This window comes from Mauremys reevesii, linkage group 6, assembly GCF_016161935.1.
Source record: "Mauremys reevesii isolate NIE-2019 linkage group 6, ASM1616193v1, whole genome shotgun sequence".
In the NCBI taxonomy this organism is placed as follows: domain Eukaryota; kingdom Metazoa; phylum Chordata; order Testudines; family Geoemydidae; genus Mauremys; species Mauremys reevesii.
This window is the reverse complement of record NC_052628.1, coordinates 22,018,840-22,136,593: the sequence shown is the minus strand read 5'-3', so window position 1 is coordinate 22,136,593 and position 117,754 is coordinate 22,018,840. Positions and strand designations below refer to the sequence as shown.

At 43.6% G+C, this 117,754-nt stretch overlaps 1 protein-coding gene across 1 annotated transcript; it reads left to right on the top strand.

Moving 5' to 3' along the window:
* The first annotated feature begins 31,180 nt into the window (after positions 1-31,180).
* Positions 31,181-98,397, top strand: MTMR12 (myotubularin related protein 12). The gene is made up of 16 exons (XM_039544531.1): positions 31,181-31,450; positions 51,762-51,816; positions 53,418-53,557; positions 66,022-66,094; positions 72,028-72,158; positions 73,628-73,721; positions 76,178-76,301; positions 77,101-77,176; positions 79,606-79,712; positions 84,443-84,567; positions 85,742-85,820; positions 88,221-88,291; positions 90,226-90,398; positions 92,350-92,517; positions 93,615-93,776; positions 95,462-98,397. Exons 1-16 carry the CDS (start codon positions 31,220-31,222, stop codon positions 96,032-96,034), a joined length of 2,382 nt encoding a protein of 793 aa, XP_039400465.1. The 5' UTR covers positions 31,181-31,219; the 3' UTR covers positions 96,035-98,397.
* The last annotated feature ends 19,357 nt before the right edge of the window (positions 98,398-117,754 follow it).

The window sequence follows — 117,754 nt, the reverse complement described above, 5'->3', positions numbered from 1 at the left end:
ATCTTCCAGGGGCAAGCCTACCCTACTTTCTTCTACAAGATCATCTATGGCACCAGTCCCCATACTCTTGGCATCAAATGGCAGAAGTGAGGGGTACCGCTCCCATGTGGTCGTCATGGGAGGACTCTTCATCGGAGTCTGAGGTGGAGCCCTACACTCATCCCAAGGGCCACCATCAGTACCCATCCTACATACCACCAGACCCCTGTGCGGGTCCCCTCTGCCAGTACGTGGCTCGGTGGTCAGTGGCCTATGCAGTGGCTGATCTGGAACCCATTGGGGGTTCCCCAGGTACTGGGTCTGTCATCCCACCAATCATACTTGGTTACTTCCAAAAGGTGGGCCCCCACACCACTCTGCTCGGCACCGGAACCTGATTCCGATACCAAACCCAGTACCAATACACAGGCCTTGGGCCCCACGGTGAGAATTGAGACTGAAGAAGAGGAAGACGCTCATCCTCCAGTACAGGCTCTTCCTCCTCCCTGTATGAGGCTGTCTCGGGACCAAGTGACTTGCTGCTGGAAGATGACTTTAGAGCCCATCAGGAGCTTCTAAACAGGATTGTGACTAACCTGGGTCTAGAGGTTGAGGAGCTCCAGGAATCATCCCACAGCCTCACGGTCATTCTGGCTGCAGCAGCTCCATCTATGGTGGGCTCTACCCATTAATGAAGCTGTAATGCGTCCTGTCAGCGCCCTGTGGCAGACTCCATCTTCTCTCCTTCCCACTTGGAAGAGGGCTGAAAAGAAATACTTTGTACCAGCCAAAGGGTACGAGTACATGTACTTGCACCCTCCTGGGTCCCTAGTTCTAGTGGCAGCCCATGAGAGGGATAGATAGGACCAAACAAAACAATGCAAAGAAACTGGATCTGTTTGGGAGAAAAAATTATTCGACGGGTGGACTACAGCTGCATATCTCAAACCAGCAATCCTTTCTGGGGAGATATATTTAAAACTTGTGGGACTCCCTGTTGAAATTTAAAGACTCAGTTTTCCTGCTGGGGTCGCATAGGTACTCCGGAGGACCCAAGCAGGCCTTTTGAAGGTGCACCCAAGGGCACTATACCAGTTCCTGTTCCGGATCCTGAGATACACATCCCCATTGGTTTTGGACCAACTTTCCCACTTCAGCTCAGCATGGTTTCTCATTACATTGGAGTGCTGGGTACTAAATACAGTGGTGGATGGTTATAGCCTTCAGTTTTCATCCCTCCCCCTCCCATGCACCCCCTATCCACATCCATCTTCAGAGACTGTTCTCATGAGCAACTCCTAAGTCAGGAGGTGCAAACTCTCCTATGGGTGGGGGCTGTGGAAGAGGTTCCTCAAAGCTTGAGAGAGAAGGGGTTTTAGTCCCTCTGTTTCCTAATCTCAAAGGCCATGGGGGGGGGGGGAGAGGGGTCTTTGCCCCATCATGGACCTGCACCGCCTCAACAGTTATCTCAAGAAATAAGTTTCACAGTTTTCCTGGCCTCCATCATTCCCTCCCTGGATCCACGGGATTGGTACGGTACTTTTGACTTGAAGGACGCTTATTTTCACATTTCAGTCTTTCAAGGCCACAGAAGATTCCTCAGGTTTATAGTAAACCAGACCCATTACTAAGTCACTGTCCTCCCATTTTCGCCTGTCTGCAGCCCCCTGGGTCTTTACAAAATGCATGGCAGTGGTAGTGGTCTTCGTCCAGAAGGTGAGGAGTCCAAGTCTGCCCATACCTCGACAACTGGCTGATCAAGGGCCACTCAGACACTCAAGTAAAGAAACAGCATCACCCTGGTCCAAACTACCTTCAGAGCTCTGGGCCTGTTGATAAACAAAAGTAGACTCTCATTCCAGTACAGAGAATAGTTCATCACTGAGGTACTAGATTGACCCACGTCAGAATCTGCTTTCCAGAGGCTCGATTCCAGACAACGTTGGACCTGATATCCAGGGTCATGCCCACCCAGTCACAACAGCACGGGTTTGCCTTAAGCCCCTGGGACACATGGCCCCATGCACTTATGTGGTACCTCATGCAAGACTGCATCTCAGGCCCCTGCAGATGTGGTTAGCTTCAGTGCGCTCACTGAACAGACACCACTTGAATTCAGCGCTTATGGTTCCAGCCCCATTCTTTGCCACCCTTGATGGTTGGAAGGACCTTCCTATCAGCAATGGCAGGCATTCCCTTTGTTCCTCCCAAGCAGTCAATATTCCTGGTGTCGGACGCTTCAGACTTAGGCTGAGGAACCCACCTTGATTGCTCTCCCTCCACATAAACATCAGGGAGCTCAAGAGTGGTCCACTTAGCTTGTCAAGTTTTTCTCCCCCAGATTACACGCAAAGTAGTGTGAGTACTGATGGGGACAACACCACTGCCATGTGTTGCATCAAAAATCAGGGAGGAGCACACTTCTCCATCCTGTGTCAGGAGGCCATTCATCTGAGATTTCTGCATGAAGAACTCTATCCACCTCAAGGCTTTCCATCTTCCAGGAACCCAGAACACACTCTGGCAGATCACCTTAGCAGATCTTTCTCCTCTGACCATGAATAGTCCCTTCACCCAGATGTCACCAATTTCATTTTCGAAAGATTGTGGGGGGAGGGTTGTCTTTTTGCCACCAATCATAACAGGAAATGGCATCAGTTTTGCTCGCTGCACAGGCACAGCCCAGGCTCCCTTTTGCTTGCCTGCTTTTATGGACAAAGCTCCTATTCTGTGCATTTCCTCCAGTACCTCTGGTTTCCAAGGCCCTTCTGAAAATCTAGTGGGACAATGCGAGAGTTATAACCTCAGCGTGGCTACACCAGCACTGGTTTGGCACCCTGCTAGACTTATCAGTAACACTCCCACCACCATTCCCACTCTGCTTGGTCCTGATCTCACAGGACCACAGTCATTTTCTCCACCTGAACCTCGTCTTTTACCTAACTGCATGGAAACTCCATGTCTGAACTGGAGGAGCAAACCTATTTGGGAACAAGTCCGCCAGATTTTGTTGGGAAGTAGGAAGCCATTTACAAGGGCTACTTATCTTGCAAAGTGGAAGCATTTCTAGATATGGTCTCTCCAACTCAGTCTTCCCTTCAATCTGTTCTAGATTACCTGCTCCACCTAAAACAGCAAGGCTTGGTCATTGCATCTATCAGGGTGCACCTAGCAGCAATTTCGACCTTTCACCCACCTGTGGGCGGTAGGTCAGTTTTCTCTCATGACCTGACAATCCGCTTTCTTAAAGGGTTAGGGAGGCTTTACCCTCAGGTTCCGCAAACCAGTTCTCCTGTGGGATTTAAACCTTGTCCTATTGAAACTCACATGCCCTCCCTTTGAGCTGCTAGCATTGTGCCCTCTGCTGTTTCTCTCCTGGCCCTTGCACGCCAGAACTACCGTACAATGTGTTCGGCAAGGCTCAGCCACACCTTCATCTGGCCTTCCTGTCAAAGGTGGTCTTGCTGTTCCATACCAACCAAGCCATTTTCCTGACCGTTTTCTTCCCGAAGCCGAACAAGAATTTGGAAGAGCAGAGCAGCGGCTTCACTCGTTGGATGTTAAGTGCGCCCTCACCTTTTATATCGGAAAACTAAACCGTTGCGTAGATCCATGCACCTCTTTATGGCAATAGCAGTGAGGATGAAAGGCCGCCTGGTTTCAGCCTAGAAAATCTCATCCTGGATAACCGCCTGCATTTGGGCATCCTACAAAGAGGTGAACGTTCCACCTCTGGCCATCTTGACCACTCATTCCACAAGAGCCCAGGCTTCTTCAGCAGCGTTTCTGGCCCAGGTCCCAGTCCAATCTGCAGGGCTGCAACCTGGTCATAAGTATGTACTTCTCTCACTATGCCATCACTCAACGGACTTGAGATGATGTCAGGTTCAGGAGAGCTGTGTTGCAGACCACATGTCCATGAACTCCGAACTCATCTCCTTGGGTACTGCTTGTGAGTCACCTAACGTGGAATGGCCATGAGCAAGCACTTGAAGAAAAATAGGTTACTAATATTTCTGTAACTTGTTCTTTGAGAAGCGTTGCTCATGTTCATTTCACAAGCCACCTTCTATCCCTCTGTTGGGAGTTAGACAGCAAGAAGGAACTGAGTGTGTGGAGCCAGTAGTGCCCCTTGTATGGGCACATAAGCACATGGCACCAGAGACACTAGAGCTGGCACAACTGATACTAATGAGGGGAAAATCTCAGGCAATAGTGCACACGGCATATGTACACTTAATGTGGAATGGACATGAGCAACACATCTTGAAGAGCAACAGTTAAAAAAGGTTAACTTTTTTTACACCTTCAGGGGCCTTTGTCATGATCAATTCCTGATATGAGATTTTACTCTATTCTACATTTAGGTGCAGCACAGGGTAAAGGGATTTTAGTCCCAAGTACTTTCTGGTTCCCAGAAAGGATGGAGGCCAACACTAGTCCTCAGACATCTGAACAAATATGTGAAACAACAAAAGTTCAAGATGGTGACCCTTGCAGCCATAATTCCCTCTCTAGACTCCAGAGATTGCTTTGCAACTCTTGTCCTTTAAGACTCATATTTTCATGTGGCAGTCCACCCTTCTCATAAAATGTTTCTTTGATTCGTTCCTCAATCATGAACCACTACCAGTAGCAGCAGGTACTCACATGGCTTAGCTTGAGGATTCCAAGAGGTCAGTCTTGGTGCTGGAGCAGCCATTATGAAGTGCAGCAAATTCTTTTCCAACAAGATCAAGCAAGACGGAGCTAGAGTGATTTTGATTGCTCTAACTTGGCCAAGACAGATTTTGTATCCTTACCTCATCCAATTTGCCTCTTGCCCACTGTGGCTGCTTCCGATCTGCTCCTGTCTGTTGTCTCAGTATGTCAGTCAGAAACTTCACCCCCGTCTGAAGTTTCTATGGCTAGAGACTTCCTGTTCATACTCCCGAGGGCATTCTGCACCCAAAAAAAAAAAAAAAATTCTGCTCACAATACTTTAATTTTATTTGTCAAATAATTGTGGAGGCTCCAGCATGGCATTGGGGAAGCACAAGCCAGAGGTGGGAGATCTCTGTACAGCTCCCCCCAGGACACTCAGTGGTGAGGTTGCACCCAACCCAGATACAGCGCAAGGATCGGACCTGTCCTAGAAACACTCCAGAGACCTGCCCCTCTGTGCCAGGTGCACCAGGTGTGGGCAGGCAGGCTCAGCAAGGCAAGATGTATGTGTTTGGGGGGGAGGGTCTAGGTGTGGGTTGAGGGGGTTCTGTGTGGGGCAGTCTGGTTGAGGGCAGCTCTGGATGCATAGGGGCTTGTTGGGGGGTGGGGGAGGTTCTGGGTACAACAATAATAGGACGCTGCAGCTTGGGTCCAGGTGAAGGGGATTGGGGCTCAGTGGGAGAGAGGTCTGGGTGTGTGGGGACAGCTACTCAAAGAAGGAAAAGTTACTTGCCCTGGGAGTAACTGGAGTTCATCTGTGCAGTATCCTTAGTGTATGGCATGAGGATGTAAGGGTGCATGCCTGGTTGAACAAGCACGGCTATTAAAATGTCCCATCAAAGGCATGGGGGCACATGAGCACCTGAAGTGGAACACCCATAGGGGGACACATCTCGAACTCCAGTTACTGCACAGGGTTAACTCTCCTTTTCATTTTTATTTAATAATGTTATATTTGTGAAAGCTGTTAGCACTTATGCCTGCTCTGTCAGCAGAAGACTTGTCAGACCGCAATGCTAACTTTTCCGTGAATGTTCCTTACTCCTAGAAGAACTATTCCTAAAACGGAGTGGTTCAGTCTCAAGACTTAGTATTCAGTCTGTGATCTGCTTCATCACTGATATCCAAGGTGCCAGTTGTGGTTTACAGTGATGTGATGTGGACACTTACGCATTAGGAATTTAACTGAAACAATGATATAATTGGACTGCATATCTTTGAATAGAATTAGTGTAATTCAGAACAAAAAATGTAAATTTCACTTAAGCACATGAGACTATATTCTATTGAACACATTTATATGCCCCCCCGCACCCCACCCCCAAAAAACCCTAAACGTTAAACTGGAAATCACAAGCTATGGTTACATAAACAATTCAACTTTAACACAGTTTGTGCACTTCATTAAACAACATTTCTAAGTTTTGCGCTGAATTCAAGCACCCTTAACTCTACCTCTGTAACAAAATACTCTAATTACGATGTCTGCACCCTTGCCTATGCTTGCAGCAATGCGTAGGGTATGTGTAGCTACACCCTCCCATGAAAGACAGACTGTTACCATGCTCGCTGCAGTGTGTAGCTATACACAGCAATGAAAGGCTCTGGCAATGGGGAGGCAGCAGAGAAAGTCTCTGGGGAGCTGCTGGAGCCTCTCCCTGCTAGTCTTTCACTGCAGCAGGGAAAGGTTCTATCAGCAAGGAGGCAGCAGGACACTATACTGCTAAATACTAAAATAGCAGTATAGATGACATGAGAGGCACTGCTTGGGTGTATAGAGAGACATGTAAGGTGTATATACCTTTTATGATTCAGGTGTGTCAGGCACTCTACTCACCTAAGGAAGGTCTCACTCTGCACTGCTATTTATACCTGAGCATGCAGAATATGTTCTCCATGTGCTCCCATAAGTGTAGACCTATCCTAAATGAACCAATTCGTATCTTTCTCAGAATTGTGTATACAAATTTTAATACTTTAACTTAATCATCCAAAACTTGTAAAAAGTTTGACCTTCCACGCAAGCATGTACAAGCTCCACAAACAAAAATCTTTAACAATTCAAGATCACCTCTGTGTAAGCATCTCTAAATTGTAATCTCTTACTAAGCAAAATAATTGTATGTATCCCTACTATATCCCCATCACTAGAAATGAAGGTGTACGTGACACAAACAGATCAAGCAACTCTTATATCAGATTGTAAATGTAGTCATTATATAAGAAAACAAGAACTGTTAATGTTATAACAAACCATCAAACTTGATCCTATAGAAAAAATACAGTGGGTGCATCAAAAAGCTTGCTCCAGTTGCAGAAGTGTGTTACAGGGTTCAGAGAGTGTTTCCTATACTTAAAATGGAGAATACCATTGTATCCAGTAATAACTACAGTTGGAATCAACTTTTTAAATGTTCCTGCTCTAGTTTCCATATTTGTTCAGAAGTATTAAAATTTGGTGGGTGTTGGCCACTGAGACTTTTGCTACATAAGAGTGTATGTGTTTGTGAATTGGGGCCAGATCCTCAGTTGATGTAAATCAACTTCAAAGCAGCTACGGTGATTTTCATTAGCTGGTGACTTGGCTTTGGTGAGTGTTTAAGATTGGTGTTAATTTTGTTAAATTTGGCCTGTGATTTCCATAGACTGTTAATAATTTGGTTGTATACAGTAAATATTGCCTGTTTTTTTTCCCTTTGATGCAGTGCTGCCTTATCAGCCTTCTAGGCACCTGCTTCTGACCTCAGCTCGTGCTGGCTCCAACTAGCCCTTCTCTGGCTATGTCTACACTGCATAGTAAAGCTGGGTCTGTGGCACCCATGCCTGTAGCCTGTTTTTCCAAGCCTGCACTTACAGATCCACACTGCATTTTAAAGCCAGGCCTTGCAACTATGCTGACTAGTGCAGCGTAGTCCACGCTCCACTACACAGACCCGAGTCAGACCTCTAGCTTCGGGAGGGTTCCCTGGGTTCGTAATGCTGTTGCCAGCTGTAATCACTCTAGGGCTTGGTTCATAGAGGACGGGGAGGAGGGGACTTAACCAGCCCCAGGACTTAACCAGAATTGGTTAGAGCCCAGCACATCTGCCTCCAAGCCATTTTTTGGGTCCAAACACTCCCAGCAGCTGAAGTTGTCAACGTGGATCCCAAGCTGGTGGTAGACCTTCTCCAGCTCATGCTTTCGCTCCTCTTTTAGGAATCAGGTAGAGCATTTGTGTCATGCTGGTGGACATTTCAGCATCAGGCTAGGACTTGCCAATGGCACCTTTTGGAGGAGGGTACTGACATGGCAGCCACAACCACACCTGATGTCATGAGTGCCCATCCCCAGATATAGACCAGTGCTTCTGGAGCAAGCCATAAGCATCAAGTGGTGGGATCACATCTTCATGTGGACCTGCAGTGGTGCCAGAATTTTCACATGAAGCAGCAGATGTTCCTAGAAGTTAGTGATCAGCTTGCCCTGGCCCCCTAGTACAAGGACACAGGCCAGTCATGAAGCAGGTCACAGTAGCCATCTGGAAGCTGGCTATACCTGGCTCCTACAGCTGTGTAGCTGACCACTTTGGCATTGGCAAGTCAACTGGCAGGGGGAGGAGGGTTTTGGTGGAGGTTTGTGAAGTGATGTCACGTTCTAGGATGCAGTCCAGACCAGTGGGGGGTTGGCACTGCCTGATGTGAGCCTCAATATGCTCTGCTGCTGTAGTTCTCAACTGGATGCTTCCAGACGCATATAGGCATGCGCTGAATGTCTGTGCTTAATCCCTGGTTCAATGCTCTGACCCCAGCAGCCTGCCTGCAACATACTTCCCATGTGGTTACTCCTGCCAAGATGACTCCACTGCCCCTCAGTCCCAGATTTTCCCAAAACTGTGTACTCTGCAATGTCTAGCCCTCTTCTGGACCATTCAGAAAGATATTAAGGTGCATTTGTTCCTTTAAAGGTACAATACACAGCAGTTTGCTACATTAACTGGAATTAACATTCACTTTAAATCAAACATAGTACTGAGCTGGTTTAGATTAAAAGTAAAACAAGGTTATTAACAAAAGCAGATAAGATTTCAAGTGAGCTAAAGTATAAAGGATAGAGTGAGAGATGGTTATCAAGAGATAGAAGTGAAGACTTAACAAAACAAGCTATGACCTTTGCTCAAGGTAGTTTCCTTATCAATCCACCTTCCACCAACATGGCTGACCAACCTCTCTGGTCAGGATTTCCTGCAATGTCCAAAGTGCTCACGTCATTTGTCAGCTTAGGTGAAAGATCAGTTGGGTGGGGTTCTTTGCCACTCTTTTCATAGTCCATACGTACTAATGGGATGCACTGGCAAGGTACCTGATGCCAGAGATTGGCACTTTACCTTCATGGACAAGCTGGGACATTATTCCCAATGAATGATATTGTTATAAATGTAGTTACTATCGGCACTGTAATTCTAGAAGGCCCTGCTTACCCCCTTGTGCCAGGACTTAAGAAACTGAATGCTGGTTTCAGAGGCCCTGACAAAAGATGGTTCAACTGTACGCTCAGTAGCTGTAGGGTGATGATGGAATGTGCTTTTGGCAGATTGAAATCGTATTGGTGCTGTCTTCAGAACCATTTGGATGTCAGTGTCGTCTGCATTATTGTGGCTTGCAGTGTTTTGGAGAACCCTTTTGCTATGAATGACTCAAGACATTGCAGAGCTGTTACACACAGCTAGAAAATACACCTGTCATTACTGGGTCAGGAGCCACATACACAACAGAAATCAGGGATGCTCTGTGCACCCACATGGGTGTTTTGCACAGTCCCAAGCATGAGGGAATGCAATGGTATTTGTAATTGTGCTGTTTCTGGGTGTGAGGCAGCTCTGGGACATTTATGTATTATGAACTTTGTAAATACATTTAATGTACCTCTAGACACAGGGTACTGATCACTATGCTGACATGCATGGAGATATTTTTATGCAATTCATAGAAATTGGCCATGTACTTTGAACCACAGCTTATGGATTACTGTGATGACATTCATTGAATTAATGTATGAAGTTTATTGTGATGAAGTTCAACTTCATTACATAAAATAAAACTAAGGAAGCCCTAGGTGCAAATTCAACACTTAAATGTATTTAAATACAAAATGGCAATGTAAAAACCACAGTGGCGGACCAGCTGCCATCCAAACATACGACACAATAATCAAACAGCACAAAACCAGTGAACAGTGCATGTTAGCAAATGAAATGGACAGCTGTTGCTAGGTGTACCCCATTCCTGTTCTCCCTGGTCTTTCTAGGGTGATCTGCACATGTGGGTTGCAACTAGACTGGAGTCAGGGGTTGCACAGGGCACATTTGACCATTCCATGTGCTAGTGTTTATTGCCTGTGACATGGTCCAGGCACCCCCTGAATTGTCCAATCTGCACAGTCTGCAGGATGTGATAATGTGGAGGGAACTCAGCTGTGAGGCTGGAGCAGGAATTGAAGGCAGCAGTGGAGCTGGCACTGGAGCCTGCAGGCTGGTGGCCATGAGCGCAAGCAACCACTCAAATGGCTACTTCTGCTGCACTCTGTCTTCCTCCCTGTACCCGCAGTCATGCTCCAAAAACTGTGCTGCCAGTTTATCCTCATGCTGTGCAGCCTCTCTCACTTTCATTACCTTTCTTGAATCTTTATCCTTCTGGCCCACTGCTCAGTGAGGAGGGAGAAACAGTAACAGGAAACTTGGACATGGCAGAGATGCTTAATGACTTCTTTGTTTCGGTCTTCACCGAGAAGTCTGAAGGAATGCCTAACATAGTGAATGCTAATGGGAAGGGGGTAGTTTTAGAAGATAAAATAAAAAAAAAAGTTAAAAATCACTTAGAAAAGTTAGATGCCTGCAAGTCACCAGGTCCTGATGAAATGCATCCTAGAATACTCAAGGAGCGAATAGAGGAGGTATCTGAGCTTTTAGCTATTATTTTTTTAAAATAATGGGAGACGGGAGAGATTCCAGAAGACTGGAAAAGGGCAAATATAGTGCCCATCTATAAAAAGGGAAATAAAAACAACCCAGGAAACTACAGACCAGTTAGTTTAACTTCTGTGCCAGGGAAGATAATGGAGCAAGTAATTAAGGAAATCATCTGCAAACACTTGGAAGGTGGTAAGGTGACAGGGAATAGCCAGCATGGATTTGTAAAGAACAAATCGTGTCAAACCAATCTGATAGCTTTCTTTGATAAGATAACGAGTCTTGTGGATAAGGGTGAAGTGGTGGATGTGGTATACCTAGACCAGGGGTGGGCAACCTATGGCATGGGTGCCGAAGGCGGCACACGAGCTGATTTTCAGTGGCACTCAAACTGCCCAGGTCCTGGCCACCGGTCTGGTAGGCTCTGCATTTTAATTTAATTTTAAATGAAGCTTCTTAAACATTTTGAAACCTTATTTACTTTACATACAACAATAGTTTAGATATATATATTATAGACTTATAGAAAGAGACCTTCTAAAAACGTTAAAAAGTCTGCTTGCATCCGAAGAAGTGGGTATTCACCCACGAAAGCTCATGCTGCAAAACATCTGTTAGTCTATAAGGTGCCACAGGATTCTTTGCTGCTTCCAAAAAGTATTACTGGCACACGAAACCTTAAATTAGAGTGAATAAATGAAGTCTCAGCACACGACTTCTGAAAGGTTGCCGACCCCTGACCTAGACTTTAGTAAGGCATTTGATACAGTCTCGCATGATATTCTTATTGATAAACTAGGCAAATACAATTTAGATGGGGCTACTATAAGGTGAGTGCATAACTGGCTGGATAACCGTACTCAGAGAGTAGTTATTAATGGTTCCCAATCCTGCTGGAAAGGTATAACAAGTGGGATTCTGCAGGGGTCTGTTTTGGGACCGGCTCTGTTCAAATATCTTCATCAACGACTTAGATATCGGCATAGAAAGTATGCTTATTAAGTTTGCAGATGATACCAAACTGGGAGGGATTGCAGCTGCTTTGGAGGACAGGGTCATAATTCAAAATGATCTGGACAAATTGGAGAAATGGTCTGAGGTAAACCGGATGAAGTTTAACAAAGACAAATGCAAAGTGCTCCACTTAGGAAGGAAAAATCAGTTTCACACATACAAAATGGGAAGAGACTGTTTAGGAAGGAGTACGGCAGAAAGGGATCTAGGGGTTATAGTGGACCACAAGCTAAATGTGAGTCAACAGTGTGATGCTGTTGCAAAAAAAGCAAACGTGATTCTGGGATGCATTAACACGTGTGTTGTGAGCAAGACATGAGAAGGGGAGAGGGATAGCTCAGTGGTTTGAGCATTGGCCTGCTAAACCCAGGGTTGTGAGTTCAATCCTTGAGGGGGCCATTTAGGGATCTGGGGCAAAAATTGGTTCTGCTAGCAAAGGCAGGGGGCTAGACTCAATGACCTTTCAAGGTCCCATCCAGTTCTAGGAGATTGGTATATCTCCAATTATTACCTTTAAGTCATTCTTCCACTCTACTCTGCGCTGGTTAGGCCTCAACTGGAGCATTATGTCCAGTTCTGGGCACCGCATTTCAAGAAAGATGTGGAGAAATTGGAGAGGGTCCAGAGAAGAGCAACAAGAATGATTAAAGGTCTTGAGAACATGACCTATGAAGAAAGGCTGAAAGAATTGGGTTTGTTTAGTTTGGAAAAGAGAAGACTGAGAGGGGACATGATAGCAGTTTTCAGGTATCTAAAAGGGTGTCATCAGGAGGAGGGAGAAAACTTGTTCACCTTAGCCTCTAAGGATAGAACAAGAAGCAATGGGCTTAAACTGCAGCAAGGGAGGTTTAGGTTGGACATTAGGAAAAACTTCCTAACTGTCAGGGTGGTTAAACACTGGAATAAATTGCCTAGGGAGGTTGTGGAATCTCCATCTCTGGAGATATTTAAGAGTAGATTAGATAAATGTCTATCAGGGATGATCTAGACAGTATTTGGTCCTGCCATGAGGCAGGGGACTGGACTTGATGACCTCTTGAGGTCCCTTCCAGTCCTAGAATCTATGAACCTATGAATCTGCTGATTGACTTTATCAAGAATCTGATCTCAGACTCTCTTTCTCCTTGACCATTGTTGGAGGTCCTCCAGGCAGAACAGGAAGGGCTTTGAAAGGAAAATGGAAGAGCAGATTGTCTGATCATGATAAAAAAATTACATTTTCTACTCTTTCAAAGGGGCTGCTTCCATTCAAGGTCCAAATATGACACTTTCTATCACTGGGCTTTATTTTATTCACACACAAAACACTGGCCAGCACAGACATCCTTTGGAGTGGCACTGAAAGCTCTTGTTGCCCTGTGACAGATTTTTGTTACCAAGAATGAGAGAGATTGGAGAGGAGAGAGGAGAGAGAGAAAAAGATGATTTAAGGGTCTTGAGAACATGACCTATGAAGAAAGGCTGAAAGAATTGGGTTTCCCTGAGGTGTCAGGTGATCAGGCTGAGGCAACAGGATCTTTTTGGGGAAGAGATGACGAAACACACCAAGTGTCTAAGTTTTAAAGGTTTATTAATAAAATAATAAAATAACAACAGAGAGTGATGGGCGCTCCCCACCTCAGTCACAGGAAGGAAGGAAGCATTAGTGCCCCAAGCCCTAACCCACTGTCATACTTACACACGCTCTACCTGAGGCTGGCCAAGCCTGGGGTAATGTAAGTGTCTGTTACAGCTTTCCCCCTATTCCATTTTGTTTCTTACAGCTGTCCCCTTACTCCATTTTGTTTTTGTTCTCCTCCTGTGGCCGCCCCTCCCTGGCTGTTAAGTTGTTTACCAGGGCCACTGCCCTTCTCAAAGGGAGGGCCCCTTAAGTCATTTACCATGAGCCATTGCCCTTCTCAAAGGGATGGCCACTTGTGCTGCGTGCTAAGTGGGACCACTGCCCTGTTCAAAGGGTTAGTCCTGTTATCACCTTGTTAAACCTGGGCTTTGTGTAGGGTAGGCAATGTCCAGAGCTGCAAGACCTAAAGTGGCCACATAGCTGAGCATATGAGTCATACCTGTGAGCTCAGAACTTGCCCAGGCATGTCCTGTGCCTAGCTGCAGTTTTTCCCTGCCTTCTCTCCTCCCTCTAATAAGGGGAACCAATCAGGATTACTGTCAGGAAACTGCCTAAGTTTGCCTTTATAACCAGACATTTTCTGATCAGACCTCAGAAAGGTTCCTGCATTGCTGCCTGGTCTGGTCAGCCAGGGGTTCTGGGGGGGTCCTTTCTCCGCTTTCGTTTTGTTTTTGAGCGTACCCCCGTTTTAAACTCCCCTCCCACGAACAACGAATTTTGCCTGGAGATCTCCTGATTATTGTAAGCGAATTGAGTCCTCTCTGTGTCCTCTGATGCTGCTGCTGTTCCTGTCTCTGCCTTTGCTGCTGCCTTGGGGACTGGTAAGAATCCCTCTGTGAAACTTTCTATACTTTTATTTTATTATTTTAGCTGCTGGCCTTGTTTCCCCAGCAGACAGACCCAAGCTAACTCCTTGGTCTGTATGTGTAATCTGCTTCTAGCTCCGCAGCGCCTTTGCTGCTAGAAATAAGCCTGCTTGCAGCCGCCCCACTGCTGCAGCCACCACTGGGCACACACCACTCTGCCCTCTGGAACTACCCCTAGTATAAGGTGCACCCATTAAGTTAGGTTTAGCCTTTAGTCTAGATAAGTTGTAATTTCATTTTGCATAGCTGTGGTTAAGTTAGGTTTAGCATTGTACTCTGTAAGTTAGGCTTAGAGAATTGTTGCATTGTGTTTTGTTTCTTGCTAATTTGTGTAGTTTTGGTTAAGTTAGATCATAGATAAGATTTGCTGTGTTCTGTATAATTGTGATTGTCTGTCTTCCCACTGTCAGCCCCCTGCCCCCCCCCGGGCTTCCCCAGTCACTTACAGTCTGCTTGTTCTCTGTGTCTCCCTAGCCTGCTTGTTCTCTGTGTCTCTCTAAGTTTAAATCTCCCTCTGCAGCGCCTCTGCCTTGTGCTCCTCTTCCCCCATCCCAATCTAGCATAAAACCCCATTGGTTATTTTTTCTCTCTGATACACCTCACATTCTACATTTACACCACTGTGACACATTTTTACCTAGAATTGTTTGCTATTTAACATATTTTATCCATAACTGTTAGTTGGTTATATGCTGCTGTGACACACCCTTTACATAGAAATTGTTAGCCACCTGTTACATTTATATTTCTGTGTTAATTGGTTACCCACTGTATTGTATCCTACTGTATTGTACCCCACTATTGAAACCCCCTTACTGTTTACCAAAAGAAACCCCTCCCCAATTGTCTACCTTAACAAACCCCATACCCCTCACTATTGAATTTTCCCTGTTTTTGCATTTTCTTAATAAAGGTTATTTTGCACCCCACCAGTGCAGTAATTGTCCCCCAAGATCCCCTACCTGCTGGCAGGGACAGTAAGAAGAGGGGGAAGGGCGGACAGGAGTTCTGCCTGGGCCCAGGTCATCCGGGGTCTGCAGTAATCAACGACTTGCTTTGGCTCTTGGGAGGGTTTTTAAGTCCTGGGTTCTTTTGGGGGTGTTTTTGTTCAGGGCCCTTTGTTCCTGGTGCTCTTTGTACCAGTCCAAATGGGCTTTCTGTGGCCTTCTCAGCTTTCCCCAAAACACACCAGCTCCAGGGATGCACAGCCCTGCTTTCCCCCCCACCCACCCCCATCATCTTGCCTGTGTTTTTCATCTCTGCACCCCTGGTTCAGTGTACTTTTTCTTTTTTCATGGCTGTTTGTGGCTGAGAGAGAGAGAAATGCTGCTGCAGATTTCCATGACCTTGGACTAGGGCCAGCGTAGCGTCTTATTATGAGACTGAGCTAGCTAGCTGCAGTGTTGAGTTAACCTGTTCTCTGCTCTCTTCCTTCTTCCCCCTCTGGCTTCTCGCGACCTGCAAAGGAATCTTCCATTCCACACTCACTCACACCTTTGACCCTTCCCAAAATGCCCTCTGATGCTTGCAACAGCGTTAGCAATATATAATGCTGATCTGCCTTCCCAGGGGACCCCCCTGAGGGAGGGAGTCCTTGGGCCTGTGACAGTCCTCCCCCTTGACCCCAAATCAATATTTTGTTATGAGGGAGTCACCATTTCGGTTTTCATCTTCCCTCTGACACAGTGGCTAGGGTTACTACTATTGGCCTTTTACATACACAGAAATATAGCATGCCTATGATACAGAGTTGTTGGGTTACATATTGTTGGAGCTGGGAGCACACCAAATCCAATGTCAGTTGGTTCTCGGCCTCAGTTATGGTTTTAATCAGTCCCTGCAAGGTATTTTGCATGTGAAGAGCCAATTTGGCAGTCTGTTTGAGGGCAGCGGTGGCCACTGTCAGGTGGGTGAGGTCCGCACTTATGACCAGTCCCATGGCCATTTTCAATCATTTCAACAGCTTGTTTTTCATGGCCCCCTGCACAAAGAGCCCACTATGGTCTGCCTTTTCCGGGGGGACAAGGACACTGTATGCCTGAGGAGAGCGAGTTGGAGGGTGCCTCCCTCCCCCAGTAGAATTGGGACGTTGATTCTGGTTCCTGGAAATCGAGTTGGAAATGTTGGGATGGGAGGGCTGGGAAACACTGGAGTTGTAGCAGGTGATTGGCAGACTTTCCAGACCCGCGTCTGGCAACCTGGACTTCAGGAGCATCCACAATGCAAAATGCCTGCGCTTGGACCTGCGTGACAGCAGGACTTGGGTTCAGCCTCGTACCATGCTGGAGCCATGATCCTGGGCTTTCTGGCCCAAGTCAGACTGATTTGTATGTGGACAGTAGTGGGGCTTGGGCTTAAACCTTAGTCTGACCCTGAGTTGACTATGCAGTATAGACACACTCTATCTGGCTCCTTCTGTGCTTCCTGCCCCCAAGCCCATTCTCCTGCCTCTACTACAGGTGCAGGGCAGCACCCCTTCACTGGACTGTGGTAGATCTGCAAGCTGCCACAGATACTTACACATCAAAGTTCAGAGCTTTATTGTTCTCCCTGCTTGCCAACTCCTCCAAATTAACCCTGGGCTTCAGTTCTTCCTGTGATGCACCAAGGTCTGTCTCCAGAGTCTTGCTACTTCTGGACGGCAGCTAAACACTTAATACTTAAATAACTTTAATTGCTTAATAATTGACATTTTAATAGGGTGATTAAAATGTTAATCATTAAGTGGCTGGTGAAGAGCCAATTTATTGTGATAAACATCACCTTTGTCTCAAAACCAAAGTTCTAACAACCTATACCAGTTCTGAAGGACTGGTGCCGCACCCTGAGATCTCTCTGACACAGTTTAGGAAGGCAGCCGTAAAAAAATACATTTGAATAAACATGGTAACTTCTTTTTATATGTTTACTTGGCTGTCTCATATTCTTTTGTTTTTTCTGTGGCTGGAGTTGGACTGGGGTAACAAAGTGCAGTATCATACAAGGAGGAGGAAAATGCATAAAGATTGCTTATCACTAACAATAGATATTGGATGGAGCTGTTTATTTTCTTGTTCTTTATTCTGTGTGGGGGGGTTGTATGTAAAGCACTTTTTTTGTGGTAGAAATAATTTCACAGAGTCAGGACTACATGCAAAATGTCAAACTCATCACCAAACAACATTTAGGCTGCTGGGTAGGCTAGTTGTATAACACAAGGAGGTTTATAATATTTGTTTTCTTCTGTAGCAGGCTAAAGGATTTCAGGGTAACCTAGACGCTTGGGAAAACTAAGCATCAATTACCAGCTCTAATTATTCTATGTCCAAAGATCAAATTCCATGGTGGGTCTAGCGTGGTTTGCGTGATGATGTTTTGCTTTGCCTGAATAAAGCAATTCTTGTGATCTATTAACTGCTATATTGTTCAAGGAAATCATGTCATTCAGCTTCTGTTGCATGTTGATGAATAAACTATTTGCTGACTAAGTGTCAAACACCTCATAATCTCATTGGCTGGTATAGAGTTCATTAGGGGGATAATATCATCAGGGGGCAGGTTCTGGGGTACCAAATGTGCCCACAGAAGGTCAAAGGACACAATAAAAGTTGTGTATTGGGGGTAGCAGCAATGGATCCCTTGTGCTTGGATACTCTGAGCAACATAGTTTTGCCGACATAAGTGGTAGTGTAGACATGACCTAAATGTCAATCACTCACTTTACTATATGCTAATAGCACCTGTTGGGGAAAAGGTGAACTAACTGAAAGTGGAATATTTTGATTGGCTAGAATCTTCTAAAACAAACATCATATGTACATATATCACTATTTGTATACCAGGCCATCGATGTACATGGTGATTTACAAAGCACATTAAACAAGGCCAAAGACAAATAGTTTACAATCTAAAATGACTAGACAAACATACAACAATTAACTCAGAAGGGAGCAGGAGGATTCACAGTCATTAAACTCCCAACACAAAGAGAAAAGATGCACAATGATTAAACATCTCCTTTAAGAAAAAAGTATCACAGCTCTTAACCACACACACCCCCAACATCTCTCCTGCCCATAACAAGGCAAGCAAGCCACATTAACTAACCATATAAATGAACCTCATTTGGCCCTTTCAACAAAAATTCCCTTCATAACACCCACCACCACCAACATGCTCATGTAGACACGCATCTCTCCAGCCAAACCTTGCAGATATTATGAAAAGGTCTATGCGAATGGAATGGGGGTCACGTCTCTGTAGGCCCCTGCCAGGGCTGGCTCCAGACCCCAGCGCGGCAAGCACGTGCGTGGGGCGGCATTTGCCGGCAGGGGCGGCAGGCAGACCTGCCGCAGGCATGACTGCGGACGGTTCGCTGGTCGCGCGGCTCGGCTGGACCTCCCGCAGGCACGCCTGCGGAAGCTCCACTGGAGCCGCGGGACCAGCGAACCCTCCGCAGTCATGACCGCGGGAGGTCCGCTGTTCCCGGGGTTCTGGTGCACCTCCCGCGCATGACTGCTTGGGGCGGCCAAATTCGTAGAGCCGCCCCGTCCCCTCCCTTCCTGCTGCCTTCTGCTCCTACTTATGAGTCCATTGAGTTTTCTGCAAGGAGGAGAGATCACCAGACCCCTCTTCCTCCATGTGATCTCAGAGTCTGTAAGGGTCCTGGGAGGGACTGGGTAGGATGCATGAAAACATGTTGATTGGCTGGAATCTTTTGGAACAGAAGCAGTTAGAAACTGAACTGAATAGCTACTGCTTGATTGTGAAATATCTTATATTTCAATCTAGAGAGCATTCCAGAAGTAGTGAGACATTAAAAGCAGTGACATAATGCATTATGCAGAGTCGGGGAAAGTCAAAACCGTTTGTGTGGAAATGTTTCACTAGCATGAACATGGCGATGTGGAAGTTCTGTTCTTCTGCCAATGTGACACGCTGAATTTTCGTGATATGTGTCCAACTGCTGTCAAAGATAGGTTGTTGCAGTCAAACAGCAAGAAAGGGAGAGCTGGTCTGTATCAAAATGTGTTTTCTTCTGTGCATTCTCCTTTTTAGTCTTTGGCAGGATCAGCACAAAGCATAGACTCTTTTGATGAAGACAGTGATATGGGTGATGAAGAAATGGAATTAGCTTCACTTTCATTATCTTCTAATAAGAATTTTGCTACTCCATCTGCATCAGCATTGAAAATGACTACTCCTGGAATAACTACTTCAGCTGTTCATTAAATTGGTATTAAAAAGATTTTTGGATAGAATATCCCATGACCAGAAAAACAAATTTGCCAGTACGTTTGCCAGAGGTATTTATGCCAGCTATATATACCATCTTGTATATTGAAAATCCTTATATGCTAGAATTTTTTTCTTAAGTTACATCCAATTTACAAAGTACCAAGTAGGAAATGGCTTGCAGGATGTCTAAGTAGATGATGTGGAAATAAGTGTTGATGTTCTTATTGTGCAAGCGCGTCACATGTCTCTAGTGTCTGATGGATGGAGCAATAGGCGTGCAAAGAGTGCCATCAACTTTATGGTAACAACTCCATAACCAGTATTTTACTCACTCCAGTGCAAAACTGAGCATCACCACACAACCCAATGTATTTGTAACTAGTCTAAAAATACAATAAATGAATTGGGTCTATGGAAGATTAGTTTGATTGTGACCAACAATGCAGCTAATACAGAAGCTGCTTGGGCTTTGTTGATAAATGAGCATCCATACTTTGTGTTATGGATTGTCTGTTACAGCTGCCTCCCTGCTGCATTCCTTTTTTGTTTTCCTCTCTGTGTGGCCGCCCCTCCTGGCCATGGGGCTAGCAAAAGTCATAGCCTGGCCCTGCTCAGTGGAATGGCCTTTGCAGACTAACCAGAGCCATTGCTCTGCTCAGGTGGGGGTGGGCCTCTGGCTCCTTTGTTCAGACCTGGCCTCGGTGTAGGGGGCGCTGCCCAAGAATGCAAGACCTTATATGGCCACATAGCTGAGCATGTAAGTCATGCCTGTGACTTAGGACTAGCCCGGACACGTCTGTGCACACCTGAAGACTTTTCCCTGCTTTCTCTCCTCCCCTCTAAGAAGGGGAACCAATCAAAGTTACTGGCGGGAAACTGCCTAAGTCTGCCTATATAACCAGACATTTTCTAAGCAGACCTCGGAGAAGGTCCTTGCTTTGCCACCTGGTCTGATCAGCTAGGGGTCTTTGGGAGGCCCTCTCCCCGCTCTCGTTTGTTTTTGAGCGTACCCCCGTTTTTAAACTCCCCTCCCACGAACAACGAATTTTGCCTGGAGATCTCCTGATTATTGTGAGCAAATTGAGTCCTCTCTGTGTCCTCTGATGCTGCTGCTGTGCCTGCCTCTGCTGTTGTCCTGGGGATTGGTAAGAACTCTCTCTTGCAGACCCTCCCTGTTCTAGCTGCTGGCTTTTCTTTCCCCAACAGACAGACCCAAGTTAGCTCCTTGGTCTGCATCTGTAATCTGTTTCTGGTTCTGCAGCTCCTTTGCTGCGAGAAATAACACCCCCCTCCCAGCTTCTTTGTGTCCCTCTGACTCCTTACAGTCTCTCTGTTCTCTGTGTCTCTCTAAGTTTAAATCTCCCTCTGCTCCACCATGTGCTCCTCTTCCCCCATCCCAATCTAGCATAAAACCCCATTGGTTACTTTTTCCTCTCTGATACACCTCACATTCTACATTTACCGCACTGTGACACATTTTTACCTAGAATTGTTTGCTATTTAACATATTTTTCCATAACTGCTAGTTGGTTATATGCTGCTGTGACACACCTTTTTACATAGAAATTGTTAGCTACCTGTTGCTTTTATACTTCAGTGTTAATTGTTTACCAACTGTATTGTATCCCACTATTGAAACCCCCTACACTGTTCACCAAAAGAAACCCCTCCCCAATTGTCTACCTTAACAAACCCCATACCCCTCACTATTGAATTTTCCCTGTTTTTGTATTTTCTTAATAAAGTTTATTTTGCACCCCACCCATGTGGTAATTGTCCCCCAAGATCCCCTACCTGCTGGCAGGGACATGGATGAGCTGCCCATATCATGCAGCTTTTCATTGGTGATGTTGGAGATCTGACAGCTTTCTCATCACATCAAATGAAAAGCATTGTCCAGTTTTTCAAAAAAAGCACCAGCCACCATTTTTCAGAGTCATTTAGTGCAGCACTCAATGTCATTCACGCTGAGTAAGCCTTGTCATACTTGATGGACATCTTGTATTAAATGTTTCAAAGATCTTCAAATATGCAAGAAGGCTCTTCAGTCAGCTGCTGTTGAAGAAGGGGTGGGTGGGTTGCCACTGCATAATCCACACTGACATTTTTTAGTACAATGTCTTTTGGATGCAAAACTCATTTCATTGCTTGAACCCATAGCTCAGTCAAAAACGTTAGTTCTACATTGTCTGAGGCCAGGAATGAGTCCCTGAATACTAAGCATGTTTGGTTTCCTGGACCTGAAGAGAGCTCTCTGTAAGCTCGTCTTTTTCACCACCAGAAGTTGGTTCAATGAAAAGATATAACCTCACCCACCGTGTCTCTAATATCCTGGGACCCACACAGCTACAAAAACACTGTGCACAAGAAGCGTATTTGTGAGGACACTGAATATGTAACCCTTCTGCCAGGTGGAGCCAGCAACAAGAGCCAGGTTCAGTATCTAGGGGTTCCTTTTGAACAATACAACAAAGAACCGTCTCGAGCCCCCACTCAGTGACCTGGGACAATTACACACTACCTCCTGTGTGCCTCTAAGAGGCAATACTTCCCCTCTCACAAGCACAGAGTCTGAGTGTAACAAAAACTTTTAATAAAAGGAGGGAAGTAACTCAGCATTAATTTGGGAAAACGCCACAACTAGGGTTCATAAAGACATACCATGAGCAAAAGACCCACCCCGACATGTCCTTTTCCCCTCAGGTTCTTGAGTCTAGCAACCCAAAAGTCCATTTAACGTGCCCGTCCCTTCACTGTACCCCACTCATAGTTGCTGTCCTTGACCAGGGCAACCCCAGAGTTCACCTCACAACCTGTGTGGAGGGGGTGGTAAGGAGGCACCTCACACGCTCCACTGCTTGGGCACTCGCTCATTGCCTCAACGGCCGATTGCCATGCCTCTGTGGGGCTCTGCCCTGGCCCTCTCCATCAGCCACCCTGCTGGCCGCACCTTTCCACCAGCTGTCCGGCTGGCCACTCACCAAGATGTCTTCAGCCCCCCCTCCCACTCTCCCCCACACACACTTAACACAGCTCTCAGTAATTTCAGCTGTTAGTGGGGAAGCCTCACTGCTGGTGCACACTGTGCAGTCTCTTGCAATAGAGACACTGTCCCAAGGCAGGTCTAATACATAGACCTAGGTATCAGTGATTTCAGCTCTGCAGCATGTAACAAGACTCTCAACTGAATCTAAATTAGCTCTTTTATTATACCATGGAGAGAGGAATCAAATGGTGTCTAGGGCCCTTAAACAAGTACCTGCCACCCCCCTCTCTGAACTCATTGAGCTTTGGAACCCATGTCCCCTGTCTAGCGAGTGCCATTCAGTTTAGGGTGAGTCCCTCCATTGGGGTATGCCAGGTACAGTTCTTAGAGTGATCGCTCACGTGCATTCCACAATAGGTGTGCATGCTCACAACATGCACCAGTGCTGGAAGTTTTTTCCCCAGCAGTACCCATATAAGGGGTGCTGCGCGCTCTCCCAACCCTCAGTTCCTTCTTGCCGCCAGTGAACTGCTATAGCTTTCCCTGTTTGGACTTTGTTTAGTTCGTAGTTAGTTAGTACCTGTAGTTTAAAAAAGTAGTATAGTTAGAATAGATAGAGACTCAGTAATGCTCACCTGATTCTGAATAGGGTAAGGAGGGGCAAAGCCAAGGGGAGGAAGAGATGTTTGCCATGCTCTTCCTTTCTCTTCCACCTACATTTACAGACACCACATCAAGTGACTGAAGTGCTGATCAAAGGGGCAAGCCTGACTGAAGAGCAACCAGCCAGACAGTGGTGAGAAGCATCTAAGTTTGTAAGGACACTGAAAGTGTTAAGATCAGCTTAGAATGTGTTTTGCTTTTATTTCATTGTTATGTTTTGACTTATAATCACTTAAAATCTAGCTTTATAATCTATTTATTTTACCTGAAACAAGTGCGTTTGGTTTGAAATGTGTCAGAGACTCCCCTTGGGATAACAAGCCTGGTACATATCAATTTCTTTGTTAAACTGACAAACTCATATAAGCTTGCAGCGTCCAGTGAGCATAACTGGACACTGCAAGACAGAGGTTGCTAGGGGTTGTGTCTGGGACCAGAGATATTGGCTAGTGTCATTCCGTCGCAAGTAGCTGGGAGCAGCTTACATGCCAGAGACTGTGCGTGAACAGCCCAGGAGTGGGGGTTCTCACAGTAGATCAGTAGAGTCAAGGATTGGTGTGACCTAGCAGATCACCGGTCCAGACAACACCAGAGGGGAACATCACACCTACATTTTCATAGTTGTTCTTTGAGATGTGTTACTCATGTCCATGCCATTACCTGCCCTCCTGCCTCTCTGTTGGAGTTGCCAGCAAGAAGGAACTGAGAGGGCATAGGGCTGGCAGTGCCTGATATACTGATGCTTAGTATACTGATATATTGTACATAGACGTGGCACTCCAGGGGGTGCCACTGCCGACCCTACAGATAGACCTAGGTATCAGTGGTTTCAGCTCTGCAGTATGTAACAAGACTCTCAACTAGATAGGCAAAAATCTCCGACGACCGTGCACGTGGGCGCACCCACACCTAGAATGGAATGGACATGAGCAACACATCTTGAAGAACAACAGTTACGAAAAGGTAGGTAATTGTAATTACGTGGGTAGTCCTGTTAGCCCTTTTTAAATGTTAGCATAACATTAGCTTTCTTTCAGTCCTCTGGAACTTCCTCAGTGCTCCAAGACTTATAGAAAATCATCACTAGCTGTCCAAAGAGCTCCTTAGCCATCTCTTTTAAAACTCTTTGATGCAAGTTATATGGATCTGCTGATTTAAAAATCTCTAGGCTTAGTAACATCCTTCTAAGAGTTGGAATGGAAAGTATTTAATCATATGACTCCATCATCTGGCTTTTTCCCCCAAATAAACAAAAATATTTATTGAACACTTCTGTCTTTTCTGTGTTATTGATAATTCTACTATTTCCATCTCGTAATGGACTCATACCATTATTAGGATTCCTTTGTTCCAAATATAAAAAATTCTTATTGCCTTTACTCTGCTGGCTATAGATTTCAACTTGTGCCCTTTGGTGGTTTCCCTTATCTATTTTCTACAATTCCTAGCTTCTGATTGATATACATTTCTACCTATTTCATCTTTTTCCCATTTATTTACATATCTATCTATTTTCACTTCCCCTCTAAGCTGTTTTCACTTCCTCTCTAAGCCATTTTATAAACCAGTGTGACTTTCTCTCTCACTTGTGGGATTGTGGATTTTCTGGCATCTAGTAAAATGTTATTAAATAGTGCTCAATTATCATTCACAGTTTAATGTTGAAATTCTTTCTCCCAAATGACTTGGTTCATAATTGTTTTCAGCTTTGTGATCAAGTCATGATCACTTGTACCTAAGCTACCGTTAAGTTTTAGTTCTGTGATCGATTTTTCTTTATCTGTCAAGAAAAGCTTATATAAAATCTACCCCACGAACACACTCCAAGTTTGATGCAACATTTCTTGAATCCATTAATTGTCATCTATAATAATTAGTAGTCCACATGATATATTAGTAGTCCACATGAGTCTTGCGGCATGTGTCACTCAGATTGAACTCCCACATGATAATGCAGCTTTTTTCCTACACATTATAGAAAGGTGCTTAAGAAGCTGATCATCCTGCTCTCTAGTGTGATGTGGTGGTCTGTAGCAGACACCTGTGATGTTACAGCCTATATGATTTTATAAAAATATGCTAATGAGTGAATATAATGTAACTGGAATATGCTTCATGCAAAAGGTCTCTTGTAAGGTATCATTACAAAGCTACTGAGTGTGATCATCCTAATTGTATAAATGTAACACTCTTGTATCTGAAACTAGAAATATGAAATGTAACTCTGAGGGCCTATTGTAATTATGCAAAATGTGGGCCATTAATGGTGGTTTGGAATCTTGATGACTCCCATTAACCAGGGCAATTGACTGGATGGCTCTGTTTGCAGGCAGCCTTCCTGTGAGTCAGGCTGGGAGGAATGAAGGCTTAAAGTCTTGCAGTGACATGTGATCATGTCACCTGAACTGGAATCCATCTTTAACCTGGTGTCTTTCCATTAAGAAGGCAGGGGTGGGTACCCAGAGAGGGACAAAAGGATTCCCGCCTTATGCAAAAGATATAGAAAGGGGTGGAACAGAACAAAGCGAGGAGAGGTGCCATCATGAAGAATCCCCTAGCTACCACCTGAGATAGAACAAGAGCTGTACCAGGGGAAAGAATTGTGTCCAGGCCTGGAATGTGTCCAGTCTGAGGAAAAAAACTTACTGAAGCATCTCTGTATTCAGTTTGATTAGGCATAGATTTGCTCATTTTATTTTATTTTGCTTGGTGACTTACTTTGTTCTCTCTATTATACTTGAACCCACTTAAATCCTACTGTCTGTATTTAATAAAATCACTTTTTACTTATTAATTAACTCAGAGTATGTATTAATACCTGGGGGAGCAAATAACTCTGCATATCTCTCTATCAGTGATATAGAAGGCGAATAATTTATGACTTTACCCTTTGTAATCTTATACGGTGTAAAACAGATTTATTTGGGTTTAGATCCCATTGGGAGTTGGGCATCTGGGTGTTAAAGACAAGCACATTTCTGTTAGCTGCTTTCAAGTAAACCTGCAGTTTTGGGGCAAGTAATTTGGACCCTGGGTCTTTGTTGGAGCAGACGGGAGTGTCTGGCTCAGCAAGACAGGGTGCTGGAGTCCTGAGCTGGCAGGGAAAACAGGAGCAGAGGTAGCCTTGGCACATCAGCTGGCAGCTCCCAGGGGGGTTTCTGTAATCCAGCCCATCACAACACCATCTACCCCATCTTGTGCTTTATGTATCCATGTCCTAAATAGATAAGAATTCAAGATCATCTGTTTCCAAGGTGTCAGTGATTTGGAAACAGGTAATGCCATTTTTGAGATAGAGTGCCATAACCCCTCTCCTTTTTTTTTTGCCCACTCAATCCTTCCTAAATAGGTTATAAGCAGTAATTTTAACATTCCAATCATGCAAATCTTCCCACCAGGGTTCAGCAATACCAACTGGGTAGACTTATGCTCAGAAATGAGCAATTCCGATTCCTCTTGTTTATTACCCAGGCTCCTAGCACTGGTACATAGGCAATTAAATAATTTCTTCTCTTTAAGTCCTTTTGTGTCTTGATTAATTTTGCTCTCATCACCTCAATTTTATGCTAAATAAGTGCTTATTTGTTCCCTCTTTTCATCCTTTCTTTTTGTTGCTAGTCTAGCCACCCTGTCTCCAAGAAGATTGGTTCCCCTTCTACTGAGATGGAGGCCATCCAAATTGTGGAGTCTCCTCTCCCCATTGAATGTGGACCAATGTTCCACAAAATGAAAACACACTCTACTTACACTACTTACCTAGCCAGTGGTTCACTTCCAGAATCTTCTGCCTTCTGTCTTCCTTTGCTCATGACACAAGAATGAGCTCCAAGATCACTTGGATGTCGTCCTTCTGCACTCTGAGTTTCCTGAACTCATCTACAATTGGTGAAGTATCCTGCAAAGCAACGTTGTTAGTGCCGACATGCACCGTTACCAGTGGATCCTGAACTTCAGAAGCCTGTCCAATCTTAGTGACACATCTTGTGTCTTGGCTCTGAGAAGGCAGCACACCATCCTGTTGTCTGCCTGTCCATTGCAGAACGTTCTTTCCATTTTTCTTAGTACAGAAGTCCCAAAAAGAATAGTCTTGGAGGACTGGAGATCTCTTTATGAGCACACTTGATTTTCTCCTGGGTTGAGCTGAGCAGCCCCACACAGGTGGGTCCCAAAGTCCTCTTTGTTCTATTAAATCAGCTGTTTCAGTGCTGAGGACCTGGTAACTATTGGAAATTTCAAGGTGTGTGGAATTACCAGGGAGAAGAGGACCAGGAGGAGTCACAGCCTGCCCACCCTTGTGTGCCTCCAACTGTATAGAGTGCTGCCTTGTCCTCTTACCACTGGTGGTTAGAACTGCCAACCCTCCTCTCTGATTTCCTGTGTTTCCTTGGTAGACAGTTCCTTTCTTCCTTAAATCTGAGGTGGTAACAGTTCCCAACTCTGGTTGGTCCAAGAACTCCTCAGCCTCTCTGTGATGCCCCATAGTGTCTGTACTTGCCCTTCCAAACCAAGAATCTTCTTCTAGCACAGCCATCAATTTACACGTCAGACCCAGGAAGTCCATTCTGTCTTCGGGGTGAAAAAAAAATCCCACATCCATTGCAGATCGCAACCACTGTTCTATCACTGGCCATCATAGTACTGAGCATAGAACTGTACCTGGCAAGCAAGGCTCTCACATTCCCCTTTGAAATTCCACTGTTTGCCTGCTCAGAAGTTTGCCTTGCAAATGACAAATACCAAGCACTATCCAGCACTATCTCCTTACTAACAGGGAAAGATTAACTACTCAGAGACTTCAAATATCTGGCATGTCAAAGACCCAAGAATCTTAGTCACAAGGCCTACACCAAAACACATAGATCTTTCTCACCTGTCCGAGTTAGGGGCCTACATGCCAGCTATACAACCCTCACAGAAAACAAACAAGAGATAGACCTTAATATATGGATGTAAAAACTGGAAATCCACTGAGGGTATAGACAGATGGCTAACTGTCTTTGAAAGCAGCTGCCTCAGGAAAATTCTAGGCATTAAATAGAATTAATTTATAAATGGGGGATGCACACTTCATAGTTTCTGCAGGCTTTGGCTTGCAACACCAGGGCTTCATGCATCCTTTCAATGCCCCTACAAGCTCCTTGTGTACCACTCTCCCATTTCCGTCTATTTCAGGGACTTCCTGCATTCTCCCCACTGGCAGGGGTTCTGTGACCCCTCCCGTTTCCCCCTTCTTTCCTCCATACCAGCAACTCTGGTTGCCACCCCTTTCCCTATGCCAGGGGCTCTGTGTCTCCTCCTTCCCCACTTCTTAGAATCCTCTAATCTCCCCCCCACACACACACGGGGTTCTGTGTGCCCCCATTCACTCCACCATATCAGGGTTCCTCAGTGACCCCGACTAGGGTTTCTGTGTATCCACCAACCCCTTTCTCCCATACCAGGGTCCTCCAGTTGTTGCATACCAGAGGTTCTGTGTGCTCCTGCAGGGGAGTGCAGTCTCCTCATGTGAGTGCCCCCAGTCGAGTGTCTGCATGCCTCCAATTTTTTCTCTGCTCACAGTGCCCCCGCATCTGCCATTGTGCGTTTCAGGCAGGTCTTGGGTGACTCAGCCCTCCAGCCAAGTCACACTCTGTTCATGTGCAAAACAAAGAAACCCCTTTTGGGGTACACAGTCCAAAATGTCCCCAATGTCCTGCAGCCCTTTCTGGGCTCAGTCTTCTACAACAATCCATCAGGGCCAGCCACCGTATCCTTGGTTGGTGTGTCCTTCTCTGCAGCCCTCCCTGGGCTCAGTCTTTAACCAATCCAACAGGACCCTTGCTTGGTTCAGCTAGGTTCCTACTCTGGAATTGAGCAGTGCCCCGAGGGCTTCTTCCTTGGGGACTCAAGTCCTCAATGACCCCAGCCTTCCTGTTGAGCCACCCCTCCTGGACTCATTTTGCTGACCACAACTTCCCGCTGAGTCAGTCCCAGTGCAGCCCATTTCTCTGGGGTACCACAGTTCTAATTCCCTAACTTAGGGTGTAGCCACTTCCCCCCAGTGGCTGGTAAGGGGGAGACCGAGTCCCACCCAGTGCTCCGGATCCCAACCCAGGGACCCTTTAACTATAGCAGTCTCCTGTTGCATCCCTTTACTAATTGCTGCTCTATGTTTCCTTGGGCCATTTCCCCATAGTCTGTCTTAATTGAATCCCAGCAGCCAGTCAGAAGCTCTTTCTTCACTCCCCTGGTCCCTACCAGTAACTGATCTGTCCAGCCCTTTCAGCCCCTGCTGTCAGCCAGAAACACCTCTTACTTCCCCAATTCCTGCCAGCAGACTGAACTCCTTCTATCCCTGACACTTCTTTTATATGAGCCTGCTGTGCCCTTACTGCATCCCACGCCACTTCTCTAGGCAGCTTGGAGAACCCTCTCCGCTGCCCTTTTCTGGGACAGCGAGTAGGAGGGTTAGGAGGCCTCCAACAGGGGGCCTCAGGGCCTAGTCCAGCCTGTCATAACTCCTCTCCTCCACAGCAGAGCCCCCATTCTCTTCACCATGCCAGGGGCTTTGCTCTCCTTCATTCTCCACACCCCCACATCACAGTCCCCATTCTCTGTATCATGCCAGGGACTCTATGTGTCTCTCCTCTGACCCCTATGTATCTTCCTTTCCCCTAGATTGGAAGGAAGAGATAGACAGATGGTGCCCTCTCTTTTCTGACTGGAGCAGGTTCTGAGGAGGCAGAACCTTAGGAAGGAGGAAGGAAGGAATGAAGTCTTCTGTTTTCTCTCCCTCATCTGACTCATGACTTTCAGCACAGAAAGCAATTACTTCTCTTCTGTCATTCAGGGCGTTAACATGTTAAACTCTATTGGGAGGATGAGCAGAGTTATTGTTATGCTGCAAGGTGTTAAGGAGATGAGTGTGATGAACGGATGACTGTGAGTCCATGTGTCCCCTGTGTTTCTATTTAGGGTATTCCAGTTGTCCCCAAAACTTCTGTTCACTGAAGCCTAGAACATTCCCTGAAATGTTGGAATTGATCAGATGCAGAGTTCAAAGGTTACCATGGAACATATATACATACAGAGAAACACCATTGAGTTGACAAGCCTTGCAAGTTCGGCCAACAAATTTTGAGATTATCAGAGAGTTAACCTCTCTCCAAAGTTATCTAGAAAAGAAGAGGAAAATATCTGGGACATGTTAAGAATGAAGCCAGAGCATCTGCCAGGTGCAATGGTAAGAACATGAAAAAGCAGCTGACTAAAGAATCTTTCCATCAAACAATACTTGGAGAGGGAAAGGGAAACCTTATGGGATTTGCTAACAGAGGACATGCAAAGTGCAGCCTAAGATCGACAGGGTTGACAGAGCCTAATTTGTGCCCTAAGCAAGGTCTGAGACGTCTGATGCAGGCAGGATTATTCTAAACGACAGACCTGGCATTTGTTGAAGAATTGGCTTGCTGCTTAGAGAAGTGCTGGAAGAGCTCAGCTCTCGTGGGCTTGCTGCTCTCATGTCTATACTGCAGTAAAAGACCTGTGGCTGACCTGGGTCAGCTGACAGGCTGTGGGGCTATAAAATTGCAGTGTGAACATTAGCGCTTGCACTGGAGCTGCAGAATCCCCAACATACTGCAATTTTATAACCCCGCAGCCGGTCTTTTCTGGTAGTGTAGACAACCGTGGTGAACACTCTCTGCCCTCCAGGCGAGAGCAGATTTGCATTTTGGATGTTTTATTTCATGATACAAACAAAACCTCCACTGTCCCGAGCCTGGCACGTCTCTTGCGAGCGGCGGAGGCTGCGGAGAATCTCCTCACTGGAAAAGAAGGGTTAGTGAGGTGCAAACTAAACAATAACCATTAGTCACAGCAACACACGGACCGACCACTTCCAGGAGCGACGCCCAACTCCACCTCCAGGAGCGGCGCGACTAGCCCAGAGCGGGCAGCTCCATCGGCCAATCAGCGGAGCGCTCAAGGAAGCTCCACTGATTTGTCGGCAGAAGCTGTATCCGTCTTGCTGTTCACACATGGCCGGCACTAGGACCCAGTAGTGAGCTCCGACCTCTCCCCATGTTAGCCAATCCGAGCAGGGGATTTGGCTGTTAAGGCGGGGCTGATTTTGATTGACAGCGAGCAGGGTCCAACAGTGAAGCGGGACGCTGCGAGGCGGTTTCCAAGAAAGGGCCGGTGTCGAGAGCGGGAGGGGTGATGTCGGGCTGGGGCGGCAGCCGCCATGGGAGGGGTTAACTACGTGAGCCGCAGGCGGGCGGCGCTGCAGCCTGAGGAGCCTGACGAGGAGTCTTGGGAGGAGCTGGTGCCGCTGCCGCCGTCGTGCCCGCTGGCCGGCACCGCCGCTGGGAGCTGGGGCGGGCGGGAAGCGCCCGGAGCCATGTTGGGGAAAGGGGCCGGCGGCAGCGGGGCCAAGCCCGCCAAGCCTTCCTTCGTGTCCTACGTCAGCCCGGAGGTGAGGGGGTCGGTGGGGTGGGGGAGTCGGGCGTGGCGCAGGGCACCAGCTGGGATGGGGCGAGGTGGGGCGGAGCAGAGGCCCGGGAGCTGGGTGTGGGGACTGGGCGCGCCGGGGGAGCTGGGTGTGGGGCTGGGTGGGCATCTGTGGGAGGGGTCAGCTGGGCTCGAGCAATTTGCTAAAAATAGCAACGTGGCTGTTGCTGCTTCAGCGCCCGAGGCCGGACCCCCGACCCAGACCCAGACCCAGGAGGGCCGGTGGGCTTGAGAGTCCGAGGGTGGCAGCTGCTACTTTCAGCGTGTTAGCCGGGCCAGGAGGCTCGCTCCCGGCTGCGGTGTAGACATACCAGTGATGAGCTCAGGCGCAGCGGACCTTTTGGTGCTGAGTCCTGGGGCACTGAGGTGTAGGGTGACCAGACAGCAAATGTGAAAAGTCGGGACAGGGGTTGGGGGGTAATAGGAGCCTATATAAGAAAAAGACCCCAAAATCCGGACTGTCCCTATAAAATTGGGACATCTGGTCACCCTAGTGAGGTGCTTAGTGGTGGTGGAGCTGTGCCAAGTGGAATCGGGTACTGGGAGATGTGCCTTTATCTGTATTGTGACAGGCACTGTAGCCATACCAAAGTTGGTCCACACACAGGCACAGGGTCACAGGACCAATCTGAACTTTGCCCAAACTACTGCACTCCCACATCTGCCAACAGATGTGAGAACAGCCAGAGAGCTATATTCCTGTCTCCCAAAACCAGAGTGTAAAGGGGCATCAGCATGCAGCTCGCACACTCAAGTAGTTGTTAGATACGGTAACATCTACAGTTAGGTACTGTAACATCAGCCTGTCTTTTGTAAACTAAACAAGACAGGAAACTAGTTTGTCCAGTAGGCCGTTTGGAGAAGATAATGATACTGTTCTACTTTTTCAAGCCAAACTGCAAAAGGAATTAAAAAGAACAGGAATACATGTGGCACCTTAGAGACTAACAAATGTATTTGAGCATAAGCTTTCGTGGGCTACAGCCCACTTCATCGGTTGCATAGAATGGAACATGCAGTAAGAAGATATTTATACGTGCATATCTTCTTACTGTATGTTCCATTCTATGCATCCGAAGAAGTGGGTTATAGCCCACGAAAGCTTATGCTCAAATAAATTTGTTAGTCTCTGAGGTGCCACAAGTACTCCTGTTCCTTTTGCTGATACAGACTAACACGGCTGCTACTCTATCAACTTTAATTCCTTTCAGATACTTGAACTTGCCCTTGAGGTCAGCACTGTACTGGTTATTCTTGTTTTTCAGTTTCATTCAGCTCCAGTACTAATCGTATGTTTAAAACAAAGTTTGAAATAGAAATTGTTAGAGTTCTGAAGACCAAAACTATAGCTCATATAAACAAAATCCACTGTCATAGCTGACCAAATACTTACAACTAGTATTGGAGAATTGTGGTTTAATGTAGAAATCTGGTTCCGTAAAGATAAGTTCTACTTTCAGAACAAGGGGAAGCATTTTACGGAAATTAATGCTGCTAAATAAGATAACCTGACCAACAAATGTGCATAGCCTTCAGTGTCTGATACTTTAGTGTGTTAATTCAAACTTTTTAAGCTACATTTTTAAACTTTTCTGTGGTGTAATTGATCAGGTAATATAAACCAAATGTCATGCTTAAGGTAAATGTATACAATCAACTTGTAAAATGGCATATTTCCATTTTCTATTCCATTCTTATATACATTCTAGTGTCTTCTTTTGCTTTTAATTGCTTTTCTGTATTGAACAAACTTTTTCTTTGAGCTGTCCACAATGAGGCCTGGGTTTTTCTCCTGAGCAGTTAGTTACTTTAGAAATTGTATGTGTGCAAATGCTTCAAATTGTTTCTTCCAATGTACTTTACCCTTCACCTATCTACACTAAGTTTAATCTGTTACTGTGTTACCCAGCTTTAAATCACTTTGAATTTGATTAACCTAAATAGTATTGTCAATATCATATTTTGTCACCTCACTGTTTGTTCCTCTTCTGGATAATTAACAAATATATCATCACTGGGCCTAGCACAGACCCTTGGGTATACCACTATTTAACCTCATTATTATACACCTCTACCCCAATATAAAGCAACTAGATATAATATGAATTCGGATATAATGTGGTAAAGTAGCGCTCCGGGCGGGGCAGGGCTGCGCACTCCGGTGGATCAAAGCAAGTTCGCTATAACGCAGTTTCACTTATAACGCGGTAAGATTTTTTGGCTCCTGAGGACAGCATTGTATCGAGGTAGAGGTGTACTAAAATTAGCCTCCCTTGCTTTAAATTTTGTCTGCCTAATCAATGCCTAAATCATGACAGAATTTTGGCTTTTCTTTTTTTCAGTTCATCGATACCTAGTTTCCTTTGTATCCTCTTCAAAGGACAAATAATTTTTTTATCCACTGTCTTGTCAACTCAAAGTGATAGGAAGATATGCATTTTTTTAAAGAAGCCTCGCTAATCTCAACATATATCTTGATCTGTTTTACGGTGTTACGTATATTTTGTCAGCTAATCTGACCGATTTGGAAGTAAAACAGAGTAGTCTGTAATTCCTCTGGTATTTTAAGAGGCACAGTGTCTAGCTGACTTTACCAATTACCTGTTTTTGCTAGAAGCTCAATCACTTCATTTGTAAGCTACTTGTTACATGACTATTGTTCAGTCCTAATGACCTACTACAATTTGTTTGACACTGCCTGTAAGATAGATACTTCATTATTGTCTTTCCTGTTGAAGACCTGTATGGATGATTGATATACTTCCTGGATCATCTAGACCAGTGTTTCTCAACCTTTTTGATACCAGAATCTAGCTTGCTGCCTTCCTAAACTGTGTCAGGGAGATCTCAGGGACCAAAGCTGGTCCATGGACCGGTCATTGAGAAACACTGATCTAGACTAAATCCATACATGGAGTTAGACTTCCTGACCTGAATATGTTGTTCTAGTAATTACTTGTCTGTGGTAGTATTCAGGGTATGCTAGGTGGTTTTTCAAATATACAAGAAGAGAAGGTGTCTCCCCTGAGGATTTGATTGAGGTGCGGGTAGGAGTTTCTCTTGCATGACGAGGCATTATGACAGTTTTCAGCATTAAAGGACATTTGATGAAATGGGTGAAGATAGCTAAAGTGAGGGAAAAATAGGCAGTGAAGGAAGTTATAGAAGTTGCTTATAAACAAAGCCAGATCATTCATTCCAGTTTTTGTATCACTCCACTAGTGTAAAGGTCCTGGAAACCAGGTGGATTTGGCCAGCTGGGAGTTCTCCTTTCATAAAGATAATCCTCCGGTGTCATACAGTTGTTTTTGCTGCCTGACAACCACCATTCTTGTAGCTTCCAACCAGAGGAAAGGGAAATGATTAGGAAACATATGTCCTCTCTCTCTCTCTGGCTGCCAGAATGGCTGCTTAAGACTGTGCACTGCTTTGTATTGATTAGAGCAGCCCTGATGTTATGAAGAATGCAGCAGCCACAGCGATGGTACAAAGCTGACTTTGACCAGGCTCCCAACTTGTTTGGACCCACAGATGGACTAATCTGGGTTAATATCTGGTGAATACTGTCAGTTTTTAATGTAATATTTTATTTTGTTTGTTTTTACGTTTAAACTGCCATTTAGGGTTCTCTTATTATTTTGGAATATCAAAACAAGAGGGAAAATAAAATCTAGTTCATGTTACCCTTCAACTGAGGATTTTCATGGTCCTATTTTATTCCTGTTGCCATTTGTTAAAATAGATGAGAATAACTGCTGCTGCTACTTTTCCCAGAATATCTGGAAAAGCTGAGCTTTGAGTCTGACTAAATATAGCCCAGTCATCCTTTGCTAGATGGGAGCAAAGGTTGATCAATTGTCTGTTAATGTCAGCAGTCTAAGATCTGGTCCTTAATATGACACTTCCACCCCAAACAGAATTGGCTAACTCTCTGGAAGCATGGATGAATAGAAGTGTGCAAAATTCAATGTCTTGGCACCTCCAATCCTAGAATAGGTATATTTGCCTATTGAAACTATAATAAAGAACAGAATGATCAGACACACAGATGAACATGATTTGTTGAAGAAGAGTAAACATGGCTTTTGTAAAGGGAAATCATGCCTCACCAATCTGTTAGAATTCTTGAGGGGAGGGGTGTCAACAAACATGTGGACAAGGATAATCCAGTGGATATAATGTACTTAGCCTTTCAAAAAGTCTTTGAGAAGATCCCTCACCAAAGGCTCTTAAACAAAGTAAGCAGTCATGCGGTAAGAGGGAAGGTCCTCTCATGGATCAGTAACTGGTTAAAAGACAGAAAACAAAGCATAGGAATAAGTGGTTTTCAGAATGGAGAAAGGAAAGTAGTGGTTTGCCCCAGGGATCTGTACTTGGACCAATGCTGTTCAACATATTCATAAATGATCTGGAAAAAGGGGTGAACAGGTGGCAGAATTTGCAGATGATACAAAATTACTCAAGATAATTAAGTACAAAGCAGACTCTGAAGACTTACAAATGAACCTTACAAAACTGGGTTACTGGGCAACAAAATGGCAGATGAAATCAATGTTGATAAATGCAATATAATCCATATTGAAAAACATAATCCAAATGATACATACAAAATTATGGGATCCAATTTAGCTGTTACCACTCAAGAAAGAGATCTTGGAGCCATTCTGAATAGTTATCTGAAAACATCACTCAATGTACAGTGTCAGTCCAAAAAGCAAACAATGTTAGGACCTATTAGGTAAGGGATTGATAATAAGACCAAAAATATCAGATTGCCTCTATGTAAATCCATGGTACGCCCACACCTTGAATACTGCATGCAGTCCTGGTCACCCCATCTTAAAATAATAATAATTAGAATTGAAAAAGGAACAGAGAGAGAGGCAATACAATTATTAAGAGTATGAAACTGCTTCCGTGTGAAGAGAGATTAAAAAGCCTGAGACTTTTCAGCTTGAAAGAGAGACAACTAAGAGCGGTTATATTTTTATAAAATCTTGACTGACATGGAGAAAGTGAATAAAGAAGAAGTGTTTATTTACTCTCTCACATAACACAAGAACCATGGATCACTCAATTAAATTAAGCAGCAGCAGGGAACAAACACAGGGAAGTATTGCTTCACAAACACACAGTCAATTTGTGTAAATTGTTGGCAGGGGATTTTGTGAAGGCCAAAACTATAACAGGGTTTTTAAAAAAATAAATAAATAGATAAGTTAATGAAGGATTGGTCCATCAATGACTATTGGCCAGAATGGTCAGGGATACAACTCTATACTCTGAGCATTCCTAGCCTATGTTTTCCAGAAGCTGGAAATGGGCGATGAGGGATGGATCACTAGATGATTCTGTTCTGTTCATTTCCCCCTGAAGCTTCTGGGATTGGCCACTGTCAGAAGACAGGATATGCTCTAGATGGACCACTGATCTGACCCAGTATGGCCGTTCTTAGGTTTATGTTCTTATTGTAAATGTAGATTAATTTGAAGCTTTTTTTCTTCAGTTATATATTTCACATCTATACAGCAGAACCTCAGAGTTACAAACTGGTTGGTCAACTGGTACCTCATTTGGAACCAGAAGTCTGCAATCAGGCAGCAGAGACACCCTCTTCCCCCTCCCCCCCCCACCCCCAAAAAAAGGCAAATACAGTACAGTGTCAAAAATTGTTAGTAGTTTACTTTTAACATGGTAAGGAAACTGTGTGTTTCATTTAAATTAAGATGATTAAAAGCATTTTTCTTCTGCATATTAAAGTTTCAAAGCTGTATTAAGTCAATGTTCTGTTGTAAACTTTTGAAAGGATAACCATAACATTTTGTTTAGAGTTATGATAATTTCAGAGTTACGAATAACCTCCATTCCATAGGTGTTTGTAACTCTGAGGTTCTACTGTACGTCCATTTTTCTCTCATTGTTTCAAGTGTTTGAGATGTTAAACCACTACTGGCGAACAACCCAAATACTATTTTTCTTCAAGTGGAACTTCAGTTACAAACCCACTGTCAGTTCAAAGCCAAAGGTATTGGTCTTTAAAATTAGTTTAAACTGCTTCTCCAGGGTCTCATCATAAGTCAAAATGCTTTTACCATGTTATCCCTTGTGCATGAAATGTCCTCTACATCTGATTTTTGCCAAGACACCATCCTCTTTCATATCACTCCTAAAAACCTCACTCACTTTTGGGACACTTAGGTTGTAATAAATGGAAAAAACTACAAGTTAGCCCTTTTCTCTAGGCCACCAAATAAATTCTGTCTTTTAGATTAGTCCTTTCTCTGTGAAATTTGTACTTTATAACAGCATCAAGTACATTGGTGACTTTGCACAAGTGTCATCCCTAATCTAACTAGGAGCCATGAAAATTCCTCTGCACTGGGGTGGATTGATTTAAATCAGTTTTAATCATGTTTTGCATTTGTATTTTAGTTATTTTTCTAAAGAAGGGTTGACTTTTTTATTATTTGGCAACTGTTAAAATATGTTGCTTGCAACTAAATATACCCTTTACACTAAATTTGGTTTTACTTTTTGTATAAACAAGCTTTCCTGCTTTTTTAACTCCCAGTTGGTTTCTTAACTTTGAATGAACTAGTCACTGAAGTGAAGTAATTGAATAAACTGAAAGGAAAATATTCTCTCTGCACCTGTGGAAGAGGCTATAGCTGTCAAATGCTGATTTTAGTATTTGAACAAACTCTGGTTCCAAGTGTTTAGCTAGTGACTTCCATCAGTTCAGTGGTTTGACTTTCTTTAAAACTTAGCAGCAAACATGTACTGTTCTAATTTTTGGTTTTCATTTAATGATTTTAATAGATTATAATACAGTTAGGCCTTAATATAGATTGTCCATTTCAAATTTTATTTTTGATATAAAATTTTTATCCATCCTGCTGAGCAGTATTGGGAAGGAAAGGAATCCTAGTTCTCATCCATAGGAAAAGGTCTGTGTCCCTCATGGAATATTGTTGGAAGTTGAAGTATAGCAGGAAGGCTGTATTCCAGATACTATGACCCTGGCTTCTACAATTCTGAGTCCACTTTGGGACTCTCTGCTGTATGGATGATTTTCTTGTATTTGTCAGGCCCCATTACAGCAAATCCATAATCCTGATCAGTTATGGTGCTCCCTCTTACGCAGGGTACATTTCTTTGTATTCAGATGTCTACAGTGATGTCTCATGTAAGATCTCTCAAAAGCCATCTGTCACTGTTCTTTCAGGATAGGATGAGGGCAAGAAATATGGGCTGGAGCACTTACTATATGTACTGGCATGAAGGTTGTTGCAGGAGGTTGAGAATGAGTTAGGGTTAGAAACAGAGGAAACAGTGAGAAATGTGGGCTAGTGTGGCTTGAGAGAAGAGTTGAAGAAGCAAGAAGAGCTAAATAACGATGCAGGAAAAGAGGAAAGCATAAAAAGATGGAGCAGGCAAGGGAACCATACAGGGAAATATACACCATGATCTGACAAGATAGTGAATAATGGAGTGAACTGGGAAAAGAGGTAGGACAAAAGCACTAGAGGCAGGATACATGAAAATGTTATAACTAAATACCATAAATTGTTCCTCTAAAGTGCAAGTGTTACCAACTGCTATCAAGCCAAGGGTAGGCGTGTTCTTGAAATGGTCTTCAAATGTTAAATGTGAATAATAAAAGCAACTGCAATACACTGTCACCAAGTCCTATTTTCTATCCAAAGAGTCCAAATTAAAATTTAAATGAAAGGAATATGATTAAGAAAGCTATCAGTTCAGCCCTGCATTGATAGGTATAGAAGAAAATCTGAAATTCAAAGCAAGTCTAATCTTAGTGCAATTCTCTTTAAACTGATCTTTTTACAGCAGAGACCTAGTTTTTGCAGCACTGAAGTATTCTGCATTTTCACAATAGTGGTAGCCTGCTGTCCACCTTTACTCTTGGGTTGGAATATGTGTATAGTTTACAATTTGTTTGTTAAAGCACTTCCTATATTGCTCAGCAACAGTCTGAATAAGTCATGGAAATATTAGGTAATACTCAAGTCTCATAACTTGCATTTAGTAAACATGTATTGAAGACTATCATTAGACTCTAGCACCACACTCTCCCCCACTGCAATTTGTCACTATATATAAATCAATAATAGAGATTTATAACTTAACACTAGAGAGAATAGTTCTTCAAATTTAAGCTATGCAGATTTTAGGCTTGCTTGATCCAGTTTCATTAAAATAATCTATGCTTTTTGATTGCATCAGTTCAAATGTGTTCAGAGAGACAAGGTGGGTGAGGTAATATCTTTTATTGGACCAACTTCTGTTGGTGAGAGAGAGAGAAGCTTTCGAGCTTACACAGAGCTCTTCTTCAGGTGACCTGATATCTTTTAGGTTGTTTATCTCTACCTGGGCTACAACAACATTGCATGGTTTAAATGTGTTTAACAGTTTTACTTACAGTAGAACCTCATAGTTTCAAACACCTCAGGAATAGAAGTTGTTTGTAACTCTGAAATGTTCATAACTCTGAATAAAACATTATGGTTCTTTCAGAAGCTTACAACTGAACATTGACGTAGTAAAGTTTCAAAGCTGTATTATGCAGAAGAAAAATGCTCCTTTTAACCATCTTAATTTAAATGAAACAAGGACAAAAACCGTTTTCTTACCTTGTCAAATCTTTTTTTAAACTTTCCCTTTATTTTTTAGTAGTTTACATTTAACACAATTATTTACTGTATTTGCGTCCTTTTTTTTTTTGGTGTGTGTGTGTCTCTATTTGCTTATTTCCGGTTCCAAATGAAGTATGTGGTTGACCAGTCAGTCAGAGCACTGGCACACGCCTTCCTCCGCCGCTTCCGAGGGCTCCAATACGACCGGCAGCTCTTTTATCTCCATCCGAGAGGTCTTCCGCGAGACCTCTCTGGGCTGCCGGTCTTTTACCAAGACCTCCTCCGGACCTGGAAGCTCTTTTCAACAACCAGGTCCGTGGCGGCCACCATGGTGGTCGATCTCCTCGCAGAGCCCCTGCTACACAACCCCCAGCTTCGTGTGCAGGTGGCGGAGTCCCCCACGGTGCGCCAGAGGCTGGTCTTGGGTTGGAGACCTCCTGGACTACGACCGGGGAGACTGGCTGGATCCCCTGACGCTCGCTCAGCGCATGGGGCTCTCCAGACCTCATACTCCCCGGCACGTACTTCAGGAGGTGAAGGCCGCTTTACTGCCTGCTGCTCGGGCCTACCTCGACAGGGTCCTGCGAGAGGGCATGCCCCTCCCACCTTCCACTCCAGGCCCCGTGGACCTTTTTATCGGGCCCCTGCCCCGTAGACCCACTCGACCCCCTCGCCCTTTCCCTGCGAGCCGGCTGCCCGATCTGCAGCCGGTTCTGTTCCAGATCGCGCCAAGAAAACATCTGTACACGCTCGTGCTCCATACTCTTCACTACCTCACCCTTGCATCCCGCCCCGATACAAAATGGCGGGACCTCCTGCCACCTCTCGAGGGTGAGGAGCCCCGGTGGACCAGCTTGTATTCTGCCCTGGTCCTGAGGCCTGCTGGGGATGTCAGTTGGCGGCTCCTTCATGGGGCCGTGAGCACGGGCGTGTACTTGGCGCGGTTTACCCCTGTCCCCGACACCTGCCCCTTTTGCGGCGTGAAGGAGACCCTGGCGCACGTTTATTTAGAGTGCGCCAGGTTGCAGCCCCTGTTCCGGCTCCTCTTGGCTCTCCTCTTGCGTTTTTGGTTGCACTTTTCCCCTCACCTGTTTATCTATGCACTCCCCATCCGTGGCCCCACAAAGTCCCGGGATCGCCTTATCAACCTCCTCTTGGCCCTGGCCAAACTAGCCATCTATAAAACCAGGGAGAGGAGGTTGGCCGACGGGATTTCCTGCGACTGTGGGGCCTATTTCCGCTCCTCCGTCCGTTCACGCATCCGGGCAGAGTTCCTCTGGGCGGCGTCCACTGGCTCCCTTGACGCCTTCGAGGAGCAGAGTCCGGGGTTCTCTGCTCGGTGTCCCCATCAGGTTCCCTTCATTTAGCCCTATGAGAGAAAAAAAACAAAAAACACCAGTCAGTTCATAACTCTGGGGCTCTATTGTACATGAAGTCCTTAATCCAGATTTGTGCCTAATAGTGTCACAAAACAATTGAAGATTAAGTGCATACATGCTGTAATTTATCAGTACCTCCTTTTATGTCCTGTTTTTCTCAAAGCAAGACTTAAAAAGCTCAAATTTGGTTTGTCTAGTTTTTGGTTAGGCCTTGCAAGACAAAGGAAGAATCTGAAATGCACATGTACAGCTGAAATTCATATTTTATTATTTTATTCAAATTAGGAGACCTAACACTTTCCAGAGTGAAATAAATAAATCTACCAATAGTAGTAATCTGTGAAAAATCCGATAGGTTATATCTATAACAGACATTTGATAGCTTTAATAATGGTTAAGGTTGCTAAGCATTTTTAATAGATCTTTGTTTGTTAAACTAATAAATTGTTAATATGACATACACATAAGACATTGGTCTTCAGTAAGAATTTACTTGGTTTGAGAAATTGGCTTTGATTTGTGATGTGACTGTTTGAATTATATATAGATACGCACCTGTGTGCTGTAAGTTGAATGCATTGTAGAGTTCAAAAGCTTTGCAAGCAGACTAGTGCCAAATTCTATTTTTAAACTCACAGGAAACTAAAAGCAAAAACAGTAATAATGTTGTAAAACTAAGAGTTGAAATAAGATGATAGCAAGAGTTCCATCCTGTCATGTTTGATTAGCAACATTGCATAGTCTGTTTCTTTTTTTCTTCATGGTGCATTCCATATACCTTGATAAGTAATATACTGTGACTTAAGGCTTGCATTTGACAAGGGAAGGCATTGAAAATACTATATATGAGCATTATGACAATTAAAATTTCCAGAATAACTTTAGCTTTGGAATGTTCTGACTTAAGGGTTGTACACTTCACATTGCTTTAATGATCTTGCATGTGCTATAGTATTAATTACAGATGAATGCTCATTCACTCCTAACACAACTCATTTTCATAGTTTTTGCAGTCTAGAATATCCACTGCCATGTACAAATAAGAAATTGGGGGAGTTTTGACAGCCCTTTTTTTTTAAATCTAGCGTACGTGTTCAAAGCAGTCACATGCTTGAGAACTAAATGGGTCTTAAGTGACCTAGTTAGACTCCTCGGTTTCCACCTTCTTGTTCAGTCATTGAAGCATATGTTAGATCAGTTATCTTTGTCCAGTTCTCTTTGAGTGAGAAGTGCCTAAAACTTCAGTAAATAAAAAATCTGCCTTCAGATGTGCTGAGACTTCCCTTTTTCCCCACTCCTCACTCTATCCAGACTCAATTTCCCTGTCTTAGATGACTTCACTTGAGCCTCTATTTGTTCTTAGGGCTTTTGTATTTTGGAGATGCTGATATTATGTAGGGGTTTTTCGGTTTGTTTCTTACTGCTTCCATCTCTCCTTCCTTCCTTTACATGTAATTCTTGCTTTTTGAATATATGAAGAATCTGGAACTGTGCCTGATATCTTGTAGGTTCTCTCTACATGGGCACACAAACACCCTCTCCAGACTATCTGTGATCCTATTTTTTCTGTGCTTATGACCTGACATCATTGTCCATCTCCCTTTTGCTTTTTCTGGGTTCAGCCAAAAAGTTCTCTGAACAAAATTAAAGTTGCCCTAAACTAAAGAATAGCCTATTGATCATGAAGAAAATCATAATAGAAGCAAACATGTCTAGACTACTAAACACAGACAGTGTATTATTGTGTGCTGTACAAGAGACAGTAATAAAAAGGTAATAAAGGTAATAATTGGAGATATACCAATCTCCTAGAACTGGAAGGAACTTTGAAAGGTCATTGAGTCCAGCCCCCTGCCTTCACTAGCAGGACCAATTTTTGCCCCAGATCCCTAAGTGGCCCCCTCAAGGATTGAACTCACAACCCTGGGTTTAGCAGGCCAATGTTCAAACCACTGAGCTATCCCTCCCACCCAGTGAAGACAGTCCCTGCCCAGATCTTGTAATCCATTATAGAATGCACAGTCTGTAAATATAATGCCAAAATAAAGTCTGATTACTTTTCATAGTAAAATCCTTTCTCTTGCAGTTCAAAGCAATCTTTCTGGCAGGTCAGTATGCGGTCACATGTCCCCAGAGTGTTCAGTGTAACCAAAAACACTTGCTCTGCATGGTTTGAATTTTAAAGTTCACTATCAGGTCTCCTGTATAACCTGACTAGGGCCTCCTCTGGACAAAACACATGCTACTAGGTCTTTCATTTTCTTTTAATCTCAAAACAATCTTAATGTTTTCCTGATTCACACCTGTCTGAACATAATTCTCTCCCTTCTGTAAGTCCCCATTTTCAATGGATCCTTTCCAATAAACATTTCTTCTTCTGAAGAAAATTACTGCTATACCTCAGGATCTTCCTGACTAATTGTTAAAGTTAAACTTAGCAAAGTAGTTGTTTGGGGAATTCCACATTTTCAGGACCACTATTCTATCTAGTTTTTGTTTGTGACAAATGCATACAATTACTCATAGGCATAGTCTGACTTCTGTATTTGCGGGGGCAGCATGTGGGGATTGGTGGGGGGGATCTGAGTGTGGGGGATGGGACTTGGTGGGGTGGCTCTGGGTGGGGATTCAGGTATGAGGGTACTTGGCGGGGGGGTCTGGGTGCAGGGGTGGGGCTCGGCAGGGGGGTTCTGGATGCAGGAGGTGGGTCTTGGGGATTCAGGTGCAGAGGAGCTGTGTGTGGGGGTTCCAGATCAGGGGGGTGCTCTGCGGGGGTGGTCCAGATGCAGGGGTTGAGGCTTGGTGAGATGGGGATTCAGGTGCAGGGGGCTCTGTGTGTGTGTGTGTGTGTGGGAGGGGGCGGTTCTGGATGCAGGTGGGTTGGGCAGATGCCCTACAGTGACCCCTCCCCGCTGAGGAGTGATGGGGGCAGGAAGCAGGATGGGGTGTGGGTAGAGCTGCCTCCAACCAGGGAGTTTCCTGTGGGTTGGCCCCAGCTGCTGTAGGGGAAGAGGAAGTCCCATTTCCCCCACCCCCTTAGCAGCTGAGCCAGGCTGAATTCCAATTCCCCTAGGAGTAACTCAACTGGGCTGTACACTGCACAGACACTTGGGAAGCAGCTCAGCTGCCTGTCTCTCCTTGGTCTCTGCTGTCCTGCCCTCCCCTTACACAGAGCACACCTGGCTGGCGTCACTGGTCCCCCACCCCTGAACATTGCTCTGTGCCTGCCTAAGGGGCTGAGTGAGGGAGAGAGCAGAAACTGAAGGTACTCTGTGCCTGCTAGTCAGTTTCCCCACATGGGTTGTGCAGTGAATCCACAGGAACAGCTCTCCTGCCCTCCCCTTATGCGGACCATGTTGGGGAAACTGCCCAGCAGGGTACAGAGCTCCTGGTGTCACTACTAGCCCTGTCCTACATTCCTCCGCAGGGAGGAAGCAGGGCTAAGGGAGAAATCTGGGCATCCCCCTCCCAATGCATTGCTTCTGCAACATATCCACTGAGGGTACGGGGGGGGGCTATCCACCCCCCCAATCTCCACCCATGCAATTACTCCGTTTACTCACACTGTTGTACTGGTTGAATGCAAACTAGATACACAGTTGTGCACCTTGTTTGAGACTGTCCCTTAAAGTCATTCATTTGGGTTAATAGTTAACATGCACATTGAGATGACTAGGGACAGGTCTCAGCTGTTTCAAACTAAATTTATGTTAATTTTCCAAATGCAGACTGATGTAACTTTCAGCCCTAAGGACTTAAAACTTTCTTAATTCTTAAATTACAGTTTGTAGTCTATGCTTAAAAATTAGATCGACTTTGCTGTGTTGCTAGAGCTATGAAAAAGTTTTGTGCCCTTAGCGCCGTAGTTAGATCGATCCAACCCCTGGTATAGCTGCAGCTAGGTCAACTGAAGAATTTTCCGTCAACCTAGCTACCACCTCTCAGAAAGCCACATCCATAAATCAGTCTATCTGCAGACCATTTTTGCGGCTCAGATGCAGATACAAAACTTGTATCCCCACGGGGCTCTACTCATGTACTTTGTCCTTTGTAAGCTTCATTGTGCTTCTTTGAGACAGCTGTTTTGACAATTCATGATAGTTGTGATAGCTTTTTTTTTTTCTGACCCCATTGATGCTTCTCCTTCAAAGACCATGGGCTAAGAACTACTGAATGGAATGGAACACATGAGTGAAATACTCGTGGTGGTCTGACCTATTGAAGAGGCAGGCAGATGCACTCTGCACAAGCTAGAGCCTTTGCAATGCTTCTGTATGGATTGCTCTGGCCAGGAGGAAATTATGCTTCCTAGAAAGTTGGAGATGAAAAGTTACTCTTTGCCACTGGTGCTACCTGGTTATTGAGGCCTGTTACTAAGACTCCTAGGCTGCATATCGCTTTTAGTGGAGGAAGACACCTTTGAGAGGGAAGTCAGTGTCTTGACCAGTTCTTCAGAATGTTTCCCTCTTCCTACAAACATCTCTTCAGTTATGCATGGATTTAGTGTTAGCCCTTTTATCCAGATGTCATGGAAGGCATTGTGACATCCCTGTGATGGTGTTAGTTATACCTGTGGAAAATAATGCAGCTAAATATGTTTGTCATATTGTTGACATCTCACTACATCTCCAAACAGTGATATGGTAGATATTAATGGGATTGTGCAAGTGAGGTCTTTTGGGGAAGAGGAGTAGTTGCCCAGCACTACATTCATGCTCCTTGATCATTACCTGTTAGGTTCACTCCCTCTGGGGCACCTGGCATTGGCCACAGTTAGTAGACAGGATACTGGGCTGGATGGATCTTTGGTCTGACCCAGTATGGCCGTTCTTATGTTCCTTTTGGAGAGAAATGATTTCAGTCATGACGATGCTGTAATATCTATCCCAGTTATGTCCTGTAAGCAGGTTAGTAGTAGTTTGTGCTGTGTGTCAAAAAATATCTGAAACCCAATTAAAAGGATTTAGGATATTGGTAGATGTCTTGATTCCTAACTGTCAAGATACTTAAGCACTGGAATAAATTGCCTAGGAATCTCCATCATTGGAGACTTTTAAGAGCAAATTAGACAAACACCTGTCAGGGATGGTCTAGATAATACTTAATGATATGATTGCAGGGGACTGGACTAGATGACCTCTTGAAGTTCCTTCCAGTCCTATGATTCTATGTATAGCTTGGCTGCCACCACTTGCTGACTTTGGCTAAGATAAGTGTGGCTGGAAAGCTAAGTTTATCTAGGCTTTGCAAAAAGATCTCAGATTTTACTTCTGAACAGTTATGTAATAAAGACTATATCTAATTTGCAGTTTATAGAACTAGTTAATTTTCACAAACTGTACATTATGAATAATATCTCTTCCTTAGTGGAGCTCACAGGAATTGGTCCTCATGGACAGCACTTGATTGGATGTGCTTTATTGACTGAACTCTAGCTAATCAACCGACTAGGTAGTGCAAACATCTATAGTGTTATGATAAGGTAATCTGATCTTCATGGGCTTTATCTTCAAAACATTTATCATTTTTTGTGAAAATATAAATGCTTTTCTGCATCATAGTACTCCAGGTGAGGAAACTGCACTCATACATATGCTACAAGACTAAGGGCTTGTCTACATTTGACATTTATTGCGGGTTAACTTATTTTTCTTTAGTGACTTGTGTCCACATACAAAATCTTCTAGTGCGAGTCATCTGGCATTTTAAAGTACGTTATTGAACCCACTTAAAAAAACCCACTTCCAGGGAAGTGGGATGAGAGTACCCATCACAAAGTAGGTGTGGATACATCTCCGTCCTGAACAACTGTTGCATATCTGCCAAGTCCTTCCACTTCTATCATATACAGCTTTGCCCATTACCTGGATTATTGTTTTGTTTACTTATATACCTGCTACTTCTCCGGGGTTATCCTGAATGGATGTCACTTTCCTATTTAAAAGCTGGCATGCAGCCATGTGCTGTCCTTTGTGGTTCCAGCTCCTGGGGATTCACATACCTGTTATGACTGCTCAATCATCAGGAGTATGTCCTGGACTTCGTTGCCATCTGGAGAGTGGAGTGTGTACAGGCTCATCTGAATTCTAGCCACTGCAGTTAAAAACTCCCAAAATGCATAAGTGATGGAGCAATAAACCACAGGATATCCTACCAGAATACCTAGTACTTATTTTGAAACATTGCTGTACTGTGTGGCTGCATTGATACAAGGAAAAAGTACCTTAATCATCTTAACAGTGCAGTGTGTGTGCACTGCTTACATCACAGTTATTGCAGATAACAGATACACAAACACCGCAAAAAGTTTCTAATGTAGACATGCCCTAATGCTATTCCCAATATAGCTGATGTTCCTGGAGGTTCAGGCTTCCGAGGCTGTTTCACAGAGAAATCTATTAAAGCTGGAATGAAGGGGAAGATGTCTGCATTTGATATCATCCTGCAGCACAAGCTGATTTTTGGTTGCTTGGTATGGAATGCCAGAGGTTTTTTTGCTGGTATAACAGCTGTAGTAGCTATTCTTCATTCAAGGAATTTTGGGTTGCTTTGGTTCAGAGACTGCAAGCAATCTTTCTGTACTGGGAACTATCCAGAACCTGAGATGAAACAGCAAATCCATAGAGCCCCAACAGAAAATTCCATAGTTTCTCAATCAGTTCCTATGAACTATGACTGAAACAAGATATATTTATCAGCTATAAGTTGAGTTTAAAGGGTTAAGATGACTTGTTGGAGGTTGCCATTTGTCTAGGAACAGTTGGAGTATGTCTTTTTTTCCCCTAGGGCCATCAGGCAAGGAGAAAAGGGTACTTAATCTGCTCCAAAATAAATGAGAAGGGAGCAGTAGATTCATACACAAGGTACTAGATTAAAACATTCTAATATTCAAAACTATAAATCTATTTTTAATTGTCACATGCTGTCCAGGCTTTTCAGAAGAAGATAACCTGCACTCTGGAAAAATGTGCCTCTATTCCTCTCCCAGCTTTTTCAGTAAAAAAAAAATCTAATGTAGAGGTCAGGCTCGAGGTGTTCTGGGCCAGGGAATAAGGCTAAAGAAAAGGAGACAGTCACTTCTTGGGACGCAGTTTACCTTAATGTAAAATTCCTGCATACTAACAGTAAAGACCCTTGTGACCCCTTGAGGATACAACATATCTGCTGAAGTTGACCTTCAGAGATGTTTCTTAAAAATGAGCTTGTGCCCTCTTTCTACCTGATGTAGAAGGAAGGCCTGACTTGTTTGAAAGTGTCTTTTCTTGTTGTTTTTTCTTATAAAGTAAGGAATGTAAAGTCTGGTCCTTCCTTATTTTCCAGGATATTGTTCTGGATGTCTGAGATGTGTATTTTGAACTCATTCCTTAATTGAGAGAGTGAGAAGCTTAAATCTTTAGCAGCTAAACAATTTCTCAAATTTTATATCTGTTTATAGCTGAAATTATCAAGGTATTAACCAGACTGTTAAACTACTTGTTAACAATAGTTATCACACTCAGGTGTGTTACCATTTCATACCAGGTTTCTCAAGCAAATGCAACTTGACTTTCTAATGCAGAAAACATTCTTTTGGGAAAACCTTTCAGGTTGCCTTATAAAAGATCAAAAATGTCCTTTTTGATCTTTGTAGATCACCTTTAACTAAAAAGGCCATCTTGTTTTGCCTGCTTCTCTTCACAGGACTGCAGCTATACATTTAAGAGATTCTAGCTGATCTCTTTTAAAGACAGTCTCTTGTAAGTGTTTCACTTTGTGTTAACTGATTGATGTAAACTTTCAAAAATCCACTGGTGTTCCCATTGATTTAAGTGAATAATTTTTTTGGTCCTAATTTTGCCAACTGCCTGCTAGTGAGCTGCAAGTAATCTTCACAGAATAAATTAACATTCATAGCCATACAGTTTTGAAACAGAGAGTTGTTTTAAATAGTCTTCAGCAGTCTAACGTACATGACAGTTAAGCCAAGTTTAATAGGAAAACATTGACGTTTCTTTTAAAAATAAGCTCATGTTTGTCCATCAGAAGGGGAAGCTGGCTGGTGTGTGCACATGAACTAAGCAAACAGGAATTGCAGAGTTGGCTGTGTATACATGTGCGGCTGTGTCTGTGTTCTGAAAAATGGGAACTGTAGTTCTTCATCAGTGATAGCAATAGTCTCGCCAATTGGTGGAGCTTCAACAGTGGGGAGAAATAGTCTTCCTTTTTCCTTATGTCCGTGCATATGTGTGTGGAGGTTTGATGCAGTGTGGTCTGGTTTAGTTAAGTACTGGAGTTGCTGCCTATAGACAAACTTTGTTGGTTTAAAAGCACTTCTGAATGTCTGAACTCTTCAGTTTCATTTAAATGTTTTAAGCTTTCATTCATGATTATATAATAAATGCACACAAAAGTATCTGTTATTTTCCCCCTTCTTCTGTTAGCTGTCATCTTCTGTCTCGAATTTTTTTCCATGATTGCCTTACCTTGCTTTTTTACAAGGATGACTACCTTTTCTGTCTTCTGTCCCAGCACTCAATACTTTTTGCTGCTGACCTGCAAAGGATTCCTGGTATTTTGTTTTGGTATGTCTACACAGCAAAGAAAAACCTGCAGCTGGCCATGCCAGGCAACTCTGGGATCCTGTAGCATGGGAGAGTTCCAGAGCCCCGCAAGCCACAGTTGGCTGGCGGTTTTTCTTGGCTGTGTAAACATACCCTTTGCCTTGTTAGATGCTGATAAATAACTTCACCATTTTGCATGTAGGTTCTTTTGGGTCTGGATAACCAGTATCTGTATTTATATGCATGTATATAAGTTTTTAATTTTGTCTTTGTGCCAGGAGGTATTTCTCTTCCTTCGTGTTTAGCTTGACAAGACTCAGGCATACTGTTTATTGTTCCCTCTCATTTTGACTTTTAATAAATGTCCCAACTGGCTTTCTTGGTTGTCACAATCTCTTGTTAGAATACTGGGCACAAACTAACCTTAGTTTGCAACAGCTGTGGTTCCTTGGGTTTTCCAGATAACCAATAGTTCTCCACGAGGGCTCCTAATGCATGTTAGGTAAAGCTGTTCATTGTGACTCCAGTGGGACGAGGGGGCATTCTGAACTGCCTGAGCAGGAAGGATTGTGTTCTTTGATCTTGGGAGGCTACAGTAAAGTTGCACTAATCAGGCTGAGTAACACTAAGGCTAGTGTAATTAATATTAAGACCTTCTCTGGGAACCTTGTCTGGGTTGTGCTGTGTGTATGACTCTTAATTGAAATATGCCATGTTCAGTGTGTGTTAAGGATTTCTGTCTGAGCTTCTCGCAGAAAGTGACTCCAGATCTCTTTAATAGTGACAGTGCTTTTTAAGTGTAACTTACATATTTTACTACCTTGTTTGTTTGTTTGTTACATTATAGTTACTAAAATATAAAGCTTCATGGTAGTTGAAAGATGCTACATAACTTCAATGCTAATGCTATAGTTCTGACAGATTTGTCTTGTATGGAGACCGTAGTGGATGTGTAACTTTGGGAGTGGGGAAGTTACGGAAACTAAATTTTTCTCAAGAAATTTCTACCTTCTTGTGCTGTTATTTGTGCTAAAGGTACTAATGGCAGTGATGCTGGCTTTTTATTTAATATCTTTTTTTACTCAGTCCTGAACTGGATACTAGTTTGGTTCCCAGCACAGAGATTTAATCTTCATTTAAAAAACGAAAAACTTGTAGTTTCACATTATGGGTGCCAGCCACCAACTTAAATATCTAAGTTGCTGGTGGACAAATAACTACTGCCAAACTGTTTGTTTTAAAAAGGAAAAAAGTCACACTTCTACCTAGAATATTTTTTACCTAAAGTTGTTATGAAATCTCAGACAGAAAATATCTCTTCAGTTTTACTTCGTGTTTGACAGCATTCTTATTCAGATCTTTCACAAACCAGAAGAGTAACACCTTTTTTAAATTTGCAAAATTACTAATATTGCAAAGACTACTGTAAAACTACAAATATTGCATGAGGTGTTGGGGCCTCAGCTTCTAGCTCTGTTCTGACATTTATTTCAAGCGGATGGAGTCCTTTTTAAATATCCCTATCTCTTCTCTCTTGCAAACTGAAAAGTTTATAACTTTTTTTTCCTGCCTCTTGAACAGAGCAGTGCTTTGCATATCCCTGAGGTAATCTAGTGTTAACATTTAAGAAAATCATTCTGTAAATGGTACTAATGTATTAAAGTTCTTTACAAAGGAACAATGACTCTCTTCTTTCGTTTTAGGAAATACACAAAAAGGAACCAATAGAAAAGGAAGTAAATCTTCACCTGTTACCAGGTAACTGCTGTGTTACATTATATTTTGAATTTAGAATTCAAAATTATGTCTTCTCATGAAGATGTGGCTATATAAAAATATTCTCGTTTGTTTGGTGCAGTAGACGCTCAAGAGACATCGGTATCTTGAGTAGTAAAATAGTGGATGTGAGGTAAGTAACCATACAGGCTGAATGTTCTGTTTGCATCTGCATGGATTGTTCTAAAATGCAAAGTTGGTATTTCTGTTGGACTTTGAGTGCTGTGTTTATAGGTGTCCTGCATGGGGAAGAATTGTGCCCATGTTTTACGTTTCTTTATTTTATAAAGAAGACTTAGAAGGAATTTAGGAAAATCTCTCTCTCGCTCTCTCTCATATTCTTTTTTATTTATTTGTTTGTTTATAAAAAATTAGAAATTTAGGTTGTGTTTTGGCTGAAAGCCTGATTGGAGAACTAATGCAATGACCTCAAGAAAAGAGTGCAAGTTGAGCTATTGAAAATATTTTTAGTTATAGTTCAAAATTACTCTTACGTTTTTTTACAACTTTTTTTATTCAACTTCAGAAACTAACCTTTTAGATAAAAAGCTTTTGGTAAAGATAATCCCTTTCCCCTTTGATTAAGATGTTAGGAATCACAGTAAACATCCCTGAGATATTCCAAATGTTTTCCAACAAAAATGGGAGAATGTAGCAGTAATAAAATAAATTCAAGCCTTTGCATTTTTCATAAAGATGTTAGGAAGGGCACAAGCCCAACTGTTTAAAACTCTTTAGTCCACTTTTAAATCTTTCCTGTGTCCTATAAAAAGTCAACAAAAACTAGTGGAGTTAGCATTAAGCCTGGAGGTCAGTCTTTGCATGTGGGGTATAGAGCTTAATTCTGGCCATCACAGATCCATAATGACACTTACAAATGTGATATTAAGCCCTTGGAATGTCCTCTGTATCTGCAGAATCTGTATACTGTTGGTAACCAATCAAATGCATGTCATGATTCCCAAACAAAACATCATTACGATAATTAAGGGTGTAGGTAGAAATTGATGCAAAGTATTAGAATGCTGTAGGTTACAAAAACTTGACACTGAGAAAAATTTATAATTGAGAGTTGATTTCATGAAAGGAGTTGGCTTTAATCTCCCAAGACACTCAGTGAAATCCCTGTCTATAGCACAGGGAGGCAACATTACTTTAAGCTTCTCCAGCCATATGCCTCCAATTTGAACCTGGAGCAGCCACTTAGATTGGACCCACCTTTACATCTAAACTCAATATATTGCTTAGATGTAACTGTCCACAAGGATACAAATTGTAATATGGACATTTGTCCATTAGAAATTAAGATCAGCAGTTCATTTCAAAGGCTATTGATCAGGTTTGGGGTTTAAACTTGAACCAGTAATCTAAAGATAGAATGTCTAGGTGAGAAGACATCAGTCCCATGAGCCATTTTCTCTGATTTTTCTGGCACTTCTGTGACATGGTAAACTCAGCCAACCAATGCATAGGAAGTTTGGACTCAGAGTCAATGCTGAGTTGGAGTTTGAAAGATGACTTTGTGTATTAATATCTAGAATGTCCCATTACATTTGCAAGCTAAGACTGTTTATTTCAATCAGGTGAATTGCTGCTCTGTGAGGCAAACACAGTATTAAAGTGTGTACAAGAAGATGGGTCAAATCGTGGAGCCTGCGGGAAACTCATTTGCACAAACTTCAAGATTGCTTTTCTTGGTGATGAATCTGCTTCGGATGATAATGTAGGAAAACAAACTTCATTTGGCTAAGTCTTGTGAATGTACTTCTTAGTAGCAAGTAATATACACTGCTTCTATGCGGTCTCTTTTTCCTCCCCTGGTAGAGAGAATGTTATAAAGAAATGAAATGGAAAGCTTTGTAGCAAGCCTCGAGCACCACAAACTCACTCAACCCAGTTTGTACGCTCACTATCCCCACAGGACCCCCTGTGGCACTTAATGAGTAGCAACAGCAGTCATGACAGATAACTTTTATTTCTTGAGTCATCTCTTCTGTGAGAAGTCACAATTTTCTCCTCAAAAGCACCAATTGTTATGTCCCAAAGAGTCAGAACAGAGTGCTATGATAAAACTAATGCTGTCCTGTTTCTAGGTGAAGTCTCAGTCTCTAGTTCTCGTGGCCTGTTTTAGAACTACCACCACACTATTGAAAATTGTTCCTGAGAATAATGCATTTTATATTATACTCGTAAGTTTTAGGGAAAAGATTAAGTCTATGGTTATTGCAAATGGGGATAGGTTTGACTAAAAGCGTTCTTTTGAATAGATCAGTGCAAGCCCCTGTGGGCACTCTTTAACAAATTTAAACCTGGTTTATATCCATTCCTTGTGAGTCGGTAAGGAATCTGTATAGGTCAAGTTTAAATCTATTTGAGTGTCCACACAGGGGCTTTTACTGGTTTAATTAAATCTTAAAAACACTTCTTTAGTTAAAAACAAAATACGTCTTTATTTAGACCTGTGCAACTTGTAATGTAGAGTCTAGTCTTAGTTATTTATCTGGCCCCATTACTGTAGTGTTTGAATGCCCCACAATCTTTTTGTCCTCAAACTCTTGTGAGGTACAGAGCTATTAGTCCAGGGGTCTCAAAGTCAAATGACCACAAGGGCCACATGAGGTATAGTGCATTGGCCCAAGGGCCACATCACTGACACTCCCACCCTCACTGCCCCAGGCCCCGCCCCCACTCCACCCCTTCCATGAGGCCCCGCTCTTGCCCCGCCTCTTTCCACCCCCTTCCCCAAAGTCCCACCCCAACGCTGCCCCTTCACTGTCACTAGGGGGTGCAGGAGGGGTGCAGGGTGTGGCAGGGGGCTCAGGGCAGGGAGTTGGTGTGTGGGGTGCAAGCGGGGTGAGGGGTGTGGCAAGGGGTCGGGGTGCAGGGTGCAGCAGGTGGCTCAGGGTAGGGAGTGCAGGAGGAGTGCGGGGTGCGGCAGGTGGAACAGGGCTGGGAGTTGGGTGCAGGAGAGATGTGGGGTGCAGGAGGGGGCTCAGGGCAAGGAGTTGGGATGCAGGAGGGGTGCGAGCTCCGGCCCAGCACCGCTTACCTAGAGCGGCTCCGAGGTGGCAGGGCTTAAGGGAGCAGCGCGGGGCTTGTGGCACCACAGGGGGCAATCCTGCGGGCCGCAGTTTGCCCACCCCTGGCCTGGAGGTAGGCAGAGGGGTGGGGAGGCACGGGGAGCTTGGCGGGCTGCATGTTTGAGACCCCTGTATTAGCCCCAATGTACAGATGCAGAACTGAGGCACGGAGGAGCCTGGTCTCCACTACAAAGTTAGCTTGACATAAGTTGTCTTGTGTCAACCTATTTGTGCATGTGCCTGCATGCAAATTTGTGTCCTGTTGCTGTAAGCACCTTGCTGTAAGCACCTTGTTTTAGTGTGTTGTTGTAACCACCTCCTTGAATAGCATGGAGCCCTGGTCAACCTACTGAGGTCAGTGCAGCATGAAGGTAAACACTGCATGTCCTGTGTCAACCCTGGTAGTTGTTCAGCAGCTGTCCCACAGTGCAATAGTTGTGAACTCCACTGCCAGAGGTCATGAAGACTGGAAGCCTCCTCCCATGCCCCTCACCATTCCCCAACTCCCAGCATGTGTTTTTGAAATGCCTTTCATGATTATGCCCCTTTGTTGTGGGCAGTTGGCCAACCAATCATGCTGGCCCTATACCTTAGATGTGCTTCAGCTTGGAGTAGACAGGAGGTGTTGGATCTCCTGGGCCTGTGGGGGGAAAGAGGCTATGCAAGCACAGCTATGGACCAACTGTAGAAATGTAGACTTCTACAGGCAGATTGCCTGGGGGATGTAGGCAAAAGGGTATAGCAGGAATCAGCTGCAGTGCTGCATGAAAGAGAAGGAACTGCAGCAACATGCCATAAGGCAAGGGAGTGTGAGAGATCTGTGCTGAGCTGCAGACATGCCTCTTTAACAATGAGCTATATGTGTTCTTAAAGGAGTGTAGTGGGCCTTCACTGATATCCGTATGGGTGGGTTAGGGAAGTGCCTCCAGTGATCCACTAGTGCTTGCATAACCATAGAAAAATAGCCTTTTTTTAGTAATATAGTAATAATTGGAGATATACCAATCTCCTAGAACTGGAAGGGACCTTGAAAGGTCATCGAGTCCAGCCCCCTGCCTTCACTAGCAGGACCAATTTTTGTCCCAGATTCCTAAGTGGCCCCTCAAGGATTGAACTCACAACCCTGCGTTTAGCAGGCCAATGCACAAACCACTGAGCTATCCCTCCCCCCTTGTTCATGTACTCTGTGGTGTTGCCAGTTGTTAGAGTGGGATTGCCACTTGCTTCTCCATAGTCAAGGCTGCTCTCATTCTGGTGTGTCTGCCCTGGAGGGGTGGAGCAAGCTTGGCACACAGATCCAGGAATGTGGCCTTTCAGATTTTTCAAATTTGACAGCCACTGCTCAGCATTCCAAAGCTATGTTATGATGCAATCCCACAAGTCACTGCTTGTCTCATGCCTAGAAGTGGCGCTTCACCATCTGCACTTGCTGCATGAATGCCACCAATAACCTTGATTTGTTTGGTCTTTTTGTTTTTTGTTTTTGCTGTGTGGCTCAGCAAACTATCCTCCAATAAATCATCATGTCCTGTGGGTCTGCAAATACAGGAGAATTGTGCCTCCTTTATTTGTATTATTAATAAGAATAGTGCAGAGCTCTGCAGGCTACATGCTTCTGTCAGTAATGGGAGAGACCAAAGACTGGCAATTTTAAATATAAAGTAGGGCTGTCAGTTAATTGCAGTTAACTCACGCGATTAACTAAAAAAATTAATTGCATTTAATTGCAGTTTTAATTGCACTGTTTAACAAATTTCAATTGGTATTCTGTTTAACAGTTCGGATGTTTTTTCTACATTTTCATATGTATTGTATTCTCTGTTGTAATTGAAATCCAAGTGTATATTTTTGATTACAAATATTTGCACTGTAAAAATGATAAACAAAAGAAATAGTATTTTTCAAATCACCTCATACAAGTACTGTAGTGCAATCGTTGTCCTGAAAGTGCAACTTACAAAGGTAGGGTTTTTTGTTACATAACTGAAACTTCAGAGCCTACAAGTCCACTCAGTCCTAATTCTTGTTCAGTCTATCGCTAAGACAAACAAATTTGTTTACATTTACAGGAGATAATGCTGCCCTCTTCTTATTTACAGTATCACCAGAAAGTGAGAACAGGCATTGGCATGGCACCTTTGTAGCCTGCATTGCAAGGTATTTATGTGCCAGGTATGCTAAACATTTGTATGCTCCTTCATGCTTTGGCCATCTTTCCAGAAGACATGCTTCCATGCTGATGATGCTCCTTAAAAAAAGAATGCATTAATTAAATTTGTGCCTAAACTCCTTGGGGGAGAATTGTATGTACCATGCTCGGTTTTATCCTCATTCTTCTTCGAGTGATTGCTCATATGCATTCCAGTTAGGTGTGCGCACGCCGCGTGCACACTCGTCGGAAGATTTTTACCCTAGCAACACTCAGTGGGTCGGCTGGGCGCCCCCTGGAGTGGCGCCGCTGTAGCGCTAGATATATACCCGTGCCGACCCGTCCACTCCTCAGTTCCTTCTTACCGCCCTTGACGGTCGTTGGAACAGTGGAGTGCGGCACTGCTGTCCTCCACAGCCCTAGCTTCTTGCTTGTTTCTCTACATAGTTGTGTATATAGTTTGAAAGTTTAGTATAGTTAGATTTAGTTTACTAGTTTTAGTTGTAGTTACACGGGGAAATTGGGGGGCTAACCCCTTCTCTTTCCCCCAACCCGGTGCGGGCCCGTGCCCAAGGCACCGGGCTTTAAGCCGTGCTCGGCCTGCCAGAAGCCGATGCCAGTTGGAGACCCTCATGATTCTTGCCTGCGGTGCTTAGGAGAGTCTCACCTTCCAGATAAGTGCCGCATTTGCAAGTCTTTCAAGCCAAGGACAAAAAAGGAGCGGGACTTTCGCTTGAAGCAGCTCCTAATGGAGTCGGCACTTAGCCCTGCGGCGCCGGCACCGGCCGCCCCGCAGTCAGCTTCGGTGCGGAGTGCGCCTGCGGTTCCAGCTCGTTCCAGTACCGACGTCCAGCGAAAACAACAGCCGGCACCGGCTCCCCAGCACCGTTTCCTTTCTCCTTCGGGGAAACGCAAAGCGGCACCGGCCTTGTCCAAGAAGGTCTCTGCGCCTAGGCCTGCAACCCGACCTCCGGCGCCGGCACCTCCGCCTCCGGCACCGACAGCACAGCAACCTAGCGCTGTACCGTTGACTCCAGCACCACAAGAGCCGTCGAGTCCGGTTCCACCTTGCTCCCCGGTGCACACCGTGGTTGAGCTCGCTCTCCTGTCAACGCCTGAGACTTTTTCGACGGCAAGAGAGCTTATTGTGTTGACGGAGCCAACGCATCCTCAACCCTCGGCGCCGCCGGTGCGGGTTATTAAATCAGCGTGCAAGCCGGCCATAATGAGGCCTCCTTCCCCTGACCGGCAAGACAGATGTCACTCCAGGTCTCGGTCCCGGAGACGTTCCCGTTCAGGCCGGTCTCGATCTCGGCACCGCTCGCAGTCCCGGTACCGCTCTCCTTCGCGGTACCGGTCGTACTCGCGGAGACGTTCCAGGTCCCAATCACCGGACAGGCGATATCGGCACCGATCCGGCTCTCAGTACTGCTCGTCCCGCAGCCGTTCTCACCGTCGGGACTCGAGATCCCGGTCGACCTCCTGGCACCGGCGCGGTAGATGGTCCCGGTCTCGCTCCAGGCATCGTGAAGAGCGGCACCGCTCCCCGGCACCGTCCAGGGACAGAACGGCAGCGTCAGCAGCTCCGTCGCACAGCTTCTCGGCACTGCCTTGGCCTTCGAGACAACCATCCGTCCCCTCTCACGCCGACAGTGCGGCTGACCAGCGCACTGAGCCTCAAGGCCAGGACCAAAGTCCTCCTCAATGGGCCTTCTGGACTCTGTGGGCATACCACGAGGCACAAGGAGCCCCCTTTGCGACTCAGAGCTCCAGGCCCTCCGACCACCGAGCACCTGAGGCCACGGTCAGCAGGCCTCCTCTCACTGCCGTGGAAGAGGTGCCACTGGCGTCCGAGGATGCTGAGCCTCCTCCCGTTGAAGAGGCTCCACAGCAGCTCTCTGAGCCCCCCCAGGACCCTCTGGGACCGGGCCTGTCCTCCTCTTCCTCCTCGGATGAAGCGGTTGCAGGAACATCCGCCTCGGGCCCTCCTCCGATTGACCTTCGGGCCCATCAGGACTTGTTGAGGCGGGTGGCCCAGAATATGAACCTGCCGATTGAGGAGGTGACGGAAGACGACGACCCGGTCGTGAATATAATATCGGCGGATGCGCCTCTTCGGGTGGCCCTACCGTTTATCCGCACTATTCAGTGGAATGCGGATACCATATGGCAGTCACTGGCCTCCATCCCTCCGAACGCCCATGGAGTGGAAAGGAAGTACATGGTCCCGTCCAAGGGCTATGAGTACCTCTACACTCACCCTGCTCGTTGGTGGTCCAATCAGTCAACGAGCGTGAATGCCATGGCCAGCAGGCGCCGGCGCCTAAGTCAAAGGAGGCGCGGCGCATGGACCTTTTAGGCCGCAAGGTCTACTCAGCCGGTGGCCTTCACTTATGGGTTGCCAATCAGCTGGCCCTCCTGAGCAGATACACCTTTAATACCTTGGTGTCTCTGGCTAAGTTCACCGAGTTTGTGCCACAGGAATCCCGTCCGGAGTTCACGGCCCTCTTGGAGGAGGGTAAGAAAGCGTCCCGGTCGGCCCTCCAGGCCTCTCTGGACTCGGCGGATTCGGGAGCCAGGACCTTGGCCTCTGGGATAACCATGAGGCACATTTCGTGGCTTCAAGCCTCGACGCTCCTGCCTGAATTACAACAGACAATTCAGGACTTGCCTTTTGACGGTCAAGGTCTCTTCTCGCAGAAGACTGACCCAAGGTTGCAGAGCCTTAAGGATGGTAGCATCACGATGCGTTCCCTGGGCATGCACACCCCGGTGACCCAGAGGAGGCCCTTCCGGCCCCAACCATACCGCCCTTACAACCAGCCCGGGCCGCGACCATACAACAGGCGTTGTGGCAGGGTGAATCAGCGGAGACATTCGGGCAACCAGGGGAACCAACCCCAGCCGCCCCCGAAACCTGCTTCGGGGTCGAAGCAGAACTTTTGATGGGACGCCCGAGGACGGCCCGTTATTTTTCCAACCGTCTCTCCCAATTCCTACCGGCTTGGTCCCAGATAACATTCAACAGCTGGGTACTTCGCACGGTGGAATCTGGTTACCGCCTCCAATTTGTTTCGCCCCCTCCCTCCCACCCACCCTACCCGTCCCTCTTCAGGGACCCCTCTCACGAGCAATTCCTCTTGCAAGAGGTTGAGACTCTGAGTTTGGGTGCCATAGAGGAGGTGCCAGAAGGCATGAGGGGCAGGGGTTTTTCCTCACGCTATTTCCTAATCCCCAAGGCGAAGGGAGGTCTGCATCCAATCCTAGACCTCCGAGAGCTCAACAGGTTTCTGGTGAAGCTCAAGTTCCGCATGGTGACCCTGGGGACCATTATCCCCTCCCTGGATCTGGGAGACTGGTTTGCCGCCCTCGATATGAAGGACGCGTACTTCCATATCGCCATTTATCCTCCTTATCGACGCTACCTTCGTTTTGTCGTCAACCACCAGCATTACCAGTTCACAGTGCTCCCCTTCGGCCTCTCCACGGCACCGAGGGTCTTCACCAAGTGTATGGCGGTGGTCACCGCAGCCCTCCGCCGTCGTCGGATACATGTCTACCCGTATCTCGACGACTGGCTGGTCCGTGGAACGTCACAGCAACTCGTAACGCAGCACATGTCCATAGTCACAGGCCTTTTTCACAGGCTAGGCCTTCTGATCAACACCGAGAAGTCTACCTTGACTCCAACGCAGAGGATAGAATTCATCGGTGCGGTCCTGGACTCCAATCTGGCCAGAGCCTGCCTCCCTCTGCTTCGGTTCCAGTCCATGGCTTCCATCATTCGAAGCCTGCAGTCCTTCCCGATAACGATGGTGCGCACCTGCCTCAGCCTCCTAGGCCACATGGCATCGTGCACTTTCGTGACCCTGTATGCGAAGCTCCGGCTTAGCACCTTTCAAACTTGGCTCACGTCCGTATACCACCCGCACAGGGACTCTATAGACACGGTGGTCACGATCCCGAGGTCAGCCCTCAACTCTTTCAATTGGTGGTTGGACCCAGAGTTGGTGTGTGCCGGAGTCCCATTCCACCCTCCCCACCCCTCCATCACACTTACCACAGATGCCTCGGCCATGGGCTGGGGTGCACACCTCAACAGCCTGCACACCCAGGGCCGCTGGTCACCCCACGAGCTGACCCTGCATATCAACGTCAGGGAACTGAGGGCGGTTCGCTTGGCGTGCCAGACTTTTCGCTCCCACCTCCAGGGCCGCTACGTGTCTGTCTTCACAGACAACACAACAGCGATGTTCTACATAAACAAGCAGGGCGGGGCGCATTCCTCCCTGCTTTGCACGGAAGCGATGCAACTGTGGGACTTTTGCATAGCCCACTCCATACATTTAGTAGCATCGTTTCTCCCGGCAGCACAGAACACGCTGGCAGACCATCTCAGCAGGTCATTCCTCTCCCACGAGTGGTCGATTCGTCCCGATGTTGTCCACACAGTTTTCCAGAGGTGGGGCTTTCCCCAAATAGACCTATTTGCCTCTAGAGAGAACAGGAAATGCCACCGGTTCTGCTCTTACCAGGGATGCTCCCAGGGCTCCCTCTCGGACGCATTTCTCCTCCCGTGGATGGATCACCTGCTGTATGCCTTCCCTCCGTTCCCCCTCATACACAGAGTGCTGCTCAAGCTCCGCAGGGACAGGGCCCGCCTCATTCTCATTGCTCCGGCGTGGCCGAGACAGCACTGGTACACCCTGCTGTTTGACCTCTCAGTGGCGGATCCCATTTCCCTCCCGTTATGGCTGGACCTCATAACGCAGGACTTCGGCAGGCTTCGCCACCCGGACCTGCAGTCCCTCCACCTTACGGCTTGGCTCCTGTGTGGCTGACCCGAGCGGAGCGTGACTGTTCTGCTGCAGTGCAGCAGGTGCTGCTGGAAAGCAGGAAACCTTCCACTCGGTCGACTTACCTCGCCAAGTGGAAACGTTTCGCACACTGGTGCGATCAGAAAGATCTCAATCCTCTCCTGGTGCCTATTCCCAAGATCTTGGACTATCTCTGGTCCCTCAAGGAGCAAGGCCTCGCGGTCTCCTCCTTGAAGGTGCACCTGGCGGCCATTTCCGCTTTTCGGCCCAGCATAGGGGAACGTTCCATTTTCTCGAATCAAATGGTTTCCCGCTTCCTTAAGGGGCTAGAATGCTTGTACCCACAGGTGCGGCACCCAACCTCTACCTGGGATTTGAACTTGGTCTTAGCGAAGCTTATGGGAGCCCCCTTTGAGCCCTTGGCCACGTGTTCCCTTCTCTATTTGTCCTGGAAAACAGCCTTCCTCGTCGCTATTACTTCAGCGAGACGAGTCTCTGAGCTTCGCGCCCTAACGGCTGACCCGCCGTATACGATCTTCCACAAGGACAAAGTGCAGCTTCGGCCACACCCCGCCTTCCTTCCTAAGGTGGTGTCGGCCTTTCATGTAAACCAGGACATCTTCCTCCCGGTTTTCTTCCCGAAACCACACGCATCATGTCGGGAACAACAGCTGCATAGCTTGGACGTTCGTAGGGCCCTCGCTTTCTATATAGAGCGAACAAAACCCTTCCGGCGTTCGCCCCAGCTCTTTGTGGTGGTAGCAGATCGCATGAAGGGCATGCCAGTCTCTTCTCAGCAAATCTTGTCCTGGGTGACATCATGTATCAGGACATGCTACGAGCTCGCTCAGGTTCAGGCTAGTCATCTCACCGCTCACTCTACAAGAGCACAAGCCTCTTGTGCCGCCTTCCTGGCCCATGTCCCCATTCAGGACATCTGTCAGGCGGCGACTTGGTCTTCCGTTCACACCTTTGCTTCCCACTACACATTGGTGCAACAATCCAGAGACGATGCAGCCTTTGGCTCAGCAGTCTTGCATTCTGCCACGTCTCACTCCAACCCTACTGCCTAGGTAAGGCTTGGGAATCACCTAACTGGAATGCATATGAGGAATCACTCGAAGAAAAGATGGTTACTCACCGTTGTAACTGTTGTTCTTCGAGATGTGTTGCTCATATCCATTCCAGACCCGCCCTCCTTCCCCACTGTCGGAGTAGCCGGCAAGAAGGAACTAAGGGGCGGACGGGTCGGCAGGGGTATATATCTAGCGCTATAGCGGTGCCACTCCGGGGGCGCCCAGCCGTCCCACCGAGTGTGGCTAGGGTAAAAATCTTCCGACAAGCGTGCACGCGGCACGCGCACACCTAACTGGAATGGATATGAGCAACACATCTCGAAGAATAACAGTTACAATGGTGAGTAACCATCTTTTCTGCCATATATTTCATATTATAGCTGTCTTGGATGATGACCCAGCACACATGTTCTTAAACAGAACAACTTCACTGCAGATTTCACAAAACGCAAAGAAGGTACCAATGTGAGATTTCTAAAGATCGCTACAACACTTGACCCAAGGTTTAAGAATCTGAAGTACCATCCAAAATCTGAGAGGAATGAGGTGTAGAGCATGCTTTCAGAAGTCTTTAAAAGAGCAACACTCCAATGTGGAAACTACAGAACCTGAACCACCAAAAAAGAAAATTAACCTTGTGCTGGTGGCATCTGACTCATAATGAAAATGAACATGTTGGTCCACACTGCTTTGGATTCTTATTGAGCAGAACCCATCATCAGCATGGATGCATGTCCCCTGGAATGGTGGTTGAAGCATGAAGGGACATAGGAATGTTTAGTGCATCTGGCACGTAAATATCTTGCAGTTCCGGCTACAACAGTGCCACGAGAATGCCTGTTCTCACTTTCAGGTGACGTAAACAAGAACTGGGCAGTATTATGTCCTGCAAATGTAAACAAACTTGTTTGTCTGAGCGATTGTCTTAACAAGAAGTAGGACTGTGTGGACTTGCAGCCTCTAAAATTTTACATTTTATTTTTAAATGAATTTTTTTGTACATAATTCTACATTTGTATGTTTAACTTTCATGATAAAGAGATTGCACTACAATACTTGTATTAGGTGAATTTTTAAAAATACTTTTTTTGTTTTACAATGCAAATACTTGCAATCAAAAATAAATATCAAGTAAGCACTGTACACTTTGTATTCTGTGTTGTAATTGAAATCAATATATTTGAAAATGTAGAAAACATCTCAAAATATTTAAATGGTATTTTATTATTAACAGTGCAATTAATCACGATTAAGTTCTTCTTAATCCCTTGACAGCCCTAATGTAAAGTATGAAAATTATGGGATATGGAGGGTATTATGGGATAGAGAAAGTTGCATGTTGAGGTCTGATCTCCCAGCGCTAGTCCTTTCTATCTCACAACACATTATGAAATGTTCCCAGAAGGCATCATGCCAGATGGCAGCACATGACATACTGGGATACCTACCCATAGTGCTTTACATCAGCCTAAGTGCTCTTGGTGAGTACCTGCTGCATCGCCATAAGCAGCCAAATATGCACATGCATGAGCGATATAGAGACTTTGGCACCTGTAGGCCAATGTAACTGGCGTCGACCAAAGTTTGTAGTGTAGACATGGGCTAAGTGACTCGCCTAAGGTCACGTGGGAAGTCTGTGGTAGAGCAAGGAACTTGAACCAAGGTCTCACACGTCCCAGTGTAGTGCCTCAACCACTGCACCATCCTTTGCAAGATGTGTAAGTCAAGGGATTGTCTGAACAGGTCTTGCACAGCTGTGGAGAAACCTTGATTGAGGCTAGTTAATTCTGGCTGTTTACACCCTTCTTCCTATTCTCTTTTTTCCCCCTCCAGCCCAGGAAATCTTCAGAATAGTCTAGGGAATTGACATCTTCCCTATAACTTCGACTGTGAGCTCTTCAGAGTGGGGATGACATTATGTTTGTACAATGAGATCCCAGTCTTTGAGCCTTTGAGTGCTCCAACAATACAAATAAATAATCCCCTTATTGGCTTTGAAAATCTCAACTGTTACCTTTTGTCACCTGGAATCTGGTAGGAATGTTAGTCGTCTTTAGAATGTGAATAGCTGCATGACACATGTTCAGTGTCTGTTCTAAATTAGACATATTAGACAATTAAGTTCATGTGGAAAAAATCAAATTTTAATTTAAAGTTAGTACAGTTAAAAACATTTATTTGGAAGACTTACACTTATAACAATCAATGCCAAAAAATCAACTTAATTACTGCTATGCTTAATATATAGAAGCAACAGAATGCATCTGCCAAAGTGACTTAAAAATTATACTGAATTTAAGCAGGTTTCACAGAGCAGTGTTTTTCAGTGGCACTGGAACAAAATAACCTCAGATATTTGAAAAAAAGGAAGTCAATCTAGGAACTGAAGCACTGAGTTGGTGTCTGAGAACAGAAACCCAAGGTTATTTTAGATCTATTACTCAGCCAAACCCTCTCCCCAAAATTCTGTACAGTTAATTTTATGAATTAAACTCGTTGAAGCAAGATTCTAATCCCACATGTGTAGTGTATGCGCTTCTACAAGAAGCGCAGTATAGCATATTTGATATGCATGGCAATACATCAGACTAAGATTAAGCCCATTCTGAAAATTAAATTCTAGTCTAAAAAGTGACTGCAAAGCTAGCATGATTTAATTTCAAGTTTGTATAATTGATTTATGTAATAAATATGCTCAGTTGACAAGCAAAACTCTAACTATAAACCCTGCAAACTTGTGTGGGATTTGAAAACCACGTTGGGTTTTCTTACTCACATCACTATCAATAACAAGTTCTGCAGACCAGATTTTGCCTGCCTTTTCAGATATTACATAACTGAAAACTACAAAACAATTTGGAGCAATACAAACTAGTTCAATCTCCTACTCTTGCTTTGAAAAGCCAATAAATTAAAAATAGATATTTACTTGTCACTAAAGTAAATATATCTTTACCGAATACATAGGATATAGCTCTCGAATGAGAAGGTGCCATTGTTTAGTTTGACTATAATGGGCTTTATTGACAGGAATTTTGTATAACATGAAATGTTTTGTCTTATAGGAGCCAGAATTTAAGAATAAGATCATAGGAGAAAATGACATAACTCTGCATTGTATAGACCACATTTATGGAGGTAGGTTAGCTTCCCCATCTCCCCCCTCCCCATTCTGTCTTACATTCCACATTACTCTAAAAACATGGGCCCAGATTTTTTCAAAGTATTTAGCTATTGACAGTCAATGGGACTGAAAATGAGATTTAGGCTCCTAAATTAGTTAGGTGTTGCAGCAATGCCTTAATACCTTTTAAAAACCTGGACTCTGTACTTTTTAAACTGGTGCTCTTGGTTTACACATTTATCTATTTAGGATAACTAACATCATTGCAATGTAACTCTTTCATCACTTAACTTGGAATAAATAATAACGTGAAACATGGATGGATTTATTTATTTTACATTCATATGTCCTGTCTTTTCAAGGTTGGACTGAACAGATTGAGCCCAAAATGCCACATAAGTCAAGGTGTGATACAGGTCTTGCATAGCTTTAAAAATTCTTTGATTCAGGCTAATCCTGATAGTTTACCCACTTCTTTAACCTGGTAGATGAAATTGGAAATCTACATTTTGTCTACATATCTGGTTAGGCCAGTTTGGAAGTTAAATTAAGTGGGTGATATGATTCTTGGCAAAGTGCTCCCAGTAACATATTGGGTTAAAACTGGACCACATCAGTCTCCACACCTACTAAGCAACTGTAGTATATTTGATGCATGGAGATATAGAAGTGCTTCACTTTATTGGTTCTGGGTAATATCACATCAGAGCAATTTAAATATTGAGTTGCTGAGTGATTACTTCCTGCTTCTGTGGTGGACTTCTAGAGAAGTACCAACTCAAAATAAAAAACATTCCTTTCAGCATTATCTGAATGTTAGTAAAAGGGAAGGGGAGAAAGGAAAAATAAGAAATTTGTACCAAATACTGGGTTCAGCTTACTTAAATTAAAAAGTCTCAAAGAACAGTTTACTCTTTGTAGTGTTAAATAAAAATTGAAAACTAGTCTTGGAACTTGTAAGCAGTAGGATGTAAGCATTAGTGGAACGAATAAAGTCTGGGGGAGAGTATGGAAGGGGACCTATGAACTCTTTGTTTGGGTTAGGACAGGAGGGGAGGGGAAAGGAATAGCCTTGAAAGAGAAGAGCAGAACTTGGTGGCATAAGAGATTGTGGTTTTTGGTCACTGATGCAACTGTATAGTTGGCTTTGCTTATATGCCTTCAAGCGAGGCATATAAGGATCTGGAGGGCTTTGTGACCACTCTGGTGAACTTGAATTATTTAAAACATTTTAATCATCAGAACCTCATCTCAGTGTTTAGTGTGGTGTTAAAGATCTGCTCTCTACTGGACAATCAATTATAACCCATATCAGAGGAACAATGTATCATACTTACATGTTTGGTTTTGCAGTGTTGCATAGCTGATGATGTTTGATGCTAAATGTGGCAAACTAAGAAAAATGATAGTCTGGTGGCTGTGTGGGCACCAAAGTTTAGTTTAGATATGCACCCTATGGTAATTTTAAATTCTGCCTGAACCGGTGGAGGTTTCCACTAGGCCCTATAGCTTTCCCATAAAACCACCCAATTTCTGGATGATCTTCAAGGAAAGCCTATATGTTACCATAGTTTTATTTGAAGTGACAAGTAAAGTCGTCTTTGCTCCCATGGCAACTTGGTGGGCTTCTTTCCCTGTCCTCTCTGCCACAACTTAATGCCCAAGCTGAAACAGCGGTTAACTGCTTATGGGAAGCAGCCAATAGAGCAGTGAACAGCATAAGAGAAGCCTCTACCCTGTTCAGCATACCAAAGGAATGGTACCATGTAGTCAGAATTAAGAACTGCAGCCAAAAACTCAGTTCTTCGAGTGATTGCTCATGTGTATTCCACAATAGGTGTGCATGCTCGCCACGTGCACCAGTGTTGGAAGTTTTTCCCCTAGCAGTATCCATAGGGGAGTGCCCCTAGTGACCCCTGGAGTGGCGCTTCCATGGCGCGGTATAAGGGGTGCTACGTGCTCCACCCACCCTCAGTTCCTTCTTGCAGCCAGTGAAAGTGCTTCGGAACTGCTCTGCTCCAGCTTTGCTGCAGCTCTTTCTCCAGAACTCTTGTTTGTTCAGTGTATAATAGCTGTAGTTAGTAGTTTAGTTAGCATGTGCGGGCCGGGGCATGCCCTGCCCTGGGTTTTAAGTTGTGCAACACTTGTAGGCAATGAATGCCAGTGAGTGATCCACAGACGGACTGTTTACGCTGTTTGGGTGAAACCCATCTCAACGATCGCTGCAAGATTTGCAAGTCGCTCAAGCCTCGGACCAAAAGAGAGAGATTAGGCTCCGGGCCATCTTGATGGAGTTGGCATTGACCCCCAACTCCAGCGCACCGCTCCAAGTCGGCACCAGGTACCGTGGTGTCGGTGCACGGCAAACCATGGCACCGGAGCAAGGCTGGGGGAGAGGCTAGATCCATGTTGGGCAGTCCTCGGTCTCCATCAGCCTCTAGGCCTCCGACTCAGGTCAAGCGGAGTAGCCTGGCCCATTTAGAGCAGGCTTTCCTGGATGTCCGGATTCCCTCCATGCCAGAGGCCCTGCAAGCAGCCCAGGATGCTTTGTCCATACCGGTGCCAAGAGCACTGCCAATGTTGACCCCGCAGTCCAGAGGCAAGCCGCTGCTGGGATCTCCGCAGTTGCCCCCGACTCGGTACCGGTCACAGTCAAGGGAATGTTCCCGACGCCGTTCACTGCTCAGCGACTGTCCCGTGTGTAGTACCTGTACGCAGGTTGCTGTCGACCCCTACCAGGATGTGTGGCTGGGTTCCAACTGACAGAGACTCCAGGCACTGCTCTGCCTCGAGGAGCGGACACCGACAGAACCGAGACAGATGCCACCGAAGGCCTTCGTCTCAGAGGGGCTATCATAGCCGGTCGCGACACAAACGTCAACGCCATTCCTGTTAGTCGTCTCGCTACAGGACCCCACCACGGCACTGCTCCCGCAGACACAGGCGTCGATTGCTGGTGCAGCGCCGTCGTGGATCTGCCCACTGGAGCCGATCGCGGCGCAGCAGCTACCGTTGGTATCGTTCCTTCACGTCAGGATCATGATCTCGTTGACACTGCTCCTGGCGCCGCCACTCCTCCCAGTCCAGGGAAAGCGGCAGGTTGTACGTCAGCCCAGCCTCCCTTCGTAGTCATCCATTGATGGGTCAGGCCAGCCAGGCCAAACAGCCTGCAACTCTGGTGCCACAGCAGGTGCAGTGGCACCGGGCCCCATGGCCAGCACAGTGGTACCAGTGCGCACCGTGGCCCTCAACGCCCGCAGAGCAGTCTTGGTCTGCCTCCCATCCTGGGTCCTCCAAGGGCAAACAGACAGGGAAATAGCAGTTTTGACAGTATGCCGAGGGCAACCTACCAGTTCACATAAGGGATCCACCCACAATAAAGCTTCCCTTCTCCAACTGGTTGTATGCTTTTCTCAGACCAATGGGTCCTCAGCACCATCTCCCATGGCTACACCCTCCAGTTTACCTCTACCCCGCCCAACCACCCTCTGCCCCCCGTCCCTCCTGGAGGGACCCCTCTCATGAGGCCCTGCTCGAGCAGGAGGTGGGGTGGCTCCTTGGCCTAGGAGCAGTGGAAGTGGTGCCAGCGGAGTTCTAACGCAAGGGGTGGTACTCCTGCTATTTTCTTATCCCGAAGGCCAAAGAGGAGCTCAGGCCCATCCTGGACCTGTGAGGCCTGAACCAGTACATGGTAAAGCTCAAGTTTGCATGGTCTCCCTGGCCTCCATCATTCCCTCTCTGGATCCCGGGGACTGGTACGCTGCCCTCGATCTTCCACATCCGTATATTTGATGGGCACAGGTGCTTCATGGTTGGACAGGAACACTACCAATTTAGTCCTCCTGTTTGGCCTGGTCACAGCTCCCAGTGTATTCACAAAGTGTATGTCTATGGTGGCGGCCTACCTCAGGCGCTGGGGGGTCCAGATCTTCCCCTATCTGGACGACTGTCTGGTCAAGGGCAGCTCCCGGTCGCAGGTGCAGGATCACATGGTGCTCCTTCTGTCCACGTGCGCTACTCCGGGCCTGTTGGTAAATGACACCAAGTCCACATTAGTCCCAGTACAACGTATAGAGTTTATTGGGGCAGTCCTGGATGCCACGTTGGCCAAGGCCTCCCTCCCACCAGACAGGTTTGAGACCCTGAAAGGGCTCATTGATACAGGCACAAGGTTTCCAGTGACAACAGCCAGAGCGTGTCTCCAGCTCTTGGGTCACATGTCAGCATGCACTTATGTGGTTCGCCATGCCAGACTCAGGATGAGACCCCTCCAGCTCTGGTTGGCCTCAGTGTTCTCCCAGGCCAGAGACAGGATGGACAAGGTCCTCACTGTGCCGGAACCGGTGATAGTCTCTCTTCGATGGTGGTCCTCCCCTGGGAACATGCTCCGTGGAGTCCCGTTCAGAGGCAGGCCCCCATCGATGGAACTGGTGTCCAACGCATCGGACCTGGGGTGGGGAGCCCGTGTGGGAGACGTTCAGACCCAAGGTCTGTGGTCTGCACAGGACCCCCTGGCCCTCCCCATAAACGTCAAGGAGCTCTGGGCGGTCTGGCTGGCGTGTGTGGCCTTCTGCTTGCCCCTGGAAGGCAGGGTGGTCAGGGTTCTCACGGACAACACGGCCTCGATGTTTTACGTCAACAGGCAAGGCAGGGCCCGATCCTCTGCCCTCTGTCTGGAAGCCCTCAAGCTGTGGGACTCCTGCAAGGCCCACGGCATTTGCCTACAGGCCTACCACCTACCGGGCCGATTGATCATGTCGGCTAGGTGGATCTCAGAACTCAGGGCCCTGACCTCCCAGCCCCCATACATGGTGTTCCATAAAGATAAGGTCCAGCTCCGCCCACATTCTTCGTTCCTCCCGAAGGTGGTCTCCGCCTACCACATGGGTCAGGATATTTTCCTGCCAGTCCTCTGCCCCAAGTGTCCAGTGAGGAGTGCCACCTCCACACGCTGGAGGCGCGACAGGCTCTGGCTTTTTACCTGGAGCAGACTAAGCAATTCAGGAAGTCTTCGCAGCTGTTCATCACCTTAGCCGAACATGAAGGGTCAGCCGATCTCCACTCAGTGGCTCTCCAACTGGATCACCTCATGAATACGTACTGGTTATGACCTGCCGGGAATCCCTCCGCCGTCAATTGTGAGGGCGCACTTGACTAGGGCGCAAACCTCATCGACTGCCTTTTTAACCCATGTCCCCATTCAGGACATTTGCAGGGCTACCACATGGTCTTCAATTCACACATTCACCTCGCGTTATGCGATAGTCTCCCAGACCAGGGAAGACGCCGGGTTCGGCAGGGCTGTGCTCCGTCCCGAGTGTGTGTGAACTCCTACAAACCTCCAACAGGTATAGCCTGGAATCACCTATTGTGGAATACACATGAGGAATCACTCAAAGAAGAAGAGACAGTTACCTTTTCCGTAACTGGTGTTCTTCAAGATGTGTTGCTCATGTCTATTCCACATCTGATGGAGGGGAATGAATGCGGGAGTTGTCTGGCAAGAAGGAACTGAGGGTGGAGGGAGCACGTAGCACCCCTTGTAGCACACCATGGAAGTGCCGCTCCAGGAGTTGCTAGGGGCGCTCCGATAGTGGTACTGCTAGGGGAAAAACTTCCAACACTGGTGCACGTGGCGAGTGCACACGCTTATTGTGGAAAAGACATGAGCAACACATCTCGAACACCAGTTATGAAAAAGGTAACTGTCTTTTCTCTCTGAGTGAAAAAGAGGAGACTTAGGACAGAGCACAAAATCTTGAGACTATATTACCTGTAAAGATACTGTTGACAAGTATGTGAGTACAGATGTTTGTCTGCACTGCAAGTCAGTGTTCTAGGATACTTAGTAAAACTCTTATGTTGACTCAGTTTAGTTGGGACCCCAACAAGAGATGCCAGAATTTTTAATGTTGGTATGTTCTTCCTTGGGTTTTTACTTCTGTAGTTTATGATGAGAAAAAGAAATCTCTATCTGGACAACTGAAAAAATACCCAGAGAAATTAATCATCCACTGTAAAGATCTTAGAGTATTTCACTTCTGTCTGAGGTACACAAAGGAAGAGGAGGTAAAAAGGGTAAGTATAGCAATGTTACATATTTGATTAACTCCCCCCCCCTTAAAAATCTGGGGTGGGATGTTAACAGGATATTTTAATTACAGGGAAACTATGTAGAATTTCTCGAGAATAAGGAGACTGATTTGAGAACAGTTCACTGAAACCGTTAAAACAAAGCTTGCTTTTGAGTCATTCACTACTGGGGTGAACAATCATGGGAAAGTCACTCTTTGATTAAACTTGTTTCTTTAACCATCTTTCTTTGTGTGCATCTAATAACTTAAAATTTCGGGTGCACTGGCTTTTACTGTGGAAATGTTCTAGTAGTTTGGAAGTACTGCATAAATTGCTCTAGAGCTTGTCTAGCTAAAGAATATAATGTAAGCTGGCTTTGTATTTACTTGTGGTACTGCCTTGCTAACCTTTTTACTTCCTGCTGCCGTGTCAGCAGCCATCATAAACAATTCTCTGATAACTTGGCATGCAAATTATTTCTTCTGACACTGAAGGATTTATTTGGCTTTCTTTGAATTATGAAAGTAGAAGTAAGAATTAGAACTTAAAATTGAAGACCCTGATTAATAATTGGCTTTTGAGTTGTTTTACAGTTTGGTGTAGCTAGTTTGCTTCTAGACTTAACTGTACTTTTAAAAGCTTTAACACATGTTTGGTATACATACCTTTTTATATTGATCTAGGGAGATGTAGTATTATCAAAGGTAGGTGATTTTCCTGAGTCACACAGTGAGACTGTAGCTTCTGGGAATGGAACTCAATTTTCTTGGTTCAGAGAGACAGGCTGACTGACAACACTACATCTGCTTTATACACATCAAAGTACGTTCTCTTGGTAAGAATTTCAGTTCTGACCTTTAACATGAAAAATAACCAAAACCTTCAACTGAGAAGGCTCTCACCAAAAGGTGTATTTGAAGAATATCCAAGGCTGACATTACACAAACAAGGGAAATAAGTAGGCAGCATAGTTATCTTAATGCACACATGCAACTCCTGCTGATATTAAAGGAGTTTCACACAAACATCATAGGAGTGTGCTCAGGTGAAATGATATCACATACCTTGGTGTCAAAGGCTGCACTAAAACTAAGGTTGAGTCCTAGTCTAGGGTGAAGTTCACCTAATGATCTTTCTAAACTCTTAAGACATTCCTTCAAAAAAAATATAAATCTTGACCAAAGGGCTCCAGAAAAAATTGAAGTGGAGTAATGTTATGATTTCAGGATTGCCCTTTAAATATAGTGCTAGACATAGTAGCTGCACAGATTCTTGGGCAAAGCCATCTTTTTGAATTTTAAATCAGGTCTTTAATATCTTGCTACAGTTGAATCTTATTGACAATGTCTGTTTAAAATGTGTAATCTCTTCCTCTCCTTGGCTTTGCCTTTGAGGTTCAGCTGCTCTTTGCATCAGCTGGCTCTTATTACAATCTGATATATACATGTATTAACTTGTTGATCCTTTCTTAGATCGTCAGTGGCATAGTTCATCATAGCCAGACTCCTAAACTACTTAAACGCTTGTTTCTGTTCTCTTATGCAACAGCTGTGCCAACCAATACAGGTAAACTTCGCTCTTTATTTTTTTAATTTGTTGTAACTACCACATGCTATCATTCCTACTTCCTAGGCTATATCCGCATGTGATTTTTAGTGCCCAGAAGTTTGCTAGACCCATGATAATATCCCCAAAATTTGGTAGAGTTATAAGCCTCTGAACATTTTCATTTGTACATGCTAGGTAGAATTTGTTGGAGATTGCTGCTAAAATCTCTAAACATGCCAGATGCATGCTCCTAGCCCGTAATGGGCTTTTGGTTTCATTTTTTTTTTTATTTAATATAAAACTTAAATACAATTTTTAGCCCAGAGAAGGTGGTCTTCATAGACTCATTAAGTGAGCATATGAAGGGAATCAATTCATAGTATTAAGCTAATACTAGAGGTTGTACAAAGCCTGCAACTTGCAGCTCAAGAACTGGTATTTTAAAATTCATGGTCCATGACCTGTCTATGACTTTTATTAAAAATACCCGTGACTAAATTGTAGCCTTATTCATGATCAATTTGTGCAAATGTTTTGCATATACAATTTTTTTTCCCTGATACCAACAAAATACTGCTATTTAGTTTTCCTTTTTATACTTCTGTTTTGGCTAAAATACTGTCAGAAGGGTCAGCATAACTTCCTGCTCTTACTTTTTGGACTGAGTGAAATTGTTCTTGCATCTTTCAAAAGAGATTTTGCATATAAACACACCCACCCTTATTCCAGGATAGGGTTCCCTCCCTCAATCATCAAGGAAAGATGCACTGATAAGCCTAGCATGGATGGTAACGTAAACCTGCTGGTTTAGTATAATTTATCAGTGAAACACATCCTGCAAAATAATTTGAAAGTTCCTATTTAGCCATATCTGGATAAGTCAGACAGAGTGGCTTGTTATATTTTGAACAAGGAAAACAGTAGTGTAGATCACTTTAATTTCTTAAATTGCCAGTTTTAATAGAAACCTAGCTGATGTAATAGTGCTATTCTAACGATGTTCCTGCTGATTCTTCATTCCTGGTGCACCCAAAACATCTGTTTATTTTATCAAGAGGGGTTTTGATGCACCATGATGTTGCCTCAAGTGTTTAGCTTGAAATTTAATTTTTTAAAATATTCCAGTAGGGTCTAAAGGTCCTAGCTAGCACTGAGGTCACAGTGTTCTTGGCACTAAACACTGTAGTGATAGGCCCTGCCCTTGAGTTTATGATCCAAATAGACTAGACAAAGTGGGAGAAGGGGTTGCAACATATAAGCAGAGTAAACAATGATGGTTGCAAGTGCTGCAGAGTACACGGTAAGTCTTGGTTGTAGACTGCTAACTAGCCTTTAAGCATATGGAAGCACTATTTAAAAAAAAAAAAAAAAATCTTACTGTGCATCCAGGGCCGGATTAACGTAGGGGCTGCAGCCCGGTGCCTCGGGCTAAGGGGGGTGCTGGGGCAGTAGGGCTCAGGCAGGCTGCCTGCATGCCGTTCCCCACACCGCTTCCGGAAGCATGTCTCTGCGGCCCTAGCAAGGGGAGGCGGCTCCGCACGCTGCCCCCACCCTAAGTACCATCCCCACAGCTCTTGCCAATGGGAGCTGCAGGGGCAGCATTTGCGGGCACGGGCAGTGCGAGGAGACATGCTGCCCACCTCCCTCCAGGGGCGTGCAGAGATGTGCCAGCAGCCAGCCTTTTCTGGGAGCAGCATGGGGCTCTGGCTGCCTGGCTGGCAGGCAGGCAGCCTGCCTGAGCCCTGCTGCACCGCTGGCTGGGAGCCGCCAGTGGTAAGCACCTCCCAGCCGGCGCCTACAGCTTACACCCCCTTCTGCACCCCAACACCCTGCCCCAGGTCAGAATCCCCTCCTGCACCCATATTCCCTCCCAGACCCGACACCCCCCACCCTCTCCTGTTACAACACTCTGTCCCAGCTTGGAGCCCCCTCCTGCACCCAAACTCCCTCCCAGAAAGAAATGAATAGAACAGCTGTTCTAAGGTAAGAAGTAGGCTATTTTGAATTAACTTAACTATAGTCTCCATGTTTTAAGACTGAAATGTAACCATAGAACAGCTTTATGTTAATTAAAAGGCAAGTTTAGTATAGCATTAATAGCCTTGATGCCATAATTGTGATCATTGTTGTTTTTAATTAGAAAAAAGACTTGGATACAGGGGCCCCACAAAATTTAATAGCCCTGGGCCCACAGGAGAGTTAATCCGGCCCCTTGTGCATTGTCACTTTAGGAATGCTTGTCTTGATTTAAGCAGCATTTGACTGAAGACCAAGTAGTAAAGATCAGACAGAAGCATAGAATGTTCTGTACAAAGGCACGTTAACTTTTCGTGCTCAAAGCATTCATACGTGAGGGGTTCTGTATGTGCATTTGGTTTAAAGTGGTTGATTTACAATGAAAAATACTTTTGTAATAGCAAAGTAATTACAACTGTCTCTGTAAAACTAGTATCTAATTGGATTTCTGTTGGCAGACATACAAAACCAAACTGTGATGTTTGATGCTATTAAGGATTGGCGTGAGGAGTTGGAACGGACCAAAGGGAACATGAAATATAAAGTATTGAGTGCCAACGAAGCCTACAAAGTCTCTGAAAAGTAAGCTTGAACTCTAAAGTGGGTGTGTGTGGGTGTGGCAAATTTAATATTAAAGTCAATGTTCATGTTTCAGAAGTTAGTGATGAACACCAGTGGTAAATCTCTACCCTCCCATGTGGAATCTGTCTTCCAACTCATTTCTCCAAGGCCTCAAGCACTGTAAGAAACACTTAGGCCTGGTGTATGCTTCATAGTTATGCAAGCAAAATTTTTTTGTTCAGGGGCGTGATTCCCCTCCCCCCACTATCATAATTGGGTCAGGAAAAGCCCTAGTTTAGACACCATTATTTCAGTAAAAAGATCCTTTGCCAGTATAGTTTACTCTATTCGGGGAACTGATTTAGGCTGTTAAGTTAGCAAAACAAAAAACAAAAAAACCTAGACCCTCTTTTGCTGATACACAACTCTCTCCAGGGGGGAGGACAGTTTGTATCTATATCAGCAAACCCTTTCAAGTTTATTATTTTCAAGTGGAAGTCCTTTAGTTTTTAGGATTCAGGTTTTCGTTAAGCTTTTGACTGCAGATAACTCTCAGAACAGTGGAGTGAGTTCTCAAGATACTATTAAAGCTATCTCGATAGCGTATTGCAAGTACCGAGCCTTAAGTATCAAATGTCTTTAAAAGTTGGACAATTTGTTTTGTGCCTTCCAGAACATAGTTGCTGGCTGATGTAGGAAATTGGGAATTACTAATTATTCAGATTTCCTGATTCTGTGGCGAGGACTTCCCGCATCATACAAGGGGCATTAAATCTGCTGTGGAATTCTTTGCTATAGGAAATGTTTCTCTCTTCTTTAGATTGCCATTGTATTTTGTTGTTCCCATGTCACTCTCTGAAGAGAGTATCTTGCAGTACCAAGGAAGAGGCATTCCTGTGAGTATACATGCGATGCTGAAGCGTGAAAAAATGTAGATGGGAAAATTTTAACTTGTATTTCAGACAGAATACATCTATAAATAAATTATTCATTATTTAAGTACGTTAGTCTTAGTGTAGTTCATATTGCACTATTAAAGTCATTTCTGTAACAGCAAAGTCATCTGTAAAAGAGGAAGCAGCAGCTGAAAATAGAGGTTATACATAAAGCTTCCCCTTAAGAACATATAGAGCAATATCTCCTTACATATCTGAATAAGGCTAGGAAGAGATGTGTGAGTATTAATGGACCCCACACATGCTCATGGCATTCTCTGACTAGTCTTTCTTCCTTGAGATTGAGGTTCTCCAGAGGCACTTGTGTCTTGGCATCTGTAGGAGTCTGCTTGGTGCTGGTTGCTGTGCTAATGACAGTACTTCAGCAGTGAGTGTTAAGGCACTGAATGTGATGGTCCTATCATAAGAACAGATAAAGTATGGTGGAGAGGAGAAAGCAAGGCAACTTTTTATGTAGAGATCGTTGATCATTTTAGGTCAGTGGTCCCCAAACTTTTTAGGGTCACCCCCTCGGGGGTCCAAGGCTGGGGGTGGTCTGGGGTGGGGCCAGGGCCTGAGGCTGGGGGTGGGGGCAGGAACAGGGCTGCGGTGGGGGCTGGCAGGTGCAGCTCTGCTCCCGGCCCCACCCCTAGCCTTGGCCCTCAGCTGGGAATGGGGCTGTGGCCAGTGGCCGAGGCTGGGGTCGAGGCCAGGAATGGAGCCATGCTGAGGCTGGAGATGGGGTCAGGCCTGGGGCCAGGAGTAGGGGACACAGTTGCGGGTCAGACCGGAGCAGAACTGGTGGTAGGGAGAGGCTGGGTGCTGCTCCCTCCTTGCCCCCCTGAACATTCCTCTGTTTGGAGACCTCTGTCTTAGGTGCAGAGCACCCACAGCTCCATAGATTCATAGATTCATAGACTCTAGGACTGGAAGGGACCTGGAGAGGGACCTCCCATTGACTTCACCTATGAAAAGCAAGTCCTTTCACACCTTTTAGCTTCCAAACTAGACAGTTTCTAGAAGAAAATGTTGGCTGCCTTTATTACCCTCTTTAAACCTAGTTCAGTGCTATGATCTTCAAATATGCCACAGGACAGACTACAGCAAAGAGCATTGTTATACAGTAGCCTGCTGTTACCGTGATGGCTTCTTCTAGTGAAAGCAAGAAATTTTGAAGCCCTTAAGTTAATTTCTGGTTACAAAGACCAAGTGAAAAACTAAGTTTAAAAATCACTTTTGTGACCGAATTAGTTCTGGTTAAGATTACAGGGTTATGTGGCAGACGTTCAGTTTTCTTGATGCAAGCAATCAGTCCCTTTCCTCTTAAAGTACAGCTCTTAGTCTTTGTGAAATGGTACCGTTGGACTTAATTACTTCCAGTTCAAATTTTAGTTTACAAATAAAGCTGTGTTCCAAACTGCCAGCCCTGCAAATTCTCTCTTGGATGTGGAAGCCAAGCTGGGGCTTTCCTTCTCCCCCTCAGCAGATATTCTAGACCAAATTATGACTTGGTTACACTTGTGCAATTGTTGGCATCTAATGGTGTTGCATAGGAGTAACTGAGTCATAATTTGGCCAGCATATTTCTGCTGATGTATGAGAAGGAAAGAAACAACTGGGCCTTCAGAGTCAAAGGTGAGTTTAGAGACCAGTTTAGGAACAACTGTGATAGGATATGCCTCCATGTAAGCACTCCAAAAGTGACTGTAGACCATTGCAGGGACAAAGGAATGTTTTCATAAAGTAAACATCTCTGCAATTTCTACTTTATTTCAGTGTAGATTTATTCTTTCTTTATGGCTTGTCGTTTTGTTCTACTGTCAGTCTTGCTTGAAGAAAATCTCAGATCACAATTTAAACCTGGGTATCAAAATCTTTGTCTTCCAATGAGATATGGTATAATACTACCCTGTAAAACAGAACTATTTGTGAGCTAGTTTTAGGAACATGCATACCATAGGAGTTTCTCAGCTCCTATTTTAGTAGTCCAGCTACTATCTGTTGGACAAGACAAAGCAGTCTCAAGGTTTGCCTGCGCAAGGAAACTGAATGGAATAGCTATTGCCAATTCTAGTCAATGTATGCAAGCCCTAAGGGAAGAGCAAAGTCTCAACTGTAACTTAAAAACATATTACACCTACCTTGTCCATTGCCTGTACCTAATGATTAAACTTCTTGAGGGTAATACTATGAAATGTCGTGTCTGGAGCATTTGCCATTGGTTCTAAAGTACAAGATTGCTGCTGAATGATTCATTGAATGTCCCAAAACTATTTGTGGTAAAGCAGCAGGAAAGGGTTTCTTATAGTCGAAGTTTCACTCCAGTAGAAACATGTAGCTGTCATATGTACATGAGAACTAAGTAATCAGGTAAATGTGTTTTTCTGTAGATTTGGTGTTGGTCTTGCCATAATGGTGCTTCTCTTCTCAAAATGTCTGCTTTTCCCAAAGAACAAGAGGACAACACTTCACAAATGCACAAAATTTTCTTGGATGGGTCAGTAATAGCTCTTCTGTCCATGACATTTTAAAAAAGTGATTCTTATGGACCTTGCTTATGTCTTCTATATTCTATGTCTCAGTCTACGTAGCAACAAGAGACAATTGTTTTTGATGAAGTTTTGTTTTCTATCCAGTGTATTAAAAGCAGTTTTATTAGGGGTTTAGCTTTAAATGCACACTGTAATAGTGATGTCATTGGTCAAATAACTTTTGGGGATGGGGGGTGATCTCACAACTATGTATGTACTCACTAGAATAAATCTCTATGAAAACTGGGGATAGGTGGGGAGAGGTTTCCTCTGTTACCCCCCACCCCCCAAAAAAGGCAAAAAAGCTAACTGCAGGCTTTAGCTGCAGTAGCAGCAAAGCCTATCATTTCCACAGATCTAGTCTAGTTGAATCCTTTGCAGGCAAATAAACTTCAAACACCTTTCCTTTTAAAAGCTCTACTTAGAGCTGTTTTAGACCTCCAGAGGTTATATAATCTTAAAAACCTTGCTTCTCCAGCATTGATTTAGGCTGTGGAGGAGATGCAGCTGTTTCCCTTAAAGCAGGGTTTCTCAAACTGGGGGTCGTCACGAGGCTCTTGCATGGTGGGGAGGGGTGTCACAAGCTGTCAGTCTACACTCCAAGCCCTGCTTTGTCTCCAGCATTTATAATGGTATTAAATATACAAAAACGTTTTTGGTTTATAAGGGGGGTCGCACTTAGAAGCTTGCTATGTGAAAGGAGCCACCAGTAAAAAAGTTTGAGAACCACTGCCTTAACGCATTAGTAGTTACCAATTTCTGATCCAAATGAGCTGCAGCACCAACAGAGGCAGTTAAATTCATTCAGCATTTGATGTTGAGGTGAACTGGCAGCCCCAAACCAACTCCCAATTCATCTAAAATAGGACTAAAGGTTGTTAGGCTAAGAAAGAAGTGGAAAATGAGTTTTAAATTGCCATCCTCCATGAGCCCAGCTGCCTTTCAGGAGTAGTTTCTTGGCTCTATGAACAGTTACCACCCTGTGCATTATAAAGGAGAAGACTCTTTGAGCCACAAAGAGCTGCTGAATGATACTTTATTTGGGTGAAGAAGATAAACAAAAGAATATTTCTAGGGGAGGCTAAAATTAACTTAATATGCTTAAAACAGTAGAGAAGGTTTCCCTATATTCTCTTATGCTTCCAAATTTCATAATGGGAGGGTATATTGAATAACCTTTCAGAATTGTTTGAAAAACATTTTATTTCAAAAGGCAAAGAACCATATGCAAATAGCAGATAGCCACAACAAGATGTGAGTTGCTATGTTGGACCATTGTCTTCAACTACCTGAGAACTCTGCCTTGTCTGCAATAGGAGGTGCCTAGTGACTGACTACTACCACTATCAAGTTTTTAAACATAAGAACGGCCGTACTGGGTCAGACCAAAGGTCCACCTAGCCCAGTATCTGTCTACCGACAGTGGCCAATGCCAGGTGCCCCAGAGGGAGTGAACCTAACAGGCAATGATCAAGTAGGGGTTGGACTAGATGACCTCCTGAGGTCCCTTACAACCCTGAGATTCTATGAAGTGATCTCTCTCCTGCCATCCATCTCCATCCTCTGACAAACAGAGGCTAAGGACACCATTCCTTACCCATCCTGGCTAATAGCCATTTATGGACTTAACCACAACATGATTGTGATTGTGTATGCTGAAGGTAAAACTATGCTTAACATTAACGAGTCTGGTGGCACTCCAATGTTAAGACATATGCTTAACATTGTGGTTTTTTTCCAAGTATACAGCTGGTCTACACTTAAGTTTACTGGCACAGTTGCGTTGGTAAGTGGTGTGACTTTTTGTTGACATTTATGCTGGTAAAAGCCTTTATATAAATGCAGTTATAAAGGTATAGAAGTGCCTTACACTGGTATAACTATTTTAGATTCCTGAACAAAAATAAGCTTATCATGGTTACAAGATTACTTGTACTTCTGTCTCCTTTTCTTGTCTCAGTGCAGTTCCTCAGGTGTTAAGCATCATGCTCTTACCTTTTGTGGGGAATCTGGCGCTGGCAGCTAGCCAGCTCAGGGCATAACCTCAAAGAGGTGTTAATTCGCTGTATTTGGGTAACAAAGGAATGTTAAATAGTAGACAGAAGCACATTCACTTGTGTTGATACAATTAACATCTATTCTTGATTTTTATTTACCTTCACCCTGTTAGCCTTATACCAGCATAACCAAAATAACCTGTAGTTCCTAAATCCTTTTAATGTCTTAAAATTTTATTATTTATAATTTTATATTACCTTATAATTACTTTATACACCTCTACCCTGCTATGGTCATGGGGAGCCAAAAATCCCTACTGCGTTATAGCTGAAACCCCTTTATATCGGGGTAGCAGCGTCAGGGCTCCGGCGGGACTTAAAGGGCCCGGGGCTCCCCACAGCAGCCGGAGCCCCAGACCCTTTAAAGCACTGCCAGAGCCCCGCTGCTACCACGCTATACTCAAACCCGTGTTTATATTGGGTCGCATTATAGCAGGGTAGAGGTATATTATGCAACTATATTCAATTTTCATTAGATCAAATGGCATGTATTTCACATTTAGATGTGAGTTTACTTAATGAAGAATTGCTTGGCTACCTCATTGTGTTTACAAGACAGAAGCCTTAGAGGTGAAGCATTAGATCTTCTGACCAAGTGCCATTAGGACTTTTCACAGACTCAAGTATCTATTCTTCTGTCAGAGGAACACACATGCTGTGCTAAAATCACTTGCCCGGCTATTTCCAGTTATAAATACTGGATCTTGGGCATGATCTTGCCATCTCTGAGCCACTGAACACTGAATCAGGGGAGTTTGAGCCGTTGGACTGAGATATCCCCCCGCCCCCTCCAAAAAAAAACATTTTAGGACACCCTGAAAGATTCATGGAAGAACTCTAAGAGACTTACGGAGGATTAGAAGATGTTATACCTCTAACAACTAGACTCATATATTCTGATTCAACTGTAATGTATTTAGTCTGCCTTTAATCCTTTTAATAACTCATTTCTTTTTTCTTAATAAAATCTTCAGTTAGTTTACGAAGGATTGGCTAACACAGTATTGTTTTTGGTGAGATCCTGAAGTATCCAGTAACCTGTGGTGAGTGACCAACCCCTTGGGGTTGGAAGAACCTATTGTGTGGTGTATTTTTGGTTTTAATAACCTTACACCATAAAGTCCAGTTTGCCTGCATAGTAAATAGGGGCTGGAATGCCAAGGGGATTATCTGTATTCCATAAAAACAACAAGGAGTCCGGTGGCACCTTAAAGACGAACAGATCTATTTGGGCATAAGCTTTCGTGGGTAAAAAAAGAAGAGAAGGGAGTACCTCACAAGTGGAGAACTAGTGTTGACAGGCCATCTCCCACACATCTGAAGAAGTGAGGTTTTTTACCCACGAAAGCTTATGCCCAAATAAATCTGTTTGTCTTTAAGGTGCCACTGGACTCCTTGTTGTTTTTATGGAATACAGACTAACAGGGCTACCTCCTGATACTTGACAACATTCTGTATTCCAGGAGTACTCTTTATTACTGGCTTGGTGAATCTAATGATAGAATAGATCACCGGCTTAGGAGTATCTGCCCTATTTTCTGACAGTCTGTCTTGAATTTGGGCATTCTTGGCTGTGAGTCACTCCAGACACACTGACAGGTGGAATCTTGTGATTCGTCCACTCTTAGACCAGCTCCGCAAACTTCAGCATATGTATGGCAACTATGATTATTTAATCCAACTGGCTTCAGTGTCTGCAAGTCCTCCCTTCCGGAGCTGTGACAGTGGTGAATACAGTGATCCAAAACAGCTTTCTTAAAACCAGAGAAAATTCTTTTTAACACGTGTCATTCATGACTGTCTTACCTGTGTCCCCCATTCAGGGAGTGTCTGCTGAAAACCAGCCCAAGGCTATGGCTACACTTAAACTAACTTGCAAGGCAGCGCAGCGCGCGCGCGCGCAGCGCGCGCGCGCAAAAGTCAAAGCGCCAGCGCTGGCTCAAAAAACTCTCCCAGCTCCCTCTCCTGCAGCTGTCCAGGGGGACAGGGGGGCTGGGCGCGCTGGGGCTGCTGGCTGGCAGCACACTGGGGCTTGGGGGGCGCCGCGCGCGCAGCGCTGCTGCAGGGTGTGTTTTCACACCCTGCTGCAGCGCTGCAAATTTGTAAGTGTAGCCAAGCCCCAAGTTCTTTGTTCTCTCTTGTCTCTTTAGCCAGTTGGCTCTGCATTGTCTCTTATCACTTGAAATGTTTGCTAGGAGGTGTGACTATCAGTCCCCCGCCTCCCACCCTGCTCCTTCCCTGATACATATCCTGACAAACCTGCTAGTGAATTAATTTAATCACTATCTGTTCAAGATACAGTATTCATAAATTATTACAAATTAGCTGACAGTATAAGGATTTATACCGTATAGTTGCATCTACACCAGGACAGTTTTGCTGGGTTAGGATTGCTGCCATATGTAAAGCAGCAAAACTCTTGTAGTGTAGACAAACCCGTAGCAAGATTGTTGCTGAGTATTCTAAAATGCACATGGGGCCATTATCCCACTAATGCACACCTTTTTGTGGCTAAATGCTCTACTTTTGCTATATGTATAGTATATATGGGGTGGGACATTAACCTTGCTACCTTCAGTGACCACTACCTATGTCTAGGTTTCTCTAAACTGAAAGGTTTTGTCTCTTTGATTATTCAGCGTTTACAAGACAATTAACAAACCTCCCTATGAAGTCTTGAAAACAGATGACCTTTCAAGCAGCCTTCCATCTCTTCAAGACATTCAAGCTGCATACACTAGATTTAAACAGCTGTTTCTGATAGGTGAGTTAAAATTAGAGTTAAATGAGGTGGGAAGAACCAAGGTGTGACAAATATTCCTTTAGAGACTTGCTAATTTTGTCTCCAAATATTCAATTACATCTCTAACAGATCTTGAATACAGTTCTTGATTTAAGAAATTGGTGGTCCATTTCTTCTGATTGTATGGTGAAAGGAGCTCTTTCTGAATAGTTATCTGATGATTGTCTCTGCAGATCAAGTGAGATTTGTGGATGTTTGATTGGTGTATTAAACTGGAAGCCTGCTGTTGTCAAAATTGTTAGCCCACACTAACAAGTCACAGTATCCATTAGAAAATGAAGCAGAGAGTCCTGTGGCACCTTATAGATTAACAGACGTATTGGAGCTCTTGCAGTGTGTATAGAGAAGATGATCAGGTGTTTTGTTTCACTTTTAATTAAATGAAATTTACAAAAATCTTAAACCCTTCTGCAAACTAGTGTCAGCTTTGGTTATATGTCTGTTGGGTCCCTGGGATTTTAGTACCTATTTGATTTAAAAGGAAGCAGTCAACTTGATACTTAATCTGCTTCAGAAAAGTTTAAGCTATTTTAAACTTTTTTTGTTTAATGTACTGCACTTGCCTGAATCCCACTGCCAATTCTGTGGTTTTACTGTTACATTTTCTAATTTCCAATGTTTCTCTCCCCATTGCTGGGACAACTTTATTTAGAATTCTAAATAAGCAGGTAGCCCTCAGTATGTTGTTCAGCATAAAATGTGCTCTAAAAATACAGAAATTGGTATATAGAAGATTGCTGAGAACTCACATCTCCAGTTTAATCTCCTCTTGTCTCCACATAACACTCCACAAACTTCCTTATTTGGTTTCTCTAGGTATGGACATACAGTAGGGAGTACTGGAATCCAAACTTTCTTCAGATGGTTTTAAAAATATTTTCATGAAGCTTTATAAAGGGTTGTAAAACTACTTTTTACATAGCTTTATATTTTTGGCCCAAACTAGGTATTCACTTTTAAACAATGAACAGGTTTGATTAAATCTAACTGAAAATTCTGTCTTCACAATCGTAAAGGAAAACTTAGTCTGTTGGATGCCTGATGTCCACTCTGGTTGAAGGGGTTGTTGGTTTTATTTGACCACTGTTAACTAGCATGATGCTTGCACTCACATTCCAATTTTCTATTTTTACAGATAACAGTACAGACTTCTGGGATACTGATGTAAAATGGTTTTCATTACTGGAGAGCACAAACTGGCTGGAAATCGTTAGGTTTGTTAATATATGTTCTTTGAGTTCAGTCTTTATTAAATGAATCTCTGGTGACTTTTCTAGCTATGGTTATTGGAAAACTAGTTTTAAATCAATAATGCTTTTTATATTAAACAAATTTTTTGGGATCTTTATCAAAACTCTTTGATTCAGGAGTCTGAGATGCATAGAATACATAGATAATCAAAATTTCTTTTCTTTGTGATCCAATATCAATAGAAAATTTACATGCAATGGCCAGAGCAGATGCACTGTAAAACAGCTGTTTGGAGGACAGAAACCTCCCAAACTCTGGTCACTAAACTTTTCTCACTGGTGGAAAGGGACTTCACATCACCGGTTTCATAAAATTCATCAAGAATGGAAGATTAAACAAAAACCTAACAGGAAAGACTTCTTGAGGCCTCAGACTTCTGGACTACAATAGAGTACATGCCATCACACCCTGTAGACAGGGTATCTGGAGAAGAGATTTGTGGTACTGTGGACTACATGTGTACTGGGGACACTTAAATTCCCACTTGTGCTCATGCTAATTCAGGTGAACTGGTGGGAACCATAGTGCAGATGAGTCTGGTGACTAAATTCATTTTTTTTCAATGGTGTAGCAATACTTGTTGCAAAGCAAACCCAACTGACCCAAGTGGTCATCCGCACTACTGGTAGCTATAGCATAAACTCCAGATCACCTGAACCAGTGATTACAACTGTGGGTAATTTTTTGTAAGCTTTATATGTAGATGAGGCCCTAAACAAAAGAAATTCTAGTGCATGTAAAGCTAGGTGCCCTGCAAAACTCTGTCTTCAGTAAAAGATGCAAATGGAATCTGTCTCAGAAAATTTAAGTTTTTGACATGTTACTGGTGCTGAGCAGCAGCAGAATTGTGGAAACTGAGGTTAAGACTGCAAAGGCAACAACTGGCCAAATATGCAAATTGGCAACATTTCTAACTTAAAAGCAATTTTCTATTGAAAGGAAGGTCTGAAACAGTGGGGAAAACCATGTGAGAACTTGAAATATCCAACTTCTTGGGTTTCCAAACATCTCTGATCCTGAACTCCAGAATATGGAAAACCTGTCCTGATCTGAAATCTCCTCTGTAGTATCCATCTGTGTTTATAGAATTCCTATGTGTAAAGTTCAGAAGTAAGTACGATCAGATATATAACACATTTTTCTTTATTGGAGATCTACCAAAAACTCGGAAAACAGTGACAGTGATTGGAGATATTACCTCTAAGGATACTAAAATCCTGTTCCTCCCTCCCCACCCCCTGATCCCACCCCACAGTAGTAGTATGATGCATTGTTTGTACTCTCTTCTCCTCTTTGCTGGATTGCATTTCCCCTCTCTGGGTTGCCTGTGAGTTATACAAGAATTTTTCAACCTGCATGCATTAATGCGTGAGCATAACTTCTAGTGATAAACACAATCAAACCAAATGCAAACTTCTAGCCAAATTCACATCCTCACTCTTGAAAAGAAGCAATTTCCCTTACTTGGCCCAGTTTGCTCTGCAGATTCTTGGCACTTCAGCAAGCAGTCTCTTAGTTCTGGGATCCAGACTTCTGAATAAAGCAATATGACAAAATAGACACTGAAGATGAAAGTACTAATTTATGTTGGCTCATTTGCAAGAACCTCACCTCTGTGTGCCAGTGTAATAAGTCGCTAACTTTAAAGATAGGTTTGAACTTACCCAAAACGTCTCCAAATTGTTTTTGTATTTCCTTTCCCTTTTTAAAAAATCCCACTTGTTCTTCCTTGGGAGAAAATACTGTCCCTAATGTGAAAAAGTTTGGTTTTTATTTGCGTTTTCAGAGACTTTGGTTAATCACCATCCCCAAACTCTTACAGAAAATATTTTCCTACCTTTCAAGCTTGTTGAGGATTCCTGTATTGCTCTCAATGTAAAGCATGTATAGAGTTCTGGTACTCCACAATAATAATTCTTTATAACACGCAGTTAGAAAAAGGTCAGAATGAAGTAAACTCTACTTGAAGAAGGCTAGATATATTAATGTGCTATGAATGCCTACAACAGAAAGATAATTATAAATTGGAAATATAAAACTACTCTTCAAAAACGTGCACATTGGAAATTGAAAGTTTTTTGTGAAATCAGAAAACAAGAAAACTTCTGATCCCAAAGATTAAATTTAAAACATGAATTGTAATTGGATAAAATTTGAGAGAAACCATCTAAAACACAAACTCGATTTAAGGAATCTGCTCTACCCAAACTTGCTTCTGATTGGCATGGTAGTTTTTTCAGGGGAAATTAATGTAACAGATCACTGAAACTATATATGAATTGTCATAATGCTGCTTAAACTTAACTAGTTAAAAACCACATTTGAGAATATTAGTTTTGTCTTATTTCTCCATATCACATTAGGCGATGTCTGAAAAAAGCAATAGAGGTGGCTGAATATCTGGAAGGACAGAACACAAACGTTCTCCTTGTAGGTAAGAATCTTTCATCAAGAGATGATCGTATCAGATAAATCTTCTCTTTATTCCTCCCACCCACCTACCACCTTGAGAAATGTACTGAATTTAAGATACACCCTTATTTTTATTTATTTATATATATAAAAAGTAAGGGGAAATAATGGTAAACAGAGTTTAAAATTCATACACATCTGCTATATTTAATGTTGTGGCACTTCACATACAAAACTTCCATCTGTACTGCAACTGGTGTTTTATTTCATTTATTTGAGATTTGGCATGTGTAGTCTCAGCCCATGAGGGAATCACTTGAAGGGGGTGAAGAGGAATTATTAAAGGACTGTTACATTTGACTCAAAAGATTTTTTTTTTATTAATGCTTTTTGGTCTAACAACTTTGTTTAACTTTAACCCCCTAATATAGTTATACAAACTTCTGAATAAAAAGTTGGAAAGTCTAATCTATTCACTATGTGTGTACCAGAGTTTGCTCAAATAACATTTTTTTTTATTGTCATTGTGAACGTTGTACAAGGGATAATGGCTTAATTTGGCCTACGCAGAAAGGACCTAGTACGTTTATCTGATACATGGCCATTCTGAGAATAGTTGTTGCATTTACATGCACATGTAGTCACCAGTGAACAGTATATGATGTACAGGATCAAGCCCTAACTGTACTGGTCTATAATCTAAAGCTTAGTCCATTAAATATCTGTGTATTTAATGGCAAAGTAGACTTTCCCAGACATGTTAGTTTCCTCGAATTGTGGGTCAACTCTTAAAATACCATAAACTGAGACAGGGAGCTCTGTCTTATATTGAAAATATTAAATGAGGGAGTTATTTTTATGTTAAATAATTGGGAGAAGGTATTAGAGAGAATACAATAGTTCAAAATATACAAATGTATTGAGTGCTGGCAAACATGCTGCATGTCTCAAAGGCATAGACAGGTATTTGCCACAAAAAGCCTGCAATCTAGTAGACAAGACAGTATGGCAGGTAAGGGGATATTACAAAGCAAAATGAATGAGGCACAATTTGGTATACACCTTGTTCCATGACTTTCTCCTTCCTCCCATGTCTCCTCCCTTTAGTTGTTCCCTTTTGCCATCTGTCCCCTCATCCAGCCCTCCATCATTACCACCTCTGTCTTCTTTTCACATCATGAACATTTGGATTGAGTATAGGGGTTAAAGCACATGGGGGCAAAGCAGAGTAACTACTTGGGAGATTCCCTCTAGTGTTTAGTGTCTCTCTCCCTGTTGAAAAGCAGCAGAAGCCAGAATTAATACATAAAAACTTTGAATACTCTTTTGAAGATCATGTTTGATATTAAGGCTTCAGTAAGTGAACTAGAGCTGTGAACCAGAGTGGATCATCTGTGTGTCTAGTTCTAGGTAAAATACCAAATGTATGAATTGGGTTTTTTTCATAAGCTGACTAGTAAATGTATTTTTCTAGGGCAATTGTAGCTTGGCCTGACGGGAGCTTTTTAGGCGTCAAACTAAATTTCCTTGAATTAACAAATTGTTAAATACAATAGAGCCATTTTTGAAGGAGAAAGAGTACCAATTTATTTAAACATTGCTAATTTTTCACAGAAAATGCAAGAGGAAGTTTTAGATGCTTAGATACCAGGATGATTTTCAGTATGGAAGAGAAGACCATGGAATAAGACCATGAAATAGAATAGTACTTACCTAATGTTCCCTATTAACATCTTTCTGTAAAGACACTACCAGAGCAGTGGGTACTGAGCACCTCTAAAAAGTCTCTTCCTTAGGCATCCAAGTCTAAACAAATCTTAGCAAATGTTTTGGTCAAAATTATATTTCCATAAGCATCAGTCACACCAAACTAATGTGAACAAGCATTTGAATTGTGAGGGGAGCAATATGCATTACCAGTGTGACCAGTTTTTGTCTTTCAATACTATTTTCTAGAGGAGAATGCCTCTGATCTGTGCTGTGTGATCTCCAGTCTAGTTCAAGTGATGATGGATTCACACTACAGAACAAAGTTTGGCTTTCAGAGCCTTATTCAGAAAGAGTGGGTAATGGGAGGACATTGTTTTTTGGATCGCTGCAACCATTTACGGCAAAATGACAAAGAGGAGGTATGTTTCTTGACTCTTGGTTATGTACAGCTTCACAAAGCTTGTTCACTGTGAGGGATGATGTTGGGTCTTTGGGCTAACGGTGTCTGCTTTGAAGGTATCTTAATTGTAAATCTTGCCTTATGGATTGCAGATACTTCATTGTCTAGTCTTTATTCCATTGGGAAATAACTTCTAAAAAGTTTACCTTGATGACGTGTTATCTGAGAATATTGCTATTCACTAGGTTACAATACACATCTTAAACAGATTAGTATGATTTTTTTTAGCTAAGTATTTCATCATTCATAAACTTGCAGTACAGCATGCTCCAGAGGTGACAATTCCACCGTAAATATGCCTGTCTGATTGCACGCTTTAGAATGGAGTTCCTGGTTTTGAAGGAGGTGTAGCAAAACACTCCAGAGTTGTCTTTCTGAAATAGTAGAGAGCATAGAGCTGGAGCATAGAGTTAACTAATCAGGCAGGGGAGTGATTTGAAACATCCACAGTTTTGGGATTCCATGCAATATTGACTTTTAAAATGGATTTAATTAGATCTCTGAATTGACTACCATTTAGTTTCCCCATGTAGTCTGAGTTCTAGGAATAAGCTAATGGTGTTGTGTTTTTTATCGAGAGAAAGGGAATCTATAGCTTTTGAAACTTTTTAGCATAGCTTCCAGTGACTCTTGATCCAAACTAATCTCTAGCTTTCACTGCTAATCCAGTGGTGCTGGGAGACCTACATTTTTCATCACAAGCTAATACATTTCATGTCTGGTGCAAAAAGGCAAATTCTTAATCTATAGGTTAGCAATTGGCATAACAAAATTTTAAACTATGTGTCGGCAAAGAGCAAACTATGCTTTGTCTTAGACCAGTGGTCGTGAACCAGTCGATCACAATCTCTAGCTGCTAAAAGTCCGGCGGTGTAACAGGGCTGCCACTAAGGCAGGCTCCCTGGCGGCCCCGGCCCCACACCGCTCCCAGAAGCGGCCAGCAGGCCCCTGGGGGAGGGCAGGGGTCTCCTTCTGTGCACTGCTTCTGCCTGCAAGCACCACCCCCTCAGCTCCCATTGGCTGGGAACGGGGCACTGGGGCCAATGGGAGCTGCAGGGGCGGTGCCTGCAGAGAGGGGAGCCACGTGCCCCCCCCGGGGTGCATTGGGGCCCCTTCCGGGAGCAGGGTGGGCCGATCAGGAACCGCCCACGGTAAGAGCTGCCTTGAGGGAGCCCACACCCCAGCCCTGAGCCCCCTCCTGGAGCCAGCACCCCAAATCCCCTCCTGTACCGCTCCCCTCCCAGAGCCTGCACCCCTTCCTGTACCCCAACAGTCTGTCCCAGCCCGGAGCGCCCCCCCACGCCCAAACTCCCCTCCCAGAGCCTGCACCCCTTCCTGTACCCCAACAGTCTGTCCCAGCCCCAAACTCCCCTCCCAGAGCCTGCACCCCAACACTCTGCCCAGCCCCAAACTCCCCTCCCAGAGCCTGCACCCCAACACTCTGCCCAGCCCCAAACTCCCCTCCCAGAGCCTGCACCCCTTCCGGTACCCCAACACTCTGCCCAGCCCGGAGCCCCCCCTACGCCCAAACTCCCCTCCCAGAGCCTGCACCCCTTCCTGTACCCCAACAGTCTGTCCCAGCCCGGTGAAAATGAGTGAGGGTGGGGGAGAGCAAGTGACGGAGAGAGGAGGGAATGGAGTGAGTGGGGCTTCGGGGAAGGGGCTGGGTAGATCCTGGGTTTCACTTAAATTCAAAAAGTGATCTTGTGCGTAAAAAGGTTGGAGACCACTGTCTCACACAAAACAAGTGGGTAAAACAGTTCAACACAATTCACTATAAATCCAGATTGCTGTTTTTAGATAGGTTTGTATTTGGAGACATTCAAATTATTTAGAAGTATGCCATCTGCATGATAGGCCAATGTGTGGTGTCTTTCCCTGAAATTGATTTACTATTTCTTTTTATTTAGGCTCCTGTTTTTCTGCTCTTCTTAGATTGTGTTTGGCAGTTGGTACAACAGTATCCTCCGGCATTTGAGTTCACTGAGACTTACTTAACTGTCTTATCAGACAGTCTTTATATACCTATTTTTAGCACCTTCTTCTTCAATTCACAGCATCAAAAGGACACTAACACGGTAAGGGTGTACTTTTGGGGACGTGGTGTGCTAGACAATCCTTTTGCCAACAGTCTGGATAATATTCAACAAAAATTGACTGGCATTAGAATTAGCTACAAAATTGTTTCCAAGGAAAATTTGAGGGCAGTGTGATCTAGATGAATGAACACAGGGTTGGGGGTTTGGAGGTGCTGAGTTCTGATCCTGATTCTGCCATTGACTCGTGGCTTTGGGTAAGTCATTTCACCTCTTTGGTGTCATCAAACTGTAAAAGTCAGATACTTGAGCAGGAGTGTTAAGATTAATATCTATAATGTTTCAAACACAGTGCTATAGATCTTTTTGTTGCTACTGTTCTATCAAAATAGGTATTTATGGGAGTTCAAGATTTTAAGAATAACTAAAATATCTTTAAAAGATGTCTAGAGCTGTTACAGCTGTGGACTGGCTGCTCTGTATTCTATGGCCACAGAATTTATTAGCTGTAGAATTGTGCTCAAGAATCCACACTTCACTTCTTGAACATTTCGTGTAGCTCCCGTGATAGTAGAAAACCTTGAAAACATGAACCACTGTGAATGAATGCATGTCCTTCCTAAGTCTACAAACAGCCTGAAAAAATAGCTGATATGCAGTATCCCATTCATCTATCTGGAGTGTTAACTGTGATGTTTAAAATATAATTCAGTTGGCAACATCATCATTTTAGCAGACACACCTTTAATGTGCTTGTCTCACAATCCTAAACTGCCTCCCAGATGCCACAAGCTCTGTCAGTCTCCTACTTAGCTTTCAAACCTCCAGTTTCCCTTTTGACAACCTTCAGGATGCAATTAGGGATTCTCACTGCAATAACCTGGCATGCTAAAAACCCAATAGGGAGACAGTGTAAAATAATTTGGTTAATACCAAAATAAACAGAGGTTACTATATAGACTGCATTAATTTCTATATTTAAAAACCTTTGTGTTTTTTTTTTTTAATTTTAGCTGCAGAATTGTCCAGCTTGCTGCAGAGTATATAGAGCTTTGTCTAAGAGTCTGACTTCACCTTAAGAGTCTTGTGGAATTCTGTTCTTGGCCACCCCTAACTAATTGATCTGTTTGTTTTGGCAGTCTGGAGAAGGCCACAGTGCACAAAGCAGCCATTTCAGGTTTCTCACAGTTTGGGATTGGTCTGTGCAGTTTGAATCTAAAGCGCAGGTTTTGCTCAACAACCCTCTTTATGTGGAGAAGCCAAAACTAGACAAAAGTCAGCGGAAAACTACACGATTCAAAGTAAGATGTTTGATCAACTTCATTCAGAAACCATAAAAATACATTTTCCACTTTTGTGCAAGTCATTTATACTTGAGACAAATATACTTGGAGCTAAAACTTACACTGTGTTTGGTGAGATTTATAAGCCCACATTAGAATCCAAAGGTTTCTGAGACCTCTTCTTGCACTAGCGAGAAGCAGTTCTATTTGATCTGCCTCCTACCACTGCAAATGAATGCAGAAACACTTAGATGGAAGACCTAACCTGGGCTACTATGTATGGATCATTAGTTGGCAAAAGGGTAAGTGTAGCGATAACTTCAATATATTGCTTATTGTAGTGCCAAAGCATTTATTGCCAATCTATTTGACACTTTATTAGACTTGCTTTGCTGTGGTTCATCAAACTTCTAATCCAAATGCATAGCTAATTTTAAATCTGATTGATTACCTTAATCTGAGTTTGATCTGGTAACTAATGGGTCTGTTACAGTATTTTTAAGATTGTCATGGGCACCAAGGTTGTTTTTTTTATTATAGGGTAGCAGGGGCGGCTCTAGGCACCAGCAAAACAAGCTGGTGCCTAGGGCGGCAACATCTAGGGGGCGTCCCCTGCGGCTGCGGGGGGCAGCGGGCTGGGTCGGCGGTCCTGCCGCAGTCATGCCTGCGGGAGGTCCACCGGAGCCCCGGGACGACTGGACCTGCCGCAGGCATGACTGCGGAGGGGGCGCTCGTCCCGCGGCTCGGCTGGACCTCCCGCAGGCATGACTGCGGCAGCTCAGCGAGCCGCCGGACCGCGAGCCGCCCGCAGCTGCGGGAGGTCCAGCCGAGCCACGCGGGACCAGCGGTCCCTCTGCAGTCATGCCCGCGGGAGGTCCGCTGCTCCCGCGGCTCCGGGGCGCCTCCCGCGCATGACTGCTTGGGGCGGCCAAAAAGCTAGAGCCGCCCCTGTAGGGTAGTAAAAATTCATATAAAATATACTTGGTTTCTCTCATGGCATTGCGTGGTGTCTAACTAGGAGTTTTTCATAGTAAATTTCCTGGGGCTGAGGCTGAAGCTTAAACGTTCTGTTCTGTACTAAGACCACTAACTGCTCAACAAATAACTATGATGTGTATCTGGACAGCTACATCATTATACTGAGAAACTTCAATTTGGAGGCTGAACAGTGTGAAAAAAATCTTCTTTAGTGTGCATGGGCTGCTTGAAATCAGTGCTTTACTGGAGTTGTTTTATCACTTTTAATCTCTACATCTCCCTAAAGTGCTTTTAAAATCTGCTTCTTATTTTACTGAAAAAAGACCATGCACCAGTGATATTGAGTTGCTGTAACTGGAGATCAAATAAGATTGAATTTCAGTACAAGGCAACAAAACTAGTATAGTACTAAGTCTTATGAAACCAAGCTGACACAAACGGGGGCTTTTTTTCTCTGACTTGGTGCATTGGCTGCCTCAGTAGTTCGTATATTATAACATCGACCATATACACAGCAGACAAATGTATGGGTTAAACAATGAGGGGTTAAATAATAAACCAGCAGGGCTTTGTTTGCCAGTAGGTGTCTTAGTAATTCAGCATTATTTGAATATAACTTTTGTATAGCGTGGCTCGTTTCAGATGTTGACTTCAATTTAGAATATCGTTCCAGAGCAGTTTACCTCAGTGCATTTATTAATTTATTTCTTTACTTTTTTTTTAAGCATCAACGACAGCTTTCTTTGCCACTGACGCAAACAAAATCTTCGCCAAAAAGAGGATTTTTCAGGGAGGAAACTGATCACTTTATTAAAAACATTCTGGGCAAAAGAATTAGCAAACTGATAAATTCTTCAGATGAGCTTCATAATAACTTTACAGAATTCTACGATAGCTGGCACTGTAAACCTGTTGACTTTCATGGACTTCTGCTGCCTCACATTGACGGGCCAGGAATCAAAGTTTGGGCACAGCGATATTTACGATGGATTCCCGAAGCACAGCTGCTTGGTGGTGGTACTGTAGCCACTGCAACTAAAATCTTGGACATGATAGAGGAAGTGCAGAGCTTACAGAAGAAAATGGATGAAAAACATAGTCTGACAGTCCCTCAAGGCAGGGAAGCTCTTCCAATGCTGAGAAATTCTGCCCGTTTGTCATCCTTGTTTCCATTTGCTTTGCTTCAGAGACATTCTCTCAAGCCAGTTCTGCCCACCAGTACCTGGAAAGACTTGGAAGATGAGGATGACTTGGCCAAGAGAGATGATGAGTTTGTTGATTTAAGTGAAGTGATTTGACATGACTCAAACTGAGAAATTAAAGTATTGGCACAAATTTCAGTGAGAGTTGTACATGTTAAACTTTAGGTTTAAATGTTATGCTGTATCCTAATGATGGAATTCTTCCCTTCAAGTGTCTACATCTGACTTCAGCCAGTATGCTAAAATCTTAACCTAGATCTTTAGCACAGAAAGAACCAGCTATCATAATTAATATTTTATATAGTCTGTGGAAAGACATTGATATGCTTCCATTTCAATCTAGCGGTGTTTACTGCAGACAGATTTTACATGGGTTCGAGAGAGACTGCTTTGTTGTGAAATGGCTGTTCTGTAATATATGTCAAGAAAAAAATGAAATATAAAATGGCTATCAGTCGTAAGGAATTAAGCTATTTCTCTCTAACTTATGTCCTTGATATGAACTTCTGCATAACCACTAAGGAGATTACAACATTATTGGAAGTAGTTGGTTAAACTGACTTTGCATAATCTTTCTCCACAAGTGGTAAACTGAGGAAAGGTGGAGAATTGTAAATACTCATATACAAACAAGTCTAATCCTTCATTCTTTGAAGCTGAGAAAAGACCATCCATAGTACCCAGGGCTTATTCCTCTATACCTATTACATCATGAGTTGAAATTGTGAATTGGTCATCCACTTCTATTCTGATCAATTATTCCTTCTTGGCCTACAGAATTTTATTTTCCATGTAGTATTGAATGGGAAGTTCGGCTGTTTTCAGCTTGGCATGTGCTTAGCTTAAAGACCGGTCAGTCCCAAGGGCACTTCACGTCATTAGTCTTACTCCTCATGCCCATCATGCAATACAGTCCTGCTGCCATGATGTATTAAATCCTAGATGTTTGCTGCTAATAATAGTTAATGGTCAGATTAAAAGACTCAAATTTACCAGAAGAATTTCCTCTCAAATGGAGTAGGACTTTCATGCTCATCTCCCAGCTTGATGCCATCTGCCTTTCAAGGCTTTTTGTAGCTTACACCTTCTCTGCCAATAGGGAAAAAAAAAAATAGTTTTATACCCCTACAATAAATCTGGACTTGTTTTATAAACTTGTGGCATACATCAATTATGAATGTGGCCTTCATGTAAAAGCTGAGTATTAGAATCCAGTTGCTGGATTTTGGCATAACAGTACCTCAATGATAAAAGCCATATAAGAAATGCCTGTCATAAACCTCTTGCTCTATTGTGTATATACTCATTTTTTTAATGCAGATAAGTGTACTTAGTAAAATCCAAGTTTTTACTCTTTATGAAATATCATATCTATGGTCATTTTGCACCCTTTAATGCAAAAAATAACCCACAAGATGGAAGTAAGTCATAAAAGCCTTTACTTTGGTGAAAGGATTAATAATACTGTGTGTTAGGAAACTTGCATCTAAGATTGACCAGCTCATAGTAATCAGGAATGTTTAACTGGATTGCTAAAGAGGAGTCTTAAACTTTTGCACTGAATTATATTCCTTATGGACAGCAGATCCTCTCCCTTTTCTTGCTTCTCTAACTGTTATGAACCAAGATTGGTCTGCTAAAATGAAATACACTGATCAGGGGAAAGATGATGGAGCTGGATGCCAAACTGAAGCTTTTCAAGTCATGGTTGCCTTAAGTCTTAATAGTGAAGACTATTAAGTAATTTAAGCTTGCAATATTTTTTAAAATACACTAGCACTACACTTTTATTTTCATAGTGCATATGAGCCTTCTTAAAACTAGCACTTGCCAGAATTGGCTGTCTTGCACTCATGTCTTTCAAACTATAGATTTTAATTACTGTAATCGAAAATCAAGTGTCTCAAATATGTATGCAATAATCCCTCTACGAAGTAGTACAACCCATGCATTTTATGGGCAGCAGTTATCTTAGAATATAAGATTATAATTACTTGGATTTCAGATTTTTAAAACACTGCCGTTGGAAACTTTAATTTTTGTTATATAGAAAGATTCTATTTGTGCTTTTGACAGTCAGATTATTCAACTGTTGTAATGTGTTCAGTCATGAAAACTATGTATTTATGTAGGAAAATGGATGTCAAATATCTTTGTATAAAAAAATTCTCAAATGGATTTATATGGAGGAGATATTTATGTGCAGGATGAGACATGGGAACACTTCTCTATTGTAAATGTAGAGTGAATGCCATTGTTATGAGTTCTGTTTTCTGCACTGGGGGATTGGAAATGTACTTAACTTTACAGACTTTTGGTTTTCTGTTTATACCTCAGAGTTTTTACACTGAATGCAAGTTACAAAAACTTTAACAGTTTGTATTTTTAAAATCTTCCTATTTCTCAGATAGGCTGTTTAGAGTCTATATGTCAATAAAATGTACTGACTTCTCTTTAAATGAAAGTTTAAATATATACTTTTTTTGTGCTGAATACACACCAAGAAATTATTTAAAGCACGCGCGTGCACACACAGTTTTTCTGTATTGACACGAGGTGATTGTAGTGGTTAAGCGGCCTGTGCTTTTAAAGGCTTTGTATGTTTGCTAAAAATGAAAGAATGAAGCTAGTGTAGAACAGTGCTTGTGACTCTTATTTCTGCTTTGCCCATCGTGTATGTGATTTGTCAATTTAAATTTTGGGGGAACAAGGAGCTGCAAAATGAGTGACATCAGAATAGCATAGGGGTATGTCTTAAAAGGGAAAAACGTCCCTTCTGCAAAAGGAAACATTAGGCTCCTGTATTGTGCTGCTTTATGATGTACAGAGTTGGCTTTTTATATTGGAAACTCAACTTAGGGCTTGTCTACCCTAGAAGGCTTTGACTAAATCACTTGTGAAATTGATTGAAGAGTCAGTGTGAAAGCAGAGTAATTGTGAGGGGAAATTTTATTTTTAGTTGCTGCTTTAAAACACCTGTTTAATGAAACACGTACATTTCAAATAATTGATACCATGATTTCTCCAGTGTGGGGTCTCGCAAAGCAAATGTATTGTGAGCTCTCAAGATGGGAACCAAGAAAGCTGGAAGACCAAACTTGAAACTATTGATTTTTTTCATAAGCAAAAAATAAACATAAATGTCTTTTTTTAAAAAAAGAGAACCCATAAATTTAAAAATCTTTTGTGTATTCCTTTAAATTACCTGCCAAGATGTATTTTCTCTTAGATATGATGCAGTTTTGTGCCCCAAACCTCAGACTCCAGGAGAGAGTCCAGTGTCTGTCAGCTCTCACTAGAGCTGCATGTTAACTGCTTTAGCATTTCATGACTACATCAGATCCTAGTCACAGCAGTGCCGTCTTCCCTATCCCACAAGTTATAAGGATCAGTAAACTTTGGCCATTTATGACTTTGTAGCAATTCCATGAACACAACCAAGAACAGCAGCCTGTGTAAGGTAAGTGCTATTTAGGGGGTGAAATGCAGGGCTATCAAAAGATTTAGTAACGTTGATTGCAGGCAGTTCTTTATACATAGCACCAAACTGCTGAAGCCTGAATTAGAAGCTCTTTTTGCATTCACATTGAAAACCCAAGTATGTAATAAGAAATTGGGTATTTTAGAAAGTAAGATGCTTTTAGCATTAGATGTCTCATGATGGCATCTACTTATTTTTTTTATTTTCTCCAGTTACTCAAGCTGACTGTGTGGCTCAGGAGGCTTCCCATGTCACATTTAATATTTTCTGCATGAATAGACACTTGCAGGCATCTGTCAAAAACATTGTAAATTTCTTTGTGCTGGACTGAAAGTACCAGTATAGCTAGATCGGTCTAGATCCCCACAGTAGACCATGGAGAGTGTTATTTCTTTAGTGGGCGGAAGAGGGCGAGGAGTAAACAAAACCCGTAGCACTGCAGCTGGGAAACATTGCTGAAAGAAAACAGCTGCATGGGCCAGGAGGGCTGTTTCCTGCCAGAAACCAGAGCTGAGGCCTATTCTTAGGACAGAAAGCAGACTTCAATAGGCCTAGCAGATACCACGGATAACAGATCAGTTTAGCTGATTATAAAAATGATTTACTTAAACCCATGCTTTAAGTCAGGGTTTCTCAGACAGCATTCCTTTCCCTAAGGAACAGTGTTCTCTCCCTTCTCCCCTGATACATTCATAGAGAGGAGGAATCCCCTCTTGGAACAGCTTTGTAGAAAAAAGGATGTTCAGTTATCAAAGTTCACAATTATTTGTCTTTCTTGCCAGCTCATATTACCTTTCAAAAGCATTATCAAATTGAATATTGCTGAGTCTTGGAGGGAAATAATCCATATGCAAAAATCTGAGATGACGACTCCTTTCCCCCAATTGATTTGTTGTTTGGCAAAAACACATCTCAGCCTGAGGGCCTCACCAACCTAACACATGCCCCTCTGCCTTTTGGTCTTGTCTTATTGCTGCTTTTATTCTCTGGAAATATATTTTGTTTAGTGTATATACTCGCATTCTCTAGCACTTCTGGGCATTTTGTAGAATAATTGATTGCTTCACTCCCTTCCATTAACACTAGTTGCTCCTGTACAAAATATCAAGGAACTGAGCCAGATTTTCAGAAGTGCTCCGCATCACACAACTCTCCTTTTCCCACTCTGGCCAGATTTTCAAAATAGCTCAACATATTAGCTAGGTTTTTAAAAAGAGCTCAGTACCCACTTCCTTTAGTGTCTAAATGGGAGCTGAGCTCTTTTGGAAAATCTTCCAAGATGCTCAAAAAATGAATAGGCAGTGCACTTCACACACTTTACACTGGCTCATAGCAGTGGCTGGAATATGAGTACAAATGCTGTAACATCATACTGGCATTGAACAATCACTCAGTTGAGGTGCACTAATCCAGTTCCATAACAAAGATTCTAAAATTTTACTTTTTTTTGTAATTCTCAACATGCACATTTTATCCTTCCAATAAAATAAACTAGGTATTTTCTATAACACTTTACCCGGTTAGTTACATGGATTGCAAGAACAGGTAGCCAAGTAGCATTACAATAATTTGTACCAACTTTAGTGCCTGCACTGAAGTGTCCACTACTCATGGTTTTCAGGTTAAAGAGCAATGTGAAGTGAAAACCAGACATGTCTGGCTAATTCTAGATGGCCTTTCTTCTTATTGAAGATGGCTGGGGGAAGCTTTCAAAAGCACTTAGGAGCACAAATTCCATTTGAAAGTTAACTCCCATAGGTGCTCTTGAAAATCTTCCGCTATCTTGGAACAGAAAAAAAAGGCTATTTAGAATCCGCCAAACATGTCTGCAATGTAAAGGGAAAACCAGGATTGTCTTTTATTTGGGTTTATAATATACATACACTCCCTACATGGTTTTTGTTACCTCTATATGGCACAAATCCTCATTCTTTCATAGCCACTTTCTTTCAAACTTAATAGAAACCACTCAGACTTGTAAAAATGAGTTGTCATTTTTAATACTTGGAAATTCCTATCTGAATTCTACTTACTAATTCTGAAGTCATTATGAAAATTCTAATTAACATGCAGCAAACTCAAAGTCAGCACTAATCTACAGTCTTGTTCATTGTAATTTTTGAAAAAAATAAAATCACAAAGTGTTGAATAAATACTTCATTACACATTATTTAAAGTGATTCCTGTACTCTCCAACTAACTTTACTGGAAACAAGCCATTTTCCTTTCTGTTTTTGTGTTTGTAACAGGCATTATCATAGTTATTTTTATTTATGCATGAATGTGATGCACAAGTAGTAGTATACTTTAAGCAAAGTATAATAGATGCTCAAAAATCTACATCTTTAAATCATCAAAACATAGGGAAATTGATGCATCTGTTTGAGTATGATCCAGGGTCACAAAATAAAAGAGCACATCTGCCATCTGGATCCTTTGCTCCTTGTATATAAAAATCCAGCCTCTTTGCTACTGACTGCTTCCTCCGTGTTTGCCTGCTCCCCACTGAACTTTCCAGGTGGGTTCACTCTCCTAGGAGAATCTTTCCTAGTATGCTTTTCTGGGAGCTATTTAACTTCGAAAGACCATTTTTTCCAGGTGATCCTCCATCCTCACTGGTAAGTATTCTTATTTCCCCCCTGCCTCTTCTTCCTAAGGAGGGGCCCATCCTCCCAATAGGATATAGCTATCATGTGTGCTGCAGCGCTGCAAATTTGTAAGTGTAGCCAAGCCCTAAAGACTGCTGAATGGATTAAAGTACAGTGTCCCACTGCTTACTGCAGAATGGAACCTCCCAGCTCTGATCTCTGTGCTGTAACACTTAAAATAAGGAGAACAGAAAATTGTACTGAACAAATACTTGGCAATGATGAGAATGGAAAATGCTGTAACTGTAAAATATGGTCATGGTAAGAAGAATGATCAGCAGATCCTCTCCATACATCTTTCAGTACTTTTGCTCTGCAGTGAAGAGCAAATGCAGCTATCATGCAAAAGAGAGAGAGAGGATCTATTCTGCCTCATCAGAACCATATATTCTGGTTATGGCAAGGGCCACCTTGGGAATTTACTAAGACAAGGGCCACCACACCTAATGTGCACATTAATTCAAATAACTGCTTGTACTTAAAGTCCCTTGGGAACATAACAGAATTGGCTTGTGTTGAATTTGCCTGTAAAAGGCATTCACAGCCATTAAACAACAGCAGACTTGGGATCTGGATGGTTTGTTGAGTGATTAATTCTAGCCCCTGACTTTGAGAGAGATTTATGAGCAACTTAGTCTTTTCTAAGATGGTGACCTTGTGACTCAACTTGCAATTGACTATCACCTGCCATAGACAAGAATATCAGGGACTATTGAGGTAAATTAAATCCACTGTTAGAGAAACATTTAAATGTTCAAGTTTTGGGTAGAGCCCTGTGTATAAATAAGCCCCCTGGAATTCTGCAGCTAATAATGGATTCTGGAAATGGGCTTAAATGTAATTACGATAGCCACAGAACACATTCAGTCTGGCAGCAGGTACTAATCCTGCATATAGATGTTCTATACATTAAGGTAGCTACAGCGTAGGCAAGGGATATTGATTGTTAAAGTTAATACACATTCCATTTTTAAACTGATAAAAACACCTTTGTTCTGAACATTTTCTCTTTCAGATACTAAACACAATAATAGTATACAGTTCAACAGCATTTATCAACATGTATTTTTGGACAGGTTCCATGCCATGTTTAGGGGTTATGTCCCGTCCTCCGTTTCCATTGGTGTCGAGGTTTGGTGCAGTTGGCCATTTTGAAAAATTTTTAAAATTATTTTTTGTTTGAATAGGGGGAATGTTGCTTGCTTGTGCTTATATACATTTGGTTGATGAGAGAGAGAAAAAGGTTGAAAATAGAGTGAGAGAGCTTAAAGATTAAAAAAAGAAAGCTTTGATTAGGTTTAGAGGAAAAAAGGAAAGGTTATTAAACAGAAGAAAATGTTTAGTTAGGTTTAGTAAGGAGAGATGATTTTAAAGGACTAGTTTGGCATGTTATTAAAGAAAAAATGAAAAATGTAAAAGGTTAAATACAAAGGTAGGTTAAAGAACACATGGCAGAAAAAAGGAATTTTATAAAGTGGAGACTGTTTAGTAAGCACATGGTAAAAAATATAAAGGTAGGTTAATAAAGAAACATTTAAAAATATAAAATAGGTTAAAAGAGAACTTGGCAGAAAAAGGGAAAAGAAAGCCCTTTGCAAAAGGCAAAGATAGGCAGCACGTGGTTGAGTCAGAGAGAGATCTTTCCCTTGTGAGAATTCCTGAGGAAAGAGAGCTCCCAAGGCTCAACACCCCTCAGGCTAGTTTGGTCCGACCCAAAGGCGGAGCTATCAGATGCTCTTCTACAGCTGCCTCATAGAATACATTTTCCTGAACCAATCCTATAGTCCCAAGATTTTTAAACAAGAGCCATCTCCCTCTCCTTCGCTCACTACCACCCTCTTCCCCTTTAACTGCCTTACTCGATCTAAAAACAGACCCCAAACAGCTTTCCCACCATGTAGCACTTTAATAAAGGGTAAAACCATAAGCCCTTAGTAACAAACAGTTTTAAAAAGTTTTTTCCCTATGCTTTTGGTGAGGACAATTTGAAGCTGCAGCAAAAGCAGATTTGTTAGCCAGTGAATTAGAGATAAAGAAGGCTTTAGATGTCCAGAACATAGAGATAAGCAGTTTGTTTCTTTTCAAACTTTTGAAGAAAAGCAAGTAAAAGTTAAGTTTTGTAAAGGAATAAAACTTTTATAATCATTTGAAAAGACAAGCCTATTTGAAGAAACTGCCCTTTATTTATAGATATTTTAATAAAAAAATGAGCATGCAGAAACACCCCAGGGTTAAAACCACAGACAACCACTTTATCAAAGTAATTTATAGTAACAAAAAAAGTTTCCCCCTATGCTTTTTGCTAACATAGGTTATTTTTTAGTGAGGACAGTTTGAAGCAGCCTTTCTAAGTTAGTGGATTAGAAAAGAAGACCACTTTGAAAGACAAGCCTATCTAGAGAAACATTCCTCCATTTAACACTTTACATGTGTGTTTCAATAAAAAAAAATTGAGCATGCAGAAACACCCCAGGGTTAAACCCATAAACCCTTGTAGTAAGATGAGGCCCTGAAACATAAATGTTTCTGTCAGAGGCCCAGTCTGAGGCCTGAAGCCTGAACCAAAGTACTTCCAGGCATTGCTAAGCAAAAGCTGGGCTGTGAACCAGAGGCAGGCCCCATTCACAGAAGTTGGTGAGAAGAGGGCTGCTAAAAGCAGGTGCATCCACACACAAGTGCTCATAAGAGGAACTTGTGCCAAGATGGCACCAGAACACTCCACAGAGATAACAAGGAACAGGCAGGTGCATCTTAAAGACAGGATCAAAAGGACAGCATAATGAATAGATGTTTGTTTGGAGCAACATGATCAAAGGAGGAGACAGCACCCTAATGAGTCAAGGGGCTGTACCTCAATACGTCAGTAGGGCTGAGTAATCTGTCCTGTAACTGTATAACAGTAGGTCCCAGCGTGCACATCTTTATCTGGCCTAGGGGTCAGTGGAAAATCCCACCACTGACTGAGCCGGTCCATTGCCAAGGGGCACAAATTCGTAGTATGTCTTGTAGAGTCTACGGGAAACTATTACTGTGCTTCATTTGACAATAAACCTGGCTCAGGTTCCTTCGTACCGTACTAGAGTCTGTGGTCTTAGGGGGTTCTCTCGGGGTTTGCTGTGTCAGCTATCTGCGCAGAGCCAAGGCACAACACAAAGGGAACAAGCACACAGCCAACTTATCACTGAACCAGAGCAGAGCACCACACCAGTAGCTACTGACAACAACCCTTACTAACAAAAAGTTTTTAAAAGGTTTTCCCTATGCTTTTAGTGAGGACAATTTGAAGCTGCAGCAAAAACAGCATCTGTGAGCCAGTGGATCAGAGATAAGAAGATTGCTTCGTCCCCCACTTTTTAACAAATAGAGGTGAAAGTTATATTAAGTCTTGTAAAGGAATAATCACTTTGAAGACAAGCCTATATGAAGACACATCCCTTTAATTAACATTTTTACATGTGTTTCAATAAAAAATAAATGAGCACGCAGAAACACCCCAGCGCTAAAACCACAGAACCTTAGTAACAGCTAGTTTATATTCCCCTTATTCCATAATCCAGTGAATCAGAGAGAAGTTTATTTTTCTCCCCACTTTTTAACAAATCCTTGTGAAAATTATATTAAGCTTTCATTTTCTTAGGACTTTTAGATTTAAGTATGAATTTTTCTGTTGCATTATCAAAATGTCTTTGTTTTTAAATGTTTGCAAGCTTTGCAGGTACAAGCTCCTGTGTTTGTTTTGGGTCCATAGATTTTGTTACAATAATACATTGCAGGCTGGAGCTGTGGCTTTTTCTACATTTTAAAAACAGATGATCCATGCACTATAATTAGTCTCATTGGCTAGCCTAGTCTGCCTTACCAATGCTCTAGGGGTCCCCCCCCTTCAATTTGCTTGTTTTTTCACACAGATTTCTTTCCTAACTTTTTAAATGCTGTTAAAGTTTTAACAAATAGTGAGATTATATTGAAAGACACTGTGAAAGGTATAACAAGTATTTAATTCCATTTACTGACTGTAAAAGACTGGAGCCTCTGCTTAAAAAACCACCACTTTGTGACTGCATGAAGCTCAGAGATAGCCTATCCGAAGAACACCCCCACATCCCTCAACTTTCCCCCCTACTTTTAACACTTGCTAAACATGCAGTTTTTCATTATATTAAATAAAGGGTTTTTTTTTTAAACATTTAACATGAAAATATAGCAGTGACTGAGATGCAACATAACATGAGCTTTTTAAAGGATATTCTGTATGCAGCGAGGCCTATTTGAAGCATTATGTTTATTTGTTTTTTTTTAAAGTTTAACATGAAAAAGCAGTATTGACTGAGCTGTAGCAAAACAAGGCCACTCTTAGGGATATTTTGTAGTTCAGTGAACTAGGATACTAGCCTATCCTTTTAAAAATAGTGTTTTTAAAGTACCAAAACAGAAACTGGGTAAGAATATGAAAACTGTCAATTGAGGGACATTTACATATATGTTTTAATAAAAAAAAACAAAATTAACAAAAAAATACACAAAATTGCTTTTTAAAATTTGGATTTATACAAAAAACACAAGAAAAAATTAGCGTATGTAAAAAAGTTAGCTGGTCTTTTTTAAACCAGAGATAAGGAGTCTGCCAGAAGCGGCCAGTACATCTCTGTGGCCCCTGGGGGGGGGGAAGCAGGGGGTCTCCACATGCTGCCCACACCCCGAGAGCTGACTCTGCAGCTCCTATTGGCTGGGAACTGTGGCCAATGGGAGCTGTGGGGGCAGAGCCTGCCTTAGCCCCACTGCCACATCGACCGGGAGCCACCTGAGGTAAACGGGGCCGGGGGCTCCACATGCTGCCCCCTCCATGCACCGATCCTGGAATAGGCCAGCACATCTCCGCGGCCCCTGGGGGGGGAGCCAGGATGCTCCACACGCTGCTCCGGCCTGCAGGCGCCAGCCCCACAGCTCCCATTGACCACAGTTCATGGCCAATGGGAGCTGCAGAGTCGGTGCTCGGGGTCCGGGCAGTGTGCGGAGACCCCCTGGCCCCCCAGGGAGGTGTTGGCTGCTTCTGGGAGCAGCAAGGGGCCAGGGCAGGCAGGGAGCCTGTCTTAGTCCCGCTGCACTGCCCAAGCGTCTAGCGCCTAAAAACTCCTGGTTTGGCTTCAGAAGCCTCTGGGAGATAAAGCCTGATTCCAGGAGACTCCCAACAAAACCAGGAGGGTTGGCAACCCTAAGTGTAGTGTGCACATGCACAAGTGATTATAATAACTGTGGTGGCTGTATGCCATCATAATTTAGGCTGACATAATTTTGTAGAGTAGACATGACCTGAGGAAGATTTGCAAACAAAGTTTCCATTCCTCTACAGAGGCATCCTGTGCTAAGATGGGTTCCCATATAATTTCTTGTTTTATCTAGAGGGAACTTTATTTATTCTAGTAGAATAATAGATGGGAATGAAAGTCTGCTTATCCTCCCCCATTTTGTGATTCACTGCTTGCTACTTCCTATTAGTGATGTGCAACAGAGTAAGAAATGTCTTACCTGATGATTTTCTTTCTGTTAGCAGCTTTTCTCTTCATTCAAGCAACTCTGGAAGTCTGGTAAATTACCAGAATACAAACTGATTTTTTTCCTCTAATGGGAGTCTTAAATGTATTGTGACAAAGTCAGGCTGGATGGCTGTAAGAGGGTCCTGGAAGGCCGATATGTTAGCCCTAGAATGTTAAAGGCCCTTTTTCTTACAAGCTGAGAAGGGATTACCTCAGGTCAATTAGGAACACCTGAATCCAAGTAGGGGCTGCCTGAGACCTTTAAAAAAAACAAAACCACTCCTATGGGGAGAGAGTAGGACACACACACACACACACCCTCCCTCCCACCCCCCCCAGGCTAGTGACACCACTCTCCAGGGTGAGAGGCTGTGCCCCTTCTCATAGGGGAACAATCCAAACCTGAGTGTCTGCTAGGGGAAGGACTGACACCTCAGGGCAAACAACAGGACAACACCCTGCCACAGCAAGGAGGCAGGGCAAGGTATCCCCCTTTGGTTTTGAGTTTGAGAGACGGTTTCCTTTTTGTTTGGTGAAGGAGCAACCCTTAGGCCAACCTCGAGGCCTACCTGGAAAATATGACCAAAGGAACACGGAAGGGGGAAAGCAACCACAGCCCAGAGTGGGGCTGATTTAACTGCAGGCCTGCCACCGCCGGAGGGGGACGTGCTAAGTCTGGCAAGACGTAGGAGGTGCCTTGCCAGAATATAATTGTCTTAAAATTAATTAATACATTATATCAAGTTGTTGTCTTAATGCTAAATATCAGTTGAAGTGTTTCCAGAATTTTGGATTAACTTTTCTGGTGGCCTGAGCTGAAGGGTGGGACTTAGGCCTAGAGCCTCCAGCAACAACTCTGGAGCTCCGAATTTCATAGATAGGGGGCACCAACCTGTTAGTGATGAATAAGGAGGGAAGCTTGGTAATAATTTTCTCATTCAATCAGATAAAAGCCATCTTTTAATTAACTAGCTCGCTTCAAACTAAGGCTAAATTGTGTTTGATGTTCAAAGACGCTTTGATCTTCAGTATGTAGAGAATGAGAAAGTGTTTAACATCTGTTTGCCCAGACCCCCTAGGTAATTACATTTATTTGAATTGAGATTCAAGTCTGCAGGCTAGTTTAATTCAGATTTGCCTTTCAAATGGTTTCTATGTAAATATCAGCTCTTTGTCACCAGTCACATTTACTACTGAAGCCAAGATTAGTTAAATGATAACCCAGTGGGCAGGTCTCTTTGGTAGTGATTATTTGTAAACCAACTGGTGGTAACATAGTTTCAAGATATTGAAGCCAATGGTGTTGCAGAGGCATAACCAAAGGTAGTATTTGGCCCATAGAAAGGCAGTCAACCTTTAGTCTGCTTTAAAACATTAACCAAAATGCCATAGAAAAATCTCCTGAGATTTCTCCCGCTCCTCAGTATAGCCATCTAACAGGACAGAATTTCCTCGCTGCCTAACTGGGCATTTTACTGCTGACTAATAAGGTTCAGGTTTCTGAACCTCCCTTTCACCTCTACCATGGTCAGTCTTTTCTTTGCAGAACTGGAGTTGAGTTTGGATAAATCACTGCATTTGTTTTCCCTCTAAACAATAGCTTTCAGAATGTCACACTTAACAGAGATAAGGTCGGTGAGGTAATGTCTTTTATTGGACCAACTTCTGTTGGGGGAAGATACAAGCTTTTGAGCTACACAGAGCTTTTCTGGGATATAGATCACCAACTTGTTTCTCTCATATCCTGGGATGAACATGACTACAATGATACTGCAAACATACTTAACAGAGTAACTTAAATATAAAGAGGACTAGGGCACAAAAGATGATAGTCTAATAATTGTAATATTTGACTGGAAGTATGAGAGTCCATTCTTCCATGATTTCATGCCCAATTTTACAGAGCAGAGAGGTTTAGAATAAGCGTCTAGGATCAAATTCTGCTCAGAATCACAGCCTGTGAGTCAGGGAGGAATTTGGCCCCTGAATTTTTATGTGCTTAATTCATTGATGTTCATAATGCCCTTTGTGCTTCCAATATGGAAAGTTCTATGAAAGTTCCAACTATTACCCACACCAAACTTACAAACCTGAGGATTGTTGCTCCATAATCAGGACTGTCCTAAGGACATGGGTAAATGAGCTCTAATAAAAAGTCTCCTGGCTTCCTTTTGAGGTATAAAACCATTAAGGCATATAGGATACGAGTTCTGCAAGCCAATATTTAAAACAAGTTTTTCAACATGATTAACTACTTTCTCAGAAATACAGAGAGGATGAAGATGGAATGTAGCTTTATTCCCTCTGTGTTCCATCTCTATACTCCACTGCTTTCAGAATAATGGATGAGCACCCCACACTTACATATTCTAAATATTGGTATTAATTTTATGATCCCCTCTGGTTAGTTGCAATAACGAGGACCATACAAAAAGTAAAAATTTGTTACATATGTGCTTCTGACTAAAGCAGAATACTGTACCTAGACATTTTCTAATTGGACAAAATACTATTTTGATTTTTACTTGTAAGTTTTAGAAATATTCTCTTTTCACTATCTAATTTTACATATATTTTTAATGAGTTGACAATTATTTATGTACTTTAATGGAAACAGTGAGGGATTTGCTGTATTTGGAACTGAAGCAGATCTTTTATTCATGTCATCTTTATGAATTTTATATTAAATATTTGATGGACTCCAAGGTGCCAATTACAGTAGAACCTCAGAGTTATGAACACCTCAGGAATGGAGGTTGTTCATAACTCTGAACAAAATGTTTTGGTTGTTCTTTCAAAATCTTACAACTGAACATTGACTTAATATAGCTTTGAAACTTTACTATGCAGAAGAAAAATGCTGCTTTTAACCATCTTAATTTAAATTAAAGCACAGAAACAGTTTTCTTACCTTGTCAAATCTTTTTTTTAATTTTCCCTTTTTTTTAAAGTAGTTTATGTTTAACACAGTACTGTATTGTATTTTGTTTTGTCTGTGCTGCTGCCTTATTGTATACTTCAGGTTCTAAATGAGATATGAAGTGACTGGTCAACCACATAACTCTGTGGTTTGTAATTCTGGGGTTCTACTGTATAACCAGATTTGATGGTAGCCTCCTGAATGTGAAGCCGCCAGTTAATTTTTACAGAGGTCATTGATCTGATTTCAGAAAAGAGTTTAATGTTGTTGCTGTTGAGCCTGACTGTATTTTAACCACCAATCTGCAGATGAATGGCCAGATCTGTATCTCTTTTACAACCAAGGTCTTAACTGTTTTTTGTGTAATTATTATTTTTAATGCTGCATTTTTTTATAATAAAATTTGTCTTCCTATAACAGGGTATTATCACTCTTGATGTATGTAACATCCAAACCTGTAAAATTATTTATCGAATGTTAAACCCTTATCAGAGGCTTTTTTGTCCCAAACTGGCCAATCCAGTCCTGCACAAGCATCATATCTTAAAAATTTAGCTAGTAGCCTTCAGGGAGAAGAGAGTCATTAAAAAAACAAAACAAACAAACAAAATGATTCCAGGAACTAGCAGTTCTATGAATTCAGCAGTGGGGAGGGCGAGAGGGAGAATTTGGAAACACTTGACATTCAGGGACCCTGTTTGAAATGGGCTCACATTAATAACACTTTTCTTATGGTTTCCTAAGATGCCTGTCACTGTTTGTATTTTAGCACTATACAAAAATTAAGAACAGCTTTGAAGGTTTAATTCAAAGCCTACTGATATCCACTGGAAACTTTCCATTTACTTCAGTGGACTTTGGATCAGACCTGATGACAATGTTGTCATATCCTCCTTCATTCTCTCTGTATATGTTTGGGTGTTTTTCACTTTTCTTCTTCTTGCCTTCTACTTTATTCTCTTCAGTCTCACCAATTGTAGGTTGGTTTTGTGAAGATGGTATTATTAGGGTTAGGCTTTATCAAAGAGGTGGGGTCTTGACTCTAGACCTCAATATGGTCAAGATGTGGTTCCAAATGATTTACTTGGGCTAGATGTTCCATGGTCCTGTCTCTGAAAATAATCTGCCTTTGCACCTTAGTTTGGACCAATTCAATCAAAATGTGGACTAAGCCTCCAAGATTTTCTAGGCAATAGCACTGATTGCCACAAAAATAAAAAACCTCATTGATCTGCCCCAAGAGGGAAGCCCGAGATCTCATGTTGCTGTTAGAGAAAATCTGCTACCAACTTTACATCATGTTAAGTGATCATGTTAGGTCACAGAGACCCCCTTGGGACTGCCACCTGATGTGCTGGGACTACCTCTGAGCCCATTTTCCCTGGCAGCTTGGGATTTCAGTACCCTGTTTTGTTAAGCCAGACACACTAGTCTGCTGCAAACACAGACCCAGGTCTGAACCACATTCCCCACAAGCTGCAGGCTTAAATGAAAACAGCTCAAGAAGTGCTCCTGTCTCTAGCACCCAGATACCTAGTTCCCAATGGGATCCAAACTCCAAATAAATCTGTTTTACCCTGTATAAACCTTATATAGGGTAAACTCATAAATAGTTCACCCTCTATAATAATGATAGAGAGAGATGCACAGCTGTTTGCTCCCCCAGGTATTAATTACTTCCTCTGGGTTAATTAATAAGTAAAAAGTGATTTTATTAAATATAAAAAGTAGGGTTTAAGTGGTTCCAAGTAATAATAGACAGAACAAAATAAATAACCAAACAAAATAAAACAAAAATACACAAGTCTAAGCCTAATACAGTAGGAAACTAAATGCAGGTAAATCTCACCCTCAGAGATGTTCCTATATGCTTCTTTCACAGACTAGACTCCTTCTTAGTCTGGGTCCAGCAATCACTTACACCCCTGTAGTTACTGTCCTTTGTTCCTGCTTCTTTCAGGCATCTCTTTGGGGTGGAGAGGCTATCTCTTGAGCCAGCTGAAGACAAAATGGAGGGGTTTCCAGGGCCTTTTATATTATCTCTTGTGGGTGGAAACCCTTTTGTTCTCCTGTGCAAAATCACAGTAACAAGATGGAGTCTGTAGCCACCTGGGCAAGTCACATCTATAAATGATTCAGCTTTTTGCAAGCCAATGCCATTGTTTACATGTTAGTTTGAATATTCCCAGGAAAGCTCAGATGTGGATTGGTGTCTCCCAAAGTCCATTGTAAGTTAAGTGTTTCTTGACTGGGCACTTACTGAGAATAGTCCTTGTGATGTTGTGCAGTCTATATGGTTTTATAAAAATATGGTAATAAGTGAATATAATGCAACTAAAATATGCTTTAAGCAAAAGGTCTCTTGTAAGGTATTATTACAAAGCTTATAATCTACTGAGTGTGATCATCCTATTTGTATAAATGTACCACTCTTGTATCTGGGACTAGATATATGAAATATAACTCTGAAAGGCCTATTGTAATTATGCAAAGTGTGGGCCATTAATGGTGGTTTGGAATCTTAATGGCTCCTATCAACCAGGACAATTGACTGGGGCTCTGTTTGCAGGCAAGCCTTCCTGTGAGTCAGGCTGGGAGGCATGAAGGCTTGGGGTCTTACAGTGACATGTGATCATGTCACATGGACTGGAATCCATCTTTAACCTGGTGCTTTTCCAGTGAGGGGGGGTGGAAACCCAGAAAGAGACAAAGGATTCCCGCCTTATGCAAAAGATATATAAAGGGGTGGAACAGAACAAAAAAAGAGAGAGCCATCATGAAGAATCCCCTAGCTACCACCTGAGCTGGAACAAGCGCTGTATCAGGGGAAAGAATTGTGCCCAGGCCTGGAAGGTGTCCAGTCTGAGAAAAAACTTACTGAAGCATCTCTGAGGGTGAGATTATCTGTATTCAGTTTGATTAGACATAGATTGCACATTTTATTTTATTTTGCTTGGTAACTTACTTTGTTCTGTCTGTTACTACTTGGAACCACTTAAATCCTACTTTTGTATTTAATAAAATGATTTTTTACTTATTAATTAACTCAGAGTATGTATTAATACATGAGGGAGCAAATAACTGTGCATCTCTCTCTATCAGTGTTATAGAGGGTGAACAATTTGAGTTTACCCTGCATAAACTTTATACAGGGTAAAATGGATTTATTTGGGGTTACACCCCATTGGGAGTTGGGCATCTGATTGCTAAAGACAGGAAAACAGCTAACAGAAGTGTTCAGGTAAACCTGAAGCTTTGGGACAAGTAATTCAGACCCTGGGTCTTTGTTGGAGCAGACGGGAGTGTCCGGCTCAGCAAGACAGAGTGCTGGAGTTCTGAGCTGGCAGGAAAAACAGGAGCAGAAGTAGTCTTGGCACATCAGTTGGCGGCTCCCAGGGGGGTTTCTGTGATCCAACTCGTCACAGTCCTTTCTCAAGAAGCTGACCAAATGCTTCACTGAGGTTACTTAGAATCAAACAAATGCATAGCCAATATTAATAACTTCAAATATAAAAATGATACATGCATACAAATAGGATGAATATATTCTGTAGATTATAACCTTTGCAAAGATATGTTACATGGCATATCTACCATAAACCATGCTTCAGTTATGTCATATTTATACTCATAAGCATATTTCTATAAAGCATTATGGGGTGCAATGTCACACTAGGTACATTAAGAAGTGACAAAACTAGGCTTCTCTGGACTGTCAGAGGGAGCCAACTCTATAGCTCCCTTCTAAGCTCTGTAGCCAGACCTGGAGAGTTCACTCCTGAGAACTCAGCAAGAGAATCCCAGCTGACCGAAAGTCCTGTGATGGGATATAGGGTTTCTTAGGTAACCAGGTCCCAGACATTCAAGGCTTTAATAGATATTAAATTAGCATGTACATTATCGTGTAAATATGCCTATTGACTAAATATAGAACAACTAGACCATAAAAACAGGTATAGCAGAAACTCAAAGAGGAAAAAAAAACAGCTACTGTAGCACCAGTGTAATATCTATAGTCAGCTGATGATTAGCTCTGGTCTCCTGCTACTCTCACTACCACTATTTGCTCTGCCCATTTCTCTCTCTTTATACTCCCTCTGCTCTTTCTCTTACTCACCACTCCATGTCTTCTATCATTCTGATCCTTATGATTGGAACGGACTCCCTTTTCCTGTGCACCAAGTAAGGTCCTTCTACTTCAAATTAGACCTCAAGATACTTTCTACCTTCAACTTACTTTTCATCATCAACCTCAGCTCTGGCACAGTTTGATCTGTCTCTTGAGTCTAATAATGATAAAAATCCCCTTTTCCTTTTGTTGGCTACCGATAATAAATTGTTTTGTTTTAATATCCATGAAATATAGCTTGTAAGTCTTTTTATTTAAGGCTTGGCCACACAAAAAGTTGAACAGTTTAACTGAATCAGTGTACAATTTAAACTGGTGCAATTTTGTATGTAAACAAAACCTTATCTATAATTACCATACCTATACATAGTGCGGCAAGAGTATATCCACCAGGGGTGGGCAAACTATGGCCCACGGGCCAGATCCAGCCCCTCAGGGCTTTGGATCTGGCCCACAAGATTGCCACCCCAGTGGTGCCGCAGGCCCCGTGCTTCTCCAGGAAGTGGCTGGCACCACGTCCCTGCAGCCCCTGGGGGTGGGGGGGGCAGAGGGCTCCATGCACTGCTCTTGCCAGTGGGTACCTCCCCCAAAGCTCCCATTGGCCAGGAACGGGGAACCATGGCCAATGGGAGCTTCGGAGGAGGTACCCACAGGCAAGAGCAGCGCGCGGAGCCCTCTGCCTCCCCCACCCCCAGGGGCCACAGTGCCGGCCACTTCCTGGAGCAGCATGGGGCTGGGGCCAGGGCAAGCAGGCAAGGAGCCTGTCCTGGTCCCGGTGCGTGCCACTGCCACCCCAGAACCACTCCAGGTAAGCAGCGCTGGCTGGAGCCTGCACCCCAAACTCCTCCTGCACCCCTCCCCAACCCCCTGCCCTGAGCCCCCTGCTGCACCCTTCCTGCATCCAAACCACCTGTCCGGAGCCCCCTGCCTCACCCTGCACCCTTCTTGCAACCCAGCTCCCTGTCCTGAGCACCCTCCCGCACTCCACACCCCTGCCCTGAACTGTCTCCTGCACTCCGCACCCCTTCTGCATCCCAACCCCCTTCCCTGAGTCCCCTCATATGCCCTGCACCCTTCCTCTGCCCCAACCCCTTGCCCTGACCCCCTTCCTGGACACTGCACCCTCTCCCACACCCCACACTCTCTCCTGCACCTCAACCCCCTGCCCCGGCCCTGCATGCAATTTCCACACCCAGATGTGGCCCTCGGGCCAAAAAGTTTGCCCACCCCTGAGATACACCCATTTCAAGTTGCAGTAGCATTTCTGGGTAAAGCTAAATCTTCCAACCTCTCCAAAATCCATCTGTATGGTCAGATTGGCTTCAAAACTGCTAAGTCAGTTCAGGAGGACTCAAGGTTAAGTTTGTGGTGCAAATTTGGGATAATTTGGTCACGGGATCTTTGAGATACAGCCCTCACTCCAATGACCCATTTTTTAAATTTCAACTTTCTTATGTTGCTTGTTTGTGCAGAGATCAGGGAAAAAATCTATTATCAGTATCCCCATGAAACATAGCACTGGACAGTCCCTGTTGATATCTAGTATCCAATACAAGAACAAGCTGAAAAACCTCAAAAAGTTATTAAACTTAATTTCTAGTTCTACAGAATGGTGCACTGGGTTGCCACAACTTTATAGGGAATACCAGCACTCAGGGTTTGGCTACACTTGCAGCTGTACAGCGCTGGGAGTTAAAGCTGTCTTCGTACAGCTGTGTAGGGAAAGCGCTGCAGTGTGGCCACACTGACAGCTACCAGCGCTGCAGTGTGGCCACATTTGCAGCATTTGCAGCGGTGTTGGGAGTGGTGCATTATGGGCAGCTATCCCAGCGTTCAAGTGGCTGCAATGTGCTTTTCAAAAGAGGGGGGTGGGGTGGAGTGTGACCGGGAGCGTGGGGGAGACAGAGAGAGTGGATTTTTGGAGCTGACACAGTGTCAGCTCCCTGCCTTGCAAGTTCTAAGGACCTGAAGATACACAGCACCAACCTTCAATCATTTTAAAAGTTTTGACCCCTTCCCCCACCCCTCGCTCATTCACTAAATGCAAATAGCCTTCAGACCAGATAAGCAGCTGCTTCAAAACAGACCTCCCTCCCCCACTCCGGGCTGCTTCTCTCCTCAAGCAAACACTAGGGGATCCCCACCCCCCGCCTCTGCTCGAGCAAACAGTAGCTGTGTTTGTTTTTTAGATAAGCAGCTCCGGGAGCCCCGAGTTCACAACAAAACAAAGAGAGGCATCACAACAAAACAAAGAGTGTTATCTTTACTTAAAAAGCATTATGGGAAGGCTCCGGAGGTCAGTTACAGCGTAGTAAGATTTATCACTGTTTACACTGGCACTCCAGCGCTGCAAGAGCAGCGCTGTTCTCTTTATTTCTCTCGGCGAGGTGGAGTACAGCCAGCGCTGTAGCCAGGGAGATACAGCGCTGTATGTGCCTTGCCAGTGTGGACGGGGAGTAAGTTACAGCGCTGTAAAGCCACCACCAGCGCTGTAACTCTCAAGTGTAGCCAAGCCCTCAGTGTAAACTCCTGGTGAAAGGTGGATAATGGCAACACAGGGCCCTAGAAACACAATAATAGAGGGTCCAACCCCTGCACCATGAGCTATGGATATTAAAACATGCAGCATGAGCCATGGCCCCCAAATTTGTACACAATGAGAGTCTGGAGGGTAGGAGGAGTATGTCATTGTATTAATTAGAAAAACAAAACAAAAAACTCCCACCACAACACACGCACAGGCCAGTATTAGCTGACTCTTTACGTGCCATTGTTAGCAGATGGAGAACATAGCTTAAATTCCACTGTCCAACACATGGAAGCCTCTTTTTTTGAAAAATTTAGGAGAGGAATACAACAGTGCCTTTTGACATATCCCCAGTGATATTGCCTGCCTCTGAGATTGGGGCAAATGGATTTAGCTAGTCTACAGGCATATGTTGTGCTGGAGAAGGTCTTTGACAAAATAATGGCTACTTTGGCAGAGACCAGGATCTATATAAAACCACTCATGTGGTTAAGGATCTTTAGTACCATGGAGAACTGGATCTTCAACAAAGCAATGGCTACTGAGATGAGGATCCTATTCTCCATTAAACCTTTCA

Bases quoted from the DNA above. Each gene is read 5' to 3' on its own strand.
- MTMR12 (XM_039544531.1), top strand. From the start codon at position 31,220: ATGGGAGGGGTTAACTACGTGAGCCGCAGGCGGGCGGCGCTGCAGCCT. The intron at 76,302-77,100 runs GTAAGCTTGAAC...TCTCTTCTTTAG, and splicing joins GCCTACAAAGTCTCTGAAAA to ATTGCCATTGTATTTTGTTG. The intron at 85,821-88,220 runs GTTTGTTAATAT...ATATCACATTAG, and splicing joins AACTGGCTGGAAATCGTTAG to GCGATGTCTGAAAAAAGCAA.